Source organism: Hemiscyllium ocellatum, chromosome 1, assembly GCF_020745735.1.
Source record: "Hemiscyllium ocellatum isolate sHemOce1 chromosome 1, sHemOce1.pat.X.cur, whole genome shotgun sequence".
In the NCBI taxonomy this organism is placed as follows: Eukaryota; Metazoa; Chordata; class Chondrichthyes; order Orectolobiformes; family Hemiscylliidae; genus Hemiscyllium; species Hemiscyllium ocellatum.
In genome coordinates, this window is record NC_083401.1 from 42029388 (window position 1) to 42169420 (window position 140033).

A 140033-nucleotide genomic window follows, 5' to 3' on the forward strand; every position below is an offset into this window, starting at 1 on the left:
TCTGCCTGTCATCTTCGGATAAAGTTAAAAATTGCACAACACCAGGTTACGGTCCAGCAGGTTTATTTGGAAGCACTAGCTTTTGGAGCGCTGCTTCTCCTTCAGGTGGTTGTGGAATAGGACCATAAGACACAGAATTTTTAGCAAAAGATTATGCAAGTAAAATGATACTTTTTACTTTTAGTCTTCCATCTTTTAGAAGAGGTTATCTTTTAGCATGAACGGAAACTTTTAAAAGTAGTTCTGGGATTTACATGCTAATGAACCGAAACCTGTAACCCATTCTAAAAACTGAAAGAGTTAACAACAATTGATCTTTTGTTCAATATATCTTTTAACTTGCATGACACTGTAATCTTTTGCTATAAATTCTGAGTCTTATGGTCCTACTCTACAACCACCTGATGGAGGAGCGGCGCTCCGAAACCTAGTGCTTCCAAATCAACCTGTCGGACTATAACCTGGTGCTGTGTGATTTTTAACTTTGTACACCCCACTCCGACACTGGGTCTACCACATCTTGGCTCCTCTGGATTCGAGCATCTGCAGGTTTTTTTTTCGCGGCTCGGGCTCTGGCCGGAGATTGCCGAATCTATTCGGGGAGGTCCTCCCGAAGGGGAGGGGGGGCAGGGGAGGAGGACAGCGGAGGCAGGGCGCATGCGTCTCGGCAGCCGCCATGTTGTGTCCTTAAAAAAAACGGGATCTGGGTGACGGGGGAATCCGAGAGGGTGAAGAGATTACAGCAGCAGCAGCAGCACGGCCGCCGCAGGCAGCTCAGATGCGGCTCGGAGAGTCCAGGGGTCTCGGGTGATCAGAGCAGCCGGGAACCATCGCCCTGACTCTCTGAGAAAGATCGAGGCGAAGCTGCGGTAAGTGAGGCCCGATCCGGGGGCCGGAAAACTTTCTCTCCGGCTCCGGGGCAGAGAAGGCGGGGGTCCCGAGGCCCAGCGTAGGCCTGGAGTCACTGAACTAACACCAGTGTTCGTGTTGGCAAGCCTTTTCTGCCGGTGTATAATCTCCGTGCGACCATTAACTGCAGCACAGTTACTATGGTGATTTATAAGAAGCGTGGAATTGGCTGCTATAAAGAAGAGTCTGGGCGTTGTAAACATGCAGTGGGTGGGTGGGTGGGTGGGGAGGGAAAGGATCTTCCTTACACAAACGCGTTTTCTTTATATTGGGTTTTGAATTTTTAAAAATTTTGTTTTAGTTCTCCATCGATTGAAGTGTTTTAACTGTATCGTCACCTGGTGTTGTAGGGGGTGCAGTAAGGGTTTGAATGTTGAGCTTTCAAATTAGTTGCAGAGAAGTCTTGTGATCGAATAGTTGGACTGGTGTGTGTGTTTTACGGGAGTTTTATTCTCTCCCATTCTCCCCCCCCCCCCCCCCTCCGGCGTTGAATAGAAAACGTTTAAGGATATTAATATTTCTTTCTAGGGAATCGCTGAATCTGAAATGTTGACAGGCTTTTAAGGTTCTGTAGCCTCTCCGTTATTAACATGATCCACATGAATAAGATCAGTCTCCAGTGAGCGTAGATTTATAAAAATGCAATGTGGAAGATTTTTTTTGTTTTGGCGAATAGCCGATCAAATTTCGGACTATGTAATGGTAACTTCAAGATAAACGATGGTACTGCAAACCATTAAGATCAGTCTGATGCCTTGTTATGATAGCTGGACTTCATTTAAACATTGAATTATTTTGTTATATTGCAGCCTGAATTAGCAGGTAAACCCAAAGTGTATATCACTCGCCTAGAGAAACTAGACTTACAATGTAAAATCATTGAAAAGAAATAATCTGTTGATCGTGTATATTTCTTGAATTTAAAACAACTTTGTGCTTACACTATTAAAGTTTTTAATAGAATAATAAAGCATGCATTTTGCTTAGAACTTCAAAACACAGACATCCAAGTAACTACTGAAGGCATCCCAGCACTGCGATCTATCAGTTTTGATATTACTGATATTGAGGCTGGAGATTGTTGAATATGGTTGAAATTGTTTCTGGAATTGTGCCTATCAGTGTCTTCACAGATTGTAAAGCTCAAGCTTCTCTGTTTTGAGTTAGTCTGTTTACTCTCCACTCATTCTCTCGTATGAGCAGGTTGATCACAATTGAAGAGGCTTAGCAAAATCTCTTGTACTTTATTCAGTTTTTCTGCTACAGAACTTTTTTTTTGCAACTTTATTTCATAGTTTTAAGTCTTGTCAACATTCCCAGTTCTCCTCAAATGTTTTTCCAGTTGTCAATTTTGTTTTATGCAGGTCTCATTTTGTTATTTGTGTGCAGAAATTTGTTTGCCTATCTGATTGTAGACCCTATTTAAATTATTTTGTATTTTCTAGTATCTAAGTACTCCTTTACTGTATCTGTTCCCATAATTTCGCAGCAAGCTATTTTTACAGACTTAAAAGATTTGATAGAACACAGTACTTTGGATGCTGTTGAATTAAAAAAAAACACAACACTGGAAGTACTTCAGACTCTTTAGATTTAATTTTCATTTTCCATGTCCATTATTGGTCTAAGCCTTGTGAAATACCATTCAATGCTGTTTTGCTAACCTTGTGGAAGGTAGCATTTTCATCATGTAAAACTAATCTTCTGTATAGTCACGCAGTCTTCTGCGAATTTCTGTGGCTTCTTTAATTGAGAATTCAATTACAAATTTGTCAGTGATCATGTCCAAGTCCATGAACAAGAGCAAAGTACTGCAGATAGTGGAGATCTGAAATAAAAACAGAAATATTCAACAGATCTATATATAGTATGAAAAAGCAGTTAACATGTAAGGTGAATTACCTTTCATCGGAATTCATCTGTTTTTTTTAAAAAGTTCAATAAACCTAAATCTGTGCAAATGTCTTGAGGAATTTCTAGACAAGCACGTTTTTGAATTTACCTCAAAGGTGCTATAATTTTGTACCACTAACGTGGACTCTGAATTTTAGAGTTTCTAAGGTTGGAACCCAAGGCTAAATGTTCTAGGGTTTGTCCTGACTGATCAAGGAAGACTACCATGAGGCTATAGGAATTGAAGAGCTGGTGTTTGGTCATATTGAGGTTTATGTAAGGTTGAACTTCAAGTGCTGTCAGAAGGCCTTTTGAACAGTCAAGTCTAAAGATGTCCTAAACATGGATAAACACTCTGATAGGAATGAAATAAGGTGTAGCTTTCTTATAAGTATAAATGTGGTCTCTAAATTGCCCACTCACCGTCAAATATGATTATCCAGAGATGATGCATTTTAGGTTGATCTTGAGGGTGTAAGTGGGGAGGAGGAAGGAATTGTGAGTTGGAGTAAATTTGTTTGATAGAATCCAATGGTTTCATCGATTTTTTTTTGAAGTTTTAGGAATGCTTTGCTCATACGTGTTTAAATTTTTGACAGTATAACAGATGATACATGGGATGTTGTTTTTAGCTGCGTGAAAAGTACATAGAATTAAATACATTATGAATGCCTTGCAGTTGAAAGTCACTGGGATTAATTTCAGGAGACCAAGCACGTGTATACAATAGGCAATGAAAATTAAACACTAAGTAACTTCCTCTGTTTTTCTTCGCTGACTACATTTTCTTTTGGTGCTGGCAGAAAACTGGCTTTTGGCAGAGCTGAAGAATAGAGTCCACAAGGTTGAGGCAGTGCATCAAAGATTTACATGGCAGAGAGGTCAAGTCATGTATCACTCTCAAACTGAGATCTAAACTGGCGATTTTAGTAACCATATGCAGGACTGCCACTGGTAAGGTGGAAAGTAGCAGTATGCTTAACCTATTTTTAAAGTACAACAACTACTTGTATAAATGTGGCCCTTTTTGTTTTCCCTGTTAAAAAACAGTTCCGTATGTGGCATTGAGCTGAGGCCATACTTTCCACCTCTTTGTGGATGTAAAAAGGCTTTTTTTTAAGCTCTTCACATAAAATTAGGTTGTTTTCCTAGTCTTATGGCCTTTTTTTTTCATTCAATCAACATTTATTTATCAACCAAAAGTTGAGAGATTTTTATTTGCCTCAGGTTTAAGGATTTATCTAAATGAACACCAAGATATCTTTGCTCATCCAAATGTTTTGACTTTTGCCGTTTTTGTACATTTCCTTATTGGTTCTCCCAAAATACACCACTTCATACTTGTCTGCATTGGACTCCCAGCTGTCTGTCTGTCTTCTACTTATTTCTCCATTCTATTTGTGTGCTCATCATTCTGCTACTTTACAATTTGTCATGGGATAACAGTGGTTGGAGTTGGGAAAGCTTATGAAATATTTCAAGTTCAAGTCAAAAGTTTTATTGTACGTTGAAATATTAGCTGAATTTTGTTTTGGTAATATTATCTTTTTATCTTTTATCATGTGTGACTGAACACATCCCACCTTCCAATATGATCATGTGACTGAACACATCCCACCTTCCAAAAGAGCCATTGTATCTTTTTTTAAGGAAGAATGCATTGACTTGAACAAAGCATCCAAGACTTGCAGTCACAACATGGGAATATGCAAAATAGCGGAATAAAAAATGTTAAATGGAAAAAGGCCTGTTTAATCCCTTAACTCGCAGCCAGTTAAGTACTTTTCAAAGCATAGTCACTGCTGACATGCAAGATGTGCAAGAATTAATTTTCACTCAACAAGCTTGTACAGACAGCTGTGTGATTATGACCAAATAATTTTCAATTTTTTTTTTGTTGTGATGTTGATTAGTGCAGAAACATTGCTCAAGACATTAGGATTAATACTCCTGCTTTCTTTCAAATAGTGCCATGGCGTATTTTAATTTCAGAAAAGACTCTGCTATGAAGTTCATTCAAAAGACCTTGCCTCCAATAACTCTCTTGTGTGTGAGCAACATGCTGTGCACAAGTGAGGTAGTAATGACAAGCTTTCTAACTTGATAGTGCAGCTAACTGAATTGCATAGATCCCAATAATGCCTGACTACATGTATGTTAAGTGTAAGTTTCTCCGATTACCTTGTATGTTTATGATGGAATCTGGTTATTAGAAAATATTTAGATTATGAGCCTTATGGTTTAGTGAATCAAGCTGGAGCAAGACTTGATTACAATTTGTGTTTTTCTGTTCTGAACAAAATGGTTTGGACTTGTTGAGAATTTCAGGATATGCAGTTTTGGGAGATAACTGCATACAAATCATTAATTTCATGCATATTCTTTGTCTATCGCTAAGAAGCATCACAAATTTGACGTGAAATTAATTAACATTTGGGCAGCCTGTTGTTGCTAAGTTGTTAAAATGTGGATTAAAAGCGTTATACTTTAGTTCCCTGTCGAATCATACTTTGATTATAAAATACTTATCTTTGTACTTGAATCCCTTTAACTCTGCATCCTATCTCTAATGTTTTTTACTTTTCCACTTCTGGGCTCTTGTATGCTTCCAATTTTAATTGATTTATCCTTGTTATATGCGCTTTCTCAACTGCTTAAACCATAAGTCACAGCACCAGGGACCCAGGTTTAATTCCACCTTCTGACCATTGGTGTGGAGTTTGCACGTTCTCCCCGTGTCTATATAGGTTTCCTCTATATGCTCCAGTTTCTTCCCACAGCCTAAAGATGTGCGAGTTAGATGGATTGACCATGTTAGATTGCCCATAGTGTCTAGGGGTGTGTAAGTTTAGGTGGAATAGCCATTGGAAGTACAAGGCTACAGGGATATGGTGGATCTTGATGAAATGCTGTTGAGGGTTGGTGCAGACTCAATGGGTTGAATGGCCTACTTTGACATTTTAGGGGTTCTATGATAGTCCCCAAATTTAAGAAGAACTGCGGCTGCCGAAATCAGAACCAAAGCAAAATGTTGCAAAGCTCAAGCAATTTTCCAACAATTTGTTTTTGTTCACTCCCAAATTTTCTTATTTTAACTCTCTCCTCAATCAAATTCTTGGCCATCTTCCTTTAATATATCTTCACCTAGCTTGATGTCAGATCTTTGTTCTTTTGAAGCACCTTGGGACCTTTTTAGCAAGTTAAAGGTATTTTAAATCAGTTTGTTGATGCAGCTTACCAAGGACAGCATGGTGGCACAGTGGTTAGGTCTGCTGCCTCACAGAGCCAGAGACTGGGTTCAGTTTCCGCCTCTGGCAACTGTCTGTGTGGAATTTACGCATTCTCCCAGTGTCAGTGTGGGTTTCCTCCGGGTGCTCCAGTTTCCTCCCACAGTCCAAAAATGTGCAGGTTAGGTGAATTGGCCATGCTAAATTGTCCATAGTGTTAGGTGAAGGGGAATGGATATTGGTGGGTTGCTCTTCGGATGGTTGGTGTGGACTTGTTGGGCCAAAGGGCCTGTTTCCACACTGTAAGTAATCTAATCTTAAAAAAAAGTTGCTGTTGAGGTGGAGAATGTAGTAGTGAAGATTTTATGGTCTCATAAAACAGTGATATTACTTATAGTGTAAACAAGTTTTAAGATCTCTTTCAAAATGGGTTTATTTTAGTTGACTGCTGGTAAGTAAGATGATTGACTTTAGTTAATTCATGACCATCATCAGTAATTTCCTGACTCTTCAAAGCTTGTCCATTGCCTACCATGCACAAACCAGAACTGCAGTTGAATTCTATTCACTTATATAGATGGATACCATTCCAGCAACATTCAAGAAGCTTTCCTCTTGCAGCTGGGTTCATGTTCTGGGTTCATGTTCCATTCCAGGGCTTGGGTAGAAAAATCAAGGTTGGTGCTCTGGTATAGTGCTCATCTGTTGAAGGGTATTCTTAAAAAAAAACTTGAGACCTCACCTGCCTGCTTGGGTAAATCTAAACGATCCCATAATACAGTTTCAGAAAAGCAAAAGTGATACCCATTCAGATGCCTTTTAAATGTTGTAATTATACCAGCCTCTACCACCACTTCTGGCAGCTCATTCCATATACACGCCACCCTCTGCATGAAAAAGTTGCCCCAAAGTCCTTTTCAAATCTCACCTTAAATCTATGCCCTCTAGTTTAGGACTCCCCTACCCTGAGAAAAAGACCTTGGCTATTTAGCCTAATTTATTCCCAAGAATATGAACATTTATTTATTGCTGTCTTGGGGGATAAATTATTTGAGGGATATTGTTTCTAACTAATGAGATTATTGTGTCGTCCCATTTTCCCCCTCAGTTGAAGTAAAACACTCAGACACCATGTACTTTTACCATCTCCATCTTTATTCTGGGCCCTGGAGGGAGAGAACACAATTGCCCACGTGCACAGATACATGAGTTCTTGATCTTCTCTCTCGAACAGCTGTTTCTTAATGAATTATAGTCATTTTACAGGGAGGAGCATCTACATAAGACAGTATGCATAATGATTGGGTGAGCGTTACAATCAGTGAGTGTCAGCAGTAAAGATTAAGCCATCTGCTGTTAACACAGTGAATAACTGGCTTCATGTAATGAATGCTTTTCATCCTGTTAAACTGACCTTGCATACTGAATGCTTCCAATATTGTTTAAATGGCTCTACATACTGAATGCTTTTCCACCTTGTTAACCCATTACCCTTGCTTCCAGCACCCCATTGTCAAATGCAAGTTCTTATCTGATCTGAGTCATGCAAAATGTAATACAACAGCAACTTTTATTGGCAGAGAGCTTTTAACACAGTAAAACATGTCAAGATGTTTCCCAGCAGCGTTGTCATCCAAAATGTTACTTGGAATTCCCTGTTATATTGGGCAGATGAATAAATGTTTAAAACAAACGCAGACTTTAAACATTGTCTAAACAGAGGACAAACTTATGAAAAGTTGAGATTATATTTGCCGTGCCACTGTTAAATATATTATGAACTGAGAAAGGCAGCATCCGAGAAGCAGGAGAGTTGCTGTCTCGAGCATAAGGCCTTCATCAGGAATGACATTCCTGATAAAGAGCTAATGCTCTGTATCGACTCTTATGCCTGACTAGCTGTGCTTTTCCAGCACTCGCCCCCCGCCCCCCCCCGTACTTTGCTTGAAAACTGCATGAATCCATGTAAGACTCTGTTAACTGATTTTTTTAGATTAGAATCAGTCTAAACGTTATGGCACAGACAGACAATACAGGGCTATCACCTTCAACACATTATCTAGGCTGACACCAATTGTTAAAGTCAACCTGAGAATCTAACTTTTTTTTTAAGTTTTGTGATTTATGTATGAAAGAATTGAAGCTAACATGGTCATTGTAACAGATGAGACTTAACAGACAATCAAGCTATTTTTCAAGGTATAGTTTCAGTTACATCCCACTGTAAACTTTTGCTATATATTCTGTGTCTTACAATTGTGTACTCTGCAACCACCAAATGAAGGTGCAGCGCTTCGAAAGCTAGTGCTTTCAATTAAACCTGTTGGACTAAAACCTGGTGATGTGATTTTTAACTCTACACCCCAGTCCAACACCAGCATCTCCCAATCATTAGAAGAATGAAGTTACATTTCTTTATAAACTGTGTTTTTAAGGAAGTAAATTAATGCAAGTAATATGCTGACTTGATGGCTAGGCTGCTAATTGAAGATCTGGGACCTTTCCTCAACAGCTTTGTTGATGTGCACTGTCACAGTTCAAGAAAGCAGCTCTGCATGACTTTCTCGAGGGCAATTAAAAATAGGTAATAAATACTGTGCTGGCCAGCCGCATCACATCCTGTGACTGACTTTTTTTACATACAATAATGGAGAATTGAAAGACGTTAAAGAATAACAGATTCCCAGACCCTGTTATTTTCTATCTGACAGTTTGAGAAGGAGTAGATGGAAACAGTGCATGGGCACTTAATCAAATGAAGATTTCAGAGTTCTCTTGATTCAGAGACCAATTGCAAGATTGTGCCATATGCTCTGATATTTAAAGAAAAGGATCAAGGAAAGCCAGGAAGCCAAGGACCTGTTTGCCTAACTTTTATTGTCAGGGAATTATTGTGTCTATAATTAAGGCTAAGGAGATATTGAAAATATTTAGCTGATCTGAGCGCCAGTGTGAATTTGCAAAGGTTGTGTCATATATGTAGCAGTGTAAAAACAAGCTATGTTGAACACACCTCATTTAAATTTTGGGGGAAGCGATTTAAAGTAAGTGGAAGGAAAGTTGATGTTATTTATGTGGATTTTCAGAAAATCTTTGAAGTCTATCATTATTAATTTAAGGAATTGAATGCTAATAATTTATTTGTTTAGGCACTCTAAGTTGAAGCCAAGAAAGGGATGATGAGTCATAGAGATGTACGGTATGGAAACAGACCCTTCAGGGTCCCACTGGTCCATGCTGGCCAGATATCCTAAATTAATCTAGTCCCAGGTACTGTCATTGGCAAGTTGTCGCGATATCAACTATTTACTACATTAATGAATTTTGGGTTATAAAGCTGCATATTCAAATTTTTCAGTGACATAAAGGTGAAATTTCTGTGGAAAAACTGGCGGAATTTCAAAGATGGTTGGAGGTCTAGAAACACCATTCAAATGTTACAAATAATTACCAGAAAAGTAAGGAAAATGGTTTTGGTTTTGGTTCTTGGTCTTTATAGGAAGAGGCATGCTTCAACTGCAGAACCACAGACTTGTATGACATGTTTGATGTGAAATGTGGGGAATGGGGGAGGAACAGCAATGAGGACAAATCGATAAAATTGCAGTACAAGTTGGAACCACTTCATGCAAAGTGTGGGTGGAGTTTGGAATTCACTTTCAGCAGTTGATGTGATTTCAATGTTTAGTTTTAAAACTGAGATTCTTCAATTTTTTATTTGTCTGTAAATGTGGCATTGATGTCAAGGGAAATCACTTACCCCTTCCCTTTTAAGTAAAGCTCTTGATCATGTTCAACAACTCTATTAAGCTTAGTGGTCCTTGGAGACCACAGTAAGCATGCTATTGATGACTCATTACCCTTTATGTTACTTGCATGATTGAAAGCAAGCTGTTGGAGTGGTAATTGGTTGGGTTGGAATTGACCTTTGTGAGTGCAGGATATATACTTGGGCACTTTTCCAATTTGTTGGATAGATGCCAGATTTGTAGCTGTACTGGTACAACTTGGTTAGAGGTACGGAAAGTTGTGAAGAGAGCCTGAAGTTTTTGCAAAGTCTAGTTCTTTTAGCCGTTTCTCTCCTGTTTTGAAGTTGTCACTCCCTGGCAGTGTCCATACTCGCCAACTTTTTTGTGGTAACTGTGATTCCAACCACTGAAGTTTTCTCCTCCCCTTTCCCGTTGATTGCAGTTTTGCTAGGATGCCTCAATATCAAACTATCAAATGCCATAATGTCAAGGACATCCGTTTCCCCTCACCTCTGAACCTCTGCACTTTTGACATTGTTTGGATGAAGACTGCGATGAGGTCAGGAGCTGAATAGCAGTGATGGAACTCAGAGTGTCAGTGAACAAGTTATTGCTGAGCAATAATACTCTGACCCCATAATACTTTGATTATCATGTGTAGACTGATAGGTAACTTATCAGGTTGTATTTGTCATGCTTTTTGTGGACCGATCATTCTGGGCTGTTTCTTACATTGCTGATAGTTTGATTTTTTTTATTGTAACATGTACATATATATTTATATTGAAATATAAATCTCTCTCTCTTCTCTGTCTCTTCTCTTCTCTCTCTCTCTCTCTCTCTTTTTCTCTCTCTCTTTTTTCTCTCTCTCTCTTTTTTCTCTCTCTCTTTTCTCTCTCTCTTCTCTTTCTCGCTCTCTTTTCTGTTTCTCTTTTTTCTCTCTCTTTTCTTTCTCTTTTCTCTCTCTCTCTCCTCCCTCTCTCTTCTCTCTCCCCTCACACTCTCTCTCCCCTCACACTCTCTCTCCCCTCTCTCTTCTCTCTCCCCTCACTCTCTCTCTCCCCTCTCTCTTCTCTCTCTCTCCCTCTCTCTCTTCTCTCTCCCCTCTCTCTTCTCTCTCCCCTCTCTCTTCTCTCTCTCCCCTCTCTCTCTCTCTCTCCCCTCTCTCTTCTCTCTCCTCTCTCCCCTCTCACTCTCTCTCCCCTCTCTCTTCTCTCTCCCCTCTCTCTTCTCTCTCCCCTCTCACTCTCTCTCCCCTCTCACTCTCTCTCCCCTCACACTCTCTCTCCCCTCTCTCTCTCTCTCTCCCCTCTCTCTTCTCTCTCCCCTCACACTCTCTCTCCCCCTCTCTTCTCTCTCCCCTCTCTCTTCTCTCTCCCCTCACACTCTCTCTCCCCTCTCTCTTCTCTCTCCCCTCACACTCTCTCTCCCCCTCTCTCTCTCTCCCCTCTCACTCTCTCTCCCCTCTCTCTTCTCTCTCCCCTCGCTCTCTCTCTCCCCCTCTCGCTCTCTCTCCCCTCTCGCTCTCTCTCCCCTCTCGCTCTCTCTCCCCTCGCACTCTCTCTCCCCTCGCTCTCTCTCTCCCCTCGCTCTCTCTCTCCCCTCGCGCTCTCTCTCCCCTCGCGCTCTCCCTCCCCTCGCGCTCTCCCTCCCCTCGCGCTCTCCCTCCCCTCGCGCTCTCCCTCCCCTCGCGCTCTCCCTCCCCTCGCGCTCTCCCTCCCCTCGCGCTCTCCCTCCCCTCGCGCTCTCCCTCCCCTCGCGCTCTCCCTCCCCTCGCGCTCTCCCTCCCCTCGCGCTCTCCCTCCCCTCGCGCTCTCCCTCCCCTCGCGCTCTCCCTCCCCTCGCGCTCTCCCTCCCCTCGCGCTCTCCCTCCCCTCGCGCTCTCCCTCCCCTCGCGCTCTCCCTCCCCTCGCGCTCTCCCTCCCCTCGCGCTCTCCCTCCCCTCGCGCTCTCCCTCCCCTCGCGCTCTCCCTCCCCTCGCGCTCTCCCTCCCCTCGCGCTCTCCCTCCCCTCGCGCTCTCCCTCCCCTCGCGCTCTCCCTCCCCTCGCGCTCTCCCTCCCCTCGCGCTCTCCCTCCCCTCGCGCTCTCCCTCCCCTCGCGCTCTCCCTCCCCTCGCGCTCTCCCTCCCCTCGCGCTCTCCCTCCCCTCGCGCTCTCCCTCCCCTCGCGCTCTCCCTCCCCTCGCGCTCTCCCTCCCCTCGCGCTCTCCCTCCCCTCGCGCTCTCCCTCCCCTCGCGCTCTCCCTCCCCTCGCGCTCTCCCTCCCCTCGCGCTCTCCCTCCCCTCGCGCTCTCCCTCCCCTCGCGCTCTCCCTCCCCTCGCGCTCTCCCTCCCCTCGCGCTCTCCCTCCCCTCGCGCTCTCCCTCCCCTCGCGCTCTCCCTCCCCTCGCGCTCTCCCTCCCCTCGCGCTCTCCCTCCCCTCGCGCTCTCCCTCCCCTCGCGCTCTCCCTCCCCTCGCGCTCTCCCTCCCCTCGCGCTCTCCCTCCCCTCGCGCTCGCTCTCTTCCCCCCCCCTCGCGCGCGCTCTTCCCCCCCCCTCGCGCGCGCTCTTCCCCCCCCCTCGCGCGCGCTCTTCCCCCCCCCTCGCGCGCGCTCTTCTTCTTTTGCTTTTATGCTGTCTCTGACCTTCCCTTGTCTCATACTATCCTGAGTATGTTTCTTCTTCCTTGAAATGACTTTCTACTGTGCCTCCGAAATTACCCTCAAACTCATGCCATTGTTGCTCCACTGTCGTCGTTGCCTGCTAGACTGCCCTTCCCATCTAACCTCTTCCTAATGTTACTGTAGTTATCATTATTCATTTGCTATAATGTCACATCGGATTTAGCTTCACCCTCTCAAACTATCATTTTGATCGCTACACAGTAGGAGCGTCACTCATCTTAATCTCCCTAATTGAGTGCTTCATTACACAGCACAAATGGGCTCCACTACTATCTATTCCAAAAAAATCATCTCAGATATTCCACTGGTTCCTTTTTTCTTGGGATTCGTTACCAACCTCCTTTTCCCAGTCTATCTGCATGTTGAAGTCACATGATTCTTGTGTGTCTTTTTGTCTCCTGATTTAGTTTCTGCTGCATATCTTGACTACTGCTTGAAGTCCTGTGCATATTTTCCATTAGAATCTGTTTGTGGTTCCTCAACACTACACACACACACACATTCTTTGCCTTCTGATCCTATGTCGCTTCTTGCTATCGATTTAATTTCATCTAACAAGGCAACTTTACCCAGCTACCTGCCCTTTCAATACGGTATATATCTATGTATATTTAGTTCTTGGCCCTGATCTCCTGCGTCCATGTCGCTATGATGCCCCCGAATCATATTTGCCAATTTCAATCTGCACTTCAAGCTCATTTACCTATTTTGTGTTCTGTGTTGGTTTTAAGTACAACACACTTGGTCTTGTGCGACTGTACCCCTTTCTCATATTTGTCCCCTTATCTGCTGTGTCTGATGTTAGATTCCTGAGCCTTCCCATACTCTGTCCTACTAATTGTTAGTGGAAATGTTAATCACCTCACCTGAGCAGCAGCCCCACACAGACACACAATGTCAAAGTTTTTCATGTGACCAAACCTCCCCTTGGCCATTCTTGACCCACTTAGTTTGAAGCCCTAACTATGTAATTTACCAGCACTCTGGTCCCAGCATGATTAAGATGGAGCTTGTCCTATTGGAAGCTCTCTCCTTTCCTGGAGCCATTAGGAGGTAGTGACCATAATACAATAAGTTTCAGTGTGCAATTTGAAAGGGAGAGGGTACAATTGGTAGTGACAATATTTCAGTTGAATAAAGGGAACTGTGGAGCTATGAGGGAGGAGCTGGCCAAAGTACAATGGTGCAATACCTTAGCAGGGATGACAGTGGAGGAACAATGGCCGATATTTCTGGGTATAATGCAGAAGATGCAGGATCAGTTCATTCCAAAAAGGAAGAAAGATCCTATGAGGAGGCAGGGGTGGCCATGGCTGACGAGGGAAGAAACATAAAAAGTCAAAAGAGAAAAAGTATAACATAGCAAAGATGAGTGGGAAAACGGAGGACTGGTGGGAAGCTTTTAAAGAACAACAGAGGATTACTAAGAAGGAAATACACAGAGAAAAAATGAGGTACAAAGCTAAACTGGCCAAAAAATGTAAAGGAGGATAATAAAAACTTTTTTAGGTATGTGAAAGGTGAAAAAAATGGTTAAGGCTACAATTGGGCCCTTGAAGACAGAAACAGGGGAATATATTACAGGGAAGAAAGAAATGACAGAAGAATTGAATTGTACTTCAGATCTGTGTTCACTGGGGAAGACACGAGCAATCTCCCAGAGGTAACAGTGGCTGAAGGACCTGAACTGAAAGGAATTTATATTTGTCAGGAATTGGTGTTGGAGAGACTGTTAGGTCTGAAGGCTGATAAGTCCCCGGGCCCTGATGGTCTACATCCCAGGGTACTGAAGGAGGTGGTTCAAGAAATCGTGGATGCTTTAGTGATTATTTTCCAGAGTTCGATAGATTCAGGATCAGTTCCTGTGGATTGGAGGGTGAATAATGTTGTACCACTTTTTAAGAAAGGAGCGAGAGAGAAAGCAGGAAATTATAGACCAGTTAGTCTGACCTCAGTGGTGGGAAAGATGCTGGAGTCAATTATAAAGGATGAAATTACGACACATCTGGAAAGCAGTAACAGGATAGGTCAGAGTCAGCATGGATTTATGAAGGGGAAATCATGCTTGACTAATCTTCTGGAATTTTTTGAGGATGTAACTCTCAAGATGGACAAGGGGTATCCAGTAGATGTCGTGTACCTGGACTTTCAGAAAGCTTTATCAAAAGTCCCACATAGGAGGTTAGTCAGCAAAATTAGGGCGTATGGTATTGGGGGCAAAGTACTGACTTGGATTGAAAATTGGTTGGCTGACAGGAAACAGAGTAGTGATAAAGGGCTCCCTTTCATAATGGTAGGCGGTGACCGGCGGTGACCAGTGGTGTACTGCAGGGATCTGTGCTGGAACCGCTGCTTTTTACAATATATATTAATGCTATAGAAGATGGTATTAATAGTAACATTAACAAATTTGCTGATAATACAAAGCTGGGTGGCAGGGTGAAATGTGAGGAGGATGTTAGGAGATTACAGGGTGACCTGGACAGGTTAGGTGAGGGGACAGTTGCATGGCAAATGCAGTTTAATGTGGATAAATGTATGGTTATTCACTTTGGTGGCAAGAACAGGAAGGTAGATTACTACCTAAATGGGGTCAAGTTAGGTAAAAGGGGCAGTACAAAGAGATCTGGGTGTTCTTGTACACCAGTCAATGAAGGTAAGCACGCAGGTACAGCGGGTAGTGAAGAAAGCTAATTGCATGCTGGCCTTCATAACAAGAGAGATTGAGTATAGAAGCAAAGAGGTTCTTCTGCAGCTGTACAGGGCCCTGGTGAGACTGCACCTGGAATATTGTGTGCAATTCTGGTCTTCAAATTTGAGGAAAGACATTCTGGCTATTGAGGGAATGCAGCGTAGTTCACGAGGTCAATTCCTGGAATGGAGGGACTATCTTATGTGGAAAGATTGAAGCGACTGGGCTTGTATACCCTTGAGTTTAGAAGACTGAGAGGGGATCTGATTGAGACATATAAGATTATTAAAGGATTGGACACTCTGGAGAAGGAAACATGTTTCTGCTGATGGGTGAGTGCAGAACCAGAGGACACAGCTTAAAAATAAGGGGTAGGCTGTTTAGGACAGAGATGAGGAGAAACCTCTTCACCCAGAGAGTGGTGGGTGTGTGGAATGCTCTGCCCCAGAAGGCATTGGAGGCCCAGTCTCTGGATTGTTTAAGAAAGAGTAGGATAGAGCTCTCAAGGATAGTGGAATCAAGGGTTATGGAGATAAGGCAGGAACAGGATACTGATTAAGGATGATCAGCCAAGATCATATTGAATGGTGGTGCAGGCTTAAAGGGCAGAATGGCCTACTCCTGCACCTATTGTCTATTGGTACTGGTGCCAATATTCCATGAATTCAAACGTGTTGCTCCCATGCCTATCCTTGAGCCACTCGTTTACTCTTTAGTCTTGTTGACCCTGTGTGCTTGTATTTCAGGAGCTTATCACCTTTTTTGGATCTGCTTTTTAATTTAGTCTCGCTACTCTCATTCCCTCATTCGAACCACTATCTGCCTCACTGGTTGTCACACCCTCCTGTCCCAGACTATTGGCTGAATTTGAGTGAGTTAATCCAAGGGTGTGACTGCCTCCTGAAATAGTCACCACATAACTCTCCACCTCTGTGGAATCTCAGACTCTAGCTTGTCAACTATGAGCTGGAGTTCCTCAAGCAACCAACACTTGTGACAGATGTGGTCAGTATGAGCCACAGTGCGGTCCACCAGCTCCCCACATCAGGCAAATGTTACATGTTGCTTGGTCCTGCATCTCCATCTCTATTTTATTTGCTTAGTTCTGAATTTGTGTTCTTAAAAGGTCCTACTGATCTCTTTGTTTTTAATCTGTAAATATTTCTCGCCTTTTACCTTCAATTTGAAAGTAACCCTTGCAGTCAACTTAGCAACTGTTATAGTCAATGAACTTGTGGTTGTCTAGTGATGTCACTTTTTTGCGCTGGGCCCTGATCCTGGGCTACATCTATCCTACAATTTAAAAAAACTCATAGCTTCTATGAACTAAAAAAGCAGCAAGAAGCACCTCTTGCCCTATGCAGTGAATTCTATGCTGCCTCCAAAGTCTCGAGACAATTTACTCATGCTGTGTCTTCCTTCAGATGTGATCTTACTTTTCTTAAGTGTGAAACTTACTGAGATGATGAAGTTATTTGATGAGGAAACATTGGGGAGGCTGTGCAAGTATCTAGAAAAATGAGGGATGATTTGATTGAGACATAAGCTCCTGAGAGGACTTGATAGGATGGATGCTGAAAATATATTTCCCCTTGTATAAGAGACCAGAATTACGGGATACAGCTTTCAAATAAGGACTTCCCATTTTTGATGGAAATGGGCAGAGATTTTCCTTTTTTGTTTCTTGAGGGCCGTAAACCTTTGAAACACATCCTTAGAAAGTTGTTGAAACGCAGAGTATTGAGTAGTTTTAAGGCCGAATTAGATGCATTCTTCACTAAACAGGTATAAAACGGTACTGGGATAGGCAGGAAAGTAGTGTTGAGACCACAGTGAGATCTATCAGAACCTGAATGCATGATGGAGCTGACTTAATGAGCTGCATGGCTTAGTCCTGCTCTGAATTCGCATGTATATCTTACAATTTTAGCTAGGATACAAGTAAGTTGTATATTATTTTGATCTGGACAAATTAAGAAATTCTATCCAAGGTTTCTTCCTTATTACTGCTCACTTAATTTATGTTGGTGAATGAACTGTGTGAACCTTTAGGTGATAGTAGAATTAACCTTCACAGTGAAATGTTCTGTAATGAAATGGTCTCTTGACCCTTCGAGCCATGGCTACTTAATTGATTTTTTGGGAGGTATTGAAACTGCACTCCAATATAGTTCTACCTTCAGGAGAAAAAAAATTACATTTTGAGAAGTCTCTGTCAGAATATTCCCAGAAGTTCAATTTCAGGTATCCAAGAGCTTAGTAAATCAAAATAATTGTGCACAATTGTAAATTATTTTTGAAAGGGAATAATTGTGTATAACATGTTCTGTCTGTGCTTTGTTTTAAAGGTTCTCTGAGAAACTGTTCAAAGCCACTACTTTGTTTCTGCTGAAGTTCTGACTACAATTAAGATATCAGGTGTGCCTTTTAGTACACGGGAACGCTTACATCACATCTTGCCGGTTTGGAAGGATCCCTTTCTCTACTCTGAGGACCTGAAAGATTTTATATTGAAGGGGGAGAAGCTGATAGAAGATCAGCAACATGTCCATCACCAACACTCCAACTAGTAATGATGCATGCCTAAGCATTGTGCATAGCTTGATGTGTCATCGACAAGGTGGAGAAAGTGAAACTTTTGCAAAAAGAGCTATTGAGAGTTTGGTGAAAAAACTGAAGGAGAAAAAGGACGAACTTGATTCATTGATCACAGCCATAACAACAAATGGAGCTCATCCCAGCAAGTGTGTTACAATACAGAGAACGTTAGATGGCAGACTCCAGGTAAATGTCAATTGGGAAATTATTTTATAAAAACTTTCTATTTATAGCAGCTTTGTAGAATGAAGAACGAAATGAATAAAGAAATGACACATAATTACAATTTTAATGTTTTTTCCGTGGTTAAATTATCAAAAAAGTAAGAGAGGTAGAAAAAAATTGTTACATTCGTTGCTTCCCCACCATCACCATCATGTTAAATAGTTCTTCTGAGGTCTGTTCTTTTGTCCTAATGTTTACCATAACCCCCACCCCCGCCAAAACAACTGTCCTCACTACCCTTATTTCCCATGGATAGTTCATCTAGCCTGCACATCCCTGGATGCTATCGGACAATTTAGCATGACCAGTCCTTCTAACCTGTGCATCTTTGGCCTGTGGGAGGAAGCAAGAGCACCCGGAGGAATCCCATGCACACATGGGAAAAATGTGCAAAATCCACACGACCTGTCACCTAAGAATGGAATTGAAGTCAGGTTCCTAGAGCTGTGAGGTAGCAATGCTAACCACTGAGCCACCATGCTGCTCCTTTCTTGCTGTTTGTCAACCCATATCATATGTTGTTTCAGTTTCATGTACTGATGTTTTTGTTTATAGTTTTTTTTAAACACTATCTCACTCTGTCCCTCTCTAACCCAATATAACTAACTCTAAAGCATTTAATAATATGAGCTGGATGTCATTTATCCTTTATTAATCTATACACATTCAAACCTTTTCCAAGTACTTCATCACTCCTTCTCAAATGATAGATTCTAGTAACTTCTCTGAATGTCATGAATCCAAGATGCAGTTAACACTATTATAAAAGTATATAATTTCATTCGGGTTTAGACCTTTTGCAAGTATACTTTTTGTTTTGATGTGGTAACTTGGTATTTGTTGGCCCAAGTCCTGATCACATGTTTAATTAAATGATGTCCATATGAAATGATTCAGCATTCAGGTTTGCCAAAGTTTTAAAAGGAAATGGGATAATTCCTTTCTTTAACTTAAAAATAGTATTTTATACCTTATAACTAATAATTATCTTTGAGGCAGGAGTATAATATTACATGTAAAAAATGAGGATCAGACAGTTGTTTGAAGTTTGGGATCTAAACAGAATCTATTTTCTTTTTCCTAGTTCTGGTTTATTAAGGCCACCCATAAATTCACATTTTTAAAGAGGTTTATAAAGATGTTGTTTTTGTTTTTAATCAACCCGTGCAGATGTCTTATGATACATTTCCAAGCCCATCACATCCTGAGGTGGGCCTTGAATCCAGACCTTCTGGCCAGATGTCGGAACTATACCACTACATCATAAGACTCCTGTTTTAAAAGCGGTAGTTCTTAGCTGACTAATGAAGATACAATAATATCACCTAGAAGAGTGGCCTACTTTAGTCAGTTATTTGAACAAATTAATTCATGGATAATTTTCATTGTGTGACAGTGTACACAATTTAACTTTTAATTAAATAGAAAATTATTGGTAAAAGACCAAATGAAATAATTGGAATGCTTAGTATTTGAAAAACATACTTTCAGTTTTGTTTTTACCAGAGTTAGAATATGTCCATGATGGAGTTTTAATATAATTATGTTGTATACAAAAAAAATTGCATTGCATTAAATTATTTAAAAACACCCAAATGTTTTTAATCAATAGTATAATTAAGTTTGTATTTTATTTTCAATTCCAGTACTGCCTGCTAAGAAATAATTAATTCATCTTTCTACAAAATTATTTAAGTACATTTCAGTTTTTAAAAATTTAAATTTAATAGTGGGTTAAGTATGAGTCATTGTCAGTGGATAGTGACTAAAATTTGGAGGTTATAGACCAATATTCCCATAAGATTAGAGTGCTGACCTGTGAGGAGTTAGCTGTGTGTGAGAGAGAAGTTGCAACTAAGACCGTATCAAGAGAATGCAGTAAATTGTAATTGCGGGCATTATATCGGAATGCACAATGTATTCTGATGATGGATGAATTCATGGCATAAACTGAAATCAGTAGATTTGATCGTATGACCATAAACTGAGACAGATTGCTGAATAATCAGGATTGACAATTAAATATTCAGAACACTTAACTTTTAAGAAATCCATAGGATTAATGAGAATGTGGTAGATAGTTCTCATAATAAAGAGATGGAGACAGTGGAAAGAAAGCATCATTTCCCAGAAATTCAGAATGTAGATTAGTATTAGTAGAGCTGCGAAAGCTAAAGAGTAGATGCCGTTATTATAAAGTAATGCAAGTCAGGCAGTCTAACCTCCGTGGTCGGTAAGCAATTGGAAGTAATTCTGAGGGACAAAATTAATCTGCACGTGAAGAAGCATAGATGAATCAAGAACAGCCAGCATAGTTTTGTTAAAGGGGTTTATGTCTGATCACCTTGATTTGAATTTTTTGAGGAGGTAACCATATGTAGATGAGGGCAGTGCATTCTAGTCTACTTGGATTTCAGCGAGACTTTTAATAAGGTCCCTCCTGTGATAATGAAGGCAAGACCCCATGGGGTCCAAGGAAATTTGGCAAATTGTATACAGGATTAGTTGTGTTGTGGGAAACAGAGGGTGATGGTCAAGAGTTGTTTTTATGATTGGAAGCTTATGTTCAGTTGGGTTCCACAGAGGTCCTTGCTGTTTGTGGTATAAATAAACAATTTAGATATCAATGTCGAATGGTTAATCAGTAAGTTCATGGATGGTATGAAAATTGTTGGGTGCTAAATAGTGAAGATGATAGCTTTAGATTATAGGACATAGGTTGGTCAGTTGAGCTGATCAGTGGCAAAGAGAATTCGATCTGGATAACTAGGAGGTGACGCACTTGGGTAGTACAAACCAGGCAAGAGAATGCATGATGAAGGTCTACGCCGCTCAACTTTTTACAGCTCATTCATGTCCCCCTCAGTCTCGACTGCTCCAAGGCAAACAACACTAGTCTACCCATTCTGTCTTCAGAATTGAAATAGTATTTAAATGTACACTTGTGCTAAGGCATGCAAGGCTGGAAAATGGGTTTCGAACAGGCAGGTGATTGACTCTGTGACTATGGTAGATCTTCATATGAGCATGCTGTTGATCAGAGTGTTGGTAGTTGGGTAAATAAAAACGTAGTAACTGGGAGTGGGCAATTTGGATCTTTTGAGGCTGCTCCATCGTTCAGTATGATCAAGGTTGATGCTGAATCTCAGCGCCATATTCCTGGCATCCCCTTTGTCACTTATATCTAAAAAATGTATCAATTTCTTTCTTGAGTATAGTCAATGAATTGGCCTTTTGAATTTACCAAAGTCCACTCCCCTTTGAGTGAAGAATTTTTTTAATCTTCTCAGTACTAAATGGTCTACCCCATATCTTGGGACTGGAGTGCACCCTGATCCTAGACTTCATATCCAGGGAAGTCATACAGAATAGAAACAGACCCTTGTACCTATTCAAATGTCTTTTAAATGTTGTGATTGTACCTCATCTACCACTTCTACTGGCAGTTCATTCCACATATGCAGCACCCTGTGTGAAAAGGTTGCCCCTCAGGCTCCTTTCAAATATTTCTCCTCCCACTTGAAAATTATGCCCCTGGTTTTGAACTACCCCACCCTAGAGGAAAGACCTTTTGCTATTCACCTTATCTGTGCTCCTAGTCATTTTATAAGGTCAGCCCTTAAGCTTCTACGTTCCAGTGGAAAAAGTCTCAGCCTATTCAGCGTCTCCTTATAACTTATCCCTCTATTCCTGGTAAATCTTTTGAGCCTTCTCCAATTTAATAGTGTCTTTCCTACAGCCGAGCAACCAGACTGCACACAGTACTCCAAAAGTGGCCTCATCAACGTCCTGTACAAACTCAACATGATGTCCACACTCAACATGATGCTCACAGTGGTCTGAGCAATGAAGACAAGCATGCAAAACTCTCTAACCACCCTGTTTACATGTGACCCAACCTTAAAGGAACTAGGTCCCTGAGCCCTGAGGTCTCTCTATTCAACAACACTACCCAGGACTCTTAACATTAACTGTACAGTCCTGCCCTTGTTTATTTTACCAAAATACAATATCGCACATTTATTCAAGTTAAGCTCCATTTCCATGCTCAGCCCACTGGTGCAATTGATAAAGATGTCTTTGTAATCTTCGATAACCACCTTGACTTTTGACTGTACTACCAATTTTGGTATCATCTGCAAACCTACTGACCATTTTCTCATATGTTCTCATCCTAACTGTTGAGATAACTGACAAATAAAAGTGGATCCGGCACCAATCCCTGCAGAGCACCACTGGTCACAGGCCTTCAGCTTGAAAAAAAGCTCTCCACCACCCACCTCTGCCTTCTACTGTGAAGTCAATTTTGTATCTGATTGGCAAGCTCTCGCTGATGCCCATGTGATCTATCTTTACTAATTAGTCTTAATATGCAGAACCTTGTCAAAGGCTTTACTAAAGACAATAGAGGCAACATTTACTCCTCTACACACATTAGTCTTTTTGGTTATGTCCTCAAAATAAATTCGAATTTGTGAGACAGTTTCCCTTGCGCAAAGCAGTGCTGGCTATCTGTAATCAGTCCTTGCCTTTCCAAATACATGTAAATCCTAAGTCTCAGAATCTCATCCAACACCTTGCCACCACTGATGTCAGGTTTCTAGGTCTATAATTCCCAGGCTTCTCCTTACAATCTTTCTTAAATAAAGACACAATGTTAGCTACACATGGGGGAGCTACAGTACAATCACATCAAGGTAATCATCCCCTTCCTATTTCAGCTTTATACCCATATAATTTCACTCATAGATCCCTTAGAAATATCCTGTTTAATGTAGTAATGATGTTTTCCTTAATCAAAAACGCCACTCTGCTTCGTCACACCTCCTTTCTTGCTTCCCTTTCTATCCTTCCTATAGCATGTAAAGCCCAGAACATTGAGCTGCTCGTCCTGTCCTTCCCTCAGACATGGAACTGGAGCATTACAGAAACATACTCCCATACGTGCCGAGTTCATCAGCCTTACCTGCAAGACCCTTTGTATGGAAATAATTCAGTTTAATTCTTCAGATTTACCCTCTGTTCTCTGACTTGTCTGCCTTTTCTAATTAACTTTTTTAAAATTCGGAACCATCCTCATCTATTTATCTATTGTCACTATTACTTAGAATCCCCCCACCACCTCGTCGCCTTGAGTTTAAAGGCTCCCGAATAGTACTAACAAATATGCCCACCAGGATATTGGACTCCTTCCAGTTCAGGTGAAACCCGTACCTTTTCTGCCCTAGAAGAAATCCCAATGATCCAAAAATCTGAATCCTTGCTCACTACATCATTTATTCAGCCATAGATTTATCTGCTCCCTATCTTGTTATTCCTACTCTCTTTAGCACATGGCACCAGGAATAATCCAGAGATTCATCCTTGACCCTCGCACTAGGGATGCAACATAAGATCCTGAATTTGCACTCACGGCTGCAGAATCACCTGTCTGTGCAGGTGATAATCTGACAGGATTATCCTACAATGATTACTCTTTTGAATCTTGACAAACTCTGCTTAATGTAAGGTAAATCAAATATTCTAAACTCTAGTGTATATAAGCCAATCAAATCAATTTCTCCTCATAGAATTTTTCTGCCATCCCAGTGTCTCGTGAACCTCCTCTGCACTTCCTCTCTGTCAAATATATTCTTTCTTGGGTAGGGAGACCAAAACTGCCCTCAGTATTCTGGGTGTGATCTCTCCAGGCACTGTATAAGAGGTCCTTATTTCTGAGCTCAAATCTCTTGCGTTGAGCAGTTTTATTTCCTATTTGTTCACTGCACCTACCTGGCTAATTTGACTTGTGTAAGGGCAACCAGATCTGTTTTTACATCCATACTGTCCAATATATCATCATTTAAATCATACTTTTCCTTTTGTTTTTCATACCACAATTTATAACTCCATATTTAGCCATGTTGTATTGCATCAATTTGTCTGCCCACTCCCTCAGCTTAAGACCATAAGACATAGGAGTGGAAGTAAGGCCATTCGGCCCATCGAGTCCACTCCGCCTTTCAATCATGGCTGATGGGCATTTCAACTCCACTTACCTGCATTCTCCCCGTAGCTCTTACTTCCTCGAGACATCAAGAATCTATCAATCTCTGCCTTGAAGACATTTAGCGTCCCGGCCTCCACTGCACTCTGCGGCAATGAATTCCACAGGCCCACCACTCTCTAGCTGAAGAAATATCTCTGCATTTCTGTTCTGAATTGACCCCCTCCTAATTCTAAGGCTGTGTCCACGGGTCCTAGTCTCCTCGCCAAACGAAAAAAGTTTCCAAGCGTCCACTCTTTCCAAACCATGTATTATCTTGTAAGTTTCTATTAAGTCTCCCCTTAATCTCTAAACTCCAATGAATACAATCCCAGGATCCTCAGCCATTTCTCGTATGTTAAACCAACCATTCCAGGGATCATCCGTGTGAATCTCTGCTGGACACGTTCCAATGCCAGTATGTCCTTCCTGAGATGTGGGGACCAAAACTGGACACAGTACTCCAAATGGGACCTAACCAGAGCTTTATAAAGTCTCAGTAGCACAGTGGTGCTTTTATATTCCAATCATCTTGAGATAAGTGACAGCATTGCATTCGCTTTCTTAATCACGGACTCAACCTGCATGTTTACCTTTAGAGATTCCTCGACTAGCGCTCCCAGATCCCTTTGTACTTTGGCTTTACAAATTTTCTCACCGTTTAGAAAGTAGTCTATGCTTTTATTCTTTTTGCCAAAGTGCAAGACCTCACATTTGCTCATGTTGAATTCCATCAGCCATTTCCTGGACCACTCTCCCAAACTGTCTAGATCCTTCTGCAGCCTCCCCACTTCCTCAGTACTACCTTCCTGTCTACCTAACTTTGTATCATCGGCAAACTTCACCAGAATGCCCCCAAGTCCCTTCATCCAGATCATTAATATATAATGCGAACAGCTGTGGCTCCAACACTGAACACTGTGGGACACTGCTTGTCACTGGCTGCCATTCCGAAAAAGAACCTTTTATCCCAACTCTGTGCCTTCTGTCAGACAGCCAATCCTCAATCCATCCTAGTAGATCACCTCGAACACCATGGGCCCCTCACCTTACTCAGCAGCCTCTTGTGTGGCACCTTATCAAAGGCTTTTTGGAAGTCTAGATAGACCACATCCACTGGGTTTCCCTGGTCTTACCTATTTGTCACCTCTTCAAAGAATTCCAACAGGTTTGTCAGGCATGACCTCCCCTTACTAAATCCATGTTGACTTGTTCTAATCATACTCTGGTCTTTCAAGAATTTAGAAACCTCATCCTTAATGATGGATTCTAGAATTTTACCAACAACTGAGGTTAGGCTAATTGGCCTATAATTTTCCATCTTTTGTCTTGATCCTTTCTTGAACAAGGGGGTTACAACAGCGATCTTCCAATCATCCGGGACTTTCCCTGACTCCAGTGACTCTTGAAAGATCTCAACCAATGCCTCCGCTATTTCCTCAGCCACCTCTCTCAGAACTCTAGGATGTATTCCATCAGGGCCAGGAGATTTATCAATTTTAAGACCTTTTAGCTTTTCTAGCACTTTCTCTTTTGTAACGGCAACCATACTCAACTCAGCTCCCTGACTCCCTTTAATTGTTGGGATATTACTCATGTCTTCCACTGTGAAAACTGACGCAAAGTACTTGTTAAGTTCTCCTGCTATTTCCTTATCTCCCCATCACTAGGCTTCCAGCATCAGTTTGAAGTGGCCCAATGTCTACTTTTCCTGATTCCTGATGAAGGGCTTATGCCCGAAACGTCGAATTTCCTATTCCTTGGATGCTGCCTAACCTGCTGTGCTTTAACCAGCAACACATTTTCAACAATGTCTACTTTTGCCTGTCATTTGTTTCTTATGTATTGAAACTTTTACTATCATTTCTAATATTACTGGCTAGCCTACCTTCATATTTGATCCTCTCCTTCCTTATTACTCTCTTTGTTATCCTCTGTTTATTTTTGTAGCCTTCCCAATCTTCTGATTTCCCACTGCTCTTGGCCACTTTATAGGATCTCTCTTTTTCTTTAATACATTTCCTGACTTCCTTTGTCAGCCATGGCTGTCTAATCCCTCCCTGGATAATCTTTATTTTCTTGGGGATGAACCTCTCTACAGTGTCCTCAATTATACCCACAAACTCCTGCCATTTTTGCTCTACTGTCTTTCTCGCTAGGCTCTGCTTCCAGTCTATTTTTGTCAGTTCCTCTCTCATGCCCTCATAATTACCTTTATTTAACTGTAACACCATTACATCCGATTTTGCCTTCTCTTTTTCAAATTGCAGACTGAACTCTACCATATTATGATCGCTGCTTCCTAAGGGTTCCCTTACTTTAAGATCTTTTATAAAGTCTGGTTCATTACAAAGTACTAGGTCCAGAATAGCCTGCTCCCTTGTGGGCTCCATGACAAGCTGTTCCAAAAAGCCATTTTGTAAGCATTCCATGAATTCCCTTTCTTTGGATCCACTGGCAACATTATTTACCCAGTCCACCTGCATATTGAAGTCTCCCATGATCACTGTGACCTTGCCTTTCTGACATGCCTTCTCTATTTCCCGGTACATGTTGCATTCCTGGTCCTGACCACTGTTAGGAGGTCTGTACACAACTCCAATTATGGTTTTTTTGCCCTTGTGGTTCCTCAATTCCACCCACACAGACTCCACATCATCTGACGCTATGTCATTCAGTGCCATAGATTTAATTTTGCTCTTAACTAACAAAGCAACCCCACCCCCTCTGCCTACCTCCCTGTCTTTTCGATATGTTGAAAATCCTTGGATGTTTAACTGCCAGTCGTGACCCCCCTGTAACCACGTCTCTGTGATGCCTACCACATCATAATCATTCACTATGATCTGTGCCATTAGTTCATCTGCTTTGTTATGAATGCTACGAGCATTCAGGTAAAGTGACTTGATGCTAACTTTCTTATCATTAGAGATATTGGAAGTCATAAGATGTCCTGAGTTATCCTTCCTTTTTGCTGCATTCCCAGTCTGCCTCGAGTTTAGATCCGCCAGCACATATGCTATCCTGTTGCTTATCTTTCCATTTAACTCCATACTCCCTGTCGCTTTCACTTTCCCTCCCCCTCCCCAACTCAGAAGTTTAAAGTCCTACTATTTATCCTCTTTGCTAGAAGATTGGTACCCGATTGGTTCAGTAAAAAATGAGGTCTGCAGATGCTGGAGATCACAGCTGCAAATGTGTTGCTGGTCAAAGCACAGCAGGTTAGGCAGCATCTCAGGAATAGAGAATTCGACGTTTCGAGCATAAGCCCTTCATCAGGAATAAGAGAGAGAGAGCCAAGCAGGCTGAGATAAAAGGTAGGGAGGAGGGACTAGGGGGAGGGGCGATGGAGGTGGGATAGGTGGAAGGAGGTCAAGGTGAGGGTGATAGGCCGGAGTGGGGTGGGGGCGGAGAGGTCAGGAAGAGGATTGCAGGTTAGGAGGGCGGTGCTGAGTTGAGGGAACCGACTGAGACCAGGTGGGGGGAGGGGAAATGAGGAAGCTGGAGAAATCTGAATTCATACCTTGTGGTTGGAGGGTTCCCAGGCGGAAGATGAGGCGCTCCTCCTCCAGCCGTCGTGTAGTTGTGTTCTGCTGGTGGAGGAGTCCAAGGACCTGCATGTCCTCGGTGGAGTGGGAGGGGGAGTTAAAGTGTTGAGCCACGGGGTGATTGGGTTGGTTGGTTCGGGCGGCCCAGAGGTGTTCTCTGAAGCGTTCCGCAAGTAAGCGGCCTGTCTCCCCAATATAGAGGAGGCCACATCGGGTGCAGCGGATGCAATAGATGATGTGTGTGGAGGTACAGGTGAACTTGTGGCGGATATGGAAGGATCCCTTGGGGCCTTGGAGGGAAGTGAGTGTGGAGGTGTGGGCGCAAGTTCTTCCTGACCTCTCCGCCCCCACCCCACTCCGGCCTATCACCCTCACCTTGACCTCCTTCCACCTATCCCACCTCCATCGCCCCTCCCCCTCGTCCCTCCTCCCTACCTTTTATCTCAGCCTGCTTGGCTCTCTCTCTCTTATTCCTGATGAAGGGCTTATGCTCGAAACGTCGAATTCTCTATTCCTGAGATGCTGCCTAACCTGCTGTGCTTTGACCAGCAACACATTTGCAACCCGATTGGTTCAGGTGGAGACCATCCCAACAGTACAGATCCCCCCCCCCACCCCGTTCCAAAACTGATGCCAATGCCCCATGAAGTGGAATCCTCTTTCCCACATCAATCCTTTAGCCACGTGTTTACTTGCCTAATTTTCTTATCCCTATGCCAATTGGCACGTGGCTCGGGCAGTAATCCGGAGATTGACCCTTGAGGACCTGTACTTCAGTTTCCTGCCTAGTGCTTCGTAATCCCCAAACATGTCCTCCACCCTAGTCTTGCCTATGTTGTTAGTACCAACGTGGACCACAACAACTGGATCCTCCCCCTCCCGCTCCAATATCCTTTCAAGCCAGTCGGAGATGTTCCGCACCCTGGCACCGGGCCGGCAACCCACCATGCAAGACTCCCAATCCGGCTTGCAAAGGATACTATCTGTCCCCCTAATTATAGAATCCCCTATAACCACTACTTGTCTTTTTGCTCCCCATCTTGAATGGCCTTCTGCACCATGGTGCCGTGGTCAGCTGGCTCATCCTGTCCAGAGCCCTTTGCCTCATCCATAGAGGGAGCACGAATCTCATACCTGTTGGACAAGGTCAAGGGCTGAGGCTCCTCCACTCCTGAATTCAGGTTTCCCCTACCTGCCTCACTTACAGTCACACTCTGATGTGCCTGATCACTAGCTGAATGTGAATTACTTAATATCCCAGGTGTGACTGCCTCCTGAAACAAAGCGTCCAGGTAACTCTTCCCCCTCCCGGATGTGCCGCAGTGTTTGAAGCTCAGATCATCAACTCTGATTGCTGGAAGAACTCCAGATCAACACTTGCTGCAGATGTGGTCACTGCCATTCACAATGGGATCAGCCAGCTCCCACATCATACAGCTTGTCTAAATCACCTTGAAGTCTCCTTGCTAACTCCTCTCAACACTCAATCCCACCAAGTTTTGTGTTGTCAGCAAACTTGGAAATGTATTTGGTTCCCTTCTCCACACAATTTATATGCTTGTGAATAGTTGGGTGCTACGCACTGATCCTTGTGCCACCCACTAGTAACTGCCTGCCCCTCAGAAAAAGGCCTATCTCATCCCACACTTTCCTGTCTATCAACAAATTCTTAATGCATGTGAGTATATGATCCTCTAACACAGGCTTAGACCCTTATAAAGGAGTTATTATTTTGTTTGCAGTTAACATTTAATACCTGTCAATTACTGTATTCTAAATTTCATTTGGTTTAAGCAGAGATATCCAAGCACTCGAGCACTTGAATTTTGATAATTACGAAAATCAACTAAACGTGTTTGTTGCTTTCAGAAAAAAATCAAACAGCTAAGGAAATCAGAAACAAGAACAGAAATTGCTGGGAAACCACAGCCGTCTGGCATAATGTTTTCAGAAAGCCGCGTTAACGTTTCAGGGTCAGTTCCGAAGAATGGTTTCTCTCTGCTGATGCTGTCAGACCTGTGTTTTTCCAGCAATTATTGTTTTTGTTTCTGTTTGTTCTGCACTTGAGACTGACCTTAATATGGGTAAATAAATAGAGGCACCTCTGTAAGACTGTGTGCCGAATACAACTTGTTTGAACAGTATGCTACTGTTGAATCAGTAGAGGAGTTGCTCCTTTGCTTTCTTGAATATTTTTCCCTTGTATTGATTCTTACTCTACTACACTTGGAAGAAATTAGCTGTTTGCTGAGTATCTGATCAGTTTTTATTATCTATTCTATTCCTAAGTTTTGAAATCATTTAGGAACAAATGATAAGGTTAAGATGTATTTAGAAAAAAATGTTGTCAGGACAGATGTAAAATCATAAAAGTTTCATAGAACCCCTACAGTGTGGAAGCAGGTCCTTTGGCCCCACAAGTCCACACTGACCCTCCAAAGAGTAACCCACCCAGACCCATTCCTCTATGTTTACCCCTAAGTAATGCACCTAGCTTACACAATGGGCAATTTAGCATGGCCAATTCACCTAACCTGCACATCTTTGGACTGTGGGAGGAAACCGAAGCACCTGGAGGAAACTGAGGCAGACACTAGGAGAATGTGCAAACTCCACACAGACAGATGCCTAAGGCTGGAATCATACCTGGGTTAAGCGCTGAGCCACCCACATGTCATGCTTATGGTTAGTTGGAGCTCCTGATCCACTATGATCCAGTCAAACACATGTATAGTGTTTGCTGCTTGAGCAGTTTTGACTCTGAGTTTGAGCCGGAGGCTAAACTGCAGACGTTGCAAAACATCACAGAAGGGGAAAGTTACCTGGGCTCTATTCCACACAGTTATTGCATCTTTTAGGATAGAGTCTTCTGATTTGATCACTGATTGCGGAAGGAAGATGTGACTGTGAATGAGTTAGATTAGGGGACCTTGGCAGGAGCTTCAACCTTTGCAATTGTCCAGCAAATTTGAGATTGATTATCTTATTGGATGAGTGAGGTTAAGAGAGCAGGGTGGATGAACTAACTGACCATTTCACCATGGCACAGGAAGCCATTCAAGTTGAGGAAGCAAAAAGAAATGGAAGGGTAGAAAGATAGTTTAATGTCAGGAGTTCTTTGCAGCCAAGAGTGAGAGTCCAGAAAACTGTGGTGCCTGCCTAATACCAAAGTTTTTTGCTCAGAGGTAGAGAGAGGAACGTAACAATCCAGTTGTCATGGTCCAGGACAAGTTGAGGGAAAGAGGCTTTACATGGTTAATGTCAGGAGCTAGACATTACACTAACAGAATCTAATCAGTAAGAATACCTGGATTTTGAGTATTTGTGAGAAAAAGTACATTTTGTTGAGGTTTCTTTTGTCTTGCACTTCTAAGAACATTTCGCAAGAATAAAAATTTCAGGGCAAAAATCAACATTTATACTGCATGAGAGTAGAGTACAATGTTTATAGTTACAACATAATATAATTCAGTACAGCACAGGAACAAGCCCTCCAGCCCACCAAGCCTGTGCCAATTCTAATCCTTATTTAGACCCGCTACTTACTACCCATGCTTAGTTTCTGTCCCTTTGTGACTCCCGTTCATGTGTCTATTTAGATACACCTTAAACATTGCTAACTTTCCTGCTTCCACCACCTCCACTGGCAATGTGTTCCCTGCACCTACCACCCTCTGTGTGAAAGATTTTCCTTACACTTCTCCTCTGAACTTTCCACTTCTCACATTGAACCTGTGTAAGTCAACCTTTCCACCCTAGGAAAAAGCCTCTGACCATCCACTCTATCTACGCCTCTCATAATTTTATACTCGGCCTTTGTCTTTCCAATGAAAACAACCTGAGTTTATTCAACCTCTCCTCATACCTGAAACCCTCCAGATCAAGCAACCTCCTGAAAAACCTTCTCTGCACCCTCTCCATGTCCTTCAAGTAATGTGGCAACCAGAACTGCAAGCCATAGTTCAAATGTGGCCAAACTAAAGTTTTGTACAGCTGTAACATAACTTGCCACCTTTTTACATTCAATTCCCAGCTGACAAAGGCAAGCATGCTTTATGCCATCTTATCTGTGTTGCCACTTTGTGATCTGTGGACACAATCCCTCCGTATGTCAGTGCTCCTAAGGGTTGTGCCATTTGTTGTATAATTCGCGCCTGAATTTGAACTTTGAAAATGTATTACTTCACATTTGTCTGCATTAAACTCCATCTTCCACTTCTATGTACAAATCTGCAATCTATTTATGTGCTGCTGTACCCTTTGACAATCTTCCTCGCTGTTTGCAACTCTGCCAATTTTGGTGTCATCCACAAACTTATTAATCAGGTCACCTACAAGAAAGGTCCCAACACCGATCCCTGCAGAATACCATAGCTCCTAATGTCTATTCCAGTAAGCGCCCTTCCCCTGCTATTTACTGTGCTCTAAGCCCAAGACAGTTTTGTATCCATCTAGTCTGGATCCCATGAGACTCAACGTTTTGTATTGGTCTGTCATGAGGTACCTTATCAAATGTCCATGTAGACAATATCCACTGACTTTCCCTCATCCATCATTCTCATCACCACCTCGAAAAACTCCACGTGACCTTCCCTGCACAAACCCATGTGGCCTGTTAGCAACCAGTCCATTTGCTTCCAAATGTGCATAAATCTTGTCTCTCATGTTCTTCATCAGTCTGTAATTACTTGGATTATCTTATTTCCCTCCTTTAAACAAAGGAACAACATTGGCCATTCTCTCGTCCTCTGGAACCTTGCCTGAGGCAACAAAGGATGCAAAGAAATCTGTTAAGGCCGTAGCTATTTTTTTTTCCTTCCCTCCCACAGTAACTGGAATAAATCCCGTCTGGCCCGAGTAATATGTCTACCTTAATGAATTTCAAGACACCCAACACTTCCTCCTTTTGTTATGTTGACCTGACCGAGAGTATTCACTCACCTTTCCCTACCTCAACATTCCTCACATCCCTGTCTTTGGTGTATATTGATGCAAAGTATTCATTAAGGATCGCACCCATTTCCTCTGGCTCCACACATAACCTTCCTCATTCACCCTTGAGTGGCTCCACACTTTCCTTGGCTACCCTCGTGCTCCTAATATGTATAAAATGCCTTGGGATTCTCCTTAACTCTGCTATCCCATGATATTCAGTCCCTTTTTGTCCTCCTAACTCCTTGCTTGAGCTTTGCATTTTTGAAGGCCATGTCCTTTTTAGTATCTCTCCATTTGTTTTTTTTTACTTCTAGACCAATCTAGAAGGAGAAAATAAATTTAATGAGTTCTAACACTTCAATTGTGATATGTTCAACTTTAAAGTTAAAGAATAGTGAGGAAAGATGATTTGACAGTTAAGAATTGTAAATCGTGAGAGAATTAATTGGACTTGGAGACTACACCTTTAGCATGAAGATGCATTTCTTTTTCATGTAATAATGGCTGTAAGTTCTTTTTGCAGCATTTTCATGCCTATATTTACTTGGGTTTTATAAGACCATTGTGCACTTTGTCCTTTCTTAAAAACAAAATCATTTTTCCCAGGTGGCTGGACGCAAAGGTTTTCCACATGTGATTTACGCTCGGCTCTGGAGATGGCCTGACCTTCACAAAAATGAACTCAAACATGTAAAATATTGTCAGTATGCATTTGATCTGAAATGTGACAGCGTCTGCGTTAACCCTTATCACTATGAACGTGTGGTTTCACCTGGCATTGGTAAGGATTCTTTAACTGTTCTTGTTAAGACCACATAGCAAGTGTGTCGAATTGCTTATTTAGCTAGATGTATCTAGTGGCACTTTCTAATTTAAACTGATGAGAAATTTTTAGTGCAAGACAATACCAACCTTCAACAAATCAGAAAAGATCTGATGAATTGAACCACTGTTAGTTCATGACAGCCTTTGTTTTTAAAATTTTGCCAACTGCTAAATTAAGAAATAAAGATTTCCAAAACTCTGAAACTCTAAACAAAACTAGAGCAAAACCTAGCACTGAGCCTTGACTTCCAACATACTGAGAATATGTGGAAGAGAACGATTAGGTGGCCAATAGCCAGTTGGCAGAAGATCAAGGAAAATTTTAAAAACTAAGGAATTTAAAGGTTATGGAGAAGGATCATAGTTGAAAGAGTAGGAAAGGAATGTTTAGAGTTTTGATTTTTAATTTGCGGAAAGTAGATTGCCAACAAAGAGAGCCAGGATAATGTTGACTGTCTTACTAAATTCAGCAATGCTCAACTGCAAATTAATTTTGCAGTTGCACTGTGTCATACTTTGGATTTCTTTTCAGGATTTGTTGGTACAGTTTCAAAACCAATCTTGGATTGGGTTTGTGCCTGGTATACAACAGAGAATGAATACCAAAGATTTTTGCTATACAAACTGGTGATTGCTGAAGTAGTTTTACATCTCAAAATAGTACCATGAAAGAAAAAGATGCTGTTGCAGTGAGAGGCATGGGAAGAGTTTCTAGCTACCGGAACATTGTTAGATGTATGTGACAATGGGAAGATGTAAATTTCTCTATTTCTTAAGAAAAATAGAACTTAAGTTAGTTGCTAAAGGCAAAAGGTTCCCTTTCTAAATGAGCTTTTTTGTCATGGGATTGTCTTCATAAGCCTAGAACTGAAAAATAACTCCATGTTAATGTTTTACATACTGTACATTGTTGTTTGCTGAATAAAACTTGCATTTGTAATTTGAGTACATTGTGCATCATGACTTGTCAAAATTAGGTGATAAGCACAGGAGTAAAATCTTGACCTTGATTATATCATGATATGCAAAAAGAAATGTGAAAGCAATAACGATCTTTTCAGAAAGTTCGGTAAAATAAGGGGATATTAATGCTTCAAGCAGTTTGGTTCCGTAAAATGCAATTATTATAAAGATTTCTAAAGATGGCAGCAAAATGACGAGTAAAACTTGTCAAAATTGATTTTATTTTGAAAAACCTGTATTGGAAGTAATGCAGGTCCTTTGACCCACCAAGACTGTGCTGACACACACTGCCTGTCTAAACTTAAAAAAAAAAGCTTTGGCCTTTATGTAGTCCATTTACTTCTCTTCCTTACCTATTTGTATATCTGTCAAGATGCCTCTTAAATGTTGCTATCGAATCTGTCTTTACCATCATCTCTGTTAGCATTTTCCTTTGACATAACATCCTCTGTTTCTAAAAAAAAATACTTCTCATATCTCCTTTTAAACATCACTGCCATCTCGCCTCTCCTTTTTACCTTAAACGAATGTCCCCTAGTAATTGACATTTCTACTCTTGGAAAAAAGACTCAGGCTATCTATTTTATCCGTGCCTCTCATTGTTTTGTAAAAGTCTATCAGATCATCCCTCATCCTTTGTTCAAGTGAAAACAAGCCAAGTTTATTTGATCTCTCCTCATAGCTACTACTCTCCAAACTAGATTGTATCCTGGTAAAACTTTTCTGTACTCTCTAGTACACATCCTTCTGGTAGTGTGTGGCAACCAGAACTATTCACAATATTCCAAATAAGTTCTGTACAGCTGCAACATGACTTTATGCCCCAATCAATGAGCACAAGCATGTTGCATGTGTTTTTAGAATCTGTGGTGGTTCTATGGTGATTAGTCATCTTACCCACTTGTGTTGCCACTTTGAGGGAACTGTGGACCTGTATGCTGAGATCCCGTTGTATATTGATGTGACTAAGGGTTCTACCACTTACTGTATACTTTTTCCCCCTGCAATAGACCTTCCAAACTGCATCACCTTGCATTTGGCTGGATTAAACTCCATCTACCATTTCTCTGCCCAAATCTCCAGCCTATTTATATCCTGCTGTCTCCTCAGGGAATCCTCCTCAATATCTGCAGCTCCCCAGTCTTTTGTCATCCTCAAACTTACTAATCAGGCATTTATATTTTCTGTATATAGGTTTGCTTGCTGAACAGGAAGGTTCATTATCAGATGTTTCACCACACTAGATAACATCTTCAGTGAGTGCCCGGATGAAGCACTACTGATGATTCCTGCTCACTCTTTATATGTTTGGGTTTCTTTGGGGTGGTGATGTCATTTCCTGTGGTGATATCGTTTTCAGGAAATTACATCACAGGAAATTACGTTACCAACCCAAATATATTAATAGAAAGCATATGAAAATGAACCTTCTAGCTCAGTGAGCAAACCTACATCCAGAACCTCAACCTGAGCTACAAATCTTCTCAACTCTCTAATCTATATTCTCCTCCAAATCATGTGTATAGATTACAAACCACAGGGGTCCCAGTGCTGATCACTGCGGAACACCACTGGTTACTGATTTCCAGTCAGAAAAGTGCACTTCCATAACATCTGTTTTTTATATCTGTATCCATTGTAACAACTCACTGTGGATCCCATGTGATATCACCTTTTTATGTCAGTCTGCCATGAGGGACCTTGTCAAAGATCTTACCAAAGTCCATAAAGCCAACATCTACCACCTTCCCCTCATCAATCATCTTTGTCACTTGCATGCAAAACTCTTATCAAGTTTGTGAGACAGGACCTTTCCTGCACAAAGCCATGTTGTTAAGTCCGTATTTTTCTAAATGTGAGTAAATGCTGTCCTTAAGAATCTTCAATAATTTTTCTACAGCTGATGTAAAACATATACCGGCCAGTAATTTCCCAGATTATACCAGTTGCCTGCCTTAAACAAAGGTGCAATATTGATTATTCTCCAGTCCTCTGAGACCACTTCTGTATCTGAAGGCACCAGCAATGTCCTCACCTATGTCCCTCAGCATTCTGGGATAGATTCTGTCAGGTCCTGGGGACTTGTCTTAGTACTTTTCAAAACACTCCCTCAGTGCCATCGTTTTTATATTAACATGCCACAATGTTCGGTGCTGGGACCTCTGCTTTTTGTCATTTATATAAATGACTTGGATGCGAGCATAAGAGATATGGTTAGTAAGTTTGCAGATGACACCAAAATTGGAGGTGTGGTGGACAGTGAAGAAGGTTACAACAGATCTTGATCAAATGGGCCAATGGGCTGAGGAATGGCAGATGGAGTTTAATACCAATAAATGCGAGGTGCTGCATTTTGGGAAAGAAAATCTTAGCAGGCTTATACACTTAATGGTCAGGTCCTTGGGAATGTTGCTGAACAAAGAAACCTTGGAGTGCAGGTTCATAGCTCCTTGAAAGTGGAGTCGCAGGTAGATGGGATAGCGAAGGCGGTGTTTGGTATGCTTTCCTTTGTTGGTCAGAGTATTGAGTACAGGAGTTGGGAGGTCGTTGCGGCTGTACAGGTCATTGGTTCGGCTACTGCTGGAATATTGTGTGCAATTCTGGTCTCCTTCCTATCGGAAAGATGTTGTGAAACTTGATAAGGTCCAGAAAAGATTGACAAGGATGTTGCCAGGGTTGGAGGATTTGAGCTATAGGGAGAGGCTGAACAGGTTTGGGTTGTTTTCCCTGGAGCTTCGGAGGCTGAGGGGTGGACATATAGAGGTTTACAAAATTGAGGGGTGTGGATAGGGTAAATAGGCACAGCCTTTTCCCTTGGGTCAGGGAGTCCAGAACTAGAGGGCATAGGGTTTTGGGTGGGAGGGGAAAGATATAAGAGAGACCTAAGAGGCAGTATTTTCACAGAGTCGTATGTATATGGAATGAGCTGCCAGAGGGAGTGGTGGAGGCCAGTACAATTGCAACATTTGAAGGGCATTTGTATGGGTACATGAATAGGATGGCTTTGGAGGGTGTTGGCAGGTAGGACGAGGTTGTATTGGGATAGCTGGTTGGCATGGGCGAGTTAGACTGATGGGTCTTTTTTCCTGTGTTGTACATCTCTATGACTGTGTGGAATGAACTTCCTGAGGAAATAGTGGATGTGGGTACAATTACAATGTTTAAAAGACATTTGGATAAATACGTGAATTGGAAAAATTTGAATGGATTTGGGCCAGGACTAGTTTAGTTTGGGGTTATGTTTGGCATGGACTGGTTGGACTGAAGGATCTATTTCCGTGCTTTGTGACTCTGTGAAGACTTTATGAAATATATCAATGACCATTCTCATGGTGGAATTATTCTTTGGTTTCTCGAGTTTGCTGTATGGTTCACTACTCAAATCTTTGGCTGATTCTGACATTGAAAATAATGATCTATGATTTTACACTGAACTGTTGTGGATGGGTTAGGAGAGGGATGGCTACTGAGCCATCATGCAATAGCTAGTTTGTTAGGATGGTTATTTTTTAAGGCAGAACATTTTAATAAACAGTGTTACTAGAACAAGCTATCTAATCTTCAGTAGAAAATTGGGGTGTAATCTACCTTTGGCTACTTTTACTGCTGTTTGAATACAGCTAGTGTGTGTATAATGACACCTCCAGTTAAGCTGAATTGTTCAAAGTTTTTTGTCATCTTCAACTTAGATGTGAACCATGCAGTTTTGAGAACTGCATATAACGTTGAAATGTAGATTACATAGTTTGACGTCTAAAATCATTGATGCTGACTGACCTTGCTATTCTGATTCTAGTTATAGCTGCCAAAGAGAAGATTATAAATAAACAAACCCAAGCCAAGATGAGTCAAAAGCCCAAGAGTAAAAGTACAAATAGGAGCAATTTAGCTTGACTTCAAGGGCTAATTCTATGTTACTCAAGTGCTGCAGTTTGAATATTGTTGTATTGCATTAAATTATGGCCACAGCAATTTAGTTTGCACTTGTTCCTTCAAGTAGTGGGAGAGAAATATTAAACAGCATTATAATATTCTCAGACATGTGTAAGTACACAGTGACGAAATGCTAGATTTTATTGATAGTGAAATCTAGCTTGTTGATTAAGTAACTAATAGATTTTTCACAATTTAAGTCCAGGCGCAATTGCATTACAATTGTATGCTGTTTGTTGTGGCATCACTGATCTCTACTTCATCCTGGGTACCTGTCTCTGCAGTTTGCCAAGGACCCCATAGGGTGAATGGATTTCAGTGCATTACTGGTATCAGTCAGTGTTGTAGATTTGAATTACATTGTTTATTTTGTTCCTAGAAAAGTATAATTACAGTACTGAAACATTCAAACTTTGAAGGTTACAGAGTTGGATAAACCAAAACTAATAACTTACTTTTTTTTTAAATAAAGATCTATCAGGATTGACGCTGCAAAGTTCAGGTAAGAAGCTCATCACCAATTTGTTTATGGGTCAATCTAGCTGTATGTGCTACGACTAGAATTTGCTGCATCCTCTGGATTTCATCACTTTATTTTTCTTTCATATTTCTTGACTGCATGAGTTCAAGTAAAGTTTAGACTGTTGGGATGTTCAGTGTATATTCTTTCAACGAGGATGTAATGACATGTTATACACGTAGTGTTGGATTTGTTGCAGTGTACCACTCAATTTGCTCAAGTGTGATTCTGTTTTAAAACTGTTTGTATTGTTCTCATTGCTAATGCGTACAAATAAAGACATCCTATTTTAAAGGTACAAGAGTTTGTTTGGGTTTAATTAAGCTTTCTTTCTGAAGCGTGTTTTGTGGAAATTCCCTGAAAGGTCAAAGGACGTTGATGAGAATCTGAGGTGATACTCTTAACCAAGGAGAGGTCATTAAAGAAGTATTCCTAGTCAATTCCCCAACCACCTGGAAGCACTTTGAAGGTGCATGAGATCAGAACGTTTGGTCTCATGAATCGCTATCAAACTGAAACATTTTAACTTTCTCATTTAATTGATACACTGTAATAACTTAGTGAAATATGAACCTGTGTTATGACTAAACCAGAACTTTCCAAATTGGATCTCCACTTGAGCCATGAACTCCAAGGGTGATCAATGCTGCTGTGAAGCTTCAACTGATTTGTGTGCGATGCTTTTAAATTCCTGCCTTTCTTGTCATTGGAAGAGGCCTAATGGGCTTCTGAGGCCCTCTGACTGCTGCTGCAAAATGATTATGAACAGATAGCTTTTCTTTTGGATTAGCCTCTCCTTTTCATTAACTCCCTCCACAATAAAGGTGGTGGAAGAAGGATGGAAGCATAAGGCATGCTTAATTCTTCCCACTTTCGTGACCCCAAATATTTTTGCTCCAAGGTCACATGAAGTCTTGAGCCATTGAACTGGGAAGCACTTACCTGCAGAAAGCAGTCTGTAAGTACAGAGTAGATATTTAGCATGGCAGGAGGAAACAACTGTGTGTACGAAAGCTAACCTTGTTTTTAATGCAATTTCAAGTATCTGGTTAGAATAATTTTGGGAAAGAGCTGTAAGTAACTTTACACAGCTGTCTGTTCTCTCACTGTTCTATGACTGAGTGGTTAATGGCACGAAAGACCTTTTTGAAAATTGATGAACTGTCATTTTTCATAAATGCTTATTAACATCTTTGTTTTCATATTAGTTCCAGCTCCTTCAAACCTTTTAGTAAAAGATGAATTTGTGAATGAATATGGGCAAGTTGAAGGACAACAGTCTCTGTTGAACAGTGAAGGACATTCTTTACAGACAATCCAACATCCACCTAGCACCAGGCAACCAGCTGAAACCTACAGTGGACCAGCCTTGTTAACACCAGCAGAGCCCAGTACTCCCAGCACCACCAATTTTCCTAGCATTCCTGTTGCTACCACAAGTAAGTGGAATTATGACTTGGGATTAATGAAAATATGCTTGACATATATTGTGAAAAAAGGAAGTTATCTTGCATTGAATAACTGTTTTGTTGTAAATTTTTAGTTATCCTTTATTGTTGTATATTTCATTTGAAATTTCAATGCTAAAAAACTTAGGCAGAACTTGTTTAAATGGTGATTTAACTTTGAAGCTTTAAGACTGTTTAATTTCTGGAAGTCCACTGATAACTCTGATCCAGAAGCTTTTATTTCTTGGAAGTTGAATGAATCCAATCATGTGTTGCTTTTACAAGGGTGTTGGAGCATATTTTAACCAACTTGTACAAGTTAGTTTAAGTGTTGGCTTAGTTTTGTACAAAATAGTGCAAAGCATAATTGGTTTCCAATCTACACATTAATTATGAGATTTAATTCTGAAACTGAATTCTGGAGAAATATAAGCAATGTTAATGTACTAATATTAAACATTTTGCCTGTAGTAGTATATCTACACTGGCATATGCAATAGTTCTTTGACATCTGCTGAGATCACTGAATAGGTAGGTCAAGCCTCTGTTTAACATCTCATCTGAAAGTCAGAACATGCATTGAAACATGTTCCTGTATTATCTGCTGAACTGAAGCATGATCATATGACATGAGGCAAGAACGCTTCTGGAAATCTAATTTGGACCACTTTGGCTTGTTTGACTAATTTATTGATTGGGTAAATTAACTGGTGCATTAAGGAACCTTTTCAGGTGTATCTTTTCACTGTTTCAATTCATTTGTAAATTAAATACTTTTTGTTCAATGTTTTAGAACTTAGTACCTATTTGTATTCTTTAGGGCTGTTGTGGTGCAGTTGTGTGTCCCTACCTCTAGGTCAAGAGGCCCAGGTTCAAGTCTCACTTGCTTTAGAGAGGAAACTTGGTGCACTGTGTCTTTGAACAGGTTAATTGGAAAATGTTCTTTAAATGCTTCCAACACCAGATGGACTCAGAAAGCAAATAAAATCCTGGCAATCTAGTAGAAAATTGAGAAAAGACTCAGCAGAGCAGTCAACAAATGATTTTTGTGGAGAAAGTCAACAAATGATTTTTTTTCAAGATTCATACAGTGGAAGAGTTTCCTTTACCATCTGGCAATAAACTGAGTGGGTTGCACTGCAACAAATTTTCCATGCCATTGAATTAGGGACGTTTGTGTAACAGTTGCACAATTCTCTATGTGAATAAGTCAAAACATTTTAATAATCCAGATCCTAGGCTAAAATTTTGGGGACTTGGAATCAAATTCCACTCATTGGTGGAACTTGATGGAATTTGGAATTGAAAGCTAGTATTGACAATACCGACCATGAAACTGTCATCAATGGTCATAAAAAACAATCTGGAGGGAAATTGAGACACCACTGGTCACATCCTGCCATTTTGAAGACCTACCGATTATCACTACTTTCTGTTGCCTGCCTCTCAACCAATTTTCTAGCCTTGTCAATAATTTGCTTTCAATTCAATTTGTTTTTCGGTAAGTTAAATGTCGTATTGCTCTTGGGTGCCCAGTTTCCCTTTGTCACTGTAAAATATCTTATTGGTTTTGGTGTTCCTGACAAGATTCCCTTCATAAACCTTTTTAGGAGCTCTAATAAACTGTTTTGTGGCTATTTGCTGGTCTTGCCCATTTGGCAAGTTTTCGCATTTTGTAAGCTTTTTCTTTTAGTTTTATTCTGTCACTTATCTCTTCAGTTATCAATGGCACTTTTTTTCTGTGAAATGAAACTTCTCGGGGCTGTAAACTAGTTTTGTATTGTGTTCACTGTTTCTTTCGACATCCTCCACAGTTCTTGTATTGTTTTAACCATTAGCATATTTTCCTAGTTTTCTGTGGACAGTCTCTGTCTGATCTCACTACAGTTGGCCTTACCTAAATTTAAAACTCTAGTTAGTAACTGAATCAAGGTGTCAATATGTCAGTATGTCAATAGTCCAACAAGGGAAGGGGCCTTATTGGACCTGGTGTTGGGGAGTGAGCCAGGCCAGGTGGGAGAAGTTGCGGTGGGGGTTTTCTTTGGAAACAGTGACAACAATATTGTAAGTTTTAGAATACTCGTAGACAAAGAAGAGAGTGGTCCTAAGGGAAGAGTACTAAACTGGGCCAAGGCCAATTATATCAAAATTCAGCAGGAGCTGGGAAATGTAGATTGGGAGCAGCTATTTGAAGGGAAGTCCACATTTGATATGTGGGAGGCCTTCAAAGATAATTCAGGATAGGCATGTCCCTTTGAAAACAAGGGATAAGAAAGGCAAGATTCGTAAATCATGGATGACAGGAGAAATCGTGTGACTAGCCAAAAGGAAAAGGGAAGCGTACATAAGGTCCAAGCAGCTAAGAATAGAACGGGCCTTGGAGGAATATTGAGAGAGGAGGACCAAACAGGCTAAAAGGGGTCATGAAATAACTTTAGTGAGCAGAATTAAAGAGAATCCCAAGGCCTTTTTTTCATATATAAAAAGCAAGAGGTAACTAAAGAAAAAGTTGGTCCACTAAATGGTAAGGAAGGAAAGTTGTGTGTTTAGCCTGAGAAAATGGGTGAGATTCTCAGTGATTACCTTGCATCAGTGTTCACTGAGGAGAAGGACATGATGAATGTTGCGATTAGAGATAAAAGTTTGATTACTCTGGATCACATTGACATAAGGAGGGACGATCTGTTGGGTAGGCTAAAGGAAGTTAAGTTAGACAAATCCCCAGGACCAGATGGGATCTATCCCAGGTTGCTGAAGGAGGCAAGAGAGGAAATAGCTGACAGATATCTTTGTAGTATCTTTAAACATAGGTGAAGTGCTGGAGGACTGCAGGATTGCTCAAAGTACAAGAAAGGTAGGGATATTCCAGGTAACTACAGAACAGTGAGCCTGACGTCAGTGGTGGGAAAGTTGCTGGAGAAGTTACTGAGGGATAAAATCTACTTATATTTGGAAAAGAATGGGCTTATCAGTGATAGGCAACATGGTTTTGTGTGGGGGAGATCGTGCCGTATCAATTTAATAGAGTTCTTTGAGGAAGTGACCAAGTTGATAGATGAAGGAAGGGCTGTAGATGTCATAAACATGGACTTTTGTAAGGCATTTGATAAGGTTCCCCATGGTAAACTAATGGTGAAAGTGAAGTCACATGGTGCGCAGGGTGTTCTAGCTCGGTGGATAACGAGCTGGTTGAGCAACAGGAGACAGAGTAATAGGTGAAGGGAGTTTCTCGAAAATGGAGAAAGGTGACCAGTGGTGTTCCTCAGGGATCAGTGCTGGGGCCACTGTTGTTTGTAATATACATAAATGATCTGGAAGAAGACAATGTTGATCTGATCAGTAAGTTTTCAAATGACACGAAGATTGGTGGAGTAGCAGAAAGCATAGGAGACTGTCAGAGAATGCAGGAGAATATAGATAGACTAGAGAATTGGGTGGAAAAGTGGCAGATGGAGTTCCATCTGGGCAAATGTGAGGTGATGCATTTTGGAAAGTCTAATTGGGGAAGGTTGATGAGCGGAGACATCTGGGTGTGCAGGTCCATTGTATGCTGAAGTTGGCTGCAAAGGTGGATAGTGTGGTCCAGAAGACGTATGGTATGATTGCCTTCATTGGACGGGGTATTGAACATAAGAGCTGGCAGGCCATATTAAGATTGTACAAGCCTTCGGTTCGGCTGCGTTTCGAATACGCTGTACAGTTCTGGTCGCCATATTACCAAAAGGATGTGGACGCTCTGGAGAGGGTGCAGAGAAGGTTTACGAGGCTGTTGCCTGGTATGGAAGGTGCTCACTATGAAGAGAGGTTGAGTAGGTTAGGATTGTTTCCATTAGGAAAAAGGAGATTGAAGGGGGACCTAATTGAGGTTTACAAAATCATGAAGGGTATAGACAGGGTGAACAGAGATAAACTTTTTCCTCGGGTGAGGGATTCAGTAATGAGAGGTCATGCGTTCATGGTGAGAGGAGACAGGTTTAAGGGGGATACACGCAGAAAATACTTTACACAGAGGGTGATCGGTACCTGGAGGTGCCAGTGGCGGCACAGTGGATTCATTTAAGGTGCGCCTGAACAGATGCATGAGTACGTGGGGAGCAGAGGGATACAGATGCTTAGGAAGTGGGTGATAGGTTTAGACAGTAGATTTGAAACGACTCCGTATTGGAGGGCCGAAGGTCCTGTGCCTGGGCTGCAAATTTTCTTTGTTCTAAATGTTACATTTTAACTCATAATGTGCATGATCATTATTCGATAAATGTTCACGCACAATTGGGTTACTAATTAAACTTGACTGACATTGAAGCTCCCTACATTAAGCTATTGCTACCTTCAGTTTGTCCAGTTGATATTCAACATGATGTATTACCAATTTAGCATAGTAGGTGATAATACTTATATTTGCCATCTTTAACTCTGGACTCAATGACAACATGGCATAGGTCAGTGTGGTGATTCCCAGGACTAATCTCTCCTCACTGTTGCTGCTATCTCTGGTATGTCTGATTACTCCAGTGGGGTAGGCCTTATCCAAGGATTGTAATATCAGAGACTGGAACGTTGGCTGAAATTTATAATTTCATGCTAAAGACTTATTTTAGCTGACAAATTAGTGATAATATGATTTCCCTTGTGAAAGATGTGAAATTTTCTAGACAAAAATCAAGTTCAGTGATGTGTCCCTGAACGTGTCTTGATCTGATTTTCAGCACGATAAAAAACCAGGGCTGAACCACTTGAATCATTTGGGGTTCTGGGTGATCTTTTAGGTTCAATTACTTGGAATATATCTCTTGTATTGCCTCAAATGTCTGCCTTTCATAGGATCATAGAATCCTATAGTTTGGAAACAGGCCATTCGGCCTATCGAGTCAACACCGAGCCTCTGAAGAGCAGCTCATCCAGACCCATTCTCCTACCCTATCCCTGCAACACTACATTTCCCATGGTTAATCCACCTAACCCAAACGTTACTGGATACTGTGGGCAATTTAGCATGGCCAATGCTCCTAGGAGAAAGTGAGAACTGCAGATGTTGGCGATCACAGTCAAGAGGGTGGTGCTGGAAACATGCAGCAGGTCAGGCAGCACCCGACGAGCAGGTGAATCGATGGTTCAGGCAAAAGCCCTTCATCTGGAATGAAGTTTGTGAGCCAATGGGATAGAGAGATAAATGGGAGAAGGATGGATATGGAGGAAAGGTAGCGGAGAGTGTGATAGGTTGATAGAGGTGGGGGCAATGGTGATAGGTCGAAGAGGACGGTGAAGCAGATAGGTGTGAAGGGAGATGGATAGGTAGAACAGGTCATGAGGGCGGTGCCGAGTTGGAAGGTTGGAACTGCAATAAAGTGGCGAGGAGGGGAAATGAGGAAGCTAGTGAAGTCCACATTGATGTCATGTGGTTGAAGGGTCCCAAGGTGGAAGATGTGGCATTCTTCTTCCTGGCATCAGGTCGTTAGGTTGTGGTGGTGGAGGAGGCCCAGGACCTGCATGTCGTTAGCGGAGTGGGGATGGGGGAGGTGTGTGTGTGGTTGGTTAGTACAAGTGTCCCGAGCATGAAGTGCTGTGCAAGTACGTGCCCTGTCACCGCAACGTAGAGGAGACCACATTGGTAGCAACGGACACAGTCAATGGCATGTGGAAGTGCAGATAAAACTCTGCATGTGGAAGGCTCCTTTGGGGCCTCGGACAGAGGTGAGGGGGGAGGTGTGGTTGCATGTTTGCAATTCCTGCGGTGGCAGAGGAAGGTGCTGGGAGGGGAGGGTGGTTTGATGGGTGTGGACCTAACAAGTGTGTCACAGAGGGAATGGTCTTTATGGAAAGTGAATGGGGTGGGGAGGGAAATATATCTCTGGTGGTCAGGTCTGTTTGTAGGTGGCGGAAATGGTGGAGGATGATGCGATGTATACAGAGGTTGGTGGGATGGAAGGTGAGGACAAAGGGGCTTCTGTCCTTGTTGCGATTGGAGGGGTGGGGTTCAAGGGCAGAGGTGCGGGAAGTGGATAAGATGCATCTGAAAGAAATCCATCCAAATACTGAGGATGTGCAAACTCCACAGAATTATGTAAATAATTCTGCACAAAGCTGGTGGTTTGGGGTGGAGAGAAGCTATCAGGAAAAAATGGTAATTTGAGTAGTATTTGTCCTGAAACAATGTGTTACAATAGGCAGGGTCTTGAAGTTGCATCATTAATTTCTGTTATTTTCTATCAGTGTTTCAGATTTGTTGAGCTAAATTCTTCAGGATAAATTTTGTCTTGAATTTTATTTTTCTCAGGTCAACCAAGTAACATGTTGCTCGTGAACCACAGTGATGGATTAGTACAGATTGCATCTGGGCCTCAGCAAGCAACTCAACAGAATGGCTTTCCAACACAACCAGCAACCTACCATCACAGTAAGGAAATAGTATTTGAGTTTTATTTGAGTATCATTATTCTGAGTGTTTACATACCTCAATTAAGTTGTTGGTCATTTGACCCACAATTTATAATTTACATGATGCTAAATGTCAGTTTGACTGGTTCACTCCAAACTATGCATAATAGGTTGCGATTCACCACTTAGGAATCAGCTTGTCCAGGTTGTAGACCACACCCGTGTGTCTATGTGCATGCATATACACTGACAGGGTCAGTAAGTATAATTTTAGGTTGTTGGCAGTTAAGTAGATGTTACCACAATTATTTTCACAGTTGATCCTGTTTTCAAGTAATTTATTTCGACTTAATTTCAGAATTTTTTGCACCAAGATTCAAATATTGTTTTAGATTCAAAATGACTTGTTTTAAATACAGTACACTTTGAATCTTGTTTGTAAATTGAAAAATGTTCATAGCTAGGTGCATAAGTGTACGATAAGCACGCAGCAATCAAACACAGAGTTCAGGATTAATTTATCTATCTAGAATGTAGTGTGTGGAACTTGCTATCACGTTGGAATGGTCGAAGCAGATAGTATTTGCATATTTAAGAGGAGGCTTGATGTTTGAATTAAGGAAAACAAATACATGCAAGCAAGAGTGTGTGAAATAGAAACATGTCGGCTGGATAACCTGTTTCTATGCTGTTGATTCTATGTAATTGCTCATAGCTTGAATTTACCTTTCCACTTTTGCCAACTAATCCAAGAACTGTTTAAATTGCTTTAGAACCAAGAAACTTGCATTGTTCTGAATCTCAACAGTTAAGCATCAAATTGTTTTTCATTTGTTTCCTGTCATTTTGGTTTGGAACAGGAAAAATACAGAGACTATATAATGTGATTGTGTTAGTAATTATATGTTTAAAATGTGGAATGGATGTGAAGGAGCTAAGTTGTTACAAAGGTTGATACTGTACATTTCGGCATTTTCTGTACATCAAAGAATGTGGCCCAATTTCACTCATTATGTTACACCTCCCATTGCATTAAGTTGCAGTTGTGATTTGGGGCATTCTAGAATTTCTTTGCATGAGTTGCACCAAAATTGTGATTTTCACAGGAAATGCGACTGGCTGATTTTGAAATGCATGGTTACAATGCGCTGCTTCAGTTTGTTTACACTTTGCGACCGAGAAAATTGCACAAATTTAACGGCACAGGAAACTTCCAGTAAATGCAGCAAAACAAAACTTCAGAGAAGACAAGTTGGGTGGCCTGATTGTAGAAGTGCAGCACCATGAGGAGGAGCTTTACAGGAAGGAGAAAGCCAAATACTATCCCCTAGGTGGCAAATATCAAAGTTATGGTGGCCAATTTTTGGAGAAAATCAATGCACTCTTCTCTTTACCCAAGATATATCTGAGAGGAAATAACGGTGGCACAACCTGCATTCAATCTGTTGCTCTACAAGGATATAATTGGAGAAGGGATGTGGAGGAAGCAGGGTTCATCCTTGAGATCCTGAGTCTCCTAAAGCTTTTAGCAGGAAGTACCACTCATGTGTCTGCACATCATACCAGTGCCAGTCGTCCCACTCTGATTGATTAGCTTTTAAATCCATGAAATTCACAGTCTCTTTTGTTATTGGTGCTAAACTTTGGTGCTAATCTTCCTTTAAACTTTGCAAATCAAGAATTGGGTCCAGTTTCTCTAAATATACTTCAAGTTAATCAATATGTACTGGCAGACTACAATCAGCTCTCTCTATGAAAAGTGTCAGCTTCAAGGCACATTTAGCTTGTGGTTACTTTAGCTTGCAGCTACACCTGATTTTCTTCTACCAATTCTCTCAGAAAGCATTTCACCCAATTCTCCATGATTTTAACATGATACCTCATTTCTTCCCATTCCCATCCCATCACATCCCACCCCCACACCAGGTTTTACTCCAGTATTAACAGGATGAGCTTCCTCCGCCTCTTCCATTAGGCCTGGAACCATCCTTGTTACCCTTCTTTCAGTCCTTCAATGTGAATGTACTTGTCCTCCTGGATAATCAATATATGCTGAGATTCCCCCTTCACCTGTTTTTCTCATAGATACCATGGCGGAGTCGAACCTTGTGACCATTGAAGATGATGATGAGGATGATGATTATGGGGAACCCCAAGAAATTATTCATCCAGGTTTTCCAGGGGATGATCCAGATAACGGGCCAAATAGATGGAGATCTTCAACTTGGGTCCCTGAAGAAACCTTGTTTAAAATCGAGGAATGTCACAATGCAATGTTGATCGATGGTTTCCAAAGGATTGAAGAGGGAATTCATGGACTTCGCCAAGACATGAATGAGCACATGGAGAACTTGTGTGGCTCCATTGACTCTCTCCGTACTCCCCTGCAACTAATAGGGCAAACCCTTCAGGGTCTTCTCTTACATTTACGGGCTAACCAGATGGATTCAGGAACTTCACAGAGTGAAGGGACTATGGAGCCTGGTCCCTCCAACATCTCTTCAGAAACAGAACTTGACCAGAGTGAGACAAAATCCTTCAAAAAACAAAAAATTAATTGAGAGAAATGAAATAGTGAGAGTCACCAGGAGACAATTTTTATCTTCCACCTGTAACTTTTCTTTTGGAAGAAGGGGGTCTTACCTTACACACAAAGTGTGACATCACGTCTGCAGGGTGAGCTTGCAGGAAAAAAAGGACAAAATGGTTTCCTTTCTTGATTTTTAAAAAAAGTAGTCTGTCTTTCTGTATGTTGCTGCACTCCCAAATCCCCTAATACATCCAAAAATCGTTAATTAATTGAAATGTCTGATCACATTCTGTCATTGTTGCACTGCATAAGCATCTATCCCACTTTAACTTGCCACAACTTGAAAGTTTGGCTCTGTTGTCTTGACAACAGGAAAATATTTTATAAGACTATAAGTTCTCAATGTATTAAGAAGTGTCTATGCAAATAATATTTATTATTGCAGGACACCAGACATACTTATGAGTAACTCATCTTATGTAGAGTAATTGGTTATACTTGAATGTCTCTGCAAAATTGAAGAACCTTGCACTGCTGATTTCAAGACCATGCATCTGGGGGAAAATGCAAAAGCAAAGAAAAGGTGGATTCATGATGTGCTTGGATTGCATATGTCAAGGATTCTTGACTTCTACATATCAAAACTTTTATGAGCCAGCATTTTATAATCTCAGATTAAACTAGCCTCATTGGAGGCTGAAGAACTGCTAGGGCTGTAATTTGTACAAATCTTGGAAATATATCTAGAGTATTCAACAAAGAAATTGCTAATTTTGCGCTTGTTGTATTAAAACTTGCATGGCCAATGAGCTGAGAGTATGTTTGAGTTCCTGCAGATTTGTTCAGGTTAGTACACAGCTGTCAATGCTCTTGGTAGTCTTTTGCTCCTGGAGCTTTGGCTTGACAAGAGCACAGACCTACTTTATATTGCTGTGTTGTGCTTGATCTGAGAGAATACGAATTGATTGACTGACTGGGATCGTTGTCGAGGTGCTGTAATCTGGCTGTTAAATATTGACATGATAATTGAGATTATTTATTTGGAAAGTGCTTATGCCAATTCTGGGACATTGTTGCAGTGGTCACTTTGACTGCACAGATACTGTGATTAGGCTATAGGAATCACCAGATCTTTACCACCCACACATTCTCCACACCCACTAGTTGAAAAACATCTATCTGAGCGGGAGGAAGCACGAGCTCGTCTGTCTTCCACATACCCACAACACCATAATTGCAGTGCACTTTTCCTGTTCCCAGATCATCCACTCCTGTGTGAAAAGGGGCTCTTAAATACGTCCTACGCTTTCCCCAGTTAGTTTCAACTGCTTTTAATCGTAAGTAGAGCATACACATAGCCATATACATTGGACATGGAGGGCTATTCGGGCAGTGTTTGCATCCCTACCTTTGAGCCAGGTGACCTGGGTTTAAGCCCCACCTGCTGCAGAGGTGTGGACAAGTTAATTTTTAAAAAAAGTCTCAGTTGATGTGGCATTTGCAATAGTAGCAACACGAGTTGTATTTTACTAATCTGGATATTCACCCATTCTCCCTATTTCTTGCCTAAAAGGAAATGTTTCCTGCACTTTCTAGCAGTTACTTATCCTCATACATTTTACAACCTGGCTGGAGTGTTTAAAAACAAAATGAGAAGCAAGATTTGATGGAAAGGTTTGCACTGTATACAGTGTATGCAAGTGATGGGAGATGTAATTTGCAGTTTAACCATGACAAATCTTCTGCTATTTATACCCAAAGCCTTAGCCATATGGGCAGATTCCATATCTGGAAATTAATTAGTTACAGTTCCTTTGCTTTGAGACACTTACCACTAAAATTTTGTTATGGTACCTTTTTGAAGAGTTGCAATTCCATCTCAAAATTTTGTCCACAAAATAAAACTGAATCAAAGCAATTCTTCACTTCATACCTCTTAATGTAGACCCTTTCACTTTTTAAAGGTTTTTAAAGAAAAGCTCTTATGCTGTGTTCCATTTTATGAAACAGATTTTACTGCATCTGATGGCATGTCATTTTCTTCCTTTACAATTTACATTTTTTATTCTACAAATGCACATGTTTTGTGTAATACTTGCACAGGTATAAAACAATTTATTAGAGATTTACAGTTTTAAAATTCTGCATTTGAGTAGTTGATCTTTAGTAGAGTCGGATAATTTCATATACAGTTTATTTACTGAGTAAACTCAGTGCAGTTACATATCTTTTAGCTCTGGTATTTCTAATATTATTCCTTGTTAAAATTAAAATAATTTTTATTATATTTGAAAAACAGCAGGTGGCAGTAAAAAATTTCTGTTTTGATGCTTTGACATTTTCTGACCATTTATTGTACTTATGCCCTATATTGTTGAATTACTTTTAGTCTCCAATAAATTTAGCTAAGAACAATCACCTTTGGTATTGGAATCTTACTACATTGATAAACATTTGGTGTCTCAATGTGAAACTAAGTAGTCTTGAATAGAAAGTTAAACAAGGTTGAGAGACTTCAATAGTGAATGATCTCAGTAAGTGTTAAAATTCACTCCTGTTAAACTTTGTTTTAAATTCACTAACTGTATCTGGTGACTTTTAAATCAAAGTTCTCCTTTGCCATCTTGTGCGTCTCTGCCATTCCACGGAGGAAGCTGTTTGAATTCTCTGTCATGTAGAGGGTTGTCTGTTCGCCTTATCACTTAACTGTTGATATTTTGGTCCATAGGAATTTTGCTGAGGGATAACTAGCATGAACCATTTGGACTAAATGGCCTGTTCTGTGAAATTCTAGAACTGTAAAATTAATGTCAGTTTGTGACCAGTTTCTGACTGCCACTTTTGTGTTCTTTAGAAAATGTGCAAAACTTATTTTTTGAGTTGTCAACATAGGCTTATTGTGTTGTGGAAGGAGGGTTTGGCAGCTTTAGATTTGAAAATGTCTGTGTTTGTGTTTGTATTTGTATTTGCTAAGAACAGATAAAGCTGTAATTCAGCTGTGTTTAGGATTCTTCGTGTGTGATTTCAAAAACCTGCAAGACATTGATAATATAAAGTTAAGCTTCTTCAAAAATTTAACCGATTAGGCATTGTGATGTTACGTCGCTTTATGACATTATTTGCAACTTTGGGGATTAATTACTTTTATTTGTTGAAGATATTTGATTTATTTGTTATAAAAATTGATATATACAACCATATATTCCCAATTTGTAACCTAACAGATAGCACTACAACTTGGACTGGAAGCAGAACAGCAGCATTTACCCCTAACATGCCTCACCACCAGAATGGACATCTTCAACACCACACCCCTATACATCATGCTGGCCATTACTGTAAGTCTTGATGCAGGACTTGTATCAACCAAGCAATTGTGCTTAGTTTTGCACCTCCCTATAGATGTTACGTGACTGAGAGTTTAGAAAACATTACATTGTAATCCACCCAGAATATCATGAAATATCTGTACCCACAGTTTTGAATTTGAGCTTAATTTCGTGGGCAAGAGGATGATTGGGTATCAAGAATAGTCTATGCATGATGCTGGCTTTAATGATGAGCTGAATGCATCTCAATTCTTCTTTTCAACTTTTCATATAAAACTGCTTTTGATCAAATATTTTGGGCCTTAGTATTCATTTGTGTTAGTCTACTATTAACACGATCTTTGAATTTGGTAAATTTTTAGATAAGTTTTCAATTTTGCCTTGATCCATTTCATTGCAGCAAGAATAAACTTGTGAAATGAATTAACTTCAGAAAGCCAGTCAATGGGCATAGAGTTGCTTTTGAAATGTCTTTTCCAGTCTTCACAGAAAAAGATTACTTACAGATGTGATCCAATTAAGTTGCACTCTGGATGATGGAAAATGTTATTTACAAAGGCTGACAAAGCTCCCCACAATGGTAGATAGATATTTCTTTGAATCTTTAAAGGGGACTAGTAATGTGCACTGCACAAGGACTAGATATAAGCTATATCTATAAGCACTAGCATTAAATAAGTGTGGCTGATCATAATCTGGTTAGATGCAACTTAATGTTCATGCTTTAACTTATAGTCACAATAAAAACAAGTATCTTGGGTCAAAGCAAGTTTTTTTTTTGAGGACAGCTTCCAAGTTTCCTCAGATTTTAATCGAAAAAGCATTCACAGGCTAAGGTCATCACTAGCTAGACCGGTTATGTATTACACAGAGGGTAGTTAAGAATTGCTAAGAGGAATTGAGTGGTAAGGAGGAAGTGAAGAGGCTTCAAGTTGATTTAGATAGGTCGAATCAGTGATTAAATAAATGGCAGATGCAGTATAATGCAAGTAAGTATGAAGCTATCCATTTCAGCAGGTGAAATAGAGTGACAGAGTGTTATTTAAATGGTATTAAATAGGGAAATGTTGATGTACGAGGAGAACAGAGTGTCCTGTACACTGGTTGTTGAAAGCAAACAAGGAAAGGGACAGCAAGCAATTAGGAAAGCAAATGGTATGTTGACCTTCATTCCAAAGGGATGAGAATACTGGAGATTACTTGTTGCAGATGTACAAGGACTTGGTAAGATCACACCTGAAGGAGCATGCAGTCTAAGTAAAGATCCACTTCCAACAGAAGAAGTCCAGCTTGGATTCACCAAGCTATTCTTTGGGATGGTAGGTTTGTCGTATGAAGCGTGTTGACAGAACCCATATTCAGAAGATTAGAGGGGAACATATTGAAACCTGTATAATTATGACAAATCTGGACAGACTTAATGTAGGGATGACATTCCATCTGATTTGGAAGGTAGGACTTCTTGAACAAAGGCTCACAGACTCAAACAAGGTAGACCTCGTAGACTGAAAGAGAAATGTGGAAAATCTCAGCAGGTCTGGCAGCATCTGTTAGGAGAGAAAAGAACTGACGTTTTGTCAAAGCTACCTTGTAGACCAGATAGATGGACTGAGATGAGAAATCTACCACATATAGTGGGCACCAAATTACTGAATTCATTTAAGAAAGGAATAGATTTCTAGAGGCTAATGGTGTCAACGGATATGGAGAGAGCATTCAACATGTTGTTTAGATGGGAGTTCAGCCATAATCACTTTGAATGATGCAGCTGGCTCTATGGCCTTCTGTTTTCTATGGCGTCTGTTTTCTATGTTTTACCCAAATGTGAAAACCATAGTGTGCCACCCAGTCTCCTCGAAACATCTATTTAAACTGATGAGATTAAGTTACACACCAATAATCACTCAAGTATAGACAAAAGGTTCTGGCACAGGACAAAAACACATCACTAGAACAGTTAACAGTTCCTTTGTATGTTTTAAAATGATGAGGCAGGTTAGATAGCTGTGCATTCTGCTTTTGTAAGTGCAGAAATTTAATTTACTGAAAAGATAGTAGCTTATATTAGATTTACCATGAGATATTACACGAGGAAATAGACCAGGGCCACTTCAGGTTCGCTCTCTTTACTGCTCGCTCAAATGTTTTCAAAATGTGATAGTTAAAAGGGTGATAATAACTGATTTCATTGGGGTAGAGAGGGAAAATCCCACTGATTTCAGCTGAAAATTGGCACGAAGCAACGTTCAAATACTGATTGCGATTGCTTCTGATTCCCTCTGTTGAATAACCAGTTGATGGTAACTCCTTTTTGGGATTTGAAGGTGTACATGTGAGTGACAGGAGATACTAAATCAATATTTTGCATCAGTGTTTACTGTGGAAAAGAATATGCAAGATTTAGAATGTAGGAAAATTGGTGGTGACATCTTGAAAAAATGTCCACATTATAGAGGAGGGAGTGCTGTATGTCTTGAAACAGGTAAAGGTGGATAAATTCCCCAGGACCGGATCAGGTGTACCTGAGGACTCTGTGGGAAACTGGGTAAGTGATTGCTGGGCCTCTTGCTGAGATATTTGTATCATCGATAGTTACAGGTAAGGTGGCGGAAGACTGGAGGTTGGCTAATGTGGTGCCACTGTTTAGGAAAGGTAGTAAGGACAAGCCAGGGAACTGTAGACCGGTGAGCCTGATGTCGGCGGTGGGCAAGTTGTTGGAGGAAATCCTGAGGGACAGGATGTACATGTGTTTGGAAAGGCAAAGACTGATTTGCGGTAGTCAACATGACTTTGTGCATGGGAAATCATGTCTCACAAACTTGATTGAGTTTTTTGAAGAAGTAACAAAGAGGTTAATGAGGGCAGAGCGGTAGATGTGATCTATATGGACTTCAGTAAGGTGTTTGACAAGATTCCCCATGGGAGACTGGTTAGCAAGGTTAGATCTCGTGGAATACAGGGAGAACTAGCCATGTGGATACAGAACTGGCTCAAAGGTTAGAAGGCAGAGAGTGGTGATGGAGGGTTGTTTTTCAGACTGGAGGCCTGTGACCAGTGGAGTGCCACAAGGCTCGATGTTGGGTCCTCTACCTTTTGCCACTTATATAAATGATTTGGATGTGAGCATAAAACGTACAGTTAGTAAGTTTGCAGATGACACCAAAATTGAAGCTGTAGTGGACAGCAAAGAAGGTTACCTCGGATTATAATGGGATATTGATCAGATGAAGGGCTGAGGAAATGGGGTTCATTTTAGATAAATGTGAGGTGCTGCATTTTGAGAAAGCAAATCTTAGCAGGACGTAACACCTAATAGTAAAGTCCTGGGGAGTGTTGCTGAACAAAGAGACATTGGACCTTGAAAGTAGAGTTGCAGGCAGATAGGATAGTGACGTAGGCATTTGGTATGCATTCCATTATTGGTCAGTGTATTAAGTACAGTGTTGGGAGGTCATGTAGCAGCTGTACAGGACATTGGTTAGGCACTATTGGAATATTGTGTGCAGTTCTGGTCTCCTTCCTATCGGAAAGATGCTGTGAAACTTGAAAGGGTTCAGAAAACATTTACAGGGATGTTGCCGGGATTGGAGGATTTAAGCTATAGGGAGAGGTTGAATAGGCTGGGGCTGTTTTCCCTGGAGCATCAGAGGCTGAGGAGTGACCTTCATAGAGGTTTATAAAATCCTGAGGGGCATGGATAGGATAAATAGACAAAGTATTCCCCCTGGGGTGGGGGAGTCCAGAACTAGAGGACATAGGTTTAGGGTGAGAGGGGGAAAAATATAAAAGAGACCTAAAGGGCAACTTTTCATGCAGAGGGTGTGTGGGTGGAATGAGCTGCTGGAGGAAATGGAGGAGGCTGGTACAATTGCAACATTTAAAAGGAATTTGGATGGGTATATGAATAGGAAGGGTTTGGAGAAATATCGGCTGGGTGCTGGCAGGTGGGACTAGATTGGGTTAGAATATTTGGTCGGCATGGACGAGTTGGACTGAAGGGTCTGTTTCTGCATTGTACATCTCTATGACTCTACTGACCTTTCCAGTGTACTCATTACATCATGAATGACATAGTGGTGTAAGAAATGGGCGAGATAGGAAATAATATTAGTTGTCAAAAATTTTGAATGTTCAGGGGAAAAGAATTGTATGGCAGATGATGACACTTGTATCAGATGTTCTATTCCTGCATTTGATGATGCTTTTTTGTTAAATTTCTTGCATATAATATGTTAGTAGTATATGCTGGGAAACCAAGTAAAAGATCAATCAATTACATTATATAGAAATTTTTGTGGTGGCATAAGAATATGTTTCCCTTCTGTACTACACTTTCTGGAATGCAGATGAACTGTTGGCCTTTATTTCAAATGGAATGGAGTATAAAAATAGGGAGGTTTTGCTGAAACTTTACAAGGTGCGAGTTGCACCACAGCTAGAATATTGTGAACAGTTTTGGGTCCCTTATGCAAGGAAAAGTATACAGGCATTGGAGGCAGTCTATAAAAGGTTTACAGAGCTGATATCGGATATGGATGGACCCTCTTCTGAGGAGAGGTTAGGCCCATACAGATTGTTCTCCTATCATGCAATAGTTGTGTTCCCTTGCGATGCTGTACTATAGAAAATTGCACTTATGGGAAAAATAGGGTTGGGGTGAACTATCAACAGTTGAAACAAAAATAATGGTTAGCCAAGCACAATGTCAGAGACAAAAAAAGTGTAGATGCTGGAATCTAAAGTAGACAGGCTTGAAGAATTGTCAGGCTTCAGAACTTGAAGAAGGGTCATCTTCTCCACCACCTGCTGCTGCCCACTTGCTGTGTTCCTCCAGTCTACTGCCTGTCTACCTACCTAACACAAACTATGGTACATTGAAGTAAATTTTTAAGTTATATATTTCAGTGAACTAATACAGTAAATGCAGCACTTTAAGGGAATTTCTCAATTAAATAACATCCCATCTAAAATTTGCTAGCACTGGTCCAACACTGGTTCAGTGTTGTTTAAGTCCTATTGTAGTTTATAATTTTCATTTCCAGCTAGGAAGTCACTTCATAATGTGGATAAAGATGTTCAAACAAGGGGATTTCTCCCCAACAAACCTATTTCCAAAAATATTTCTGAAGAGGGAAAAACAGGAAATTTTTCTTTTGGCACAAGTAAAATCTTCATTTTGAAGGGGTGGCTAATGGGCTGGGATGCTCTGAATGGCTGGAGGTTTTGATGGCTCTTGGGTTTCAGAGAGAAAGAAGGGCCGAAACACTCAGATACAGCCTCCTCTGCCATTCTCCTTTCAAATGGAGACTGGATGAACTTGGATCAGGCATAGCTTTGGGATGGAGGGGTGGGGAGGGATGAGGGTCTCCAGTAATCCGTCGTTAGTTTCACACCTCCCCCTTCCACGCACCATAGAAGCAAACAAACCCAGAGAGACACACAGACACACTAACGACAACTTGTTGCAATAGATGCACCAGCAGAATAAGCCACAGCCGTTTGGTATTATAGGGGATGAAATCACATAACAGTGAATGGGAGTTTGCTTTATTAAAAAAAAGTTCGCAATCCACAAATTGTGTTACAGTCAAATTGAGTTTACGAAATGCGGCTGATAGGAGACCGGCCCGTAGTCACTGGGATTTAGAAGAACGAGAAGCAATCATATTGAAACGTCCAAGAGTCTTTGAAAACTTGACCGGATAGATGCGGAAGGATTGTTTCACCTTGTGGGGCAGTCTGGGACCAGAGGGTTTACCAGAGTTAGGGATTACACAGTAAAACAGAGAGAAGGAAAATTTCTTCTTAACATTTTGAATCTGTGATATTCTTTCCTGTAGAGGGCTGTTGAGGCTGGGTCTAAAATAAATATTTTTTTGATTAGTAAGAGAATCTAGGGTTATAGGGAAAAGGCAGGAAAATGGAGTTGAGGGTTAACAGATTGGCATAATTTCATTGAATGTTGGACCCTGATGGGCTGAATGGTTTATTTTCACTCCTGGTCTTTATTATCTGGTACAGCTCAGTATGTAACGATTAAAATAGAAACGATTTCATGTTTCCCATTCTGTGGCATAACTTGAAAGTTCACTCAAGAGAAAATTTAAAGAAATTGTGACGTTGAATTAAGAAAAAGATCTTGTGTTGTTAGAAAAACGAAAGCATGAGAGATACTGCAATACATTGCCTTAAGAGGAAACTCGAAAGAAGAATATTATCGCATCAGCTGAGTGCTGAAAGGCTGGAATTACTTTCCTTATTAGTCTGACCATTCCACCTTGCTGCTTCTAGTTATTATCAGTGAATTTTATTCACCCAGTCAGACTTGCTTTTAAAAATGCTTAATCAGTTGATCGGAATTGTTTTCATCTATAGAAATTATAGAAAACATCTACAAGTAATACCAAATGATGAAGACAATTTATTTAACAGACTTTTAGTAGAAAAGACTTCTGCTCGCGAAGTTATTTCTGTATTTTGAGGTATAAAATTATGTCCAAACTTTCTTCCCTAGGGACAGTGCATAATGAACTTGCCTACCAACCTCCCATATCCAATCATCCAGGTTAGTAAAACAAAAATGAAATCTAAGAATTGCATAAACCTCATTTGTTAATTTATAATATGATTCCCAACAATGAGTCAGAAATTATCCTAAATTTACTGCACCTTGCATTAAAGGGTTTTTTGAAGTTGTGCGTTTATCAGTAATTTTTCAATGTACATCTGGGTATCTGTGCACATATGAGCAAGAGAACTTTGCTTTTACTTCGAATAGGAATAATAACAATTTGATAATTGTATATGTATCAGATTGAAATTCTTAAGGTCAGTTTATCCACTCTGACCTCAGTTGTATTAATGCTGAATTTACTCAACATTAGTCCTAAAAACTGCACTTGAGAGAAATTTACATTTTTCAGATAATTAAATGCAGTTGCTGAATAAATTTGTAATGTCATCAGTGGCCCTATTAAAAATAAGGTATTACCAAAAAGCTGATGTGAAATTTATTATGAATAAGTTGTGTGAGGAAGGTGCATTATCCGGTTACTTCGAGACTAAGTAGCATGATAAACTTTATTGTTGATCAGAACTCTTACACCAGAAAAAATACCAATGCATAGTAATGAGTTTTTTCTGTTATCATGGAATATAGACATCATTGGTGCTCCAACTGACAGCATTGCTTAGGCCATGCCTGGGGATATTTTAGAAACTGGCACCTTGCTATATGGCTAGAATAACATGTATACCAGAATTTGTAAGGATGGCAGACTTCCTCCCCTAAAATACCAGCTTTTTTTTTCCCTCCATGATGGATCACTTTTTTCTTCAACGTTTTGGAGAAAATGCAATCTTAAATAGTTTAAAATGTGTGTCAACTGTTCTTCCCTGTTTACTTAGGTTTGCTTATCAACATTAATAACAGTTTTATCTCAGACTTTTCAACAAGGTTTACTCTGAATGATTACTTCTGGGAACCTGAATGATTGCACACATTCAATTTCTTTTCTATAGTTCTGTTATACATAGTACTAGAAGCCACTTCGATATTAAAGTTTATCAAAAGGTATACACATAGTGTGGGGGACGTTCTTTGAAATAAAAGATCAGATCAACTGTAATCTAGCTAAATGGTGGTTCAGGTTTATGGGATCAAATTGCCTAATCATGCTCCTATTTCCTATGTTCCTAAGACTTGTATTTGATGCAGGAGACTTGCTTTGGTGCAGAAACCTTTGAACTTGCATTTAGCTTGCCTGGATATAAGACAAAAACATGTGAAGTACAAGCAAAAGGAAGTTGTTTGACCCTCTAGCCTATCACATTATTCATTAAAATCATGGCAGATCATCATCACCTCCATAACTCCTGTATTACTCCTGTATGACTTAGTATCCAAAATGTTAGTTGATGTCTGAGTTTTAATATACTCACTGAAATTCTCTACCCAAAGAGCTGTCGATATTCTAAAGTTCACAGCCCATTTTAATTTTTTGGGATGTGGATGTTGCTGGCTAGGCCATCATTTACTGCCCATCCCTAATTGCCCAGAATAGTTAAGAGCCAACCACAGTTTTGGGTCAGGAGTCACAAGTAGACCACACTATATGTAAGGATGGCAGGTTTACGTCCCAAAACGATTTTTGTAAGCTAGATGGAATTTTGTGGTTATCATTAAGCTAACTTTTTATTCCAGATTTTTATGCATTTCACAATCTACTAGGGTGGAATTTGAACCCACGCCCCAAAAACATTAGCCTGGAGTTCTGGATTTTCAGTCCATTAACATTACTACTATCTCATTCACCACCTCTCCATCTGAGAGAAGAAATCCCTCTTTACCTCTACCCAAATAGCAAAATATCGAGGAACACCAGCTGGGTTATGGAACAGATCTGCTAAAAATCACAAAGAAGCAGTATAGTCACTTATAGTAGCTCACAGCAAGTATATATTCTGCCCTAAATTTATGAGCCCTAATCTTAATTTAAGACAGCTAACCTGAATCTGTTTCTCTCTCCACAGATGCTGCCTGACTTCAGTATTTTCTAGCATTTTCTGTTTCTCTTCCAAAATTTTCAGCATCTGCAGTTATTAACTTTTTTGCTGCTGAGATAATCTATAGCAGACCCTTCACTAAACATTAATATTTGATGAGCAGTGACATCTAATTTTGCATTTGTTTATATTATTAGATAATGTATTTGGGGATGGCAGCCAAGGCCAGGGAATGTGCAATAAATTTGAGTGTGACAGGCAGTGTGGAGGGATCTTGAAGTGGCATATTCACAGATCCTTTGGTAGTAGGACAAGTGGATAAAGTGGCCAAGAGGAAAAGTTAGGTATAATAACTATCTTTATTAGTTGAAAAATTATGTAAAAAGTTATGCAGAACAGTATAAAATACTATGTGGATCCCAGCCAGAGTACTGTACAAGGTTGTGGTCACCACATTTCAGATAAGATGTGATCTCCCTAGGAAAGGAACAGAGTAAATTTGCAACGATGTTGCGAGCAATGAAGAATTTTAACTGGAAGGAATGATTGAATCAGCTGGTTTGTTTACTTTGTAGCTGAAGAGTCAGAGGGAAGGTATAACTCGAGTCTATGAAAAAATAGACTAGTTAGCATATGTGTGAACTATCTACAGTGTTGACCCCGGAATCCGAACACCCTTTTTGTTCGAACAACTTGGAATCCGAACAAGTATTTTGAGAAAATTTTGGCCTAAAATCCGAACACATTTTCAGGATCCGAACACTATATACCGTTCAGGTCGCACATTGTTCAATTCGTCCCGGGAAGTAGTCGTGAAAGCATCTCTCGTGTGTCCATTACTAGTTTACCTCGTGTTTTCACCTTGATTTGTGCTGGGTTTTTTTTAATTATCACCCTTGCGTATTCATCATGGCACCTAAGAAGAGCAGTGAAGCAAATAAAAGTAAGAGGAAGGCCGTGAGAACGATAATTGAGTTGAAGAAAGAACTTATCGCTAAGCATGAGAGCGGTACGCGTGTGTCTGATCTCGCTGCCACATTTGAGATGCCGAAATCGACTGTGTGTATGATTCTGAAAAATAAGGAAGTGATAAAAGCAGCTGATGTGGCAAAAGGTGTTGCGACTCTGACATCCAAGCGATCAAAGTTTATAGAGGAGGTGGAAAAACTACTCTTAGTGTGGATAAACGAAAAACAGTTGGTTGGTGATCCCATCTCTGAGGGCATAATTTGTGAGAAAGCCAAGCTCCTGTATGCTGACCTTAAAAGAGACGTGCCTGGGAGTAGTGCTGATACTGATGAGTTTAACAGTTGAAAATGTGTTGCTGGTTAAAGCACAGCAGGTCAGGCAGCATCCAAGGAATAGGAAATTCGACGTTTCGGGCATAAGCCCTTCATCAGGAATGAGGAGAGAGTGCCAGTCAGGCTAAGATAAAAGGTAGGGGGGAGGGGCGATGGAGATGTGATAGGTGGAAGGAGGTCAAGGTGAGGGTGATAGGCCGGAGTGGGGTGGGAGCGGAGAGGTTAGGAAGAAGATTGCAGGTTAGGAGGGCGGTGCTGAGTTGAGGGAACCGACTGAGACAAGGTGGGGGGAGGGGAAATGAGGAAACTGGAGAAATCCAAGTTCATCCCTTGTGGTTGGAGGGTTCCCAGGCAGAAGATGAGGCTCTCTTCCTCCAACCGTCGTGTTGTTATGTTTTACCGGTGGAGGAGTCCAAGGACCTGCATGTCCTCGGTGGAGTGGGAGGGAGAGCCACGGGGTGGTTGGGTTGGTTGGTCCGGGCGTCCCTGAGGTGTTCTCTGAAGCGTTCCGCAAGTAAGCGGCCCGTCTCCCCCAATGTAGAGGAGGCCACATCGGGTGCAGCGGATGCAATAGATGATGTGTGTGGAGGTACAGGTGAACTTGTGGCGGATATGGAAGGATCCCTTGGGGCCTTGGAGGGAAGTGAGGGAGGAGGTGTGGGCGCAAGTTTTACATTTCCTGCGGTTGCAGGGGAAGGTGCCAGGAATGGAGGTTAGGTTGGTGGGGGGTGTGGACCTGACGAGGGAGTCACGAAGGGAGTGGTCTTTGCGGAACGCTGATAGGGGAGGGGAGGGGAGGGAAATATATCCCTGGTGGTGGGGTCCGTTTGGAGGTGGCGGAAATGACGGCAGATGATACGCTGTATACGGAGGTTGGTGGGGTGGTAGGTGAGAACCAGTGGGGTTCTGTCTTGGTGGCGGTCGGAGGAGCGGGAAGTGGAGGAGATGCGGTGGAGGGCATCATCGATCACGTTTGGGGGGAATCTGCGGTCCTTGAAGAAGGAGGCCATCTGGGCTGTGCGGTGTTGGAACTGGTCCTCTTGGGAGCAGATGCGGCGGAGACGAAGGAATTGGGAATATGGGATGGAGTTTTTACAGGGGGCAGGGTGGGAGGAGGTGTAGTCCAGATAGCTGTGGGAGTCAGTCGGTTTATAGTAGATGTCTGTGTTGAGTCGGTCACCTGAGATAGAAATGGAAAGGTCTAGGAAGGGGAGGGAGGAGTCTGAGACAGTCCAGGTGAATTTGAGGTTGGGATGGAAGGTGTTAGTAAAGTTGATGAACTGTTCAACCTCCTCGGGGAGCACGAGGCAGCGCCGATACAGTCATCGATGTAGCGGAGGAAAAGGTGGGGGGGTGGTGCCAGTGTAATTGCGGAAGATGGACTGTTCCACATATCCTACGACGAGGCAGGCATAGCTGGGGCTCATGAGGGTGCCCATGGCAACTCCTTTAGTTTGGAGGAAGTGGGAGGATTGAAAAGAGAAGTTATTCAGGGTGAGGACCAGTTCAGTCAGTCGAAGGAGGGTGTCAGTGGAAGGGTACTGGTTGGTGCGGCGGGAAAGGAAGAAGCGGAGGGCTTTGAGTCCTTCGTGATGGGGGATGGAGGTGTACAGGGACTGGATGTCCATCGTGAAAATAAGGCATTGGGGACCGGGGAAGCGAAAATCCTGGAGGAGGTGGAGGGCGTGGGTGGTGTCCCGAACGTAGGTGGGGAGTTCTTGGACTAAAGGGGACAGAACCGTGTCAAGGTACGCGGAGATGAGTTCGGTGGGGCAGGAGCAGGCTGAGACAATGGGTCGACCGGGGCAGTCAGGTTTGTGGATTTTGGGCAGGAGGTAGAAACGGGCGGTGCGGGGTTGTGGGACTATGAGGTTGGAGGCGGTGGATGGGAGATGCCCTGAGGTGATGAGGTTATGGATGGTCTGGGAGATGATGGTTTGGTGGTGGGAGGTGGGGTCGTGGTCGAGGGGGCGATAAGAGGAGGTGTCCGCGAGTTGGCGATTGGCCTCAGCAGTATAGAGGTTGGTGCGCCAAACTACTACCGCACCTCCCTTGTCTGCCGGTTACTGATGAGCTTAAGGCTAGTAGGGGGTGGTTTGAAAACTTTAACAGTGTTGTTATGCATGGAGAGGCTGCTAGTTCGAATGTGGATGCAGTGGCAAAGTTTGTGAAGAAATTTAGTGAGTTTGTGAACACTGAGGGGTATGTGGCACACCAGGTGTTCAATTGTGATGAGACAGACCTCTTCTGGAAAAAGATGCCAAGGAGGACCTATATAACTAAGGAAGAGAAGTCTTTACCAGGCCTTAAGCCATTGAAAGACAGGCTTACTCTCTCGTTGTGTGGTAATGCCAGTGGAGACTGAAAGATAAAGCCTTTGCTTGTGCACCATTGAGAGAATCCATGTGTGTTCAAGCAGAACAATGTTATGAAGAGCAAGCTTAATGTTATGTGGAGGGCAAACATGAAAGCAAGGGTTACCAGGCAGTTCTTCACTGAATGGATTCATGAGGAGTTTGCCCCTTCTATGAAGGCTTATCTTGAAGAAAATAATCTACCCCGCAGGCTCCTCTTGTGATGGACAGTGCTCCTGCTCATCCTCCAGGCTTGGAAGATTTGGTGGGCGAATATAGTTTAATCCAGGTGAAGTTCTTGCCCCCCAATACCACTCCTCTCGTCCAGCCCATGGACCAGCAAGTTATCTCAAATTTCAAAAAACTGTACACCAAGGCTATGTTCCAGAGATGCTTTGAGGTGACAAATGAGACCGAACTGACCCTCAGAGTTTTGGAAAGATCATTATAATATCCTCCATTGCTTAAGAATCATAGACAAAGCATGGAGGGAAGTGTTTCTGAGGACAATGAACTCTTCAAGGAAGAAACTCTGGCCTAAATGTGTTGTAGGGAGAGACTTTGAAGGCTTCGAAGAACCACCTGTTGTGCCTGTTATTGTGTCTCTGGGCAAGTGCATGGGCTTGGAGGTGGGTGAAGAGGATTAGATTAGACTTACAGTGTGGAAACAGGCCCTTCGGCCCAACAAGTCCACACCGACCCGCCGAAGCGCAACCCACCCTTACCCCTACATTTACCCCTTACCTAACACTACGGGCAATTTAGCTTGGCCAATTCACCTGACCCGCACATCTTTGGACTGTGGGAGGAAACCGGAGCACCCGGAGGAAACCCACGCAGACACGGGGAGAACGTGCAAACTCCACACAGTCAGTCGCCTGAGTCGGGAATTGAACCCGGGTCTACAGGCGCTGTGAGGCAGCAGTGCTAACCACTGTGCCACCGTGCCGCCCACAAGGATGTGGAGGAGTTAGTGGAGGATCACAAGAATGAACTCACCACAGAACTTCAGCACCTCCACAAGAAGCAGCAAGAAAAAGTGGCAGAGGAAATTTCTTCAGATGAGGAAGAGGGAGCTGGTGGGAACATTTCCAGTGCTGCAATTAAGGAACTGTGATTCCTGTGGTCTAAAACACCGGCCATTGTTGAAAAGTGGCATCCTAACAAGGCAGTAGTCAACAGGAGCATGAACATGTTCAATGACTATGTGATTGACCACTTCAGAAAAATTCAGAAAAGTCGCCAATACCAGACAACTTTGGAAAGGTGTTTCTCTAAAGAAAGCCAGTCCGGTAAGCCGCAGCCCTCTACAAGTGGTCTTAGTGTTACGAGAATGAAGAGACAAAGAGAGCAAACAGCAGAAGCACAGTTACCTGATGTTATTATGGAAAGTGACTCACCTTCCAAGCAGTAAGCCCTTTCCCTCCTTCCTCCTCTCCAGCTTCCACATGCACCATTAGCACTCCTCACTAAGGTAAATTTAAGTTATTTTCATGTCAGTACATTTATTTCTTATTTTCATTATTATTACTTGATATTTAGGTCATTTACTCATCTTATTTAACCATGTGTGTTTGCAGTTAAAAGTGCCTTGAAAATGTTGTTTTTTGGGTCCAGAAACGGATTAATTCACTTTCCATTATTTCTAACGGGGAAAATAGTTTCAGAATCCGAACTTTTCGCAATCGGAACAGCTTCCTGGAACGAATTAAAGTTGGATTCCGAGGCACCACTGTACTTCTATTAGAAGAGAGGCACTGATGTACTGTAAGGGTTTAAGGATGCTAAAGCATTAAAGGGAAGTAAAGAAGTAGGGTCAATTGGACCAAGAATACTATCTGATAGGTGGTTAAAGACACTCTTAACAAAGTTAAAACTATACTCGGATATACAATTAAAAGTGCCATAACCCACAGGATTAGAGACCAGGAGCTTAGAAGTAGACTGCATGGCTCTTTTTCTGTTGTTGTAGGCATGACTTCATTGTTTCCATATCTCTCTTCAGATTTCATTCACGTTATTTTGCTTTTACTCAGATTTGACTGGATTACTACCAGACAATATGAAATTGCTGGATTGCTACCGGACAGAATGAAAATTAACATAAAACAATGAGATTAAAAGAAAATACTCTAACTCAGATGATTTGTGGGGTACTAGCACCAGTACTAGGTAAAGTAAGATCTGTACTGTTTGAATGGCCTGCACTTGAGCCATGCTAGGGCAACTATTTTGGCAAGTGGTATATCTAAGGAAGTAGAGAGGGCTTTAAACTTCAGAGGGATGTGAGTGATCAAGCTTTGGTAAATATAACAAATCAAGGTGTCGAAGCAGGAAAGGAAAATTGTTATGAGAGAAATCATGGTCAGAGAGGGAAAAAACCTAAGAAATTGATGCTATCCTTAATTTCCCTGGCTTACCTCCTTTCTAAAATTCTTTTTTTTAGAGATGTCTTTTTGTGAACCATGAATGATTTTATTAAATGCCTGCCATTGTTCCTCAACTGTCTTTGCTGCTGAACTCCTTTCCCAGTCCACTCCAGCTAACTCTACCCTTCTTTTTAATTACCTTTATTTAAGATCAGTTGTTTCTGACCCAAGTTTCTCCCTGTCACATTGAATGCTAAATTCTCCCATGTTATGGTTGCTGTTTTTCATGGACCTCTCACTCTGTGCTTATTTATAAAATATTTTACACATGACCAGATCTAAAATAGCTTGAACCCTGGTTTGATCAACGTTACATTGTCCTAGGAAGCTGCTACAAATGCACTGTTATTAATTGTTCCACATGGCTACTGCCAATCTAAATGAAGACTAAAGTCATTCTTGATCAATGTTCCTCCTTCCTTACTTGCCCTCCTCTCCTGAATTAGTCCTTGTCCAATAACATAGCTACTGTTAAGGGTAAAGACTATTCTTTCAAGTCTTGTCATCCATAATTTCTGACCTCCACCACTGTGGATTCTGTCTTCTGATGAAGACGAAAGGTTATTTCTTACTACCATACCTATCCAGTCCTTGCTAACAAAGCTACTCAATCACCCTTTTCTAAAGGTCAGGCAAGAAGTAAAGGCAGGTAGTTTCTCCTTGTGCTTTGTTTCTGCTTTGTTTCTGCTTTGTTCTCCTTGTGACCATATGCCTTAACCGCTCTTTATGGTGTAAATTCATTTGTTTTTATTCAAATACCACATGTATTCAAATCAAAAGCCATTAATTTTACCTTTCTTTAAAATAAATTTTCCCCTTTGGCCCAATTTAGAACAAAGAATAATGCAGCGCTTGGTAGGCCGAAGGGCCTGTTCCTGTGTGTGCCAATTCCTAATCTTTAAGCCTTCTACTTATTGCCCATACACGGCTTCTGTCCCTCTGTTCGTCTCCCATCCACGTGTCTATCAAGATACACCATAACAATTGCTGATGTGCCTGCTTCCAACTTCTCGATTAGCTGTATGTTCCATGAGAAAAAATCCCCCCCCCCCCCCCCCCCCCAATCTCCCCTAAACCTTTCCCCTCACCTTGTATTTGCCTTTTCATCCTGGGAAGAAGCCTCTTTTGGCTTATTAAGTCCAACCAATAATCTGAGGAGCAACCCCCACACTATCCCTGTAATCCTACATTTCCTGTGCACCTAACCTACACGTCCCTGGACACTATTGTTGTGACATGGCAGTGAACCCTTCTATTAATGAAACCAAATACCCAGAAAAGCTTGCCTCAACTCATAATCTGTTAAAATATGAGTGACCAAGAACTTCCAAATTCCAATATTTAAAGAAAATAAAATCAATTAATCCTTTATCTCTAAAATGACAACTATTCATAACTCTAAGTTCCCTTCCTCTTAACTGCTTATTACCTGCCTCCAACTCTATAACAATATGCTGTTCCAATAAGACACTTACTGAAATTATATCAAATTAATTTCAAAGCCATAACAGCTGTCATCATCAGTGTCTGTCTGTCTTCTGGCTGAATATCTCCCTGTGAATATGTTTCATATGAAAACGTACCTTTGATAGAGTGTTTCCTAATTTCTTGGATCTGTGTTGAGGGCAGTTGCTCTATCTGCAATTTTCCAAATGCCTGCGTTTATATATCCCCAACATCGGATCGGCTCATTGGTTCAATGTTGGCAAAACAATAGATTCAAACTCGATTGGCTGTTACTGTCCTGGGGCATAACTTAAACTGAATAGATTCAAATTGTCAAAATTGCAACCAACTCGGGTATCCATTTCACAGCCAAATGTTACATATTTTCCATTTTTCAATCCACACTGAGATTGCTATCTCGTCAGCTCTCTTTTCAGAACATCATTCACTCTCTCTGAAAGGTGCAGTATATGCCTTCAACTTCAAAATGCTGTTAGCGATTAGGCATTGCCAATCCACCTGTCTTAATTTTCTAGACCTCTATAAGATTGTCCTTGAGCCTCTGTCTTTTTAGCAAAAACAATCTGAGTTTATCCAACCTCACCTCATACCTAAAACTCCTCCATACCAGGCAATGTCCTGGTAAATCTTCTCTGTACTCTCTTCAAAGCATCCACATCCTTCTAGTAGTACGATGACCAGAACTACAAGCAATATCCCAAATGTGGCCAACTAAAGTTTCATATAGCTGTCAATTTTTATATTCAATGCCCCAGCAAATGAAAGCAAGTATGCTGCATGCTGCCTTGACCACCTTATCCACTTGTATTGCCACTTCTAGGAACCTGTAGATCTGTACACCCAGATCCTTCTGTATGCTAATACTTTGAGGAGAAAGTGAGGACTGCAGGTGCTGGAGATCAGAGCTGAAAATGTATTGCTGGAAAAGCACAGCAGGTTAGGCAGCATCCAAAGAGCAGGAGAATCAATGTTTCAGGCATGAGCCCTTCTTCAGGAATCAACCTGAAGTATGCCAATACTTCTGAGGGTTCTGTCACTTATTGTGTAACTTGCACCTGAATTTGATCTTCCAGAATATATCACCTCACATTTGTTCAGGTTAAACTCCATCTGCCATTTCTGTGCCCAAATCTGCAATCTATTTATATCCCGCTGTATCCTTTGACATTCCTCATTATCTGCAACTCTGCAAATTTTGGCATCATCCACAAATGTACTTATTGGACCACCTACATTTTCCTCCAGATATATTACAAACACAAAATTCCCGGTATTGATTACTACAGAGTACCACTAGTTATTGATATACATTCTATAAAGCACTCTTCCACCACTGCTTTGTCTTCTGTGACAAGTTGTTTTGTATCCATCTTGCCAGCTTTCTCCTGATCCCATGAGATTCTATCTTTTGTACCAGCCTGCCATGAGGTACCTTATCAACTGCCTTACTAATGGCATGCAGACAGCATCCCCTGCCGTTCCCTCATCAATCATTCTTGTCGCTTCCTCAAAAACTGTCAAGTTGGTGAGACATGACTTTTCCTGCACAAACCTATGCTGCCTTTCACTAACAAGGCCATTTACTTCCAAATGTGAGTAAACCCTGTCTGTCAGTATCTTTTACTAACAACTTCCCTACCACTGGCGTCTGACTCTTCGGCCTGTAACTACCTGAATTATCTCTGCTTCCCTTCTTAAACAAAGGAACAACACTGGGCATTCTCCAGTCCTCTGGAACCTTGCCTAAGGTCGAAGAGAATGCAGAGATATCTGTTAAGGCACCAGCTATTTCCTCCCTTGCCTCCTACAATAAGGGAATAGATCCCATCTGACAATGGATATTTATCTCCCTTAATGTATTTTGAGACATTCAATATTTCCTTTTTCATTATGTTGTCCTAACCGAGAGTATTCACACACTTTTCCTTAACCTCAGCATCCCTCATGTGCCTGTCTTTGGTGAATACTGATGTAAAGTATTCATTAAGAATCTCCCCCATTTCTCTTTGCTGAACAAAAAGACCTTTGAGTACAAGTTCATAGTTCCTTGAAAGTAGAGGGTGCAGGTAGATGGGATAGTGAAAAAACCATTTGGTATGCTTTCCTTTATCAGTCAGAGCATTGAGTATAGTAGTTGGGAGGTCATGTTGCAGTTGTATAGGACATTGGTTAGGCCACTTTTGGAATATTATGTGCACGTCTGGTCTCCTGGAAGGATGTTATGAAACCTGAAAGGGTTCAGAAAAGATTTACAAGGATGTTGTCAGGGTTGGAGGATTTGAGCTATAGGAAGAGGCTGAATAGGCTGGGGCTGTTTTTCCTGGAGCATCGGAGGCTGAGGGGTGACCTCATAGGGGTTTATAAAATCATGAGGGCATGGATAGGATCAATAGACAAGATCTTTTCCCTGGTGTGGGGGAGTCCAGAACTAGAGGGCATAGATTTAGGGTGAAAGCGAAAGATTTTTAAGAGGGACCTAAGGGGCAGTGTTTTCTCACACAGGCGTGTGAATGGAATGAGCTGCCAGAGGAAGTGGTGGAGGCTAGTACAGTTAAAACATTTTAAAAGACATCTGGATGGGTATGTGAATCGGAAGGGTTCAGAGGGATATGGGCCAAGTACTGGCAAATGGAACTAGATGAGTTAGGCTATCTGATCGGCATGGATGAGTTGGACTGAAGGATCTGTTTCTGTTCTGTATATCCTTATGACTCTGGCTTCGTGCATAACCTCCCTCCTTTATCCTTGAGTGGGCCTACTCTTTCCTTAACTATTCTGTTGCTCTTAATAGGTGTATAAAATGTCTTGGGATTCTTCTTGACCAAGCTGGTCAAGGACATTTCATGTTCCCTTTTTGCCCTCCTAATTTCCTGTTTGAGGTCTTTCCTACGTTCTCTGTATTCTGCAAGGACTTTATCTGTTTTTAGTTGCTGAGAACTTAGGTATGGCTTCATATGGGTCTGATTTTCTTGAGTATTTTTGGGTTTGAATGCTGTGTCCCTTCCTGTCCCAATCTGGGTGCCCTTATCCAAACTGGGGCTAGGAGTGTGCTGGTTAATCAAATATTTTGGATAACCTAGCGGTATGCATAACTGCAGTAATCCCCAAACCAAGCAAAGCTTCAAGGCATTAATATTCCTCAAAAAAATCCATGTAAAAAGATCAACATATCTCCCAAAATCAATAAAAAAGCCCACAGTAAGTAACAGAAATGCAATGCAAGGGTATACACATCACTGTTATACTTCATTTATAGCATAAATACGTCGTGGTAGTTAAGGTATAGAATTTTTGCCAGTTTATTGTGTGTTGGCTGAAAAGTTGCCTGTTAAAACAGTGTGCTGTAACTGACCTGAAATGCTACTGTAACCTTTTGTTTTGTACATCTGCCCAACCCCACCCAATGGTTTGAAGCCCAAGTTATTATGATTTCATCAAAAACTGGTTCCAGCACGGTTCAAGTGAATTGTGTCCAACCAGAACACTCCTTCCTACCACAGTACTGGTGCCAGAGCTCCAAATACTGATACCCATTCCACCCACAGCAGTGTTTTGAGATGTACATTTAACTCCTTGAATTTATTTACCCAATGCCAATTTGTAGATCACTCTTCCCTTCCCTGATGTGGTACAATATCTGCAACTCTGACTCCAGCTCTTCAACACAGATCCAAAGTTCCAGATCAAGCTGCAATACTTGCTACAGATGGTCCATGTGCTGTAGCAGCAACATGTCACTGATCCTGCAATCACTATTGTGTTGATTAATTACTCTAGATTCCCTGATTTTTACACTTTATTGTAATAAAATTTTATGTAAAAGAAACTCAGCGGTGTCAATCTTGTACTTAACCAGCTACTTTTTAAAAAAAGGAGAGAATGCATCTTCACCTAAAGGCATTCACTTTAAAGATTAAAAATGTTCACTAATTCAACTCACCAATCAGCTTCTTTTCCTGCATTCACATCACACTAAGATTTGCCTGTCACTGATCTCATTGCAGATAGACTTCACGAGCTTTGTCATTTAAAGTTTCCTACTTAGCTGTCATTCTGGAATGTTTCCACCTTGCAGTAAATGTTTTAGTTAAAGCAGCTGTGTCCCCCTTTGCATCAAATTTCTACTTGCATCAAATTTCCAATTCATTCACTTGACTTTTGTTTTACTCAGTTGCAGTTGGCATCATGCTCAACGTGCACCTGACTTAAAAAAAAATTCAAGGTGAGAAGGGATGTGGAGAGGATGATCTAATCGGCCTGCAGAGGAGTATTAACCAAGTGGACAAAAAAATTGTCATATGGAATATCACTTGGGAAAATGAGATGTTCTACACTTTGGCAGGAATAGTGGAAGAGTTGGATGTCTTTTTAAATGGAGAAAGGTTGTACAGGGAGTCCTTCTGCATATATTATCAAAAGATAGCATATAGGTTTAGCAGGTAAACTAGAAGGCAAATGAACTATTGACCTTGATTTCAAAGGGAATGGAGCATAAAAATAAGAAAGTCTTGCTGAGATGCAGTGGACTAATTAGACCAAGTCTGGAATACTGCGAATAGTTTTGGTTCTCTTGTCTAAGGAAAGATATATTGGCTTTGAAGGCAATCTAAAATGGTTTACTTGACTGATACTAGTTATGGAGGGATTTTATTACGAGGAGAGGTTGAGTAAGTTGAGCCAATATGCTTAGAATTTTAGAGAAATGAGAGGCGACCTTTTGAAACATGCAAAATTCTAAGGGGGCATGACAGGATAGATGTATAGAAGTTGTTTCCCCTTGTTGGAGAGTCTATAACCAGAGGGCACAATTAAAATGCTGAGGTGAGGGGGAGTATTTTTTTCTGAAGGTAGTCAATCTGTGGAATACTTTATTACAGCGGACTGAAGAGGTTCTTCGAGGCTGAGATAAGACAGAGTTTTAATCAATAAAGAAATCAAAAGTCGGGGGAAAGGCAGGAACGTGAAGGTGAGGATTATCAGATGAGTTATAGTCCCGTTGAACAGTGAAACAGACTTCATGGACTGTGTCTACTTTTGCTCTTATATCTTATGCCCTTAGTAAAGTAGAATTGAACATAAAAGCATGATGTGCATGTACATATTACTGAATCTTCAAGTTTCGTAAGAGCATATGGGCTCCAGGGTAACTTGGCAAGTTGGATCCAAAATTGGCGTAGTGGTATGATACATCTAAATGATATAGATGAGAATATAGAAAGGTTGACAAGTCCATTTGCAAGCGACAACATAAGACCATTTTAAAAAAAACAGGAGAAAGTTGTGCGGCCCCTTGAACCTGCTCTATCATTCAATAAGATCCGACATTCCCCACATCCACTTTTCCTGCCTTTGCCTGGAACCATTGATTTCCCTACTGATCAAGAATCTAATTCCGCCTTAAATGTAAATAAGGACTGCATACAGTGCTCTGTGGCAAGGAGTTTCAAAGACACTGAGCCCTCTAAGAAGAAATTTCTCCTTATCTCAGTCTTAAAATTACACCTTTTATTCTGAGACTATGCCCTCAGGTCCTAGATTCTCCCACGAGAGGAGGCATCCTTTCAGCATTTAGCGTGTCAACCCTCTTACATATCCTAAATGTTTCAATAAGATCATCCCTCATTCTTCTAAACTTCGGTGAGTAGAGACTCAACTTGTTTAATCTTTATTCATAAGACAGTGCCTTCATACCAAGGTCATTCTAGTGAAACGTTTCTGAATTGATTCCTATGAAATCTTCCCTTAAATAAAGGAACCAGAACTGCTGTCAGTGCTCTGGCTAGCACCTTGCTGAATTGCAGTAGGATGTCCCTACTCTCATACTCCAACCCCTTTTGAAATATGAGTATTCCATTAGCCTTTCTGATTACCACTGCACCTGTATGCTAGTTTTGTGTTTAATGCACAGGTATCCCCAAGTTCCAGTGATGCAGATTTCTGCAATTTTTCTCTATTTAAATAATAATCTCTTGTTTATTCTCCCTTATAAAATGAACAACTTGGCACTTTTCCACATTATACTCCATTTGCAAAGTTCTTGCCCACTTCACCTATCAGTAATTCTGTGTAAACTGTTTGTATCCCTCTTGCAACTTGCCTTTCCACTTGTTTTCGTTTTGTCTGCAAATTTGGCTACAGTGCATTCAGTTCCTTCCTCCAAGTCATTAATACACATTGTAAACAGTTGCAGTCCCTGCACTGATCCCTGTGGAACCCCACTGGCTATAGCTTGCCAACCCGAAAATGAATGGCTTATTCCAACTTGCTGTTTCCTGCCCATGAGCTAATATATCCATGCCGATATACTACCTCCAACACAGTGGGCTCTTATCATGTTACTTAGCCTTTTGTGAGGTCACTTGTTGAATGCATTCTGGAATTGAAAATACAACATATCTATTGATTCGCCTCTGTGCATTCTGGTGAGAGTGCCTTGAAAAACTCTAATAAATGTAATATCCATTTCATGAATCCATGCTGACTCTGCTTGATAAATTATGATTTTCCAAATATTCTGCTACGACTTTCTTAATAATTGATTCCAAAGATTGATCAGATGGTTGGCAGTCAGGAACAAGGTCTGACATTACGGGAGAGTGAGGAACGTGGCCAGATTAGTGGCAGATAGAATTTAGCCCTGATATGTGTGAGGTGATACAGTTTGGAAAGAAGTAACAAGACAAGGAAGTACTCACTGAAAGGCAGAACACTAAGAGGTTTAGAGGAACAGACGGATGTTGGGGTGCTTGTCCACCCATTCCTAAACATGGCAGGGCAGTTTAATAAGGTGATTAAGAAAGCATATGAGGCACTTGCATTGTGTTGCATAGATCATAAAAGCAGAGAGCTTATACTGGAGCTGTAGAAGCTCCAGGGCTGTTGTACTGTGTGCAGTTCCTGTCACCGTGCTGTATGAAGGATGTGGTTGCCATGTCGGGGAGATTCACCACGATGTTGCTTGGGATTGAACATTTCACCTATAAAGAGAGGCTGGGTTTGCTCAATACTTTCTTTTAGAGCACAAAAGGTAGAGATGAGACCTGATTGAGCTGTAGAAGATTATGAGGGGCATGGATAGTGTGGAGAGAAAGTCGAGTCAGTAACAAATGGGTGTAATTTTACGATGGGAGGAGGTTTAGAGAAGATTTGAGTAAAACACTTTTTTTTTCCCCTCCTAGACGGTGGTAGAAATTTGGAATGCACTACCTGGAATGGTTGTTGATGTGGGAACCACACAGCCTTTAAGAAGTATGTGGATGAGCACTTGAAATGTTATGACATTCAAGGCTGTGGGTCAAGTGCTAGAAAGTGGGTTTGTGTAGGTGGATTGGTGCAATCTTGCCAAAGCGCATCTTCAATATGACTGACTTTTGTAGACATACCTGGAGGATGGAAACCTCTCGACCTTTTTTTAAAAGTGCTTGGATAAGCTCTTGAAATATGATAAATTTAAGGTTAAAGGCCAAGCTAGCAAGTGGCACTTGCACAAATTTAGAGTAGTTTTTGTCAGTACAGGCTTGATGGCTGCACACTTGGCATGTGTTTTCTGGACGAGGCCAATTAAGAGGTACCTCTTGGATCACCATTGAGTTAGGTGAGCTGAGGAGACAGAAGAGACAATCAAATTGAGATGAAACATGCCAGCACCCATGTCTTTGGCAGGAGTGGGAGTGCAGTTCCAGTTGCGAGGACATGGGGAAGCAATATGAGTAAGGGTAAATGATACTGACCGTTAAAGAAGGCATTCCTTTGACCTGATCTCTCTCAGTTGCAACATATCCCTTGATCCACCATCAATAAGCATCAAGGTGTAATTTGGTTGGTGGTGAGAAAGGCACTGCCCATCAGATCTTTTGCATGTGTTTGGATTCTCTGCGCCAGCTTACGCAGCTCTTGGGGATGAAGAGAACATCAGACATCTTCATCTGGAATGTGCTTTGCAAAGTTCTGGAAAGAGATGCAGTATTTTTTTTTATCAAGCAGCTGTGTGACACAGGCCTTTGAACTCTATGGGCAGTTCCCTGGGATGCGTATTGAGACAGCATCGGTTCTGTCAGGAGGACCATCAACTTTGTGAACAATGCTGTTTGGTCTGTCTGAAACACATTGGTCTTCTAGTTCAAAGTGTTGGCCTCGACTGGCATGTTGAGGGATTATGAGCTTGAGGGATGCACAATAGCTTGGGGCACGTTCCAACAGTATGCAGTGGGGGAAGCCATTTCTGTTCTGATATCCCAAGGATCTGTTAACTTTTAGATCCCTTGTAATTTATATTCAAATGTAAGTAGTTTAGTCATATTTAGCAAACTCATCCGATTTGATAAAGGCACTAAATAATGTGTTGAGTAATGTGATCATTTTCAGTCATCTCTGACTTAAACTGTTTTGTAAATATCTAACTTAAAACTGTTTTGTAACATACTTATACTTTATTCAGAAATTATGTAGACTTTTTAAGAAAAATCCCATGTCAGACTGCTGCAGTGTCAGCCATGGGCCTGAGCATTATCTTTATTTTCAACATTTAAAGTCAGATTAATGTAAATGCCAAGTGATTCAGACCACCCACTTTGCTCACCACTTGTGAACTGCTCGTCCTGGTCAACTCTGAACAGATTAGAAAGTATGGGGAAAATATCTATTAATTATATCCTCAGCTACCTTAATTGGCTTCCTGTCATGGAAGTAGGGTTGCCTTCACCACTTTGAAGTTGCGTGTAATAAATATATGAAGAGGAGGCACTATTTCATGGAGTAGTTTGTGTCTACCTAATAAGTATTGGACAAGCTAATTTGAAATACAAGTAGAAAATTAAGCCACAAATTGCAGAAATCAATTGTGATACCAGCCTAAATAACTTTTGCAATTAGTCAGTATTAATAAAAGTTACAAAAGCGAAGTGGAGTGTATATTGACATTCTGAAATTAATGCAGAAAATATTAAGAACACTCTAGTCAGGCAGCATCTGTGGTGTGAGAAAGAGTTGGTGGGTGGAATTTAATATGATGATGTGGATCTTGCCCATCAATCGTAGTAAGCAGGGGAACCCAGTGTAACTTCTCCCGAGGAGGCCTGTGCAATTTCTGGGTGATCGGACACTCTGCATTGACCACCCTGCAATCAAGCCCAGAGCAGCCAATTAGAGACCATAGCTCTGCAAGTGACTGTGCTATTACAAGAGTAGGCCGCAGTTGGTACTACAGTGGGGCCTGCCTTGAGGATTGCCTCTGAATTCTCAGATGGAGGCGAGTGTAATTATGGGAACAGGGTCAGTAACAGGAGTGGCGAGGGAAGGGTGTTAACTGGAAGAGTGCGAATTGTTGGTTTCCTGTGAGACCTACCTTCTGATTTTAGGTCTTTCAAATGTGCAGAAAGTTTCTTTAAATGGGGAAAATCTCCTCTGACCCAAAAGAATGCTGCAGCAAAACCCATCAGGTGGCCATTCCATATGCCATATTCTCTGTCCACTATTAATAAACACTGTTGGCAGGATGAAGCCCTAAAGTGGCTACTTAAGGGTCTTGATTTGTTCTCCAGGTGGGAATCATTTGGGCAGGCATGCAGCTCCAGACTTGGTGGGAGGACACTGAGATTTCCATTCACCCCATCTCACAAACCCTACCCCCTCAGCCCAACTGTCTCCAGAGTTGCTTTCAAGGTTGGACTATAGTTGGGTGTGTATTATATTCTAGGAGACAGTAAGGTCTGCAGATGCTGGAGATCAGAGTTGAGAGTGTGTTGCTGGAAAAACACAGCAGGTCAGGCAGCATCCGAGGAGCAGGAAAATCGGCGTTTCGGGCTGGAATCCTTCATCATCATTTCTTCAAAACTGAGTATTTCTGGCATTTTCTGTTTTGTTTACCATATAAAATGCAATTTTTCTTCAATCAAGCCATCTTCATTCTGGGATGAATGATACGCTTGTCTCCCAGACTGGATTTTTATTCTTTAAACAAAGCTAATTTTAGTCATAACGAAAAGATAGAGTATAACTGCTCTAAACAAAATCCTTAATTTTGCATCAGAACAGGAATAAACCTTTTGGCTTATTATCTACTTAATTAGATCATAGTAAACTTTGATTCCACTCCATTCACACACTGTTCAATATCCTTACAAAATCTACAATATTGAAAACAAAAGGTTAGCTATATTCAACAGAGCAAGAGCAAACAGTTCAAAGTTTGGGAGAAGATTTGTAGCTTGGGTGCTTGTTGTGGTTCTGTTCGCTGAGCTGAGAATTTGTGTTGCAGACGTTTCGTCCCCTGTCTAGGTGACATCCTCAGTGCTTGGGAGCCTCCTGTGAAGCGCTTCTGTGATGTTTCTCCGGCATTTATAGTGGTTTGTCTCTGCCGCTTCCAATTGTCGGTTCCAGCTGTCCGCTGCAGGGGCCGGTATATTGGGTCCAGGTCGATGTGTTTGTTGACAGAATCTGTGGGTGAGTGCCATGCCTCTAGGAAAATTCCCTGGCTGTCCTCTGTTTGGCTTGTCCGATAATAGTAGTGTTGTCCCAGTCGAATTAATGTTGCTGGTCATCTGCGTGTGTGGCTACTAAGGATAGCTGGTCGTGTCGTTTCGTGGCTAGTTGGTGTTCATGGATGCAGATCGTTAGCTGTCTTCCTGTTTGTCCTATGTAGTGTTTTGTGCAGTCCTTGCATGGGATTTTGTACACTACATTGGTTTTGCTTATGCTGGGTATCGGGTCCTTTGTCCTGGTGAGTTGTTGTCTGAGGGTGGCTGAAGGTTTGTGTGCCATGGTTTGTGAGTCCTAGAGGTCGAAGTAGTCTGGCTATCAGTTCGGAAATATTCTTAATGTATGGTAATGTGGCTAGTCCTTTGGGTTGTGGCACTGTTCACCTCTATCGACAAAACCCTAGCCAGAGAAACAATAGCCAACCTGCTGGACATAGGTTCCTCGTCTTGTTGTCTGTTCTCTATCAACAAAGACTGCATACTCAAACTACTGGACCTGTGCCTTACAACACACTTCATATTCAACAACCAAATATATGAACAAATCAACGGCACACCCATGGGCTCACCCATCTATGGACTCATAGTGGAAGCTGTAATGCAAAGATGAGAACAAACAGTCTTACCGCAAATTCAACCCAAACTCTGGGTCGGATATGTGGATGACACCTTTGTAATCATTGAAAACACAAATAGAAAAAACACACTGGATCATCAACGTCACATTCACAGGAATCAGATCCAGTAGAGAAGAAAAAAAGGATAACCAACTCCCATTCCTAGATGTGATGGTACAGAGAACACCGAACGGAGAATTCACCACAAAGGTATACAGGAAAGCCACACACACAGACCAAGTCCTGAACTATGAAAGCAGCCAGACACACACACACACACACACCAGTACACCAGAACTGCAAAAAGAGGAAGAAGAACGCATATACAATGTATTCGCCAAAAACGGATACCCATGCAATTTCATCAAGATGCCTAAGGGAAAGACAACGGAATGAGGACATGCCACAACCCAAAGGACTAGCCACATTACCATACTTCAAGAACATGTCTGAACTGACAGCCAGACTACTACTAGAGTCTAGACTAGAGTGGTGCTGGAAAAGCACACCAGTTCAGGCAGCATCCAAGGAGCAGTAAAATTAACGTTTCGGGCAAAAGCCCTTCATCAGGAATACAGGCAGAGAGCCTGAAGGGCCAGACTATGACCACTAGGACTCCACAGCACACAAACCAACAGCCACTCTCCGACGACAACTCACCAGGACAAACGACCCGATACCCAGCATGAGCAAAACCAACGTAGTGTGCAAAATGCCATGCAAGGACTGCATAAAACACTACATAAGACAAACAGGAAGACTGCTAACGATCCGTATCCATGAACATCAACTAGCCACAAAACGACACAACCAGCTATCCTTAGTAGCCACACACTCAGATGACAAACAAGATGAGTTTGACTGGGTCAACGCTACTATTATAGGACAAGCCAAACAGAGAACAGCCAGGGAAATCCTAGAGGCATGGCACTCATCCACAGATTCTATCAATAAACACATCGACCTGGACGCAATATACCGGCCACTGCAGCGGACAGCTGGAACTGACAATCAGAAGCGGCAGAGACAAACCACTATAAATGCTGGAGGAAACAACACAGAAGCGCTTCACAGGAGGCTCCCAATCACTGAGGATGTCACCTAGACAGGGGACGAAACGTCTGCCACATAAATTCCCAGCTCAGCGAACAGAACCACAACAAAGAGCAAACAATGTTAATCACCCAGATTTTCTGACGGCACTTAACTGGCATAACTGAAAGTTGTGTTTGAGTGCTCTGTGAAGTCCTTATTGTCCATCGCAGACTCTGAAAGAATTGCCCTGGAAATTGAAGATTATCTTTGGTAATTCTCCTGAACCTGGAAACTTCCGAAAGTCTGCTCTAAATCTGAAGGTTCAGATTAAATTAAGTAAATAATTACTCCAATTGAAGGTGGATCAAGTCCAGAATGGGTGATGTGGGGTGTGGGGAGCACAAATATGTCTATTCTGGAGCAGAAAAAGGGTGATCAGGTCTAGCAAAGCAGGAACTGGGTTGAGGGTTGGGTGAAGTTACGTTTGACAATTAAATACTTTGATTAACTTGGCTATTCAACTGAACCCACGCTTATCTCACAGCCCACTGGCCTGCAACTACATTTAACCTCCCAAACTGTGACCTTTCTTGACCACACCTCAGATCCCAACCTTCTCATCACATCCAGAGGAGCCGATACCCAGTCTGGATCGGATCTGTCTCTACCCATTAAATTTCTCTCTATCTTTCTCCCTGACCGCCCCGCCCCCACCACCATCACCACCGCCCTTCCTCAGGCCCCAACTCTCACTGGACCTGATACCCATCCTATACTGTACCTACCCTGATCTACCCTAAGTATTGTATGACTTGTATGGCCTACTTATTACCTGGCACCCTACCTTCCCAGTACATTCACTTTTTTCATTGTCCTTATGTATTTACCTTTTGACAGCAGCTGTCAAATGGGCCTTTAAATTTCAGAACAGCTGACTATTGTGAAAAAAATTGTCTGTGCAGTGTGAGAACTGTCTGAATAGAAATATAGCTCCATATTTCTCGAGGAAATCTGATCGGAATCTCCTTTCAGAAATGTGGTGCGTTCTTCTGTCATACAAAGAAAAAGTGGAACCACTCTTCAGAAAAACTGACTTCATGTTATATTTAGAAGTGTAATTGTGTTTGGTCAGAGATGATCTGAAGAGAAATGTCTGTGTTTGGGTGTAAGGCAGAAGCGAGTAAATGTTGATGGTTGATGATGCAAAACATATTAGGTCAGGTAAAGCAACAAAAGATGCCTTGAGAGGAACTGTAACTGGCAGTAGAGAAACCATTATCAACACTATTTAAAGCAAAGCAGTTGTTCTATTTGAAATTATTAATCCCGATGTTGACAGCATTTATAAGGTGCCTAATTGAGGACGTGCAGTCTCCTGAGATGAGCCATGATTTTATTTTTGTTTAAATATTCACTTACTGGTTGTGAGCATCACTGGTATGGCAAGTACTTATTGCCTAGGCTCTGGCTCAGAGAGACAACTACGTGCTGAGAGTCTGGATTCATGTGTAGGCTACAGCAGGTAAGGAAAGCAAATTTCCTTCTCAAAAGAACACTTATGAACCAGATGGTTTTTATGGCAATCGCCAGTGGTTATGTGGTCACAATTTGGCTGACTTTTTATTCCAGATTTTTTTTATTGAATCCAAATTTTACCTCTGCATGGTGCAATTCGAACCCTTGTCCGCAGAACATTAGCCTGGGGTTCTGGATTACTAGACCACTAGTGACATTACCACTGTCATTGCCTCCCTATGTTGAATACTGGAGCAGGCTCGAGGGGCTGAATGATCTCCTGCTCCTATTTCATATGTTTGAGATTCTGATAGATTTTACAGATGTGAGTACATATGTATATATCCGCCCTTTAGAGTTCATGGCTTATAAACCCAAATTACATAAACATTATGAATGATGTGACCGCCCTGCATGCTGTAGACTGTCTGGATTCTACATTTTTGCCATTTGTATTTCACCAGGAGGTGAAAGATCAGAGAATTAGTAATAAATTTTGCATTACTTAAATCTGCCTTTTCTACCTTGTTTGCAGAAGAACAAAGAGGAAATATACACCAATCAGACCCTTGAACCTGCTCTGCCATTTAATGATCTTTTACTACATTTTTGCACAACTGAAGTTCAGTGTTTTATAAAGGTGATTGTGTTATCAATCAACCATGAAGTCCTTGGTCCTATGGTTTTTTTTATCATTTCAAAATTAGAGCATTCTAACTGTATTCAATGGTAGGTTTTCTGTTCAGTTAGAGTTTGAAATAAATCAGCTTTTTCTTGCTGGAGCATTTGTGTTTTCAAAAGTACTAAATGCAAGTATCTGGATTTACAGACAGCTCTTAAGGTCTTACATATATTTGTAATCCAATTTCTAGTTCCTGAATACTGGTGTTCAATTGCTTACTTTGAGATGGACGTGCAAGTTGGAGAAACATTCAAAGTGCCATCCAGCTGTCCTGTAGTTACTGTTGATGGATATGTGGATCCTTCTGGGGGTGACCGCTTTTGTCTGGGGCAGCTTTCCAATGTTCATAGAACAGAAGCCATTGAAAGAGCCAGGTAAAATATAATGTGTGGGGGAAGCAATGGAAGTGTGTGTTGAATGCAATTTATTGGACTTGAATATAATATTTCAATAAATCATTATAGTATAAAACTGTTTAAACCTAGTGTCAATAAAGAGTCATACAGCACAGAAACCTGTCCAAATTTGTACCTGTCCAAATGTCTTTTCAGTGTTGTAATTGTACTCACTCTATGTCTTCCCCTGGCAGCTCATTTTTATACACTACCATCTATCCAAATAAGTTGCCCTCTGGTCCCTTTTTAAATCCTTTGCCTCTGACCTTAAACCTATGCCCTCTGGTTTTGGACTCCCCTACCTTGACTAATCACCTTAACTCTGCCCCCATAATTTTACAAACTTATATAAGGTCACCACTCTGCCTCCTAGGCCAATATCTAATATCTTTTAATTCAGGAAAGTTTCAGCGACACCAGAGGAAATCTTACTTGCTGTCCAGTTTTGTATATTTTCGTTCCTGCTACTTTTAGTGGGAGGGAAAAGTGAAGATTGCAACTTTGAAATGTCTCTGACCGCATATGCATTTGTAGCCTCATGAGAGGAATTCTGAGAAATTGGTGTTTTGATCACCACCTGTCACAGCTGATCTGTGTTAGTGAGGCCTCCAGACCTGGGCTGTTAGACTACATGTAATTTTGACAGGTTTGTTTATTAAACAATGACATGTTTGAGTAGTTTTATGACTTTAGCCTTCCCTTTTTCATTTGCCCTTAGTTCTGCAATGTCATCTGCCCTCAATACTCTTCTTCCTGAGATGACTTTTACATGTTTCCTCTTCCATTACCTACTAATAATAGCCTCATCCTCCTGTGCTCACAGCATTTAAATTCTGTCTCTTAAACACTTCCCCTTTACTCTCAACAAGATGGTCCTGAGGATCCATGTATTTGACTGTTTTATTCACACTAGCTAATATAGCAGATATTTGAAACATCTACTTATCCAATTGCATTACATAATTTTTTTTAAGCACAAAACTTAAGTTGTTCAATTTTGATTATTGCAAATATGTGTGTTAGACTTCTGGTTAGTGCTCAGTCAGATTACAAGCCCAAAAACAAATAAGTATGTTAGAATTTAATAAGGCTGACGCCATAAAGCAATGAAACTAATGTGTTTTAGCCAAGTTACATGACTAAGTGGAATGTACAAAACAAACCTGCTGGAAATAGGATGTGCGTTCTCTGAGAGTGTTGGCAATACACTTGGTTTCTTCACTTTCAACCAGCATTGTTTTGACTATTTTTCTTAACTGAGATTTCCCATTAGTGGTTGGTTCATAGCCAGTACATTTGCAATGTCTTGGGAAACCAATTCATTTTCAAGTCATTTAACAAAATTATACCACAGTAGTAGTCCAGAAATGGAAATTTGACATTGTTTTTGATAAATAGGAAGATGTTTAAAGCTACACAGGCATGTAGAAAAGAATGGTCGATCATCAATTCTGGATTTTCCGTTGTTTTTAAAAATGTGTGTAGTTAATTAGGACAGTGCATTTGATTTTTTTGTCGGAGAGGGGTAGTTTGAGATGAAATATATGGAAGTTGAATGGGATGATTCTGAAATATTTTAAGACTGTTCATGTTTCTTTCAACATTTAGATTTTAATTCAACCTCTTCATTGCTTGCTTTCTTTTGCTGTCAGGTTGCATATTGGAAAAGGTGTGCAGTTAGAGTGCAAAGGGGAAGGCGATGTCTGGGTGCGGTGTTTGAGCGACCATGCTGTCTTTGTGCAGAGCTACTACTTGGATCGAGAAGCTGGACGTGCTCCTGGCGATGCAGTTCACAAGATTTATCCAAGTGCATACATTAAGGTTTGTTAAATGTTCTCTTATATTTTCATACGCTTGTATATATTTTTAAAAATGCTTTTAATTACTTAATATGTAATACAGCTACATTCTTCCTAAAATATCATTCACAGTTTTGTTCACCTTTCTGTTTTTCATTCCTGTGTAAAGACCGCATCTTTTTATATTCATATACTTTTGATTGTGAACTGAAATAGGGAAAAGGCTAATCTGAAATCAGAACTTTGAAGGAACTGTTGCACTAATGAAAACAAGTTACTGGAACTCATTTCCTGTTGTTTATGTTGCTGCTTTCCAGGCTGTGGGGCAGATGAGGTAAGATGCCACCTGGATGTGTACACGTTGAGATTCAGCCAGCAACTTGTCGTTGGTTGGTTTTTGCAGTTATGAACAATTGTGAATGCCATAGACCATCAGCCTGAGAACAACTCTGTTTTGTTTCTGGACAGTTGAACAATTATAAATATGAGCAATTCACTGGGAGAAGCTTCAGACTGAGAAGAGCATGCTCTGTTTCTCTATCTAAAAGCAAGTTAGTTTTCTTTCCTCTCCACCAGTTGCTGTAAACAGCAACTCAGGGACTTTGTAATGAGTGTACCAATGTTTCTTGTGCAGGAGTGCAAAAACCTGGAGGAAGATATTTGAAGAAAACATTCTTGTGAAGCAGAAGGGATGTCTCATTGAACCAGTGAACTGGCGCTATTGAGCTGTGTTTTCCCCTTTTTTTTTCCTCTTTACTTGTGCTTAATTCTGATCAAAATCCATGAAACTGAAACTTCTGCTTGTCTCTCCCCAACCGTTGTGTAATCTGCTGAATATTTGTAGAATTATCTGATTTTATTTTGCATTTTGAGCATCTGCAATGTTTTGCATTTGTAACTTACTTTTGCATATTTGTATGAAATTAGGTCTCTCTTTTGAAGGCAATAAATTCGGTACCATCCATCTTTCCATGTAAATGACACTGAGAAGTAGCTGCTTTGTTTGTTTCTATATAGCCTGCAAAGTTATAATTCCCTTCTTTGTTGCTGTCCAAAACTTGATGCAGTGTTAGAGTAATTTGATCACAGTAATAAATATTTAGTTGTCATTTTCATAACATCACTTGCCTCTCTCCCAACCTTGGCTCACCTGCTAAAACTCTCTTCCATGCTGTTGAAAGCTCCACTTCTAGTTATTTCAATATTTTCTTTGCCTGGCCCCCACATTCTCCAGAATCATCCAGAACTCTTTCTGGCCTAATACTTTTCTTCACTAATTTCTGTGTTTTACAAATGGCCACTTGTGCATCTTGAAGAAGGGCTCATGCCTGAAACATCGATTCTCCTGCTCCTTGGATGCTGCCTGACCTGCTGCGCTTTTCCAGCAACACATTTTCAGCTCTTGTGCATCCTGTCTTTTTTCCCTTACCATACAATTGATGCCTTCAATTAATCAAGCTTGCCTTCTGGTGTTCAGTGCTCAAATCCCTTTGCTACCTGATGTCCTCATCCTCTAGACCTACTTTGATCTTTGGCTGGACTTTTTTTTTAATGATCGTACCTCCATAGAACTTACGACAATTTTTCTATATTTTCGTTGCTACTGAGTTGGGAAATCAAACGTAAGGAAAGCTTTAAAAATAAAGTCACAACGCATTTACATGGAAAGATGGATGGTACCGAACTTATTGCCTTCAAAAGAGAGACCTAATTTCATACAAATGTGCAAAAGTAAGTTACAAATGCAAAACATTGCAGATGCTCAAAATGCAAAATAAAATCAGATAATTCTACAAATATTCAGCAGATTACACAACGGTTGGGGAGAGACAAGCAGAAGTTTCAGTTTCATGGATTTTGATCAGAATTAAGCACAAGTAAAGAGGAAAAAAAAAGGGGAAAACACAGCTCAATAGCGCCAGTTCACTGGTTCAATGAGACATTCCTTCTGCTTCACAAGAATGTTTTCTTCAAGTATCTTCCTCCAGGTTTTTGCACTCCTGCACAAGAAACATTGGTACACTCATTACAAAGTCCCTGAGTTGCTGTTTACAGCAACTGGTGGAGAGTGGTGCTTGGACGTTGTGGTTTGTGCAGTTAGCTTTAACTCAGCTTCAAGTTGTCAACAGACTGAAAATGTGTTGACTTTAGGGATGAGCACCTTGATCATTGGAATAAATGTGATGAATGGTGTAAGGGCAATAATAATCGTTAGGGGAATGTAGGCTAGTGACATGGGCAGACATATGGCTGATGCAATCTAACATATGTACATGTGAGATGAGTATTTTAGGAGGGATAATGGGTAATTGAATTGTTATGCAGCTGCTTTATATTTAATATTGATTGAACGATTGTGGATAAGAAAAACTTCGCTTCAAGTTTCAGGAAGAAAAAGAGAAATTTTTAGCGAGTTCATAGGAACAGGAGTAGGCCATTCAGCCCTTTGAGCCTGTTCAATCATTCAGTAAGATCACATCTGATCTGTGGCCAAATTTCATGTACCTACCTTTGACCAATATCCCTTAATACCTTTGCTTAACAAAAATTCATCTATCTCAGATGTAAAATTAACAACTGATCCTTCATCTACTGCCGTTTATGGAAGAAAGTTCTAAGCACTACCAGAGTGTTTCTAATATCTCTCCTGGACAGTACAAAGGGAGTAAATCAACAGAGGCCCTCGACAGCGGACTATAGAAATTGCAAGACAGATTTTAAGAAAGCAATTAAGAGAGCAAAAAGGGGACATGAGAAGATACTGAGGTAAAATTAGGGAGAATCCCAATGTATCATACAAGTGTAAGGGAAAGTGAATAACTGGGGAAGGAATCAGGTTTTTTAGGATCAAAGTGGGGAGCAATCTGTGTGTGGGACTGGAGGACATCGGCAGAATATCAAACAAGTACTTCACATTCCTCTTTACTGAGGAGGGGTATGAAGGTACAGAATCTGTAAAGGGGGTGTTGTTCTTGGGTAAATTAACATAGGAATGAGGTGGTATTGGAAGTTGTAATGGGCTTGAAAGTGGACAAACCCCAGGACTAGATGAGTTGCATTCCAAGCTACTGTGGGAGATGAAAATAATTATAAGGTTCTAACCCAGATGTTTGATTCCTTTGGCCATGGATAATGCCAGAGAGCTGGAGTCTGCTGCTGTTGTTCCATTTTTCAACAAGAGTGGTAGAGAAAATCAGGGAATTACAGTTCAATGAATCTCACTGGTAAGGAAGCTAAAACTTCTACAGGAAAGAATTAATATATACTTGGAGAGGCAATGTTTGATCAGAGATAGTCAGCAGGGCTTTGGCAGAGGGAAGTCATAGCTCACAAATTAGTTTGAAATTTTTGAGGTGGTGATCAGGTGTGAGTATTGCTGTTTATGTAGTTTGTGGATTTTAGCAAAATTCTCCAACATGGGAGACCGATATAGAAGGTTAAAGCACATGAGATCCAGAGTAACATTAACATTGGCTTCATTGTTGAAGAGTGTTTTTGTATCAATGTCCAGTGGCATACTACAGAGAACACTGCTGTGTCCCTTATTGTTCATGATATATGTGAACAATGTCTTGGGTTGCAGGAGAACATAGATGGATTAGTCAGATGGGCAAATCAGTGGCAGATAGAATTTAACCCTGGAAAGTCTGACCAGGTGCATTTTGATAGAAGTAACAAGACAAGGCAGTACTGAATGAATGGCAGGACACCAAAGTTTAGAGAGATCTTGGGGTGCTTAACAGGGTGGTTAAGAAGGCATTTGGAGCTCTTGCTTTTATAGTGGTGGCAAAGTTTGTAAGAGCTGGGTGGTTATGTTGGAGTTGTATAAAACCCTATGTTTATCCACAGCTGGAATACTGTGTGCAGTTCTGATCATCACATTTTAGGAAGGTGATGACTGCACTTGAGGGCATACAAAAAAAGATTCACTAGCATGTTGCCTGGGTCAGAGCATTTTAGTAATGAATAGATACGGTCAGGTTGTTTCTTTTAAAACCGGGAAGGCTGATTGGCAACCTGATTGAGGTGTATAAGATAATCAGGGGCATGGACAAGGTGAATAGAAGGCAGCTTTTCCTCTTAGCTGAAAGCTCAGTAATTAAGGGCCATAATTTTAAGGTGAAGGGCAATATATTTAGAGAGAATTTGGGAAAAATCATAATCAACTAGAGGGTGGTGAAAAACTGGATTATACTATTTGAAAGGGTAGTTGAGATGGGCAATTTCACTGCCTTTAAAAGTATGTGGTTGAGCACTTGAAATTTGATAGCATTCCAGGTTTTGAACCAAATGCTAGAAAGTAGGATTAGTTTAGGTTGCTCAGTGCAGACTCAGTGGGCCAAAGGGCTGCTTCTAGGCAACATGACTGACTTTTGAAGACTGGAGTGGTTTCTTTTTTAAAAAAAATTCCTGAAACTTGCAAGATCCTGAAGTGTTTTGAGATGGGAGATGTGGAGAGAATGTTTCCTGTTCGGAAAGAATTTAGATCTAGGACCACTGTTTAAAAATTAGAAGTTGCCTGTTTGCAGCACATTAAGTGAAATATTTATCTGAGGGTCATGAGTCTTTGGAACTCTCCTGCAAAGGTGACAGAAGCAGTGTGCTTGAATAACTTTAAGGCAGAGATAAATAGATTTTTGTTAAACAAGGTGTTGAAACGTCATTTAAGATAGGTGAGAATGTAGATTTGAAGTTCTCATCGGCTATGATCTTATTGAATAGCAGAGTAGCCATGAGATCTGAATGACCTACTCCTGATCCTGCTTCATACACACAAATATAAAGAGGGAAGCCTGTTAAGAACAAACTGCACATCAATTTAGGGTGAAACCTATGTATTGTTTTGAAAGAGCATCTCAAGCTTGTGTTTCCTGAGCAAGCAGTATCCTTAAAATGACAGTCAACTGGCTCCCCTTCTTTATTTACCAACCTTGTTTCAGTTAGTTGATTTGAAAAGAATCCTTTAGCTTCCTCCCAGAAGCAAACGAACTTGTGCTTTAAAAGGTGCCAATTTAACTGGGGGCTTTTTTTGAATTAACAAAAGGTGTGAGTTTATTAATTACTACACCTGAGAAGAAATACTAACACCTTATATTTGACCAGTGTACTGTATGAGCACTGAAAGAAAGAAGTTCAATAGCAACAGATATGCGCGCAGTGTCTGAATTGTTCACGAAGAGTGGATAATCGAAGCTTGTGGCCCATTGCACTGGAGGTTTCCAGTGGCATTGAAGGTGGTTGAAAGGTCAGTTTCATGATCCCTCAATTTGCTGATTGCTTGAGATTCTGTAGTTCTGATTCCTTTCGACATGGATTGGATTATAGCATTCAGGGTCAGAGGGAATCTATTTGTCCTCTTTTATTTGTTTATATGGCTTGCAGCTCTCTGAATAAAGTAGGGGCAGAGGGGGTAACTTGGGGATGATTCTTAGACTGACTGTCATAGAATATTAACTCTCGAATACAAGCTGTAGATCACAGGATGTTCAATCTCACTAGTACAGTCCAGTAGAGTTGTAACTAGATTTTGAAACCCTCGCCTTCAATATTTCTCAAAGGGATAAACACAAAATTTGTCTATGGTCTGGTACATGATCTACAGTGGGATGTCTTGTTACACAGAGGTCATCAGTCACTCGATAACAAATGGCAATAAATGACCTCGAAGAGTGTGAAAGAGGAAGATCTATTAGCCTGGTAGCTATCATCCAGCTAATTTAAGGAAAAAGAAATACTTTTCCATCAACAGCTTTGCACATCTGCTTGACTAACCACCTGATGAAGGAGTGATGCTCCAAAAGCTAGTGCTTCCAAATAAACCTGTTAGACTATAACCTGATGTGTGATTTTTAACTCTGTCCACCCCAATCCCACACCGACCCCTCCAAATCATGGGTTTTAATAGTTTAAATTGGCATCCAATAATTTGATATTATTGTACCTGTCACATCCAACCTTCAACTCTTTTAGTGTATTAGTTAATTTGCAGCTTCGTTTTCAAATGTTTACTAGAATTTGGATAGCATTATTCATCCCCAAGGTGCAATGTCAATATCTATTAATCTGTATCAGTGGATAATCAACAATACATGATAGAATGTCATCATATACCAATGGTTAGTGCCTTACCTAAAGCACTGACCAACCTATTATTACTTTGCATATTCTGCTTGCTAATCTCCAAAGATGCAGGTTAAGCTGAAGATCAGAGTTGTTGATGAACGCAAGTACAATATTGCTGAGATGGCGTGATACTGATGTACTTAAAAGACTGCTACTGTTAGCCATGGTCAACATTACACTGTACGCAGTGCCTGAAGTTCTTGTGTATGACTGTTGACGATATAAAGACTAATCTTTTTATTTTTCTGTATTTTTGATTTTGGAAACTGAAATTGGTAAGAACAAAGATGAGGAAAGTGAATGCGCTAAATTTTGTGGATGGCGCACCAATGTTCTCTATGGATCTTAGTAAGGTCTTTGCCAAGGTCCCGCACGGCAGGCTGATCATGAAGATTAGGTCGCATGGGATCCAGTGAGAACTAGCAAATTGGATTCAAAATTGGCTCGATGGTAGGAAGCAACGAGTGATGGTTGTTTCTCAGACTGGAAACCTATAACTGCTGGTGTGCTGCAGGGATCAGTGCTGGGACCTTTGTTATTTACATAAATGATTTTGATGTGAATGTACAAAACATGATGTAAGTTTGCGGGTGATACGAAACTAGGAGACATCGTTGATAGCGAGGAAGGTTATCAAAAATTTCAGAGGGTTCTTGATCAGATAGGCAAGTGGGATGAGGATTGGCAAATGCAGTTTAACACAGATGTGTGAGATGTCTCACTTTGGAAATTCAAACCAAGGTAGGACTTATACAGTAAATGGTAAGGTCCTAAGGAGTGTTGTGGAACAGAGGAACCAAGGATTGCAAGTACGTAGTTCTTTGAAAGTGGCCTCACAGGTAGACAGGGTGGTAAAGGCATTTAGCATACTGGCCTTCATCAGTCGAGGTATTGAGTACAGGAGTCAAGATGTTATCTTACAGTTTAGTGAAGCTGAGCCTGGAGTATTGTGTACAGTTTTGGTTACCCTGCTGTAGGAAAGATCTAGTTAAATTGGAGTGCAAAGAAGATTTACGAGGATGTTGCCAGGACTAGTACGCATGAGTTATAGGGAGAGATTGGTCAGGGTAGGACTTTATTCCTTGGAATGCAGGAGAATAAAGGACCTTATTGAGGTTTATGAAATCGCTAGGGGCATAGATAGGATGAAAGCATATAGTCTTTTTCCCAGGTATGGAGAATTGAAAACTAGAGGGCGTAGGTTTAAAGGAGAGAGGGGAAACATTTAAGAAGGACCTTAGGGGCAACCTTTTCCCACACAGGATGGTGCATGTGCTGTACTGTTCTATGTTCTATATATGGAACGGACTGCCAGAGAAAGTTGGGCCAGGTACAATAGCAACATTTAAAAAACATTTGGACAGGTACATGGATGGGAAGGGTTTTGGGGGATATAGACTAAATGCAGGCAATTGAAACTCGCTGAGTGGGCAACATGGACCAGTTTCCATGCTGTGTTAAAAATAATTTTAGAAAATGGGTGATAGGTAGGGGTTGAGGATGACACAGTTTGCAGTTTGCAGGGGTGTACAGAAGGTAAAAACCCCTGGAACATAATGTGAGGTTATGGACTTTACAAGAAGAATAGAGAAGCTGATTATTATTTAAATAGGGAAAGACTGTAGAAACGTATAGTATAGCGAGATTTGGATTCTTTGTACATAACAAAAAATCTGGTGTACAGATTCAGCTGGTATTTGGAAAGGCAAGTAGAATGTGAGCCTTTATTTTGAAGAGAATGGAATATAAGTTTGAGAGATCTTGCTAAAACTACATAAGGCAGTAATCAGATCACAGATGGAATGCTGTGAACAATTTTGTGCCTCTTCTTGGAAGCACTCCAGGGAAAGTTCCGTAGGCTTTGGTACAGAGGGTCTGTCTTATGAGGTGAGCTTGTATAGGTTGGGCCTGGACTCACTGGAGTTTAAGAGAATGAGAGTTGATCTTATTGAAACATACAGGTTTTTTTAGGGGATTTAACAGGGTAGATGTGGAAAAGTTGTTTCCCCTTGTGGAAGAGTCTGGGTTGAGAGGGCATCATCTCAAGAGTAAGAGGCCATCCAGTTAAAACAGATATAAAGAAATTACTGTTCATAGGGTAATGATTCTGTGGGATATTTGCCCAGAAGGCTGTAGAAGTTGGATGATTGAAAATAATCAAGGCCGTGAATTTTTAATTATCAAGGGAATCCGGGTTTACGAGGAAAAGGCAGGAAAGTGAGTTGAGGAATTTCAGATTAGCTATGATCTCATTGAATGGCAGAACAGATGCAGTGAGCTTAGTCACCTACTTTCTACTCCGATAGCTTATGGGGAAAGGACTGATTTAGAAATCGAGGCTTGTATAAGGGATTGCTGGAAAAGCGCAGCAGGTCAGGCAGCATCCAAGGAGCAGGAGAGTCGACGTTTCGGGCATGAGCCCTTCAGGACTCCTGAAGAAGGGCTCATGCCCGAAATGCCAACTCTCCTGCTCCTTGGATGCTGCCTGACCTGCGCATTTCCAGCAACACATTTTCAGCTCTGATCTCCAGCATCTGCAGTCCTCACTTTCTCCTTGTATAAGGGATTGCCACCACATGTTGTAATTGCTGTTTTTGCTTGCTGGTTCAATTAATTGGATAAGATTGGTTCCAGACAAACTTGAATCAGGGCTATGTACACAGTGTAATTCAGCCGGCAACAAGTAATCAATTGATCTGTGGAATGCTAGCCAGTTGTCGATAACAAAGGCTTTCTACCGACCAAAAACTCTGTCTCCCATATAGTTAGACAGCTCAAGAATGGGAGCAGTATTGTCTAGAAGGTTTCCAACCTCAAGTGGTGGGGTTGGTATCCTTTCTTCTTCAGTAAAAACACCTAAAGCTTTACGAAAGCAGTTTGTTCTCTCACCAGTTGCTTTAAGCTGTGGCTCTTAGCTAATAAATCAGAGACCTTTATAGTTTGTGAACCAACCACTCCTGCAAAGAACTGAAATCACCTGACAAACGAAAGGATAATCTTAGTAAGTCGTGTGAACAGGGGACATTGAACTGCCTTCCTGGTTTTTCCCTCCACCCATAACAGTAATTTTTTTTGCGTATATCTACGTGTTTGTTGAAGAGTTCATAAGGGGTTAGAGTTTTAACCAATCATTATGTTGACAGTTCTTGTTTCCCTGTAATTAGAATCTATTTATTTGTAATAAATTTTGTCGAGTACAGAAATCTGGTCTGTGCTTTCTGCCAACCTCGGTCTAAAAAGGCAGGTAAGTCAGGGGATTTTGTGTGCTTTCGTAAGATCTTCAAGGTTTGTGATGATCACGGGAGTAGTGGGGGTTTGATTTTCAGCACAAGACATTGTCAGTTTATTTGCAAATCACCCAGCCCTCCCTCATACTGAAACATTCGAACCACGCTTTGTCCCATGCCTCAGAACTAAGTTAAAGACAACAGCTATGGTCAGTCATGCTTAAATAAAATGTTAACAAGAAATGTACAGTATGGCACTGAGCTTTGGTATGTGGTTTACTCATTCTGTAAATTCTGGGTGAACACCAAGAGTTTTTCTACAGATCGGGTGTGATATTGGTTGCTTTTCCCAATTTGTTGCTATGCTCTTAGCTTCACGAGCACAATATTTATACAGGTCTTGCAAAATATTTGACATTCTGTGCAGATGATTCGAGTTGTGAGCTTCTGTCGAAATAAATGTTCAAATTTTGAGCTAATAATATATTTTCTATTCAAGAGATCCATTATTTTTGTTTATGTTTCAGGTGTTTGATTTGCGCCAGTGTCACCGCCAAATGCAACAACAGGCTGCGACTGCTCAGGCTGCAGCCGCAGCTCAAGCAGCAGCTGTTGCTGGAAATATCCCTGGACCAGGTTCAGTAGGAGGTATCGCTCCAGCAATTAGTAAGTCACCATGGCAGTGGCATTTGCTATTTTGCATGATATGTAAAGCTGAGATATTTGCCTATCAAAGTTTATTCCTTGAATACCCTAACTTTATTTTTCTTGATCCACATTCTCAGCATGACTGCTGAGCTCAACTGCTTTAATGTTTTGGCGAAGGTGGGGGAATGGGGGTGGGGTGCCATATGTTGTTTTTTTTCTTGTTCAGTTATTATTTAATCTGTGTTGCTGTATGGTCCTGAGCATGGTTGAGACTAGTATGGTTGAGGGTTTAAATTATGTTTTCTTTCTCGCTTAATGAAGTTCTTAGATGGTGCTTTGTATTTTAGTCTTGTTCTTCCACTTCTCTTGGCTCAAACATGGAAGACTTGCCATCACCAATCAGTCTCAAATAGTTTAAACCTCCTTTATTACACTCTGGTACCACCTTTTGCAATGCTGAATGGTTCCAGATTGCACATGAAATTTTGGTGTCTTTTTTTCTGGTGAGAACTGAGAGCCCAAGTTGTAGGGTCTTTTATTGATTCTTATATGGTCCCTGTCAGTGTCTAAGTACCCACCTTTTTGAGTTTTTCCTACCATGCAGATTAATTTTGTCTGATTACCTTGAACTTATCCATGTGTCCTGCTATAATTTCCTTAATAATGGTTTCTAACATTTTCCCTGTGATGCAGATTAAACTAACTGCCTGCAATTTCCTGGTTTTTCTCTCCCTTGTTTTTTCAGTAATAGAGTTACATTCGCTAACAGCCAGTCTAATAGGACAGATCTTGCATCAAAAGTATTTTGGAAAATTAAAACAATGCATTAACTATCTTACTAGCCATTTCTTTCAAGACCCCACACCATCAGGGTCAGGTATTTGTTAGATTGCAGCTCCAAAATTTACTTTTCTGATTTTTTTTTGAGTTCCTCATTCTTTTCCATATCCCAATTTATAGCTGTTTCTGGAGTGAAACTTGTATCTTTGGAGAATGATTAAAAAATACCTGTTTCAATTCATTTGCTGCCATCCTATTGTTCATATCAATTCTCTAGATTCACTTTTGATTGGACTAGTGCTCACATTAGCAGTTTTATTTTAAAATCCTATTCTCAACTTTTATATTTCCAGGTTGCTTTTTTGTTATCATAGTTTAATTGATTTGTTTAGACAGAAATCCGTTCAGCCAGAGAGAAACGGTCTTTAAAAGTAGAGGTACTGTTAGTTTAACAGTCTCCAAAACCGTTAAAGCAGAAGAGAGATTCCTGAAAAGAAATAGCCAGAAGCAGAAGTCTTTTGAGGTATCAGAGGGAGGGACATCAGCCAGGAAGGCATGTTAAATTGTAAGTGAGCGGAATGGCCTCCTTCTATATATTATGGTTTGCAAAATTTTAAGGGTCTTAATTAGAGACATTAACTAAAGAAAATTGCTTGACATGAGTGCTCAAACCTTATTGAAAAAGAAATTGACCACAGCTGTACTGGAACTGAAAACTTACAAGTGGATATGGATGACACTTCACTCACGTTTGAGTATCTGTACAAATTCCAACTAGTTCTTGGATAATGTCTTTTTGTCTTTCGTATATAATAAACTTTATTATAGACAATAGGTGCAGGAGTAGCCTGCACACATCTATTCACATTAAACTGCATCTACCATGCATCCGTCCACTCACCTAGCCTGTCCAGGTCACCCTGTATTCTCCTAACATCCTCCTCACATTTCACCCTGCCACCCAGCTTTGTGTTATCAGCAAATTTGCTAAATTACTTTAAATACCTTCATCAATGTCATGAATGTATATTGTAAAAAGCTGCGGTCCCAGCACTGATCCCTGCGGTACCCCACTGGTCACCGCCAGCCATTCTGAAAGGGAGCCGTTTATCATTATTCTTTGTTTCCTGTCACCCAACCAATTTTCAATCCATGTCAGTATTTTGCCCCTAATACCATGTGCCCTAATTTTGCTCACTAACCTCCTATGTGGGACTTTATCAAAGGCTTTCTGAAAGTCCAGGTATACTACACCCACAGGATCTCCCTTGTCCATCTTCAGAGTTACATCCTCAAAAAATTGTAGAAGATTAGTCAAGCGTGATTTCCCCTTCATAAGTCCATGCTGATTCTGAACTGTCCTGTTACTGCTATCCAGATATGTCATAATTTCGTCCTTTATAATTGACTCCAGCATTTTTCCTACCACTGAGGTCAGACTAACTGGTCTATAATTCTATTTTCTCTCTCCCTCCTTTCTTAAAAAGTGGAATAACATTAGCCACCCTCCAACTCACAGGAACTGATCCTGAATCTATAGAACATTGGAAAATGATCACCAATGCATCCACGATTTCTAGAGCCACCTCCTTCAGTACCCTGGGATGCAGACCATCAGGTCCCGGGGACTTATCAGCCTTCAGACCTAACAGTCTCTCCAACACCAATTCCTGGCAAATATAAATTCCCTTCAGTTCAGGTCCTTCAGCCACTATTACATCTGGGAGATTGCTCGTGTCTTCCCCAGTGAAGACAGATCTAAAGTACCTATTCAACTCTTCTGCCATTTCTTTGTTCCCCATAATAAATTCACCCGTTGCTGTCTTCAGGGGCCCTTTTGTTATACATTGGCAACCTCTTGTGAATATTTTTCGTGGCTGAATACCTTGGTAAACAAGATGTTTTAATCTGCAATCTGACTTGTCTCTTAGAACCACTAGCTGAGTTCAGACAGAAGGGACAATTAAGAGATTTCATTGAGGTTTTCAAACTTCTGGTTCTGGTTGGAGCAGAAGGGGAGCAACTGTTTGTTTTGGATGGGGTGTGTGTTAGGGGGGAAAGCTACAGGAAAGTGGTAGGACCAGGTGGGAATATTATTCTTCTGGCAATGACATGATCAGCTAAATGACCTACTTTACTGCTGTAACCATTCTAATTTTGGACAGAAAACACGTTTTCTTTTCAGATCTTGCCCAACTTGATTTCATTCAAATTCTGTGTTTTTATTCCCAACAATCTTAATCGCAAAGAATTAAATTTTGTGAAGCAATTGCATTAATTTTTGTTTCATTTTCAGGTTTGTCTGCTGCAGCAGGAATAGGAGTTGATGACCTACGTCGTCTTTGTATTCTCAGGATGAGTTTTGTTAAAGGCTGGGGACCTGACTATCCAAGGCAAAGCATCAAAGAAACCCCATGCTGGATTGAAATTCACCTACATCGTGCCCTTCAGCTGTTGGATGAAGTACTTCATACCATGCCAATTGCAGAACCACAGCCCCTGGACTGAGTTCTTCTGCAATAACCATTGTCTTATTTTGGTGGGGTGGGGAGAAGACTAGAATTCAACCTTGTTAATAAACTGATGTATTTTACCATTGTTCAGCATATTCTTTGAGAACAAAAACTTTTTTGGTAGATATGGAGAAAAAAAGCAAGCAGCAAAACTACTGTTTATTTCCTCTTTTCAAAAAAAAACTCAGTATTCAAGCTTGTGTCTTTGTTTCTCACTTTGATACTCCACAGTATGATTCACAGTCTGTATTACTTAATCCAGACTGTGTTAGTTACCAATGATGGTTATCCTACATTCAAATGCTGTGAAATTGCTTAATTTGGTGCTGTGCAAAACTATTTAGGTGATTAGCTTAGCCACCTTTCTCCAAGCCCAAAGCTGAACTGAAGGGCTGGGTTAAAATGTGGGCAGTGTGAGGGTATCGTTGTTTTAAGTTCTAATCAAGTTGCTCGTAATGCATTGAAAACCTTAATAACTAATACCTCCATGCCAGAAAAAGCAAAACTAAGTGGGGGAGAGGACTTATTTTGATTTAGAAAACAACTGTTTTCTGGTTTACATTTTTGAAATTTCCAGAGCAGTCAAAAACAGGTTGTAAAAAAGATGGATGGCAACCTCATTTTGAAAAATATACATGCATTACAGCTACGTGGCCTCTCTTTAGCCACACTTTACAGATCCAGGCTTTCTTTATTTGAAAGAACACCTGTATTTGCACTTTATTCAAAAACTTTCTTTTATAGTGCACCCTTAAGGTAGATCTCCTGTACAGAGGGATGTTTGTATTGTACAGTTTGTTTATCACCTTCAATAATGTACTTCGCTTCTTCATTTTTCTTTAAATTTTCTTTTTTGCATGTGGGTCTGGCCATTGTTTACTAACATTGGCTGCTTTGGCCAAAGTTTTCAAATTATGCACAGCTTATGACCAGAGACGGGAGGTTTAAGAAATGCTTGTTTCTGATCTGGAAGAAAAATTTTAAAAAGCCGTATATTTTTTTACAGAAATCCAGGTCTTGTTCATAACACTAAAAGCGTGGAACATTTTCTTGTGCTATTCTAGTGCATTTAATGCTGAAACATCTGTTCATTTCTCTTGGTGTCATTTCTTTCACCCCCTCCCCAAAATAAAACAGTTCCATTTTTCGTATGTTAGGGATGATAAAGAAAAGGGTTTTTTGTCGTCATCTTTCCTGTAAGAAATGCATTTTTTTGGCATTAGATTACTACATTTTGTTAAGATCAACACCAATGTTTTGTAGCCAGATCAAATTTTATCTTACCCTGTGTGTTTTTAACACATTCTTAACTGTAGAAATGGTAGATTGTTTTTTAAAAGACCACCTGCATTGTACTACTTAGTTTATTTAATATATTGAGTACCAAATTGCTTCTTATCTGAAATTATTTCCACTATTATTACCAGCAGTGTTACAGAGTGCAAATATCTAAGCACATGGAGCCTAAATTTGAATGGTTAAAAATCTGTAATTGTACCGTTAAATCTTTTCACAGTACAGGTGGACATTATACAGTAGTTTCATATGCTTGCCATTATTTGCTGAAATCTGAGTTGGACAAGTGAGAAGATGCACCAAAACTCTGTGCCTGTGAACATTTCAGGTTATTGAAATCCTAGTGACAACTTTTGAGTATTCATTTAGGAGCACTGTATTTGCTGCTGTTCAACGTATCTGCTGATTGGTTTCTGTGAAATGTATTAATATCCCAATTCTTGTTGAAACCAAATGTAAATCAAATTGCATCTTTTATGACACATGCTTGTAATTTTTACAGGAGTTAAAAATGCAGATCAGGAGTTACCAATTTTGATTTTCTTAAAAAAGTCTGAATAATGAAACCAATGACTATGCCTTTGAAATAATTGTCTGCCAAGTTGGAAGTTTAGGAATCTAGGAATGTAGTGAATCATAAGAGCAGTACGGATTTTCTTTCTTGTATACCCCTCTTCATGTATTTGAATCTGGATCAACTTCTGCTTTCTGGTTACTAGCTATTGTTGCAAATGACATGCTATTGTAAAGTTTTAAGGTGATTTGCTAAGGTGGCGGGGAGAGGCAGGGAAATTGCTGATAAACTTGTTTTTAGCTCTCCCTTTTGATGTGTGTATGTGTGCACATTTTGCAAATCTTTATACTAAGCTTCGGCACCATTTGTAGAGACTACTAGGATCGAAGTATTATTAGGATAGTTAAAAACAAAAAGTATATGATAAAAATCTGAAATGCCTATCTAGGAATAGTAAAGACAGCCCTTTTTCTTACAGTAGAGTTGCATTGGGTATGCTATTTATTAAAATTAACATGCAAAAGGTTATGTGCTAACTTTGCAGGGGTTAGGTTAAAATAATGAGGTCAAAATAATTGAGTGCCTGTCTCATGCGATTAAGAAATACTTTCATTTGAATTGGGAGATAAAAATACTGATTCATGAAAACTTGTATTATGCATTGTGGATGTTTTGAGCTTTATAATTTTCTTAATCTAAGTTAAAAGCATCCAACTTGAAAATCTGATTTAAAAATAAACTTCCACTTTTCCCTATCACAATCCATCTCCGTTTTTACTTCAATTGTGTCAGACGTTTGGGTCCTTATTTAGTTCTCCAAATAAAATTACAGACAGAAAATAGGCATGGAAAACTGATCTTTTAAATCCAAACAATGGAAAAAATATAGCATCTGCAGTATAATCCTTTGGAAATGAAAGATTGATTTGAGTAGGAGGACTATGATCTGACAGAATTTCATTTAAAGATCAAAGGAGAAATATGCAAAAATAGTCACTGCATGTAGATGTGAAAAATATTGTCTGTTTTAATAAGTTAGATGCTATCCAAACAAAGACCAATACGTTATATAAATTTATGGTATTGAACTAGCACGATGTTAACATGAGATACCTTGTGAGTCAGGCATTTTGACATCTGTGATGTTTAGTCCTTGTTGGATTGATGATGGGAATGGCATTGACAGTGTGCGGCAGCAATGGAAATCTGTCTGGAGTAGAACACTTGACAAAATGTCACCAGTTCTGAATGGAGCAAGTAATGTATGCATTTTATCTTTTAAGCAACTAGTATAAATAAAATGTTCGCAAAGTATACTATTTCCTCCTTTATTTTATGGTCTAGCCTATCTCTTTTTAAAAAGTATTGAAGTATCTGAAGTCAGTAATTCTGTTTAAGTTGAAACATTATTAAACTTTCTCATATGATGTGGCTGATGCAATTATGTTCTTTAGGTGTAGACTGCAATAAACGCTTTGCAGCTGCATCATAACTCTCGATGTACTTGATTTGTTTTGACTGCATTAATAGATCAAAGCTGTAACTATCCTGAAATGCTGCTGCATTTTTATTAGCTTAAATGTACACAAAATGCATAAACAGTTCGTTAGTGTGCAGAATAGATTCTGTATACTCCAACTGAAAGTGATAAAGGTAATTATTCAGGTAGTTTGTAGTGAAATGTTTTAAGTGAGCAGCAAATACAGGTGGATCTTGTTCCAATATACTTTGGAAATGGTGCAAAAAGTTCTCAGTAATTGGACTGTCATTCTTAATAGGGATTAAAGCAAGGTTCAGCAGAAGATGGGGGAAAATAAAATCGCCATTTTAAAATATTCAGCTGTGGCAAATTATATTTCAGTGCCTCAGTAATGTGAAATATGAACATGTACATGCATGCTTCATTTCATGAGTTAGTATCTCCACTGAGAAAGGGGGTTGACTAGAGGCTAGATGCATACTTCAGGCCATGCTTATACATTTACTCATGATCAGTTGTAGAATATTATACAGGACCGATTGTAAATTGGGTCCCTCTGCTCAATGGAGGATCGCATGGGAGACATTGAGATGGGATGCATCATTCAGCACAACTGGAAAATGGGATGATATTTGGAACGTAAATGCTGAAAATAACCAGGTGTGCTAAAAGACATTTCTGTGCTGCAATTACTCTGCAAGGGAAACTGGTTAGATGGATCTAGCATCTTTTGTGTTTTAAGTTCAAATGAATCATTTGTTCTTCTGGCACTAGTCATAGAAATAGTGGCTAAAGAACAGATCACAACCTAGTAACCCCCTCAATCTAACTCCTCACTTGCCTGAATGAATGGAGTGCTGTCGCAGCTGCAGACGTTTAGCACCATCCAGGACAAAACAGCCTGATTCCACAAATAGCCACTAATTCTACTGATTGTAAGTAGCAGCCATATGCACCATCGACAAGATGCACTGCAGAAATTCATCAAAGTTTCTTAGATAGCATCTTGCAGATCTACTGACATCTAAAGGGTAATGGCATCAGATACATGAGAAAACCTCCACCTGAAAGTTGCCCTTCAGGCATCTCACAATTCTGACTTGGAAAGAATATAAACATTTCTTTAGTGTCACTGGGTCAAAATGTTGAATTCCCTCCCTAACAGCATTATGCACGACCCGCACCAAAATGGATTGCTACTTTGTGAGAAGGCAGTTAGTGTTGGGCAATGAGTATGTGTCCACGAACCCTAAATTAATTTTTAAAAACTCCGTAACCCCGCAGAATGTTCATAGGTAGAAGTCTGGACTAATCACAGCTTTGTATTGTGATATCCTTGGACATAGAAATAGGTGATTCAATGCGAATCATAGCTGAACATTTACCTCGAGCTGTATTCCTGTGTTGTCCCTTCATATTATGAATATCTAGAAATCTGTTCCATTTCTATTTTGAATACATTTGATGACGTTGCCTCCACAGGATAGAGAATTCCGAACAGCACCTATCCTCTGAAGAAATTACTCAGCTTGTTCCTAAATGACTTTGTCTCTTATTCTGTATCACCTTTTGCAGACTTCTCCCATGAAAACCTCCCTTCTACATTTGTCCTGGGATCAAGGGAATACAGAAGGTTACTGAAGAAGGAAATCAGGAGAGGGAAAAAGGGGCACAAGCTAACCTTGGCTGAGAAGATTAGGGTGAATCCAGATAGATGCTTTAGTTATTAATTTTACTTTTAATATACTAGAGAATAGGACCCCTCAAGGTCCAAGGTGGACATGTATGTGTAGAACTGAAGGAGATGGGTGAAGTTTTCAATGAATATTTCTCCTCTGTGTTTATCATGGAGAAAGACATGAAGACTTGAGAACTTACAGAAGTTAGCGGTGATATCTTGGGGGTCCATATCACAGTAGAGGTGGTGTTGGATGTATTATAATGTATGGAGGTGGATAAATCTTCTGGTCCTGACCAGATATATTCAAGAACACTGCAAGAGATTCGAGAAGAAATTGTACGGCCCTGGCTGATATTTTTGCATCATCATTAGCCATGAGTGTGGTCCTGGAAGACTAGAGGATAGCGAATGTTGTGCCATTATTCAAGAAGGGCTGCAAAGAAAAATCTGGGAACTGTAAACCAGTAAGCTTAACATCTGTGGTAGGTAAGTTACTTGAGAAGGTTATGAGAGATAAGATATACATGCACTTGGAAAGACAGAGTTTGTTTAGGAATAGTCAGCATGGCTTTGTGAGTGGGAGATAATGCCTCCACATTTGTTAGAATTCTTTGAAGAAGTGACCAGGAGGGTTGACTAGCTCAGGGTGATAGACATCATCTATATTGGCATTCAGTTAAGGCCTTTGATAAGGTTCCACATGGGAAGTTGCTCTGGAAGGTTAGATCTCATGGAATCCAGGGTAAGCTGGCAAATTGTATACAATGTTGGCTTGATGGTAGGAAGCAGAGGCTGATAGTAGAAGGATGTCTGATGGATTGGAGGCTTGTGATTAGTGGAAGTGTTGGTGCTGGGTCTATTATTGCTTGTTACCCATACCAATTTAGATGAGAATATACAAGGCATGATTAGTAAGTTTGCAGATGACACTAAAATAGGAGGTTTTGTGGACAGTGAGGAAGGTAATCAGAAATTGCAGCAGGACCATGATCAGCTGTGGAACTGGACTGAGAAATGCCAAATGGAGTATAATATAGATCAGTGTGAGTATTTTGGAAAGTCAAAACAAGGTAGGAGTTTCATGGTGAATGGTAGGGCCTTACAGATTGCACTGGAATAGCGGGACCTTGGAGTTCACAGGTAGACAGGCAGTAAAGAAGGCTTTAGGTACATTGGCCTACATCTGTCAAGGCATTGAGTATAGAAGTTGAGAAGTTATGTTGCAGTTATACAGGATGTTGGTGAGGCTGCACTTTGAGTATTGTATTCAGTTTTGGTCATCTTACTATAGGAAGGATGTAACTAAACTGGAAAGAGTGCAGAATAAATTTACAAGGATGTTAATGTACTTAATGGTCTGAGTTACAGGGAGATGTTGGACAAACTAGAACTTTTTTAGAGCATAGGCAACTGAGGGGGGACCTTTATAGGGGTGTATAAGATCATAAGCATGGATAGGGTGAATGCACTCAGTCTTTATCCCTGGGTTGGGATACTGAGGACTAGAGGGCATCGCTTTAAGGTAAGAGGAGAAAGAATAAAAGGGAACCTAAGGGGCAACTTTTCTACACAGGATGGTATGCATATGCAATGAGCTGCCAGTGGAAGTGGTTGAGGTAGGTACATTAACAACATTTAAAAGGCATTTGGCCAAAGGCATGGATAGGAAAAGGATATGGGCCAATTGCAGGGAAGTGGGGTTAGCGTGGGTGGATATTTTTGGCCAAAGGACCTGTGTCTGTGCTGTAGGACTCTATGACTCTGTCTTGTCTGAACTTTAGGACTTTTCTAAATTTCAATGCGAATTTCTATCATTCTTATAAACTCTTAAGAATACAGGCCTAGTCTTCTCAAAGGAGGGAAGTGGGCCGGGTGCTGGCAGATGGGACTAGATTGGGTTGGGATATCTGGTCAGCATGGATGGGTTGGACTGAAGGGTCTGTTTCCAAGCTATACATCTCTATGACTGTCTGTAGTACCTCCTCAGGAATTACTCCTGTGAATCTCTGCTGCTGTCTCTCTATGAAGTATGCCTTTCCTAAGGTGAGATGACCAAAACTGTGTACACTTCTCAGGTGTGGTCACACAAAGTTTCAATATAATTGAAACAAGACATCCTTACTCTGTACGCTCGTGCTCCTGTGGTAAAGGCCAACATACCATTTTCCTTCCTAATTGCTGCACAAGCATTAGCTTTGACAGACTAATAGACAAGATCACCCAGATTCTACTGGACATCAACACTTCTGAGTCCCTATTCATTTAAGAAATACTGTGCTCCTTGGTTCCTCATCCTAAAGTGGCTAACCTTGCACAGACACCCTCTTCCATCCGCCATATTCTTACTCACTCAGCCTGTCCAAATCTTGAAGGCTTTTGGTACCTGCCTCATAATTGACATTCCCACTTAGTTTTAGTTTTGTGTCATCTGCAAAATTGGCATTTAATTTACAAATCTTTTTCTCCCCAACTCTTAAAAACAATTTTTCGCAACCTTCCAGTCTGTAGGCACCATTCCTGAAACTAGAGAATTTAAAATGAGGTGTTCAGTGCGTTCACTGCCTTTCTAGCCAACACTGGAATGTAGATCATCAGGTCCTGGTGATTTGACTGCTTTCAATGTTATTACCAGGGGTACCAGGGCATGGAGCCTGTCCCCGTTGCCTAGAAGGGAAGGGTAGAGAAGAGCAGAGCAATAGTTATTGGGGACTCGATAGAACGGGGCACAGATAGGCGGTTTTGTGGGGGCAAGAGAGACTCCCGTTTGGTATGTTGCCTCCAAGGTGCAAGGGTACTTGACGTCTCTGATCGTGTTTTCCAGGTCCTTAAGGGGGAGGGGGAGCAGCCTGAAGTTGTGGTCCACATTGGCACCAACGACATAGGTAGGAAGAGGGATGAGGATGTTAGGCAGGCTTTCAGGGAGCTAGGTTGGAAGCTCAGAGTTAGAACAAACAGAGTTGTCACTGGTTTGTTTCCCGTGCCACATGGTAGGGTGTCAAGGAATAGGGAGAGAGAGCAGTTAAATGCGTGGCTACAGGGATGGTGCAGGAGGGAGGGATTCCGGTATCTGGACAACTGGGGTTCTTTCTAGGGAAGGTGGGACCTCTATAAACAGGATGGTCTACACCGGAACCTGAGGGGCACCAGTATCCTTGGGGGGAGGTTTGCTAGTGCTCTTTGGGCGGGGGGAGGTGGGGGGTGTGGTTTAAACTAACTCTGCAGGGGCATGGGAACCTAGACTGTAGCTTTAGGGTGCAGGACCTGGAGTGTAGGGAGGTTAGGAACATGGCATCGATCTTGAAGGAGGGTACCTGTGAACAGGAAGGTTGCTTGAAGTGTGTATACTTCAATGTGTGAAGTATACGAAATAAGGAGGTGAACTTGCAGCGTGGGTTGGTACCGGGGATTTCAATGTTGTGGCTATTACGGAGACATGGGTAGAACAGGGACAGGATTGGCTGTTGCAGATTCCAGGGTTTAAATGTTTTAGTAGGGTCAGAGGTGGGGGTAAAAGAGAGGGAGGTGTGGAATTGCTTGTCAAAATTAGTATTACAGTGGTAGAAAGGACGATGGATGAAGACTTGCCATCTGAGGTAATTTGGGCTGAGGTTAGAAATAGGAAAGGTGAGGTCGCCCTATTAGGAGTTTTCTACAGGCCTCCTAATAGTCCTAGAGACGTAGAAGAAAGGATTGTGAGGATGATTCAGGAGAAGAGTGAAAGTAATAGGGTGGTTGTTATGGGGGACTTTAACTTTCCAGATATTGACTGGGAAAGCTATAGCTCGAGTACGTTAGATGGGTCGGTGTTTGTCCAATGTGTGCAGGAGGGTTTCCTGACACAATATGTAGACAGGCCAACAAGAGGTGAGGCCATACTGGATTTGGTTCTGGGTAACGAACCAGGCCAGGTGTTAGAATTGGAGGTAGGTGAGCACTTTGGGGACAGTGACCACAATTCGGTGACTTTTACTCTAGTGATGGAGAGGGATAAGTGTGCACTACAGGGCAAGAGTTATAGCTGGGGGCAGGGTAATTATGATGCGGTGAGGCATGACTTAGGATGCATGGCTTGGAAAAGTAGGCTTCAAGGGAAGGGCGCAATCGATGTGTGGAGCTTGTTCAAGGAGCAACTATTGAGTGTCCTTGATAAGTGTGTACCTGTCAGGCAGGGAGGAAAGGGTCGTGTGAGGGAGCCGTGGTTTAATAAGGAATTGGAATCCCTTGTTAAAGGGAAGAGGGCGGCCTATGTAAAAATGAAGGTTCAATTGGGGCGATTGAGAGTTATAAGGTAGCCAGGAAGGATCTAAAGAGAGAGCTAAGAGCAGCAAGGAGGGGACATGAAAAGTCCTTGGTTGTTAGGATTAGGGAAAACCCAAAGGCTTTCTATAGGTATGTCAGGAATAAAAGAATGACTAGGGTAGGAATAGGTCCAGTCAAGGATAGTGATGGGAAGTTACGTGTGGAGGCTGAAGAGACTGGGGAGGCACTGAATGAATACTTTTCGTCATTATTCACTCAGGAACAGGACATTGTTGCTGATGTGAATATTGAGTCACAATTAATTAGAATGGATGGCTTTGAGGTATGTAGGGAAGAGGTGTTGGAAATTCTGGAAAGGGTGAAATAGATAAGTCCCCTGGGCCTGATGGCACTTATCCTAGGATTCTCTGGGAGGCAAGGGAGGAGATTGCAGAGCCATTGGCCTTGATTTTTATGTCCTCGTTGTCTACAGGAATAGTGCCAGAAGACTGGAGGATAGCAAATGTGGTTCCCTTGTTCAAGAAGGGGAGTAGGGATAACCCTAGTAACTATAGGCCAGTGAGTCTCACTTCTGTTGTGGGCAAAGTCTTAGAGAGAATTGTAAGGGATAGGATTTATGAACATCTGGATAGGAATAATGTGATCAAGGATAGTCAGCATGGTTTTGTGAAGGACAGGTTGTGCCTCACAAACCTTGTTGAATTCTTTGAGAAGGTGACTAAGGAGGTGGACAAAGGTAAAGTGGTAGATGTGGTGTATATGGATTTTAGTAAGGTGTTTGATAAGGTTCCTCATGGTAGGCTACCGCAAAAAATATGGAGTTATGGCATTGAGGGTGAGTTAGAGGTTTGGATTAGGAATTGGCTGGCTGGAAGAAGACAGAGGGTAGTAGTTGATGGTAAAGGTTCATCTTGGAGTGCAGTTACTAGCAGTGTTCCGCAAGGATCTGTTTTGGGACCATTGCTGTTTGTCATTTTTATAAATGACCTGGAGGAGGAGCTAGAAAGTTAGGTGAGCAAGTTTGCAGATGATACGAAAGTTGGTGGAGTTGTTGACAGTGAGGAAGGATGTGGCAGGTTACAGCCAGATAAGCTGCAGAGCTAGGCAGAAAGGTGGCAAATGGAGTTCAATGTAGGTAAGTGTGAAGTGATTCACTTTGGTAAGAGTAAGAAGAAGATGGAGTATTGGGCTATTGGTCGGATACTTGGTAGTGTGGATGAGCAGAGGGATCTTGGTATCCATGCACACAGATCTCTGAAAGTTGCCACCCAGGTAAATAGTGCTGTAAAGAAGGCATATGGCGTACTGGCTTTTATTGGTAGAGGAATTGAGTTCCGGAGTCCTGAGGTCATGTTGCAATTGTATAAGACTCTGGTGCGGCCGCATCTGGAGTATTGTGTGCAGTTTTGGTCGCCATACTATAGGAAGGGTGTGGAGGCACTGAAACGGGTGCAGAGGAGATTTACCAGGATGTTGCCTGGTATGGTAAGAAGATCGTACGAGGAAACGCTGAGGCACTTTGGGGCTGTTTTCATTGGAGAAAAGAAGGTTTAGGGGTGACTTGATAAAGGTGTACAAGATGATTAGGGATTTAGATAGGGTTGACCATGAGAACCTTTTTCCACGTATGGAGTCAGCTATTATGAGGGGGCATAGCTTAAAATTAAGGGGAGGTAGGTATAGGACAGATGTTAGGGGTAGATTCTTTACTCTGTCGTGAGTTCATGGAATGCCCTGCCAGTAGCAGTGGTGGACTCTCCCTCTTTATGGGCATTTAAACGGGCATTGGATAGGCATATGGAGGATAGTGGGCTAGTGTAGGTTAGGTGGGCTTGGATCGGCGCAACATCGAGGGCCAAAGGGCCTGTACTGCGCTGTATTTTTCTATGTTCTATGTTAACTTCTCCAAAATTGCATTACTCTTATTATGACTTTATTGAAGTTAATTTCTTCTACTTCCTCATTCTTAAAAGCCTCTTGAATCTATTATTTTTGGGATGTTATGGTATTCTCCTCTAAAGACAGAATTTCCTTTTTTTATTTAAGATGTGGTTTTGTATTGAACTAAATCACTTTCAAACTTAATCTAAAATTGTTATGATTTGGAGATGCCCGTGTTGGACTGGGGTGTACAAAGTTAAAAATCACACAACACCAGGTTATAGTCCAACAGGTTTAATTGGAAGCACACTAGCTTTCGGAGCGACGCTCCTTCATCAGGTGGTTGGGGTTGTTATTATGTTCATTCTTCCTGAATTATTATTCCCTCAAATTGTTTAATACTAGATCTAAAATAGCCTGTTCTCAAGTTACCAATGATTACTGCATTCCTCTTATGAGAACCTCTAATTTCTTGATTTATCCAGTGCCCTACATCACAACTGTTTGGCCTGCTCACCCTTCTCCCAAGAGAATGCCTTGTTTTAGATTTGTGGCATCCTTGACACTGATCCTGGCAAGGCAACATATACCATGCTTGATTCATATTGACATCCATTTAAATGCCTGTCCTCTTTTCCACAAGCCTCACCAAGCTACTCGTGGTACCACAGATTTGGCTTTTCCTCTAAGAAATCATTGTCCCTTACCAAATGGAAAATAGAGAGGCAGATAGACTCCCATCTCTGGCAATCCCCTGGACTGTCTGTGTATATGCTCCTCACCTGCAGTATGAGCAGCTCCTGAAATATGCCTTTCAATGTACCACAATGGCCCTAGCTGTCATACAAAGTCTGGAGCATGGGCCTGTAAGATTTTGTAGGTGGGGGCATTTCCTGTGCTTGTTCATCTCGGTCACCTAAAGCATCCATTACTTCTGCCACAGGGTGGGATTTAATGTGATCAAGCTGTCTGCCATGTCTTTAGCTTAACTTTGAACAATTTGCTATAAACTGGAGAGTGGCAAGTAAAAGACTCTGCCTTTCCCATCAATCAGCTCCTTTCTTAACTTATTTTGTAACCTTTTCTAAAAGTAGTGAATTAATTTATCTATTTGCTCACATACCCTTATAGTAATACTCTAAATCAATCAGTTATGACTTTCACACCACTCCCTCTTTGGAATCATTAATAAATTACTGTTTTTAAAGAAACAATCAAAATACTTCCCAACAAATCATCTGCTTTCCTGCGATATGATGAGTTTTCAAACATCAAGTTCCCACTTGCACTTTTTGAAGTCTCTGACATTCTGACACCCTTACCAGTTACTCGCTTGTTACTACTTTATGGTTAATTAATTTGCCACTTGTTCCCTCATTGCTGCACTAAATTTCCTGACCAAGTTCCGACACTATCCCTCTGTGCCTAACCACACTAAGCCGCTGTCATTTGCTGCTGACTATGTGCAATTGGAAAGATCACCTGCATTTCTCTGCATTGAAATGATTCAGACATAAAATAGCACTGCTGATTAAAAATAACAAGCTGCCCAGTTAATTAACTGAAGCTGCCACTTGAGTAGATTGCAAGAAACTTGGGATTTAATTACAACTGAGTTTTAAAGTTCAATGCAGACTGTTAGGAGTTCAACCTTAAAATGCACTTACCACATTCCCAACCGCTTGCTCTATGTCGAGCAGCATTCCCTGAGGATATGTTGTGCTCCTGATGCTGACTAAAAAAGAGAATACAGAGGATTGGACAGTTGAGGTAAGTGGTGTTGAAAATTAGTGATGAAAGAAAGAGTTGTATATTTATCGGGCTCTTCAAGATGACAGGATCTTTCAATGCACTTGTCAACCAATGAAATTCTTTAGAATTGTTGTCACTGTATTGTTTAGGAACTCTGGCAACCAATTTGCACTCAGTGAGCTGCTACTGTGTTAGGGTGTAACCTGACTGCAATTTGCCGTTGTATGAGATGTTCCACCCCTTCAGAAGAAAATTATCTCTGTATTTCGTGACACCTTTTGTTAATTTACATTTATTCATCTGTGGAGTTTATTTATTTGTTGGGATGTAGGCATTGCTGCTTAGGCCAGCATTTATTGCCTAACTCTAATTGTCTAGAGGGCAGTTAAAAGGCTTTGCTGTGGGTCTGAAGGCCAAACTTAACGATCATCTAAAGAGAATCAGATGAGTTTTTTTATGACCATCAATGGTGGTTAATGGCCACCATTAGGTTTTGCTTCATATTTCAAGTTTTATTAAATTCAAATTTCACCGTCTCCCTTGGTGGGATTTGAGCATGCGTCCCAGAACATTAGCCTGGATTGCTAGTCCGATAGTAGTACTCCATTACTATCACAATGCCAGTACCTCTCATTTGTGTCACTTTGGCCAGTTTGTTCTTTTTAGTGAACCATATTTCCCCTGAATGTTTGAAGCATGATTTCCATTGCTTTACATGTTAATTATTCCAATTTTCTTTCTCTGATCCAATTCTGTTTGTAAATTATAGTCTTACTCATTTGCAAAGTCCCAATGGTAGGTAGGGGAAAGTGAGGACTGCAGATGCTGGACAGTCAGAGTCAAAAAGAATGATGCTGGAAAAGCACAGCAGGTCAGGCAGAATCCGAGGAGCAGGAGAGTCTATGTTTTTGGCATAAGCCCTTCATCACTCCTGTGCTTTTTCAACACCACCCTTTTTGACTCGACGTTCCAATGGCAGCACTACTTGTCCTTTCTCTGTTACAACACTGGTCATAGTTTGGTATAGGGACAGCTGTCCCAGCACTATATTTCCTTCCTGTCCCAGTACTGGTGCAGCATCTCATGAAGTGGAGCCCCTCATTTGCATTACCCTCTTTGTAATCTGCCTTTCCCTGTACCCATTAAAATAGAGTTTCTGTCACTATGACATTGGGCATCAGTGTTCAGCCAAGACTGACAGATTACTTCTAAGAAAAATCGAATCTTGAATGCAAGAGATTTCTCTGTTGGGTATTGTTAAGCAGATGTGTTAACTGAATTATTACTTTAGAATATCATTGTGCTTGGAGACACAGTCTGGATGTTTTGAAATGAACACTTCACACAGCTAAGGTGATTGGCTGCCATAGGAAGATTGTTAAGAACTGCTTGAAGGAAGTCACTGAATGTAAACTACTTTCAGAGAAAAGTTTTGACCAAATTTGTGGGTGTGATTAAAGCTATTGGATTTGAAACCTACTTTGTGTGAGGAGCGATAGTCTTTGCCTTTGTTTTGTGGCTATAGTTCCTCTCATTAAGGTTTGAGAGTTGAAAACACTGGGAAACTCCACCACTCCAGTTGGATGGTTCTTAAAAGGAGAGGTATATGTTACTGCACCCTGAGAAAGCTGTGGGGTGAATTCTGAATTAACTCCAGTCTCTCTAGATGGAATTCAGCCAGCCCTATTTGACCCAGAAGAAATCCTATACTAAGCTGTTGCAGTCGTCCAAAGGCTTCTGCCAGTATCATTTACACCCACAAACTGTTCAGCTAGTCACCCAGTTATTATCAGGCTGATAGCCTTTATCAGTCAGCATCCCTACTACATCAACTCATCACCAGTCTTTACATGACCCACAATGAGTTTCAGTGACTTGCTTTTAAAAATACAGCAATTCTTTTCTCAATCGTCTGTTTTAAAAATCCTTTCCCTGATTCAGTCCACAACCAAAAATAAAGTAAAATAAAATGATTCAGACTTTTTAAATAAACATTTTTTTATGGCCAAAATGTTTAGACATGGAAAGGCATCAATTTACGACCTTCTAACTCAGTTGGCACAGTGTAGTAAGAATTGAATTGAACTGAATTGAATTTATTGACTAACTTTGGGTGGCACAGTGGTTAGCACTGCTGCCTCACAGCGCCAGAGAACCGCGTTCAATTCCCGCCTCAAGCGACTCTCTGTGTGGAATTTGCACATTCTCCACAGAATGTGGGTTGTGATTCAGTGGGTCAGTGTGGACTTGTTGGGCTGAAGGGCCTGTTTCCATACTGTAAGTAATCTAATCTAACTTCAGTTACTAAGGTAGTTATGCAGAATTCAGTTTGTAGAAAGAGTGAAGAAGACATTGATTTGGTAAAGAAACTGAATTCAAATCAGTATTTCTTTATGCTTCTATACAATTAATGCATATTAAGCACCCAATGCCAACCTTGGTAGAGCTGCTGTTTGCAGGATTGTGAATGTTAATACTAGTCAATATATTCATCGATCATTCTGTTTAATTATACAACCTGGGCAGTATGCTGCAGAAACACTGGAAGAGATTTTGTATCTGAAGCACTGACAATAAGATCAAGAGTTCCTTGTACTCCTCAAGGATTTGTGATTTATTTAAAGTCTACTGTAATAAGTTTAATTTGTAATTAAGAGGATTTCAAGTTATGCAGTATCATAATGTGAAGTTTTAATTACCATTATTATGTCAAAAATCACACAATACCAGGTTATAGTCCAACAGGTTTAATTGGAAGTGCACTAGCTTTCGGAGCATCGCTTCATCATCAGGTGATAGTGGAGGGCTCAATCCTAACACACAGAATTTATAGCAAAAATTTACTGTGTGATGTAACTGAAATTATACATTGAAAAATTAATTGTCTGTTAAGCCTTTCATCTGTTAGAATGCCGTGATAGTTTCACTTCTTTCATGTGTAAATCACAAAACCTTTTTTTTAAAAAAGTTGCATTCTCGGGTTAGCTGCTAATAATGGTGATAGCTAGACAATATGTTGAAGGTGTTGGCCTCCTGTGTTCTCTGTCTATGCCATAATGTTTAGATTGATTCTAATCTAAAAAGTGAGATAACAGAGTTCTACATGAATGCATGCAATTTTTGAGCAAAGTACAATGTAACCCTGCAAGTACAAATTCACTCCACAAAATATGTGTGCATGTGGGTCTTTGTGTGTGTGTGTGTGTGTGTGTGTGTGTGTGTGTGTGTGTGTGTGTGTGTGTGTGTAGTGCTATGGTGGTCACCTGTAATGTGACATGAACCCAAGGTCCCGGTTGAGGCCCTCTCTATGGGTACCGAACTTAGCTATCAGCCTCTGCTCGGCCACTTTTCTCTGCTGCCTGTCCTGAAGTCCACCTTGGAGAATGGTCACCCGAAGGTCCGAGGCTGAATGTCCTGGACCACTAAAGTGTTCCCCAACTGGGAGGGAGCCCTCCTGCCTGTTGATTGTTGTGCGGTGCCCATTCATCCGTTGTTGTAGCCTTTGCTCAGTTTCCCCAATGTACCATGCCTCAGGGCATCCTTGCCTTCAACGTATAAGATAGACAACGTTGGCTGAGTCACATGAGTACAAAAAAGATTTTGTGATTCTAACAGATGAAAGGCTTGAGACAATCAATTTTTCAATGTATAATTTCAGTTACATCACACTGTAAATTTTTGCTATAAATTCTGTGTTAGGATTGAGCCCTCCACTGTCACCTGATGAAGGAGTGACGCTCCGAAAGCTAGTGTGCTTCCAATTAAACCTGTTGGACTATAACCTGATGTTGTGTGATTTTTAACTTTGTACACCCCAGTCCAACAAGTAAATTTTGGATGTAGTTTGATTAGATTCTGCTCAAAATGATAAGTGTTTTCATGTTAACTATAACCTTATTTGACACCATGTTCTTACAAATGCTTTAGGATAGCCCTCAACAGTGTCTGTGGTGATACTGTCTTTGTATTCAAGAACCAGTGGGCAGCAGTCAGACTAATTGTTGTTCAATCTCTAATCTGACAGGTCTCCTAACATGGCCATGGCAGTCTGGAGCCAAACATGTATCAAGTGTCTCCCTCCAGAGAGAAACCTCACGTGGGATATTCTGGTCCGTTCCTTGATGGCTCAAATATTTGCACCTTTGATAATTACATGACTTTAGAAACTAATAAATGTGAAACATGACCAAGAGCAAGAAAGTGTCTTGTTCTGAAGCTTTTAGATCGGAAAAGAGCAAATGCTGGAGAAACTCAGCAGGTCTGGTAGCATTTATGAAGAGAGAAAGCGAGTTAATGTTTTGAGTCCACCTTGCTCTAGCGTAGATACCATATGACGGCAGCTTAATGCAGCAAATACTTGGCATTGTAGCAAGCAAGCAGCCATGTCTCGGGAGTTGTCCGAAGTTCACTTGGGGGGTGGGAGGGTTGCACTTCACAATAAGTCCAGGGCAGCCTCCCATATCAGTCCAAGTGATGGCCACTGTCGGGGAGTCTGTCACTCATGCAGGGGAAGGACTTTGTTCACTGTCAAAGAATTCAGAGTGGAGAGGGAAGTCGGTGGAAGACACCGCTGGCATAGCCACTCGTCTGCTAGAGTCTGAGGGCAAGGTGAGCACATGCAGCTCATGGGAACAGATCGGACGAGGGCCTGAGGAGGCACAAAGACAATGGAGTTTACAGAAAGGGCTGCCGAGAAGGGGATTTGGATGTTCAGGATCTCTCCAACATGTAGAGGCAGAGGCTGGAAGCGAATGGCTGAGGAGAACTCTGTGGTGGAAACTGAAAGTGTATAATGGGAAAGAAAATGACTGTGACCACACTCTGAGTAGGAGGGGAAGTGTTTCACTCTGTGAGGGAAGTGGTTGCAGGAGTCACTAATATTGGAGTTTTTGAAGAGAAACAACATTGCACAGAGATCCATGCTCGGTACACAGCATTAAACTGCAAGGAATTCTAATCTCTGGCCATCTTAATGCAATGTGTGACTCCCTCTGGGAGCGCCTCTCAGCCTCAAACAATGCAGACCACCTTCACACCAACACTGAAGCCAGGCAAAGAACTTTAGACATGTTGCAGGATGATGGGTAATGGTGTTAGCAGGACCTTGTTTCTCTTGCTTACAGATGCTGCAGCAGGCTGTCAATACTGACATTGATCCTTGGCACATCCTGTATAAAAATAAAGTTATGCACATTGCCGATGTAGTCACATTCAGGACTACAAACAACCAGCTGCAAGGTTGAAGTTGTATAGAAGCATAATAGATAATGATAAGATATTGTCACCAGTACCATGACAGTGCCTGCAGCACATTGTCTTCTCCCTCTGACTATGTCACAATGTGGTCCTTAGTTCCACAGTTGGGCTACTCAGCACTAGAGCCCGTTGGCCTTGGAGGCTTGGTTGGGTGACCCCTGAGGGACCAGGCATCCTGAAGGTGTCCTTAGTTTGAACTTGCAAGTGTTGGAGAGGAGCAGGCGAAGTGGACAGTCCAAGCCCAGGCACATCTGGTGCATTCTGAGTGGAAACTTTGAGGCTGAAATGCATTTCCTCCTCTGGCTGGTACCTCCTGGCATTACCCTGTCTCCTTGTGAGATTGGGGTACGTGGAATACTCGCCAAGTTTCCCCATCCTCTGACGCCGTGCCTTCAGTACTGAAGGGTGTACTCTCCAATAGCACCTGAGAATGCTGGACCTGGCTCTGCATGGCAGTGTGACTCTCTGCACTGTGATATCTTCTGGACAATGACATTGTGTCTCACGTACCTGTCCGCCATTCTTGTCCCTACCTGTGTACATGGAGCACGGTACCACAAGGTCCTCTTCTGCCTGGAGTTGAGCAGATGTTAGGCAATCCTCCAAGTGCCAGCGGCCGGGAGTATATCTTCCTCAGGCAGGTGTGGAACTGTTGCACTGAGGGGCTCTCCAATGGGCCTTGCCACTGAGTATTTGAGCTGGTGGAGGGTATGGAATCCAGCCTCTATGATGGTTCCTCAAAGCATAGGTACTCTCATCCTCAGAGGTCAAGAACGTAGCTTCTAGGGGAACTGTTTTTCTGTGGAGCTGGTGAGTATACTGATGACATTTTCATTGTCTTCTCTCTCTTGTATCTTATGGAAGAGACAACATTGAAGTATTGTGCAATAAATTATTCTGACAGTGGGGTTACTGTGAGAATCACAGTGGAATGAGGAGGACTTACTCAGCTAGTGGAACTTTTTAAATTCATTTATGGGATGTGGGCATTGCTGGCCTGCCAGCATTTTTTGCCTATCCCTAGCTGCCATTGAGAAGATGGCGGTGAACTGCCTTCATGAACCACTGCAGTCTATGTGCTGGGAGTAGACCCACAATTCCCCAAGGGAGGGGATTCCAGGATTTTGACTCATTGACAATGGTGGAATGGCATTATATTTCCAAGTCAGGATGGTGAGTGGCTTGGAGGGGACCTTTCAGATGGTGGTGTTCCCATGTATCTGCTGTCCTTGTCTTACGAGGTGCAAGTGGTCATGGGTTTGGAAAAAGGCTGTCTAAGAATCTTGGTGAATTTCTGCAGTGCTTTTGGAGATGGTACGGACTGCTGCTACTGCACATCAGTGGTGGAGGGAGTGGATGCTTATGGATATGGTTGCAATAAAGTGTGTTGCTTTGTCCTGGATGGTGTCAAACGCATTGAGTGTTGTTGGAGCTACACCCATCCAGAGAAGGGGGTGTGGGGTATTCCTTCAAACTCCTAACCTTTCCCTTGTAGATGTTTGAGGAGTCAGGAGGTGAGTTACTTGTTCCAATATTCCTAGCCTTTGACCTGCTGTGTTTATATGATGAATCTGGTCAATAGTAACCCACAGGATGCTAATAATGGGGAATTCAGCGTTGATAACACCATTGAATGACAAGGAATGATGGTTACATTGTTTCTTATTGGCATTTGTGTAGAACTTTTGCACTTTTCAGCCCATGCCTGGATATTGATCAGATCTTGCCGCATTTTACAGTGGCCTCTTTCGGTATCTAAGGAGTCATGAATTGTGCTGAATATTGTACAATTATCAGCAAATGACCCCACTTCTGACCTTCTGCTGGAAGGTCATTGATGAAACAACTGAAGATGGTTGGGCCTAGGACAAGTGGACTTCTCAGTATCTCTGCAGCTGCAGTCCCAGTCTCCTCCTGCGAAGGGCAGGATTTTCTCCTCACAATGGTCTGTCTGAGCTCTCTCATCCCTAATGTGGGCTGTCTTGGCCTGAAATGAGAGAAAGCTGTTTGTGCTGGTACTGTTGGTTGAAAGCAGGTTCCTCGAAGTTCACTGTTGGAGAATCATGATGTCATCTTCCCCTTCTTTGAAGTATTTGGAAAGCATCCCTGACTGATTCGGGGAACTTCAGAATGCCAGCGCATGTCTGGGTGCATAGCAGTATTTTACATATGGCATAGGCCACAAGGATGCTGGTCTTTAGGTGGATATCCATTGGCAATGTGTTAGGATGGTGATAGAACTGGATGCCATTATGAGCAGTGTATGTGGTTAAAAGGTGTAAAGGATGCACACCAGATGAACATTTACAGAGTAATCATTTCAAATTTCCACCTGGGAAACATGGAAATAGTGTCTGACAGAGATGTAGACACTTGTAGTATTGCTATAAGTCTCATGTGGAGCATTTTATTTGTCATAGATTCAGTTTGTGGCTGTGCCACAGACATTCATATTTCTTGTGAGTAAATCTAACGGTGAGCAGTAAGGCTTTATGTGGCCCAGTTGTGATGTACTTTCATAAGCAAATATTGTACTATGAGACCAAACTTCACTCATTTATATCTACTGTCTGAACGTTAACATTTAGCTCAGCGCTTGTAAAACATTTTCCTGTCATCACTTTGTTCTGAAGATTGATGCAGAGGAGGAGGAGGGGTGTGGGGGGGGGGGGGGGGTAGAATGTGTGGAGCACAATAGTAGGTTCTGTTTACTCCTCTGGGTTTTAAAGTAAGAAGCAGCTACCTTTACATTAGCAATGAGGATGGTTTGTATGTGGAATGAAATGCTGATAAACCTACAGCATTTAAAAGACATTTGGACAGATACACAAATAGGAACAATTTACACAATATGGGCCAAATGCAGACAAATGGGACTAATTTAGTGTGGGAAAGCTGGTGAGCATGGACTGAAGGGTCTGTTTCAGCCCCAAAGATTGGCTGGTTTGGTTGTGATCATGACCAAACATATGAAGGATATAAAGGGGTTGTGTGGGTCTTTGCACTCAGTCAGAACTCCACAGCAGCCATTACTGCCTCCGTGTGCACGCTCCAAAACCTCAGCTTGGAACTTAGTCATTGTAAAGTCCTCCACTAAATTATAGCTTTCAATTGTCTCCTTGCCGTGTGCCTTTTTCTTTTACAATGCAGGGTAAAATTACTAAAATGCAAGTATGCTATGACTGCCTAAGCCGATTTAAGTACAGCCAGTAATTGAGAAATATCTAATTATGTGGCTAATAATCTTTCTAAACCTGAAACTCCTCACTAAATATGATCATGTTTGATGTTCAAATAGTTTGATGTGTAAAGCACTTGCAAGATGTAAATATAAAACATTGTTAAATTATAAGTTGACTCTTGACTGCACGGGTGTGTATGAGATGTTGTGAAAGAGCGTTTAAATTTGTCTGAGGGCTTAGAATGTAATGAAATACTCATTACTTGCCTTCCCTGTCAAATGCTAACTTTTAATATTTTCATTGTTCTTGGTCGAGGTAGAAAAATAATGGTAATGCATTACTTTTAACTTTACTTCTCCATGTGACGACTTGTACTGACATTTTGTATCAAGGTACTTTCATATTTAAGATGGTGCTGTGTGTGGTGACATTACACAGTTTTCTTGTGTACTTGAGTACATATGACAATAAAGCATAAAATCAAAAATGTGGTCCATTTGGTGAGTTGAGTCTCTGTTGAGTTATTTTGAATCTTTTGCTTTTGCTGCTTTCCAGCTGATACCTGGGTGAAAAGCTGAGGTAATACAGTTTGGAAGTTATAGTGATAATGGATGTATGCAGCCAATGAGTACAGATAAATAGAGATCTGGGGGTCTAAATACATAATTCAATGCAAGAAGAAGTTATAAAAATGGATGACTTTTATTGATTTTATAAATTAGACTACAATAATAAAAGAGTAAAAGAAAAATTAGGAATTTATATGAAACATTCATTCACCCACATTTCAGTTATTCGTATAATTTTGGCTACTTCATCAAGGAAAAACTTAAAAGCCATCCAAGAGAGTCTGAAATTGATTGTCAGTATGGCTGATGACATTGCCGTTCCTCCGGCCCGGGTATTTTGCTGCGAACTTCACCATCTCGGAGGTCAAGTTAGGTGGTGGGCGGGTGCTGTCTGGCAGCAGACGTTATGTACAGAAATGCTCCTCTGAAACTAATTAATGCGTGGAGCAACATGGTGGCTCAGAGGGTAGCACTGCCACCTCACAGCGCTAGGGACTTGGGTTTGACTCCATCCTTCAGTAACCATCTGTGTGGACGCTGCACATTCTCCCTGTGTCTGTGTGGGTTTGCTCCAGTTTCCTCCCACAGTCCAAAGATGTGCAGGTTAGGTCTTGCCCCTAATATGGACAAGAAGGAATTATTTTTCACAGCTTGAATTAGCTGTCTCTTAAAGATAGTTACTATTATTGAACTCCTGAAGTGTGTGTGTGTCTGTGTCTGCGTGAGAATGGTATTCTTTTTTCTCTGAAATCTCTAGGATGAGTGCATGGAGTCCTGATAAGAGCCCAAGTCCACCAATGGGGATGGCACGGTGGCTCAGGGTTAACACTGCTGCCTCACAGCACCAGGGACCTGGGTTTGATTCTCACCTTGGGCAACTGTCTGTGTGGAGTTTTCACATTCTCCCCATGTCTGTGGGGTTTCCTCTGGGTGCTCCAGTTTCCTCCCACAGTCACAAAGATGTGCAGGCCATCCTAAATTGTCCATAGTGTTAGGTGCATAAGTTGGGGTAAATATAAGGTAGGGGAGTGGATCAGTGTGGACTTGTTGGGCCGAAGAGCCTGTTTCCATACTGTAGGGAATCTAATCTAATCTAATCATCATGAATTCCTTCGCTGGAATCCCACTGGGGCTGCTGGCTTTGTTGTTTTTCACCCATATACTGTTTGCTGCAACTCTTTCATCAGTAGTGGTTCATTTATGGATTCAACTATAGGGTTGTTGAGCTTGCAGAGTATCAGCTCTCACTGTGGACTCAGTTGAGGTGTTCAAAATACTTATTCCAATGATGACACATGGCATTATGACCAGAAAGAAAAACACCATCCCGTGAGTGACACGGGTTTTAAGTGAAGGAAGTTCAGAGGTGCAAAAAAGTGAAATGAGAATGATTGCAGGTTGAGTATACGGATAGATTGGAGAAACTGGGGACTGTTGCTTTGAGAATGGAGATTTAGTACTGGTGTAAAATATCATGAAGGGTTTGGACCATTTAGACAGACAAAAGTGATTAGTAACTAAACCAAATGAGACACAGTGAAAATATTCATTATGCAGTGAGTAGTTAATATTTTGAATGAAGTGCCAGAGTGTGTGGTGCAGACAAATTCAAGAAAATAATTTGATAATTATCTGAAGAGAGAAGATTTGCAGAGGCTATGGGAAGAAAAGAAACAAGGAAATGGGATTAGGTGAGTGATCCTTGGCTGACGCAACAGGCTGTGAATGGACACTTGTAAGTTTTCTAAGACCAGATAAAATTTTATCACCTATTTATCTGGTTGGGGTATAAGGAGGAGGCAGTGAGGACTGAAGATGCTGGAGATCAGAGTCTAGAGTGTAGTGCTGGAAAAGCACAGCAAGTCAGGCAGCATCTGAGGAGCAGGAGAATGAGAATTGATGTTTCGGGCAAAAACCCTTCATCAGGAAACAGGACGTCATCAATGTAAAACTGTCACAGAAAGGGGAATGCCAGGGAAAGGAGTTTCTTTATGGCTTGCTGCAGGGAATAGTTGAGGTATGAAGATCCAAGACAAGTTGTTAACAAAGCAACAAGTAACTAAGTACATTTTGAGTAGGTCTGGACTTCCACTATCTTGCATGGAAGTCACCTATGAACCACATGAAGATATACTCCATCTACTCCAAAGCTGCTGTGGGTGTGTTTGTCAGGTTCCAACTCTCAGCATGTGCAAGCTGCATGCTTGGAAAGATTGTTTCATTTGAAAGATTCAAATGTTTCTGGCTAAACTTAAATCCATTGCTGAGGAGAGCCGACAGCTCTTCATCAAGGACCTATCCATCCCTGAATGATACTAGTTTGGTTTTGTTTGATTGTGTGAAGGGAATGAAGAAAAAAGATTCCCTAATGTTACAACCTTTCATTCTTTGATTGATGTGTACTCTCCACTTATCAAAACCTCTCTTACCTTTGATGTGAGAAGGAGCTTTGATGAAGGGCATATGCCCGAAATGTTGATTCTCCTGCTTCTTGGATGCTGTGTGACCTGCTGCGCTTTTCCAGTAGCATACTCGACTTTATTCCTAAATAGCTCATTCTAAATCCAAAATTATGTCTTTAAAATTTCAATGTATCCACCCTTCTAACTGTTAGACGACGAGTCTTTTAAGCTCAAAGAAATGGCATTAAACTTGTAACTTTTTTATCCCTGGCTACGTACTGTTGAATTTAAATTTATTCTCTAAAGGCTGTTTCAATATATTTTTTGAAATTTGGTGCCCATACTGGAAACAGAACTCTAGGTAGTGACTGAATCTCTGCAGCTGCTGCAATATTTCCTGACACTTAAATTTCAATCTCTTTCAGACAAAGGCCAAAGTTTAATTTAATACCTTTATTAAGCCTTTTGTTAGGACACAGAGGTGAACTCCTCTGGTAATTAAACCAAACACCCAGAAAAGCTCACTTTGAAATCTGTTAAAATATGAGTGACAAGAGAACTCCTAAATTCCACTACTTAAAGAAAATAACATCAATTTACTTTCTAAATCTAAAAGTGAACATTAAACAAAAATTATTTGCAAGACTAAACCCCCCCGTTTCTTTTACCTACCTACTATATGCCCCCAATTCTATAACAATATGCTGTTTCAATAAGACACTTATTAGAATTACATCAACTTAATTTCAAATCCACACAGTCTGTCTTCTTCTGCGTCTTCACTCTTCTGGCCGTGGATCTCCCTGGGTCGTCTTTTTTTTTTACTGCGAGTATGTTTCACATGAAAAGATACCTTTGATAGAGAGTATTTTCTAATTTCTTGGAGAGTAAGAGATTATTGTGGCAGTTGCCCTCTGACCAATTTTCAAAAAGCCCACATGCATATACCCCTCCAATATTGGATTGTCTCAGCTTGATGTTGGTGAAACAATAAATTCAAAATTTATTGGTTTTCATATCCTGGCCGTAATCTAAACTGATTGGGTAAATTCAAATGGTTGTCAAAAGAATAGCAAAACTCAGGTATCCATTTCACGGCCAAATGTTACATATTTTCAATTTTCCAGTATACTCTGGGACTGACATCTAGTCAAATATACCAGTACTTGTAATCTCTCAGTTTAGAGCAGCATTCTTTCTCACTTAAAGGTACAGTACACACCTTCAACTTCAAAACACTTGTACACATTTACTAATTTGCAGTGATCTATGCATTTAACACCAGCATTTTCTCTCAGCATAAATAAGGAAGGAGTAAGTAGTAAACGTGACGAGTACTTAATGAAAGAAAAGGTGCTTCTCTGGAATCTGGATAATGCTGGACTCAAGGGTTGCTGTGGGAGTAATGAGTTTTAGTCCATGTGGCATGAACATCAGAAGTAGGATGTGTAATAGTGTGAGGGTTTTCACTTGAGCTGTGCTGGGACTGGTATTCTGGAGAATAGTTACAGCTATCAACAGGACCAAATAATGCTGAGCAATTGTTAGATGGGAGCAGGATGCAGTGGTTAAGAGTTTCTGTGAAAGGCAATTTAGAAAGTGAATGAGACAGGACAAGGCAGTAGTACACTAGAACTATTTGGGGAATAACAACCAGACTGTGATAAAAAAAGACTGAGTATACAAACATGACAGTGAAGCACCAAAATGGATCAGCATAGGAAAATGGTGGTTAAAAATAAGGAAAATGCCTGCAACATTCATAACAAGATTAATTAATTGATAGCACAAATGGAAATAAAAGGTGTGATTTGATGGAGAAGTCATTGCAAAGTGACTAAGAGTAGATACTTGGCCTCCATTGCCCTTTGCAGCAGTGAGTTCCATAGACTCACCACCTTTTGGCTGAAAAAACTCCTCCTCATTCCAGTACTAAAGGTTGCCTCTTCAGTCTGAGGCTGAGCCTTTTGGTCCTGGTCTTTTCTCCTAGTGGAAATATCTTCTCCACCTCACTCTATCCAGATCTCTATTCTGTAACTTTCAATCAGATCCCTCCTCATCCTTTAAACTCTATCAAGCATAGACCCCGTGTCCTGAACTGCTCCTACATTGCCGGGACCAGTCTTGCAAACATCCTCTGGACCCTCTCCAATGCCATCATGTAGTTGCTTAGATACATGGCCCAAAACTACTCTCACTGTTCCAAATGTGGTCTGACCAGAGCCTTATATAGCCTTAGCAATACACCCTTGCTCTTGTTTTCTAGCTATCTTGAAATGAATGCTAACACTGCATTTGCCTTCCTAATTGCCAACTATTAACCTTAAGAGAATCCTGAACCAGGACTCCCACGTCCCTTTGTACTTCAGATTTCTGAAGCTTTTCCCTGTTAAGAAAATAGAGTCTATGCCTCTTTTTCCTACTAAAGTGCATAACCTCACACTTTCTCACATTGTATTCCAGCTTCCACTTTTTCCCCCCACTCTCCTGGACTGTCCAAGGCCTTCTGCAGCCTCCCTGCTTCCTCAACACCAACTGCCCCTCCGCCTACTTTTGTGTTAGAAGTATATAGATCACCTAAACAGTGACTACAACATGGGAGACAGTACACACCAAGAACTTGTGAGTTTTTAGAACTAATGAAGTAACTATTAGCAATCTAATCTTCATATAGGTTGGACAAATTAAATTTCCAAGGTTCCTGTGAGGATGAATTTATAGCTGAAAATATGTTGCTGGTTAAAGCACAGCAGGTTAGGCAGCATCCAAGAAATAGGAAATTCGACGTTTCGGGCATAAGCCCTTCATCAGGATTCGTGATGAAGGGCTTATGTCCGAAACGTCGAATTTCCTATTTCTTGGATGCTGCCTAACCTGCTGTGCTTTAACCAGCAACATATTTTCAGCTGTGATCTCCAGCATCTGCAGACCTCTTTTTTTTTAACCAGAGGATGAATTTATAGGCCATATTTGAGACCATGCTTTTTCCAGCTCCATTCTTTATCCACAATTTATTAGTAGAACATGTTTATGAAGGAACAGGTTGTTTTACATAAGGAAATGAGGAGGAGGTGGCAATTAAGCCCTGATCCTATTCTGCCATTTGATCCAATCATGGATGACCACATTTCAGCCTCAACTCCATTTTCCGACCCACTCACCATAATGCTTCAAACTGTTTCTAATTAAAAATGTATATATCCTCCCCCTTAAATTTACTTAAATGTCCCAGCATCCACTGCACTCTGGGATAGTGAGTTCCACAGATTCAGGATGCTTTGGGAGAAATCATTTCTCCTCATCTCTGTTTTAAATCTGCTACCCCTTATCCTAAAACTATAACCTCTTGTTCGAGATACTCCAGGTACGGTCTCACACATGCCTTGTGTACAGTCACAGCAACAATTGCCAACATTTATTCTCTATTCATTAAGAAATAAATGCCAAAAATTAATTTGCCTTTCTTATTACCTGCTGAACATACAAACTAGCACACAATCTACAAATTTCACGTGTCACTTTCACAGCCTGCATTCAAGTGATAAATATAGACTGCAATTAATTGGAGCCCAAGCTCTGTGGCACCCTATGAGTTGCATCTTGCCACCCAGAAATATTTATCCCAACTCTCTGCTTTCTGTCAAATCTCTATCCAAGCTAACCCTATTTGATCTTACCTTGCGGATTAATCTTTTGTGCAGCCTTTTATCAAATGCCTTCCGAATGTCTAGGTATACATCTACAGGATTACCATTATCCACTTTGCTTGTTACACCTTCAAAGAGCTCTAGCAAATTAGTAAATATGACAGGTATTAAACTAACTGGTCTATGTTTTTTTCCGTCTCGATCTCTTTTTGAACTCTCCATCTCAATTCAATGTTATATTAGCATTTTTTCAATCCACTGGAACCTCTCCTACATCCAGGGAATTTTGAAAGATTATAACCAGTGAATTCACCATCTTTGCTACGACTTCCTTGAAGACCCTAGAACGAAGGCCGTCAGGCCCTGAGGACTTGTCTGTCTTTAACCCCAACAGTATCTTTAATCTTAGTACCATTTCCCCAGTGACAATGATTGTTCTATGCTCCCCTTTTCTATAACGTCTGCATTACCTAGTTTATGACTATTTGGCAAAGCGTAGTGTGATTAAAAGCAGTCAGCATGGCTTTGTGAGGGGTCATGCTGCACAAATCTTGAGTTCTTTGAGGAAGTGTCAAGACAGGTCGACAATAGTCAAGCAGTGGATGTGGTGTATTTGGATTTCAGCAAGACATTTGGTAGGGTTCTCCATGGTAGGTTCATTCATAAATTCAGCAAGTATGGGATACAGGGAGATTTGGCTATCTGGATTCAGAATTGGTTGGCTGACAGAAGGCAGAGAGTGGTTGTAGATGGAAAGTATTCTGCTTGGAAGACAGTGTTGAGTGGGGTCCTGCAGGGCTCTGTACTTGGGCCTCTGCTCTTTCTAGTTTTTATAAATGACTTGGATGAGGAGGTTGAGGGGTGGGTTAGTAAATTTGCAGATGACACAAAGGTTCGAGGTGTCTTCGATAGTATAGAGGGCCACTTCAGGCTGCAGTGCGACATAGACAAGATGCAGAGTTGGGCTGAGAAATGGCAGACAGAGTTCAACGTGGATAAATGCGAAGTGATGCATTTTGGAAGGTCAAACTCAAATGCTGAGTATAGGATTAAAGACAGGATTCTTGGCAGTGTGGAGGAACAGGGGTGTGCAAGTACATAGATCCCTCAAAGTTGGCACCCAAGTTGATAGGGTTGTTAAAAAAGCATATGGTGTTTTGGCTTTCATTAACAGGGTATCGAGTTTAAGAGCTGCGAGGTTCTACAAGTCCCTGGTGAGACCACACTTGGAATATTATGTCCAGTTCTGGTCGCCCTACTATAGGAAAGATACAGAAGCTTTGGAGAGGGTGCAAAGAAGGTTTACCAGGATGCTGCCTGGACTGGAGGGCTTGCCTTATGAAGAAAGGTTGAATAAGCTCAGACTTTTCTCTCTGGAGAGAAGGAGGAATAGGGGAGACCTGATCGAGGTATACAAGATAATGGGAGGAATAGATAGAGTCAATAGTCAGAGACTTTACCCCGGGACAGGACTGATTGGTATGAGAAGTCATAGTTTGAAGATTTTGGGAGAAAGGTATAAAGGAGACACCAGAGGTAGGTTCTTTACGCAGAGAGTTGTGAATGCATGGAATGCATTGCCAGCTGAGGTGGTGGAAGCGAAGTCATTGGGGACATTTAAGCGACTGTTAGACATGCACATTGATAGCAGTGAGTTGAGAGGTGTGTAGGTTAAGTTACTCTATTTCATTACTATATCGTGGGCCCAAGGGCCTGTCTGTGCTGTACTTTTCTAAGTTCTATGGTACCATTCCAATAGTAACAGGTACAATGTCCTTCACTGTGAAAATTGAAGCAAAATATTGAATTAGCAACTCCGCCATTTCTGTCTTCCCCACGATCATCTCCGGAGTCTCATCCTCTAAGGGACCAGCATTCACTTTAGCTATTTTGTTGACTTTTGTGTTTATAGAAACTTCTGTTATCTGTTTTTATATTTTGCACTTGTTTTTCTTTCATCATTTACCTTTGCTCTTTTTATTACTGTTTGAGTAACTCTGCTGATCTTTACAGGTTTTTCTGTCTTCCAGCCTTCCACTCACCTTTTCAATATGTTATGTCTCAGTATTTGCCTCTATATGATCTTTGACTTACTTGCTTAGCTATTGATTTTTTCCCCCTTCTTACAATCTTGCTTCCTGTCTGGAATATATTGAAGTTGGGCAGAAGATGTGAAAGTTTGAAAACACATACCAACAGATTCAAGAAAAACTTCTTCCCCGCTGTCATCAGAGTTAAGAACGGACCTATCATGTATTAGAGTTGCACTTTCTCTGCATCTTCTCTGGAGCTGGAGTCAGTTTAACACTATATTCTGTATTCAGTTTTATTGCCCTGATGTACCTACGTAAGGTATGATTTATCTGGATAGCATGCAAAACAATACTTTTCCACTGTATCGCGGTACATATGACAATGATAGATCAAATATCTCCTTAAACACCTGCCACTGCTCAAGGACTGTTCTACTTAAGTCTACTTACCCTGTCCACAAGCACCAAATCTGTCCTCATGCCTATGCAATTACTTTGTTAAACTCCAGAACATTAATGTCATACTTCAATTTTACAACCTCAAACTGAATTTGAAATGCTAGCGGGCTATTATCACTCTTTCCTGGAGGATCCTTCACAATGAAATTAATTAGTCCCATCTCATTACACAATACCAAATCTAGAATAGCCTATTTCCTAGTTCATTCCCCTCCAAGAAATAATCTCTAACAGTCAATGAATTCTCCATCAATGAGAGATTATGGTATTGGGAGTGATTTATTAGCATGGATATTGACTAATTAATAAGAAAAAGAAATTTGGGATAAGTGAATCATTTTTAAGCTGTTAAACTAATTAGTGGTCCATTGCAGGGAGCAGTGCTGATACTTCAACTACATATGCACTATATTAACAATGTAGATGAAAGAACAGACTATTATAGTCAAATTTGCTGATGATTCAAAAATAGGAAAAAGAGTCTGGAGGAAGATACAGAGTCAGCAACTTAGGTTAAGTGATGGGAAAAATAAATTAGTAGATGCCTATTTTACCAGGAAGAATTGAAAAGGGGAGGAAAGGGAAGTTAAGGCATATTCTTGTTGAATAGCAGAGTACACTCAGGGAACTGAATGGTTTATCCTGTCTGTGTGGTTTTCTGCCAGGTGCTCAGGTTTCCCCCTGCACTGGTTAGGTAGATTGGTCATGCTAAATGCAGAGTTACGGGGATGGGGTAGGGGGCTGAATCTGGGTGAAATGCCTTTGCAGGGTTGGCGTGGACATGATGGACTAAATGACTTTTTTCACTGTAGGGATTTTATGATTCTCATTTTGTAAGAGTGATCTTATAATGTAATCACCTAAATTTCAGGCCCTGGCTATATTTTGCTCAAGGACCTTGTTAAAATTTGATTCATAGCTAAGAATTCCATCGTACATAGTTTAGAAACGCACCTTTTCATGGATCTCTGCATTCCTTTTTACCAGATAGCTCAGAGATTGTCATATGAAATTTTTGTGCAAGGACGCACCTGGCTTGGAGAGAAATGGAAAAGATAATCAGTTTCAGGAATATCGCTCAAGACCCTAGTACGGTGTGGAAACATTTCAATGATGTGTCAAAAGTTGTGAAGGAATTAAGGGGAAGTAGAGGAGCTTGACTGAAGTGGTGACCCAAACACGAAAGACCCTGAGGAATAAGGATTGCTTTTGCTGCCCTGATTGCAACTGATGAAAAATATAGCAAGTTCACAAAACTGATTACCAATGCAGGGTCCAACCTTCACCCACCTTCAAGTCCAAGGTATGCTCCCCCTGCAGGGCAGCATGCTTTCATGTGCATGAGGCCGTAAGCCTTGGCACCATGGTACTCCAAGGTAGACTATCATATCTGTGACAATGCCACAGGGCCTTCCTGCATTGAGAGTCTCTCAGTCAGGGATGCCAGATGCTTGAGAGGTGCTTCCAACTCTGTTACATTCCTCTACTCTTCATGGCCCATTAGAAAATCAGGAGTGGATGATCAGTTGGGGCACTTGCACTGTCAGTAGACATATCACAATGTGGCACTCACTCCGTAGTGGCCAGTGTGCCATTCATATTTCTACTCAACGTGCAAACTGTACAAGACTGCTCACTTATCAACAGATGAGCTAATGTACTTTTGTTGAGACGTAGTACCACTCCACAGATGGACTAACACAAGTTGTATATGACTCTTCAAGCCTCAGGAATTTGGCCATGAGTACACAGCTCCTATCAATACATGAAGAAAACACACCTTGTGGGACAGTTGCAGCCTCAGAGGTGAGCCCATCCTTCATCCGCGGAGTTGCCCACAGCTGCCCCTCTCACCACAGCCCATCATACCTCACTGAGGTTTGTGCCTGCACGGGCAGGTGGTATATTTGACTAAAACAACAGTGCCAGCTCACTCTTCTGCAGGTGACAATCATTACTTGCATGTAGCCTGTATTATTTAGCCCTATAGGAAACAAGAAAATAATGATGTTAAGTTGCACTGTCATCTGCTACAGAATTGGAGCGGGCCCTCAGAGCAACTTCTGCTTTAGCATGCAGGAAAACAGAAAGGAAAGTGAAGACTTTTGAAATTTTGGTGCATATTATTCATGAAACAAATCAAGCAATACAAATAGAATAGAAATCATGAAAAGAATTGGTTTGACAGATAAAGGAATAAATTCCAAACACTGAATTAACAGGGTTTATACTGGATCGAAGACATAATAGTTAAATTGCAAGAATATTTCATGTATAGCCAGTAGAAATTGCCACTATAACTCAGCACATCTTTAAGTCAAGTAAAAAGATAGTGCTTATTTAGAATGCAGTAATTATAGTCCAAATTACAAGGCTGCTTCTATGTGATACCAGCATAGTATTCATGGATACAAAATGGGAGTCAATTTAATTTTGAAACAAGCATTTACACCATTTACAGGTAGGACTGACACTAAGGAAATGCATTTATGACACTTTGTAGCAACAAGCTTTAATATTATCATCAGTATAGCGGCAAGTCCTGGAGTGTGCCAGATCTATAGATAGGAGGCAGTATCAGAGCCCAAATCTGGTCACACTGTTACAGGAAGGATATTAAACTGGAGAGTTCAGAAAGGATTTACTAGGATGTTGTTGGGAATGGAGGGTTTGATGAAAGGCTAGGACTTTTTTTTTTAAAAACTGGAGCATAGGAGGATGTGGGGAGACATATCTACAAAATCACAAGGGGCACAGTTAAGGTGAATGGCAGGTGTCTTTTTTTCTAGGATGGAAGATTTCAAAACTAGGGAGGCATTAAGGTGTGAGGGAAGAGATTTAAAGACATGAGGTGGTCATTTTCTTTTTGTTTACAGAGAGTGGCTCATGTGTGGAAGGAACTTCCAGAAGTGGTGGATGTGGATACTGCTCCCCTCATTGAAAAATTCCACGTTTGACAAATATCCTCTAGATGTGTGTTAAGCCTGCTCCAAAATAAGGTTTTTTTTTAGATTAGATTATTTACAGTGTGGAAACAGGTCCTTTGGCCCAACAAGTCCACACCGACCCGCCGAAGCGCACCCACCCAGACCCCATTCCCCTACATTGACCCCTGCACCTAACACTACGGGCAATTTAGCATGACCAATTCACCTAACCTGCACATTTTTGGACTGTGGGAGGAAACCGGAGCACCCGGAGGAAACCCACACAGACACAGGGAGAATGTGCAAACTCCACACAGTCAGTCGCCTGATGCAGGAATTGAACCCAGGTCTCTGGCGCTGTGAGGCAGCAGTGCTAACCACTGTGCCGCGGTGGAAAAGACCATTAAGCTTAGAAGCTCTGGATTAAAGTTGCATTTTGGAACTGGACAGCCAAGGAAACTGCAGAATTAATGCAGCCAAACTGTAATTTCATCATAGAGCTTAATAGCCTATCACAGACATGTTGAGAGGGGTGCAGGATTGGCAGCTCAATAGTCCAGGATGCACTGTATCAGGCAAATCACGGAAGGAGGTATCTCAATTTTGATCAGGGCATCTATTACAGCAGTAAGGAGGGATGACATCTTAAAACGGTTCCTCAAATGAAACCATGAATCAAACTTAAAAACCAAAAAAGAGCAATCACATTGCTGGAAATGTATTGCATGTAACTTAAGAGTTTGAGAGAAGAACAGACATGTAAGCAAATTTTTAGGGAAGTATAAAAGTTAGAGGGTAGTGATAAGGCAGGGAAGTTGAAATCCTGCACTAACTGGGTGGTCACAGTGTGAACAGTTTAGAGAGTGTGGTATTCTTGAAATGCATCCAGGATGCTTTTTAAAGCAGAAGGCCCCACAAGATCATGGACAGTCCTGTACTTAAATCTTAAGGTGACAGAGCCAGGCAAGTGATAGAAGTATCAGTGGAGTAGCATTTTGTAGACAGTGATCATAACTCCATTAGATTCAAGATTGTTAAAGAAAAGGACAAAGATTGAAATGGAGTCAAAGTTCTCAACTGGGGAAAGACGGATTTTAGAGTCATAAGAGATGTACAGCATAGAAACAGACCCTTCGGTCTAACCCGTCCATGCTAACCAGATATCCCAACACAATCTAGTCCCACCTGCTTGCACCCTGCCCATATCCCTCCAACCCTTCCTATTCATATACCCATCGAAATGCCTCTTGAACATTGCAATTATACCAGCCTCCACCACTTCCTCTGGCAGCTCATTCCATACCCATACCATCCTCTGAGAAAAAGTTGTCCCATAGGTCTCATTTTTCCCTCTCTCATCCTAAACCTATGCCCCCTAGTTCTAGACTCCCTGACCCCAGGGAAAAGACTTTGCCTATTTATCCTATCCATGCCCTTCATAGTTGTGTCAACCTCTAGAAGGTCACTCCTCTGCCTCCAACCCACCAGGGAAAACTGCCCCAACCTGTTCAGCCTCTCCCTATACTCAAATCCTCCAACCCCAGCAATATCCTTGGAAATCTTTTCTGAATCCTTTCAAGTTTCACAACATCTTTCAGATAGGAAGACCAGAATTGCACGCAATATTCCAACAGCGGCCTAACCAATGTCCTGTACAGCGCAATTTGACCTCCCAACCCCTGTACACAATACTCTGACCAATAAAGGAAAGCATACCAAACACTTTCTTTACTATCCTATCTACCCGAGACTCCACTTTCAAGGAACTATGAACCTGCACTCCAAGGTCTCATGGTTCAGCAACACTCCCTAGGACCTTACTATTGAGGTGTATAAGTCCTGCTAAGATTTGCTTTCCCAAAATGCAGCACCCCACATTTATCTGAATTAAACTCCATCTGCCACTTCTCAGCCCATCTGGTCGAGATCTTGTTATAATCTGAGGTAACCCTCTTTGCCGTCCACTACACCTCCAATTGTGGTGTCATCTGCAAACTTACTAACTGTACCTCTTATGCTCACATCCAAATCATTTATGTAAATGACAAGTAGAGGACCCAGCACCGATCCTTGTGGCACTCCACTTTAGTAAGATATGATTTGGCCAGAGTGGACTGGGTGCAGATACTTGCAAGTAAATGTGTCTCAGAACAGCGGGATGCATTCGCAGAGGAAATAAAGAAAAAGGGTGGGACCATCAAATCCTGTAAAACCCTGTACAGGGTTGTATACAACATTGGCTCGATGGAAAAAAAATGGGGGACACTAATGACAGATTACTGAAGGCTCTAAATATCCTAAACCCAGAACAGAATGTGCAAGAGGAAGCTTAATAAATATTGGAGGGCTAAAAAAAAGGGAACATGAAACTATTCTAGGAGGTAAAATTAAAGAATATCCCAGGTACGTTCAAGGCAAAGGATAACAAAAGAGTAGGGCTCATTAAAAATCACCACAGCAGTGGTTTGTGCATGAAGCCATGGACATAGTTAGGATTATAAATGCATATGGTATGTTGATGTTCTGTAGTGACAGGAACAAAATGTCATTGGGAAAAAAAAAGACGAGAAAGCCTGAAATACACGGTGGCTCAGTGGTTAGCACTGTTGCCTCACAGCGCCAGGTTCAATTCCCATCTTGGGCAACTGTCCGTGTGGAGTTTGCACATTCTCCCCGAGTCTGCGTGGGTTTCCTCCCACAGTCCAAAGATGCGCAGGTTGGTGAATTGGCTATGCTAAATTACCTGTAGTGTTAGGTGCAGTAGTCAGGGGTTAATGTAGGGGAATGGTTCTGGGTGGGGTGCTCTTTGGAGGGTCCACACTGTAGGGGATCTAATCTAAAAGATATTAGTATGGACAGAGGGAAGGTTCAGAATAATCTGCCAGACTTGCAAGCAGATAAATTTTCAGGCTGGATGAAACATTAAAGGGAGGAAATTAGAGGCATCTGCAAAACTTTAAATTTTCCTCTGGGCACAAAACAGATGCCAGAGGACTGCCAGACAGTCAACGTAGTATCATTGTTCAAGAAGGGAGCAAGGGAAAAACTAGGAAATTACAGGTCAGTCTGTCTAACCGGAGTGGTAGGGAAACTATTGGAAGCAATTCTGTGGGACAAAACAGATCCGCATTTGGATAGATGGGTTTAATCAAGAACAGTTAGCATGGTTTTGTGAATGGAAACGCTATTCAAGTTGAGGTGACCAAGTGTGGATATGAGAACAATGCTTTGGATGCAATCTACTTAGACTTCAGCAAGGCTTTTGATAAAACTTTGAGAGACAGATAGCAAAGACAGGAATCCTGGAATCAAACATTTGGTAAACTGGATCCACAACTGGCTGAATGGTAGGAAGCAGAGGGTGATGGTGGAGGGCTCCCCACCACCTATCTGGAAGTCTGTGTCCAATAGAATCAGATCAATGAAATCATAGATGATACAAAAAAAAAATTGGTGGGGTGCTAAACAGTGAGGAAGATGGCCTTACATTACTGGATTTTATAGACAAGCTGATCAAATACAATTCAAACCAGTTAAATTAATGAGATGCACCTCAGCAGGACCAACAAGGCAAAGGGATATGAATGCTAGGACCCTGGGAAGCACCTGAGGATTCTTGGTGTGCATGTATTCCAACCTTTAAAGGTATCAGGACAGCTAGATAGGTGGTGAAAAAAGGAAATATATTTATTACTCAAGGTAGAGTTTAAGAGCAGGGTAGTGGGAATCTGGAACTCAGTGCCTATGAGGGTGATGGAGACAGACTCTTAATATTTTAGTAGTATTTAGATATATAATTTGGCATCACAATTGTACAAGGCTATGCACCAAATGTTGGAAACTGGAATTTGAATAGCTATGCAGTTGCGTTTTGACTGGTGTGGACTGAATGGGCCAAAATGCTATTTTTCTGTGCTTTAAATCTCTATGACTATAAGTCCTACAAACATGTGATAATGTTTTCTGGACAGGTTAGATTCCTGGTCAGCTATACAACGGGAAGAACATTGGAGCCTTTAGTAGAACATTGAAACTTAGTAGAAGGAAATTTTAAAAAGTGTGCAAAAGATAGCAGCAAAGTTTGGGCAAAAGGGGTAAGTGGACGATGCACGAGGCATGGTTACTTCTGGAACCTATACAACAGGAATGTCTGTAGGTGGGCTAATTGAAATTCCAGATACAAGGGCAGATTTTTGTTTGGTAATGGAGCAAAAGCAGGTAAATTGAGTTCGCAAGACCAAAAGGTGGTCTTGGTCCACATGCAGATCGATGATTAACAGTGGAACAAGTTTAAGGGGATGAAAGGTTTTTATTTACACCATCTCGTGTTTCCGTAAATGCAGGCGAAACCTCAGCTTCTGCTTATGTTGTATCCAACCAAACAATGATTACATGGCATCAATCACACTAGCAATTCAAGAGAAAACTACACAAAGACAAGAAATTTTAATGGAAACCGTCTTTATTAAGTAACTTTTAATATCAGAAAAATAAAACTCTTATAATTCTCTTTACAGCAAATATATATCAGTGCTTTGGCCACATTAAGTTAAAGGCCCTTTATAAAATATATGGTTTTAAACTTTACTCAATAAATTGAATTCATCTCCCTATCACTTCCCTACATATACATAACAAACGAGGTGTAGTAAAATTAGCAAATACTAAATTCTATTGGTATGGTTTGCCTTTCTTGGTTTGTGATTTTGATAGAAATAGTACACATACTGGTTATCCCCTTGGTTTGTCAATTATAGTGTACAATGCAATTTCAAGGTTTATAGATACAAAATACATGCTCAGTGAACATTCGTTTCATTATCTATTCCAAGATGGCAACTAGTGTTAATCTTAATACTGACATCAACTAGTCTACAAGCAAAAAGTAGCAGTGAAGTTACGCATTACATCATAGATGCCGTCAAGGCAATTCTCATACTGAAAAATCTCGAAATAAAAACCTTTATTTTTGTAAACTTTGAATACGAAATGTAACTTTTCAAGTGGAAATAAAAATAAAATTGTTTATCTACTAGATGAATATATCTATATTTACAAGTACAGAAGTTAACTTGCCCTTGTTGAGTGGAGAACAAAAACCATTTTTGTATTGAAATAATGCTGTTGTACGGCAGTACGAGAAATGAAATCTACTAGACCACCATCTTCCCTTTTCAAGCAATTCCTCTGCTGCCAATTTCCATGCCCCGCCCCCCCACTCCCTCATTATCTGAAGGTATTGGCTATTTGCCAAGATTGAGATTCACAGGTGCTGACTACTTCCCATCATATCCAAGTAGCCAGCAACTGCACACAAGCCTCAAAACTAAGAATGATAGCAGGCTGTTCAATGGCAGAAAATTTGGTGTTATGTGACCACAATTAGATGCCAACACAGCTGCTGAACTTTCAGCTAACTGGGGGATGTCACAGAAGTGCCTCAAAAGTGCCATCAGAAACCAATTAACTCACCACAGACACTGATCTTCCTGCTCTGTATGGCACAACTGCTCAAAATGCTGAGACATTAGACCTCCACAGAGTTTTATTTCTTCTACATTATTATGCACAGGTTTATTCAAGTCAAATCAATTGATTTAAGTGATTTGTTGCCCCACCCACAATTTTCTTCTTACTGTTATGCATCTTGCTCCAGGTAGGTGGTGAGAACAATCTGCATTGCAAACCTATCCCAACCTCTACTCAAAGTGCAAAGGTACATTACATACATAATGCATTTAAACTTTTAGCCTGGTTGAAGGACAGAAGTTCACTGAACTGATGCAGTAAATTAGCTGTTCAGGACAAAACTTTAAGCCTCTAAAATCCCTTCCTAACAGCACTGTGGTGTATCAACTCCATATGGAGAGCAGTGATTCAAATGTAGCCGTTTACCACAATTTTTGGAATTAGGAACAAACAATAAATACTGACCTAGCCAGCAGTGCCCACATCAGCAAGAGAATATATTAAACATTTATGACTTGAAGACCAGGCTACATTATTCTCGAGAAGGTTTAAAATTTAGAAGCTAATTTGAATCAATTAAATCCAGAAATTGTAAGCACTTCTATTGGTTCACTTCTGGTCAGCTAGAAATACCAAAAATAAAAGAATTTACATCCCCTTCCAATTTGCTTTTACAACAATCTCACAGAATGAAGACCCTGAAAACACAATTAAAAATGAGATCTGGGAAATGAAGAAGAAGAAGAATTGTACAGCCTTATTTGTTTCAGGAACTGGAATGCAAAAACTTCTAGAAAAATAGTAAAACTAAAAATAGTGCCAACCTACATTTCACAGTTTAAAGACAGCACCTGCAGCAAACTGTCGAATGAAACCTATCACAGTAAGTGTTGAGCACAGATCTCTCTGGGTGACCATGATGTGAGGTAAAGGCCCATAATCAGAGCTTCACAGAGATTGCAAACCAAGTCCTTTTTCTTGCAGAGAAAAAGGAATTCAAAGTCTGCAAACCCAACAACTCAAACGTACTTAGCCATCAACAGCTTTTGGGAGTTTCATGTAAAGACAATCTACAAACTGGGAAGTTTACAAAATGCTTTATCTGAGAATATACAGTATACTGGGATTATTTTGGGGGTGGGTGAAAAAAAAAGAATGAACCTTAAAAGGAGTCTATATTCTATAAAGAGCAGCTGGCAAACTCCTTTTTAAAAAAAAACCAGAAGACTATGTAATTTACCACTTTTGACTGCAGGATACTCCTAAAAATGTTAAGAAAGCATATTCCCTCTGTAATAAACCACTCAGCTGGTGCCCAGCTGTTTTAAACATTTAATGAATCTCCAAACTGCACTGTCCAATCTTTAGACAGAAGACATTCCCATGAAGTGGGTTTGATCTGATAAACTTGCATTTTGTAGTGATACTGATTTTAGACAGAGATGTTTGGTAGTATTTTGGAAATATTTAGAAAATAACATTCCAAATCATTACAAAATTAGATAGCATTCCATATTTTACCTGTGCTGCCAACCTGATTTCACATTAACCATACACTTCACAATACCACATGCAAAACCTATTATTAAGCACACTAAAAAAAGAGATTGAGCTGTGCATGTCCTGCTGCTAGAAAATCCATTATGAATTACAAATAAGGCTTTAGCAATTAATACTAATCAGATAGATGCCCATACAGCAACTTGCTGTCAGAACACAAAGCTGATCTTGGATTGTTACAGATGTAAATCAGTTTGACTTATTTTTCTATAAATAAAAACACAATCCCTACTCAACCATCTAAGTCTAGACATGCTTTTTATTGGCGCAGCTTCCCAACCAGCCCCTGCCCCCAAAACTGGATGTACAGGTTTTATCCCATCCAAATTCACCATCTCTATAGAAAGCACTCCTCTCCATATATAAATTCTGAGAAACACAAAGGTGTATTGCTGAATTCATTAATTAGTCCTATAATAACCACCTCAATGGAGCACATTAGGTCTCTGAACAGATTGAATTTCAGCAAATTATGTAATTCTTGAGAATCATCAAGTATGGCATAAAGATGCCAAGTCTTTTATATATTAAAATGAATCCAAAATAAAATAATGCTGTTCTCCACAGGTCACACAATAAACCCAGTGCATCCAAACTAAGTAACACAGAAATGGTCCAATTAACCAACTGTTTTCTTCTCAGCTGCTATTAGTAGAGTTACTATTCAACAGCGAAGTCCACTGCAATTACTACTGCTAAAGCAAGCAGTAGCTCTAAATTTACACACGAGAGTGTCGTAATTGCTGGCATCACCTACATTTTAAAAAAAAAAGGTACCCTCAAAGAGCTACCAGTTCAGGATGATCAGCACTTCAGCTGTGTGAATAGATCAGTTACCTTCAGTGGTATAATATCAGTTTAGATATAATGTGGCAAAATCTTGGTAATGAATACAAGGTCTTTTTAAACTGGAGACCCGTAAATGAGATTCAAAAACTGCCAAAAAAAAATCACTTCATTCAGTTTCCTGAATGCAAAAATGAGGAAATTCTGAGGGTGCAAAGTGAGGCAGCACTGTGCACTTACTCATGGGTATAGAAACAGATCAGTTCAAGTTGAAGCTTAGTCATCCCAAGACAAATGACTCAAAAGGTTGCTGAAAGTTTGAAACCTTCAACAGCAGGATTTTGCAGCTAACCTGAAGGGAAGCAGCACATCATTGGTTACAGTCCAAAGTCATTCAACTGTTCCATTAACAAAGATCCCCCACAGGAAATGAGCCACAAATCTACAGAAAGTCTCTGGGAGCTCAAACAAACCATGCAGAATGGATGCAAGTTCCTTGGCTGATGACTGAGATCCCAAAATGGACAGGACAATTCCTCATTTCTCTCCTTTCTACCCCCCTCCCTCTTAAAAACTGAAAACAAGTTGCTCCCTCACCTCAAAGTTAATAGGAGATTTCTTGGGTTTT

At 41.0% G+C, this 140033-nt stretch overlaps 1 protein-coding gene across 1 annotated transcript; it reads left to right on the forward strand.

The window, feature by feature from the left end:
* The first annotated feature begins 643 nt into the window (after positions 1-643).
* smad4b (SMAD family member 4b) lies at positions 644-101375 on the forward strand. Its single transcript, XM_060850447.1, has 12 exons — positions 644-869; positions 17481-17916; positions 33070-33244; positions 38657-38686; positions 39913-40143; positions 46427-46546; positions 52282-52395; positions 58901-58951; positions 82957-83140; positions 84814-84982; positions 94838-94976; positions 98035-101375. Exons 2-12 carry the CDS (start codon positions 17677-17679, stop codon positions 98244-98246), a joined length of 1665 nt encoding a protein of 554 aa, XP_060706430.1. The 5' UTR covers positions 644-869; positions 17481-17676; the 3' UTR covers positions 98247-101375.
* The last annotated feature ends 38658 nt before the right edge of the window (positions 101376-140033 follow it).

Coding starts and splice junctions, on each gene's coding strand:
- smad4b (XM_060850447.1), top strand. CDS start 17,677: ATGTCCATCACCAACACTCCAACTAGTAATGATGCATGCCTAAGCATT. Junction 33,245..38,656: donor TGTGGTTTCACCTGGCATTG/GTAAGGATTCTT, acceptor TTTTAAATAAAG/ATCTATCAGGATTGACGCTG. Junction 38,687..39,912: donor ATTGACGCTGCAAAGTTCAG/GTAAGAAGCTCA, acceptor TTTTCATATTAG/TTCCAGCTCCTTCAAACCTT.